The sequence below is a fragment of the Gavia stellata genome, chromosome Z (assembly GCF_030936135.1).
Source record: "Gavia stellata isolate bGavSte3 chromosome Z, bGavSte3.hap2, whole genome shotgun sequence".
NCBI lineage: Eukaryota > Metazoa > Chordata > Aves > Gaviiformes > Gaviidae > Gavia > Gavia stellata.
The window spans coordinates 56,314,858-56,459,036 of record NC_082637.1 but is presented as its reverse complement, the minus strand read 5'-3'; the positions used below and the strand labels follow the sequence as shown (position 1 = coordinate 56,459,036).

The 144,179-nt window shown below is 46.5% G+C and overlaps 2 protein-coding genes across 6 annotated transcripts in view; both read right to left on the bottom strand.

Moving 5' to 3' along the window:
* Window positions 1–9,967, bottom strand: part of LPL (lipoprotein lipase) — a 17,742-nt gene extending 7,775 nt beyond the window's left edge. Inside the window, exons 1-5 of one of the 4 annotated variants that reach the window (XM_059834425.1) lie at window positions 9,842–9,946; window positions 2,886–2,892; window positions 2,586–2,752; window positions 2,272–2,451; window positions 1,535–1,646 (exon numbers count right to left, since the gene is read on the bottom strand). In XM_059834425.1, coding sequence (XP_059690408.1) covers window positions 1,535–1,646; window positions 2,272–2,451; window positions 2,586–2,752; window positions 2,886–2,892; window positions 9,842–9,907 — 532 coding nt within the window. In that variant the 5' untranslated portion in view covers window positions 9,908–9,946. Of the gene's footprint in view, window positions 1–1,534; window positions 1,647–2,271; window positions 2,452–2,585; window positions 2,753–2,885; window positions 2,893–9,822 lie in introns of all 4 variants that reach the window. The other 3 variants (XM_059834426.1, XM_059834427.1, XM_059834424.1) reach the window with 3 other exon arrangements.
* Window positions 9,968–55,885: 45,918 nt separating this feature from the next.
* Window positions 55,886–138,347, bottom strand: PSD3 (pleckstrin and Sec7 domain containing 3). 2 transcript variants are annotated; one of them, XM_059834303.1, is made up of 15 exons: window positions 138,317–138,347; window positions 133,529–134,594; window positions 131,727–132,119; window positions 118,782–118,988; window positions 118,597–118,677; window positions 115,318–115,430; window positions 112,160–112,218; window positions 108,337–108,426; window positions 85,943–85,986; window positions 76,455–76,648; window positions 73,860–73,930; window positions 67,683–67,840; window positions 66,652–66,796; window positions 63,301–63,444; window positions 55,886–56,098 (listed from the first exon to the last, which is right to left on the bottom strand). In XM_059834303.1, the coding sequence occupies exons 1-15, from the start codon at window positions 138,345–138,347 to the stop codon at window positions 55,886–55,888; spliced, it is 3,009 nt and encodes a 1,002-aa protein (XP_059690286.1). The 2 variants fall into 2 exon arrangements, with proteins under 2 accessions (XP_059690286.1, XP_009807817.1); XM_009809515.2 differs by lacking the exons at window positions 108,337–108,426; window positions 112,160–112,218; window positions 115,318–115,430; ... (3 more) ...; window positions 133,529–134,594; window positions 138,317–138,347 and adding an exon at window positions 94,799–94,957.
* Window positions 138,348–144,179: the final 5,832 nt, after the last annotated feature.

The window sequence follows — 144,179 nt, the reverse complement described above, 5'->3', positions numbered from 1 at the left end:
AAGTGTCTGAAGTGTGGAAAATGTCTTGTGCTAACTCCCTGCTAGGGGAAAAAGTAAGAAACAAACGAGAGCTTCACTGTCTACATGCCTAAGGCAAAGGAGATCATTATGGTAAACTGTCAAGCTGCAACAATACTGACATCAAAAACACCCAGAACTATTCTGCCAGTGACCAAGTACCATCTCTTGAATCCAGACAACTACCTTGAGAGATGGCTGAAGGCAGAGCTGAAGGGACATGTCTTTTCCACAGCCCTCAGCTGGGGACAGGGTTGCCCACCCCTGGTTAGCCTCATCCAGTCTGAGCTGCCTCCCCCCGCAGTGAGGACACCAAGGACCACATCCCATCACTCCCTGTGCTCAAAGGTGATGCTGCTGCTTTGCCAGGGAGAGGTTCATCCTGGGCACCGAGGGCAACCATGGGGGCGTAACGGAGGGCTACCAGTATTCGAGTGATTTGGCAGCCTCAGAGAAAGCAACAAAGCTGCAGCTGAGAGAAAGGAAGGGTAGAGGGACTACTGCTTTGGCCTCCTGATTTTAATCTGCCACCTCTCAGCAGTCAGCCTTTCCTGATGCAACTGCTGCCTAGCCCACAACCCAGCATGCCTGTAGATCTGGGATTACATCCAGGCTCAGGGGTGAAAGGGCAAAGAATGCCAGGAGGAAGGGAGCTAGGGTCCCACTTGAATGCCACTCCCAAGCTCTCTCAGCAGTGAAGACACCACAGATGAGTGATTTTCTTAGCATCGTCTGCTGATGTTGGCATTTCCTTTGTCACTGAGATCAGTGCTAGGGGCTCAGCTCTCCAAGTGCTGGGCTGTAAATCAGCCCCAGAGTGGCCATGCATTCTGCCTTGTCTAGCACACTTCACAGCCTCCAAAAAGCACGCTAAGCAGACATTTAAGCATGCATAGGAACAGGGCAAACATATACTTCCCCCTCTTCCCAAAACTCTCCCAGTATTATTTTCAGCCTAGAATATTACTGACCCTGTTAGGATTAATTTTTAGTAACTCACAGTGAATCTCTTCTGATTATCTGTCCAGTCTCCCTTTGAGCCCATATAAACTTGTACCCACAGCATCCCATGGCAAAGAGGTCTGCAGGTACTACACCTACTGTTCTTTTTGAACAGCTCCCAACAGCTGTAAGGATGATCACCTGGATGAAGACAACCAGCTGAAGTTCTTGTGCTGCAAGAGATATTGTGACCTTCTTCAAGCCATGAATTTGGCCAGTCTTGATCACATCCCCTGCAACTAGTCCCTTTTCATGTCCAATGAATCCCTGCCTACTCACTTATTTCTTGTGCAGAAGCAGATCAAGGCTTCTCACCCACCACCTTTGTTGCTCTTTGGTGTAGCTTTTCCAGTTCTACTACAGAAGTATCAACCCTGCTAATTCAATAAAGAATGAACATATAACCTAAGTACTGCCAACAAGCAACAATTATTCTGGTGATTTTCCAGAGGAAGGTAATATTTCAGTGTGGAAGAGACAGGACTCTCCACTCTACAGCCTCAGGTTTTCTTACCAGTAATTCTGTTCACCTTCTTCTTGGTCAGGCTCCCAGCAATCCCAGCAGCATGTGCACCTAGACTGTACCCCAGCAAGTGGACATTGTTGAGAGGATAATTGAATTGCTCCTGCAGAAGAGAATGATTTGTTTAAAGTTTGAAGTCAAATGGGAGAACATCAGAAGACACAAGGGCAAATGTTTTGTAAACACTGGGATTTCTCTGATCCATGAATAATAGAAGAAACCCTAAATACAATTAACATAATTTTGTTCCATACTAGGTTACTTGAGTTAACTACCTTAAGGCAAAAATCTAAGCAGAGAGGAATGCAGAATGAAGGACAGAACACAGGGCTGTGTATTATATCAAAGGTTTTCAGCCACCCCTTCCCCACCAGTTTCTGGATCTCCTAAGTACTTCCCAAAGGCAGGGCAGACTTCTGTTTCCCAAGGGCTGGCTGCTGTGTAATATATAGGAACCTGTCTTTCATAGCTACCTCTCACAGAGCCTTCAGAAATACTGTGGACTCACAGGGCTCCACAGACCACAAGGTGAAATTTCTGGAATGCACTATAAAAGGCCTCCTTGTGTAAGAGATAACCATTAAATTAAAGCTGGGATTTTACCAATGCAGCAAAAGTACTGTCTGCAACAGCTTAACTCCATTGACCCAATATGAGATGGTTAACACAGCTGCTGTTTTGTCCCCTAGGATATTATGTACAATGTGAGACATGACCACATGTCTTACCTCCATCCAGTCAATGAACATAGCAACATCCTTTCCCACCAGCTTAGTGTATGCAGCAGACACTGGGTAGTGCTGCTGAGCTCGAATTAGCCAGTCCACCACAATGACGTTTGAATCAGGTTCCCTCTTGTACAGAGCATCCACCAGCTTCGGGACCCAACTTTCATACATTCCTGTCACCTGTTGGGGTTTTTTTTAATTAAAAAAGGAGAAACCTTAACATTAGCTGTGGCATATAGACACCTCAGCTGATACATCTAGCACAGTTCATCAGGAGTGTGGCTAAAAGGGAGATTCCTCCCCTTTCTTCTTACCGTCCACCCATGGATCACCACAAAGGTTTTACTGGTATGGTTGAAGTTACACTGTGCCAGGCTGTCCACCTGCCCAGGAACCAGGTAGCAGACATCCTCGTTGGGCTCTGCAGGTGTCCGTAAGGAAAACTTGCTCTCAATTCCCTCAAAATTGGTCTCGGCTTCTGCTATGCAAGAGCACACAAAACATATAGTAGCGTTTTATGAGTATTAGGACAAACAGTTCAGAAGTCATAGGTATGATTTTGGAGAGATATTGGGAACAGTCAAGAAATGGGACACGTGTTTTTCATTTCCTACAGTGCTCCTTTTGTCCTAGAATGGCCATATAAAGAGGAAAACAAAGGGTGAAAATTGCTAGCCCCTCCAAGGTCCTGCTAAAACAGTGAGAATCTGGCCAGCTGTCAGAGAGGTATAAATTCCTTCTAGGAGTCAGTATTTTATCCATTACACTATTAACAATAAACCTGTTAATTACTACAGCAGTGCAGAAAACTGCACAGGGCAGGCATAGACAGTACATGTAGGAACGCAGCAAGTTCCCACCGTACTATTACATATTTTGGTGCTGCATCTTCCACATCACTTCATCAATAACCACTGCCTAACAAGACTCTTTATAGCACTCTGTAACTGCACAGCATTAAAAATAAGAGCTGCAAAGTCACCACTGTTTTACAACATGCTGGTTTTAACTTTTTATCAACAGAGGAAGACAGCAGGTGAGAAGATCAGACACCCATTAAGGAAACTGAACTAGCAAAGCAGAAGCCTGTATTTTGAAGACAGTATTTTTTCAAATTATCTGATAAGCAACACCACGGAAAATATCTTCCTCTGCCTGAAGCTATGCTGAATGGGGGGGGGGGGGGGGCAGGGGACAACACATGAGGATCATGTACTGGTGGTAACAAAGCATGTCATGGTCTGAAAAGATCACTTCTTAGAGAACTCCCTCCAGCTTCCAGCTTCAAAATGCAAGTTTTGCTTTTGTTCCTGCCAAGGCAGAGAAGTGACTTTAGGCTTCATGCTCACTACTTCCTTTGTCTGGGAAGAAACTTAAATGTCTCCTCTTTTTACATCTGATTCAACACTTAAGTACCTCTATATCCAGCAGACCCTGTAATTAACTGTGGACTTAAATACCAATGCTTTTCAAAAACTGGGCCCTACTTTGGCAACTTGCATTTAGCAAATATTGATTGCCTGTTTTCCAAGTGCAGCTGAACTCAGGCCAACTCTGTCCTGCTCAGCGTTGTGATGCCTGGCATCATGATCACCAAGCTTTCACAAAGTCCTAAACACACATGAATGAATGGCTCCAAGCCACCATAGGGGATGCAAAGGGACACTGTGAGGACCTCATGCCAGACATGCAAAACAGATTTCCACTCCCCTTCTTTTTCCCATTGCAGAAGAAGTTTTCTGTGATAACTGGCAGATTTGTATTCTCCATAAAGTTGTGCTGCATCACTCAGAGGCAATGAATAATGACCTATTCATTTTTTTCTAAAACTTAGTTTTTCTGGTCTTCTCATTCAAGCTACCATACTCAGCAGGGCATTGACTTACATCCGACCTCACTCAGCCCTCAGGTAGCTGCATAAAGACTGGGAGGTTCCTGCTTGGTTCCTGCCGTGGTTGCCAGGCCACGGAAATCAGGGTCTAACCTCTTGCGTTAAGTGTAAAACCAGCACACAGGCTGGCAACAAATGCTTATGTGCAAGCCTCGGAGAGACTGCCGTCATCGGCAAGCAATAGCTTAACGTTGCCCGAGTTCATCAGGACTCCCTACCTGTCGAAAGTAAAGCACATGCAGGGAAGGAACAAGAACTGTTCATTGAACAGAGGCAGTGCTCAGCTTTAGGTTTTGACCTTGACTATGCTAGGTTGGCTAGCTAACCCAGGATAATTAGACGGAGGGCCCCCTTCCTGCCTCCTTCCCCCTAAAGAAGGGATAAAGTTTATGAAAAACACCTTTCTCCAAACCAGTGTAAGTATTCACGTAACAGTGAATATAAGACTTTACCTATTGAAAGCAAAATTTACCGAACTAACCAAATGCTGATCTTTCTCAGAAGTTGCCCCTTTCTTATTTTTTTTTTTGCACATTCAAAACTTAGTTTTCTCACCAACTGAGTACAAAACCCCTTTCTGAAACAAACCTTTAGAATTTCACTATTTACTTTTTAGCCAGAAAAAGTCCCAAAGGCTGACTGGTTAAATATCAACCACAACTTTTCACTCTGCAGTGAATCAGAAAAACCTTGAAAGGACCAAGAACAGCTTTCAACTGTAAGGCATACAATGCAAGGACTTTCAATTATGCATATTCCTGCCCTGCACAGGAAGGCGAGCAAGAATAGTCCACCTGCTCACTAGTTAATAGTGCTTCCTTTCATACTTAGATATTATTTCCCTTCTGAATTAAAGCTATCTGATAATCTTCCAAAATCTAAGTTAAAATACTATTCTGTCTTGTAGTGTGTTTTCAATTATGAACACATGCCAGAATTTGCATATAAGTTCAGACCGCATTTCTTCTGGAAATAAGCTTGTAACAAACTAAAATTAACAATTCTAAGCGCACTGTACTTAAGGTGCACTTAGAAAAGTGCACCAAACTTAGAAAGACTGCAGTACAGTGGCACCTACCACTGAAGATGTGCAAAGTGCTTCACAAATATTCGTGTGTTTCAGCCTAAAAACCTTTGGGTGGGATTTAAGGATAAAGGAAAACTGTGATGCAGCCACCACGAGGAAAGCAGCAGCTGCAAAGCAACAGCCCGTGAGTTAGGGAAATGGCAGAAGGCCACTCTGCTCATTTAGCTATGTTGTAGGAAGAATTAGAAAGTCAGAAGAAATTATTGTTAGCATCTTTTATGGTCACAAGAAGTGTCACATTGTCTAATATCTACATATGCTCAGTTCCCAGCAGCAAGCTACCCTCTGGTTGAGGGAAGTGTGTGTGGTGGCATTTGTTACAGACTTAATGATGTGCTCATTAAGAAGCTATCCTCAAAAGTTGCCTGAGTTTGGCTTTGGAACTTCTGTATGGCTCAGAGCATAAGATAACTTCTCTGCCCCCCATGTCGTGCTGCCAACATGCTACAATATCACCTCAACTCCCACCTTCTGCAGATTAAATTTTAGAAATACAGTACAGAGGTATGTAATAGTATGTACACACTCACAACACATACTGACATCTGCATGTACCATGCAGCAAAGAAGCTACACAGGATATCACTTCAGAAAACTAGCATTTCCCACTTCTACTTTTGTACCTCGAAGTATCTTGGCCTATTCAAAAAAACTGTTCAGAACCAAACTTTGTCATATATAGACTTTTGTCACAGACCTTTCCCTCATAGATGTAAAGTGAGACATCTCCTTGAATCATGTCCTAACTGAGCTAGTCAAACAGTTGGGTCTCATTCTTAACAGCCTTACACAAAGCCAAAGAAATGCAGAGACAGTCAATGTACACACTCACCACTAGTTAGTTAATGATGTGTTTTAACCCAAATTAGTTAAGCCAGGGAGAACCTGGAAATGGGGAGTCTTCAGCATGTTTCTGAAAGGTGGACAGAAATTTACCTCAATTTGCATCAGGTTTTACATAATGTAGATACAGCAATTAGATATAAAGAAATGTATGTGCATCCATACTGAGACTCTGAAGTAGTTTTTAGTGACAAAAATGCAAGTCCATTTCTAAACAAGGCCTTGAAGAGAAGCAGATCTGGAGGTAAAAATGCGTAGACAAAACAAATCCATGCTTTTGCTAAAAATCACACTTTCCCAGGCTTAGCTCAGCAGAGGTATAAAGGCATGTGCTCTGTACTGCAAAAGCTTCCAGGCACGCAGTTGCAAATACAAGCCCCTGTTACAAAACAAAGTTTTCTGGCCAATGCTATGTGCTTACAGTTAACAAGGTGACCTACAAAGGGATTATTTAGGGAACTGCAAAAATGGAGCAGAATTAAGAATTAAGCCACTAATTTCAGACCCAAGCTGGCTTTTCTAACAGCCTACAGGCTGTGTTGCCAAATTCCATCATTCTATCATACTCTGCAAACTTTCTGATGCTTTTCTTACACCTCCATTTACAAAATCTCAATTTTCATATTTTAAAAAAGCTGTCCTGCACGTCAAGGTATAGAGAATACCTTAGAACTCAGAAGAAAGTACAAAAAAAGCAGCTTAGAAACTGCAAAAAGTCAGTAGTTTAATTTTCTGTTTACACCTCGTGACATTCTGGACTTCGCAATTTGTGAAACTCCATTCAGTTAGGGACTCCTATCAATTTTGAAAGCATCCCACTGACTTTAAGTGTTCTGACACAGTACAAATACAAGTTTACACACTAATTAAGAGAATTCAGCTTCAAGTTTCCTTCATGGGAGGCCCAAGGCAACCTGACAACAGATTTTGATGAAGAAAAGTGTTTATCACTGGTCGGCCGGGTGGAGAATGTGAGTTTTGAGGAAGTAACATCATCTGGAATATTAATCAAATGTTAAACTGCCTGCATCAGACACAGGATGCCAAATATGGTAACAATGCATTTGCCAGAATCAGTGCACCTGAACTGCAGTTTTAAAAAGGGAATCTTTGATAAACAACAATTTCCTAGCATTATGTACACAGAAATAGAAATACTATTAGCTAGGTGCAAAGATCATTAGAAATTACACCGCTAGACTGTGTAAACTCAAGCCCACAGACATGCACAGCAGCAAACATCTGCATCTACCATCATTTACATAACCAGCTAGAGTTAACTGGAATAACTCTTCCCCCAGATGATAATCAGCATTAGAATCATCCATCAATCAGTCATATTGAATTCCTACATGAGTTCTGAAGCAAACTCGTGGACAGCTGCAATAAAGGGGCTGTATCACTGACATTGTTATCATTTAATTTGATCTACAACACTATAAACTGAAAGCAGACTACTGTGTGTTGCAATCCCATGAAAACACCCCACAAGTGAGATTATTGTTTAAATTTGCTGTAAAGAAATTACAACTTCGAGTTTATTTATGTCTTCCTTAATGGCAGAACCCTGAGAGTATGTTCTCCCTCACTTCCCAGGAAGAGTCAATAGAAAGAGCAACACCTCTGAAAAGCAACTGGGCCCAAGTTCAGACGCTGCGCAGGAACCTCCCAGCTCAAGTCCTGCAGGTGGCAAAATGAGGGCAAACTGCTGTTCTCGCACTGTGCACATGGGTGCTTGCCCCTCTCCAAGGCACTGCCTGTCAAACAGATCCTTACTCAGCTGCAGCTGGAAAGCTTGTAACTCAGTCCAGCAGAGCTCTTGCCATCCATCAGGCTCTCTGGGATATCTGGAATTAGCCCAAAACAATAAAATGCAATCACTGTCAGACTTTGCAGTCATATGGAGGAAAGGAGGCATGAGAAAGCCATACCATGCAAGTACTTCCTGCACAGAAGAGATTCCAGCAAACTTTTACAAGTGCTAGTGCTCATGCTATTCTCCAGCACACTTTTGATGCCTGACAGCCTCACCTCTGTGCCTTCTCAGAAATAGTTTGTTTCTGGAAAGGCCATGCCACAGCTGCCCCAGGAGGTCTATCCCAAACACAGCCATAGCAAAAGCCAAGCAGCTCACATCACACAGCAGTGTAAATCTGCTGTAACCCGTGACTCTGGATTTACACTGGTAAAAAGATCAGAATGTATTCCTAGCAATGCTTTTATCTTTTCCTGGAACACCAATATTATCTTCACCTAGAATATTTTTTTTCTATGGTGTTTATTAAATACTCTGGATTCCTGAAGGGCTGGGTCATGTATTTTCATGGTTTCAAAACATCTTTTTATGGTGGTGTGTAAGAAATAGCGCAGGACTGAAGGCTTAGACAGCTTTAGGATGATCGCACAACCTGTTTTCGTATAACCCGTTCCTAAGGAGAAATAATGTAATCATTAGTAAGTCCGTGGCAAATCATTTCCTACAGCGATGAAAGCTTGCTCTAGGAAGATAGTTATTTTACAGTATGAAACTTGGATACTGTGATGAAAACTGCTTTTGATTGCCTCTGATGGCACAACATTGGATTAAAACCGAGAATACATTCCTTTGGCTGTGCCCCATCCTCCTACTTTTGAATACTTCCCTTCAGCTTCCTTGTACACAAAGGAAATAACAAAGGCATCTGCAGGGAAAAAAGCAGCAGTTTCCATATTCCATTTTAGTATCACACAGTAGCTCCAAGAGTTACAGCCACATTTTCTTCTAAGGCTGTGGGCTTTTAAAGATAGACATTATGTGTGGGAGATTAGTGTAAGAAAGTCAGACTGTGACAGGGCACTGCTAACATAAATTTGGTGAGCAGTGGTCTCCTAAAACTAGTCTCTTTGCTCATCGAAGTTGCAATCATGTTGTGATTAATTGAGAGAGCATTAGTGAACATCCAGTAGTCAACATTCACACGTTCCACTTTCTCTAGCCTGTCGGGTGCCTATGCACAAATGCAGGTACAACAGGTGTAGTGGAAGTACAATCATATATGTACATATATGTATACAGACACCGTGAGAGTATACCCCGCTGTTCACTTTTTCCCTAATGGATGCTGCTGCATGAAAGGCGCTAACCGCAACCCTAAAACATTATCCAAACACATTATCACGACGCTGATGAAACTCAGCCTTGCCTCAGACAATTCGGACCCAGAGCGGTAGGAAGTTGCGATGCAGGGCTCCCATGGGATGGGCGAGTCCCACGCACAACGGAGGTCCCTGGCCCTGCAGGGAGCTGAGGGACCCTACCGTGGTGCTACCGCGGTGCCAATCCACCTCCAGCAAGGGAGTCCTGGAAGCCACCTTGCTCCGGGGGAAAAAAACAAAAAGCACATCCCAAACCTCCAGAGCCCGTGCCATCAGCCCGGCAGGTTGTGCCTGCGCTCCAGGCAGGGAACCGGCTCTGGGTCTGTCCGGACAGGAGGTCGCTACCCCCCCGCATGGCCCTCCGGAGACTTCCGAGGCCACCCCACGCCACCCAGGTCCCGCAGCATGCCCCCCACCCCGTAAGAGCCTTACAAAGCTAAGCTGCAAACTCCCCTTTCCCGCCATGCCGGCGACATTTCCCCCCTCCCAAATGCAACAGGCTCCCCTGCACCCCCGCCCCGTGCGTGCTCCGGACTCCGTCCGAGCCACCCGCCCCCCGCACCGCCCATCGCCCCTTCCCCGGGCCGGGACTTACCGCCGGCGGCAGCCGGAGCCGCGCCGAGAGCAGCCACCCAGCGCAGGCAGAGGCAGAGGGCGGCCAGAAACGCCCTCCTCCCCATCTCGCCTTCCTTCTCCCTGCGCCCTGCCGCAGCAGGAAAGTTTCGATGCAAAAAATAAAAAAAAAAGTTTTAAAAAAAATACAACTGTAGCGCAAAAATAACGCGATGGCCGTGAATCACTCTGGGAACAGCCAGCTGCGTACCGACACCGCAGCCACAACAACCCTCTGCCACCGCCGCGCCCTCCCGGGCCCTTATGTCCCCGCCAATATGCAAATATGCAAATAAGCCCCTCACCCATTGGGCGCACGGCGCGGGGCGGGGCCGGCGCGGCCCGAGGGCGGGGCGGGGCGGGGTGGGGGGCCGAGCCGGTCCCGCGGGGCGCAGCGACCCTGGCCGGCACTGGGACAGCGCGGCGGCACGGCGCGGTCCCGGGACGGTACGGCCCCGCGCTCGGCACGGCAGGGCACCGTCCGGCACGGCTGGACGCGGCCCGGCCGAGACCCAGGACCTCTGGCAGCGTGCGCCAGCGTGCATAGACGCCTCGGCTCTGAGCCCGCGGGCCTGGCTCCCTCTGCCCACCCGCATCTGCCCCAGCTCTGCCCTCTGCTCGCCGCGCTGTGCCTCGCCAGCCCGGCCCGCACAGCCAGGATGCGGCCCTGCCGCTCTCCCCTTGGTCCTCCCTGCCTCTGGCAACCTAGCTCCGCTGTGCCTTGAGTAAGATCTTCCTGGTCATCCATGCTTTTGCACCAGGAACCGACTGCTAACTGCATTTTCAGTTCAGTGCCTGCAAGGGGCCTTCTGCTGTTGCTTTGAAAAACCTTTGCCGAAACCTTGTTTTGCCAGCACTCGAGGGGCTACAAGTTTGGAGCGTAAATTAATTCACTGGAGATTGCATCTGTACTCTGGAGAAATGCAAAGTTGCCTCTTTGAGCTTTTCAACTCTCTCTGCCCCCCTCTCAGCACTAGGGTTTGCAAGCAAGCAGCTTTGCGTCAGTGGCCACTGGGTGAAAGATCAGTTATGTAAGGACATGTAATAGAGAAATATTAAATTAATAACAGGACCAGTTTTCATTTCATTGTGCAGCGTGTTGTCAAAAGCCCAGTTTCATAAAGAAGCTCACAACACATGGAATGAGGACTTCCTGGGTTTTGCAGCGTGAAGAAAATAGGATTCACTTTGAGGGTAACTGATTGTTCTCAGACCAGGCGCCTTAGGAGACTAAAATATACCTGGTTCATATTAGCAAGGCTATTCAATAAGAGGTTGCTAGAGTCTAGCAGAACTGGGTCACCTTTGCAACATTAGATTTCATTAAAAGACCAGTAATATCTGTGAGGGTCCATCTCCCCCACAACACAACTTGAAGTTCTTCCACTGGCAGCCCCTATTTATATCCAAAAGGCATTGGAAGAATTTCATGAGGGTGCAAACTGATCGTGCTGAGACTTTCTTTCCAACTGAGACAACCGGCGCAGCAGGGCTAAAGGGCTAAAGCATTGGGTGAGGCAGTGGGAGAGGGTGGGAGTCAGAGACGGGGATAGGAGGTGAGGAGGTTGCAGGTAAGGAGAGAGACCAGCCTTCCTCACCAGAGGATGGTGGTGGTGTGAGCAGGGAAAAACATGGTTTGCGCTGCAGCTTGCTAAGTATCAAGCATATCCTCTGACCAGTGTTTTAGACCGTCTCATCGAAACAATAGCAAGAATTTTCTCATGTCTTTTTTTTCCCCAAGTGTTAGCTAAACAATACATTTTCTCTTGATCTAATTTAGTTGAAACTCTATGGTGTAATTTCCCCCCAAGAAATCAGACTCACTCTATCTAGGTTCAGACATCCTTCCCAGACAATTCCAGTCCCTGCAGGCAAGATCTGGCAAACTAAAAGAGCAAACAATTTAAAGCAAGCTGCTGTAATGGAGGCTGTTGGGCCACCTTAATTACAGGTGATGCTACCAACCCAGTGAGAGCAAAACAGAGCATTAAGACTCCTGTTTTGAACAGCTACATCCATGGCTACTGCAGCAAAACCCTACATTACAGTATGATTGTGGGAAGACAACTAGTGTAGTTTTAACTGCTGATGGGACCAGCTTAAGTAGGTAGAAAAGAGCAGTGGCAATGCTTGGCAGGCCAGCTCTGGGTGGACTGCTGGCCCCCCAACCTCTTCTAATCCACAGGCTGTAATCAGACTTTCAGTTCATTCCCAATACAAATGGTGGAATCCATCAACAGCAAGAGCAGGCAGTAGACTTATAAACCACTCAGCATAGAATCAGATTTTTACACGGAAAATGCTCATTTGCATTATTTCTTGTTCATTCTCATACCCGTGCCTCATTTTAAGGTGTGATCTGGAAGAGTTATGCAAAGTCGCCACCTAAAACAAAGAAGGAAAATTAAAAACAAAACACTAAAAGAAAACTTTCCAGTGATGAAAGACAGGCAGGGGGGATAATTCTGGTTTCTCAGATCTTGAACAAGTTGCCTAAGTCTGTTGTAAACCCAGCAGCAAAATAATCTGAAAGAGATGGGACTTGATGAAGGCAGAATGTGTCCCTGAACACTAAACGATGTGCAGTTGCACCAGGCTGACACAGCACATTTTCCAACATTTAAAAACTGTCTTTCCCTTGCAGATAATCATGATTGGATGGAGAAGAAGCTTCATGGCATCAACTCAATGTGCTTCAGTGCAATCCTTAACTGGATTAGAGTTTCGCTTCCTCTGTAAAATACATAATCCTATAGGGGAAAGCAAGCTTTGCCTGTAAAACAGCCTGATTTACAGTACTCAGGGATTCCAATGTGGGTGGAAGGTAATAGAGTGAGAGCTAAAAGACATTATTTCTAACAAGGAGGAGGGGGGGAAGTCTGGAGCAATGGAGACAGGAGTTGCATAACTAGGCTGGTACTTGCACCCACAGACCATGTGGAAGGTTAAAGTCAAAACAAGCCCTTAAGTGTCTTCAGCACAACGTGGGCAGCGTGGGTTTGTATGGTGCAGCTGTGCTAAACCCTGAGCAAATTCACTGACCTCACACAACAGCAAGCAAGAGGAGAATCAACCCCAAAATTAGATTTCCACAGCAATGCTCTAAGGAGAGCTTGAAACACAGGGCAAAAGGGGAGGGGGGAAGAGAGAGAGAGACTAACTCTAACTTCAAAAATTCCTGTGCTACTTTACCTCTATTCTTATAAAAGATTTGATAGCTGAGGATGAGAGGTCTTCCAGGAGGAGAGGTCTTCCAGGAGGAGAGGTCTTCCAAGAAAAGTATCTGCTTAGAAATAAGAAAAAAACATGTTCTGCTCTCCTTCTGACTAGGAAGTGCAAGTAAGTAAGAAGTCTTTTTTTCTCCCTATAAATATTCCAATTTTCTCCTCCCCCCAGAAGAGAAAAAATGAAATTAAATCAAAAAAGTTGCAGTGAGCTTCCAGGTGATTTCTGTTCTAATAAGTCCAAACAAACAAACAAACAAAAAAGTAATCCTTTTCTCCTACTTCAGGTTTGTTCAAAGCTATCAGTGAAATATTTTTAATGAAACCCCAGTTTGGTGATAAAAAATGACTCTTCCCTACCTATGTCTGTAATGACTAATTGGGCTACAGCAACAGCTTCACATGGAGTGGAGGTCCTCTCATCCTGGGCTGAGCTTCTTTGATGTGCTCTAGGTAAGGAACAACATGGCATCAGGCCATCCAGGGGCTTGAGGGCGACCTGTGGCAAGCCTGTCCCACCAACACTGATCTACAAGACCTTTTTGTGGCACAGTATTGTCTGCCTTTCCACACTGGCAGTGAGCATGGGGTGCAGGTACTTGTCAGTAGGGGCAGGGACAGCCTGGTAACAGCCAGACATGCAGGCAGGTGAGAGCTACAGTTGCAGGGAAGTCTGCATGTCATATTTATCTTGAATCTCCCTAAATGTGCAGCGGTGGGAAAGGTGACAGCAGCAACCTCCTGGGTGTCTGTTTAGTAACACAATCCGTGCAACTTCACTGTTGTTGGTACCTGGAAAAGCTCAGCTGAAGGCACAGAAATATGGGGAGCTGTGCAGCAGTTGCAGCTCTGACTGCAATAAACAGGGCACCTGTTCCTCCTGCCCACTTTTCTGTTTTGCAGAGAGGCTCCTTCAGTCTTCAGTACCACACAGGTAACAGGAGGAGGGGATCTTCCTTGTGTAAAATAGCCTTTAGGCATCTTGCCTTCCTTATCCTTTCTATTGCTGTGGTATGACTTGCTATTCTGTTCCCAGGTTGCCTTATCTTGCAGACAAGGTCCTCTCTCACTGATTAGCACAAGGATTCATTCCTCTTCATCCCACTCTCTTATTTTCAGTGCAAAATGCAAGCTGCCTACTCCTTCAAATAAAAGAGATACAGGCTTGAGCAGGATGCCCTGCTCTGCTAGTGAGCTGCAGATCTGGCTGCAGAGTAAGATTGTGCTACGATTTTCTCAACTGTGCTTTAATTAATTATCATGCTGCTGGTAGTTCCTGCCAAAGTCAGCTAGCTGTCTCGCCAGACACATCTTTCAAAATGCAATGCCGGGGAGAGGCATTCCTGCACCCCTTTTGGGGTGGCGGGTAGGGGAGTGTAGTCCAGCTCCCCACTCATTGGCCGTGGGGCTGGTGTGCTGATCAAGTATGGTCCCCCTCGCTGTCCCTCATGTGGCTCCCAAGCCCTGCCTGCAGTAGGTTAAAGAAGACGTTGTCTGGAACTTTTGCAAGGTTACGAAAATGTGCAAGGGCAGGGGGGAGAAGGAGAGAGAAGAGCTCTTGCCTGACTGATAGCGCTCAGTCCCAGCGGTGCTTGGGCACCCACAGGGGCAGAAGCAAGCCCCTGCATCTTGCCAGCAAGGTGCCTGCTGGAGAGACTTCAGCGTCCCCTGCTTTCCCTTGATCTTCTACAATTTGCTAAACCCATCTCTCTAACCACAGGAACAGAGCCGTCTCATGCAGGTCCCAGCCTGGTAGTCTGCATCCCTGCCTGCAAGGGGGAGAGTGAGTAGGACGAGAGAGCAATGCAGAGTGTGGCCAGTGTGGGAAAATGTATGTGTCATTTCCATCTCGAGAAATGTATCAGGGAAGAGAAGCCACTTCTCTGGCCTCTGGACTCTCCAGCAAGGGAGGGGATAATCACATGCTTTCTGCTTTCCTTTGTTTTGCTCTGCAAGGCTGACAGATGGTGTGTGGTGCAGCCAAGGCTGGATTCCAACTTGTATCTCCTTTGGTCGCTCGCAACTTACTCAGAACAGATTCCTCCTTGGTCTGACATTTCCATCACATCCCAAAGGGGATTTGTTTTAATTTTCATTTAAAGTTTAGGCTGAGTTAGCATTGCTGCTCTGGGATTTTGCAACTGGTAAGTAAAAACTCCCTCCTGGCCCAACACTCCTGCTGTAGACATCCAACCCAAGTGCTCAGAGAGTGAGGGTTGTGCTCCCAAAGGACAGTTCAGCCTGCCTGTGGTCAAAGCACACTTGTGCAGTGCCTCCAGGGACTACAGAAGGATCCTGCAGTGATTTTGGCTCCTAACTTCTATGTGCATCAATTTTTAGGTGTCATGGAGATTTAAAAGATTTCAAGCAAAGCTTGAACTCAGTGTGCTGTCTTCAAACCACGAACAGGAAACAGGCCCAGTTTGCATATGCATAGTAAAATTTCCTTGTCTGATCTATTCTATTTGCCACATGTAAATAACCAATCAATAGTATTTATTTCCACTCACAGAGTCACAGAATCACAGATTCACTACGGTTGGAAAAGACCTGTAAGATCAAGTCCAACCATCAACCAACACCACCATGCCCATTAAACCATGTCCCACAATGCCTCGTCCACACATTCCTTGAATACCAAGGGTGACTCCATCACCTCCCTGGGCAGCTTGTTCCAGTGTTTCACCACTCTCTCAGTAAAGAAATTTTTCCTAATATCCAGCCTGAACCTCCCCTGGCACAACTTGAGGCCGTTTCCTCTTGTCCTGAGGACTTCACTGCCTTCACAAGTATGCTGACACTTTGTGGGTACATGTACAGCTGCGGTCCCTGTCCCAGAGATATTCCTGCCAAAATTAAGTCATAGCAACAAAGAGGAGGTATAAACAGGAGGGGAAGGGGAGAGGGAGGGCAGGGGCTGCAGCAACAATATCACACCATTCATCAGTCGACCCAAATCACCATGCAAACTATGGGAGGAGCTTGAAAAATGACAGACCTGATTCCTTGGTCATGGAGGGCTTCTGATCCCGTAGACAGGATTCTCCAAGTTGGAAAATTACATTTTCCCCAGGGGCCTTTCATTCAGAGAAAACCTGTGAGGGAAGTATGTCAACTTGGCCTTCAGGGTACCAAATGATGCTATCATTGCTATCTGCTCATGGCAACCACAAATCTGGGGAAGCTTTTTTCTGTTTTTAAAGCCCCAAAGTGCTCAGTCTGGCACTTCTAATGTGAAAGGCATGTGTCTGTCACTGGAGGCATTGCCACGCGGCATGCCAGGGAAGAGGCATGTTCGAACTCTTGCTGGAGCCCAGGGGCACCAGCCCTGCATGTCAAGGGCAGCCCCAGAAGCAGAAAATACAGCCAGTCCACATCAAGGTCCTCTCCACCAGCCAGAGCACACACAGAGCAGGTGGAAATTTGGCTGGTTTGATGGTCTCTGACACCATCTTTCTCCTGACTCACTCCTGCCGTGCCCCAGTGATTCCCTGGGGCCGTAGCAGACATCAGTGAGACCCTGTTGCTGCTGGGAGAAAACAACAGGCAGCAACTCTTGTCCTCTGCAGCTCCTAAGGCCGTGTTTAAGCACTTTACAGAGAGAGTAGGAAGCTGAGTGACCAAAGATTGGAATGGCCTGCCCCAATGCTGTGTACAAAGTCAGGAGCGGAAAGAGACCCAAAGCCCAGACTGCCTTCGGCAGGGCAGGCTCCCCATCCACTGGCCTCCCCTAAGGAGTATAAAATAAGAATAATGAGTATAAATAAGTATAAATAATGAAAAGCAGGAAAAGTATTGGCTGCCTCCATCTCCTCTGGATGCCAATGATATCCACCAGTGCCTTCGCCTCCTCCACATTCACATCTCCCAGCATGTCCTTGAAGTCCATTGGGGAATTTTTGTTTTAATGTCTAATGGGGAAAAAGTAGTCACATGTGTTTATACACAAGTCTGCAGTTGAGTAGATGGTAGAATGCCAAACAAAAATGGCTATTCTTATGAACCTTCCTGTTTACTTACTATGGCAGCTACCTCAGTAAATGTCCCCGGGTTTAAAGTTATAAAGAGGCTATTCAAGGGATCACTGAAAGGCTTAGAAATCTCAGAGGATCAGACTCCAGGCATGAATTAGGTAATGGTCGTATTAGCATAGCCTGTTTTTCCGAGGCAGCTGATAACATTGTAACTAACCAAACTATGACATAAATTTGCCCCAGGAAACAGGCAAAATAGCTCTGTGGGTTGTTTCAAATTAGTTATCCTGTGGGAATTTTAAGAATTCCTGTTAAATAATTAGGGACATGTGAATTTGATTTCCAATCAGTCTGATACCATGAGAACTCCGGGAATGCAGTTCTTTTAAGGCATATTGGTTCCTTTGTTGTTGAGTGAAATTCTTCCTCAAATTTTCTAGGGTTGTGATGTTGAAAGTCATTCACATCCTCAGGTATTATTTTATATTGGAGTAAGAATTAAGGCTTCCAGGCCCTTGCATGCAGGAACATAAAAAAGTTTTTTTGACCTAAGACAAAATTTGAAAGTTTTTTTGACGTAAAAATCTTGGGAAAATAAATTCAGAAGTTCCTAGTGCATACAGCATTGTGGATTCACACAGCTGAGGTGGGGATGTGGATGCAGTGAAAACTCCCTCCAACATGCGGGAAGGTCTCAGGAACACGTCTGCTTTGCTGGTGGCAGCAGACCCCCGCACCAGCTGCCCACCAGCCCCCCGGATCGCAGGATGGGCCAACCTTTCTCTTGACCAGGCGAGCACACCACTGTTTGGGTGCCACCTCTGATAGTACATCCATACTGCACCAAAACCTTCATTGCTGGAGCTAGGCTTTTCCTCTCCAGGGAAAAGAAATTATTAACTCTCCACTGCTGTTTTCCATTTTCCTCCAAGCATTGAGGTTTTCCTGAGGCCATTTTGATGTAAACATGACAAAATTTTGTTTTGCACAAAATTTCCCACAGACCACCAAAGGGCCTCAGTCTTCTTGGTGCTCAGTCTTGACACTCAGCTCCTGCTGGATGCTTCAGCTTGCCTCCAACCCAGGACCAAACAGTACACCATCTAGCAACTGCAGCATAGGTTGTTATGCAAAAGCAGTTTCTATCTCTTTGGCGTGCACGGACTGCTCCTAACAGAGATGCCTTTTTCCAAGGACATCTGCATTTACCAGTCATGGGCTACTTTTGGAGATACTTGGCTGCGTGATGCTTAGGCAGCCTGGAAGACAAAATGCAGGACTCTCTTTGGCAGCATTCCTGACCTAGACATGATCTTGAATTCAGGTCTTAGAAGTGCCACCTAAACCCATTGTAAGTGCCGCTATAGAAAACTGTGAGGAGATGCTGGGAATGAGATGACACAGCCCTTCCCCACAGGAGAGGTGGACTGTGCGTGAACCAAGCACATGCATACCTGTTCCACCACATGGAGAAGCAGGGATGCATCGAGTTGCATACATATGTTTTAACCCTGTGGTTTTCTACAGATGTTGTGGTTGAGGTACAGGGTTGAACTGATGGGCCTGAGAAGAAGCTGTAGAAACTACACACAGCAAAAAGAATGAGCACTAGCTTAAAAACTGCTAGGCTTTCTTTGTTTTGTTTCAAAAGACAAATGCTGGGGTATTTTTTATTTGCCTTCTGGTCTTTCAGGTTTAACATTCTAGTTGTCAAACTCTTCTCTGTGGCCATGAAGGCTAAACATTTACTCTTCTGTAATGCAAACTGTGAGTCATAAGTAATTGCAGGAGTGGAAGAGGAGTCTTACATAAACTACCTGCTTCCACAAGACTTGCCCTCATTCCTGAAAGCTTCAACCCCTTTTAGGATTAGTGAACAGTTCACAAACTGCCCCTGGTTTTCTCTTGCTTGCTAATCTCCAGTCAGATTTACTGAATAATTCTTTTATCATTTATTTATGTTTGCCAGCAAACTAGTGGAAAGCCAACCCTCTGACTCCTTCAGTGGTTCATACCTGGATATTGCGGTTTGTCATCTCAGCCAAGCAAGGATTTTTTTGTTGTTGTTTTGGCCCGTGTATTTCTTTTCCTTAACAGCCTGGAGAGAAGAAAGCTTTGTGAAAGAAAGAATTAGCTTCAAAGGAGCTTCCACCTGTGGACATGGAAAAAACAGTTCCTATATAAGAGTTTTCCTTTCACTAGGGAGACCTAAAAAAATTCCTTCCTTGTGTTTTAAGGACATTACAGGACCCTGATTAGACAGGGGAACCACCCTGTGAGTTCTTTTGCAGGCAACTGAAGAGGACAGTTGCTGCCCTGTTTGGTTCTGGGCCGTCACCTTTATTCCTTCCCAAGATAAAGCAGAGACAGACAACAGAGCAAACAAAGCTAATGGATTAAGGCAAATTTGGGGCTGATTAGGCATGGTAAAGGAAGGAGTCATTGCTCCATGGATAATTCACGATGAAACAGCTGCAGGCATCTCTTTTTAGGCAGAAGTAGAGCTCAGCAAAGTATTTTCAACCTTAATAGTTCTTAGCTTTGAAAACTTACGTTATGACTCAATCACAGTATTTTGCTGTATTGCCCTGAATTAACTAAATTGCTCAAGATTAAAAAGTAATGCCACACGAACTTTCTGTTTTGACACTTTTTAAAGCAGAACACTGCTTTTTAAAACTTTCTGGTTTGGAACCTCCTTTCAAATTTGGTTTTAAAAAGTAGAAAAGGAAATGACCACCCAGCTCTTGAACTCAGATTTTAATATTGATTTTGATTTAATGAGTATTTATTGATCACTGATGGTTTTAATGAGTAGTTGTGTTTGGCCTCAGACAGGTATTTCAGCTATAAGGTTTTTTGTTTCATTGAATCTCCTGCATCCAACTACTTTCACAGAATACAGAATGACACCAAATCACAGAATGATAGGGGTTGGAAGGGACCTCTGGAGATCATCTAGTCCAACCCCCCCACCAGAGCAGGTTCACCTAGAGCAGATTGCACAAGAATGCATCCAGGTGAGTTTTGAATATCTCCAGAGAAGGAGACTCCACAACCTCTCCGGGCAGCCTGTTCCAGTGCTCTACCACCCTCAAAGTAAAGAAGTTCCTCCTCATGTTTAGATGGAATTTCCTATGACCAAGTTTGTGCCTGTTACCTCTTGTCCTATCACTGGGCACCACTGAAAAGAGACTGGCCCCATCCTCCTGGCACCCACTCCTTAAGGACTTGGAAGCATTAATAAGAACGCCCTCAGTCTTCTCTCCTCCAGACTAAAAAGACCCAAGTCCCTCAGCCTTTCCTTATAAGAAAGATGTTCTAGTCCCCTAATGTAGTCCCCTAATCCTTTCCATTCAAATATCCCATGTAAATCCACAATGACCAATTCAGCTGCTCCGTGTCCTGTGCAAGTGCTAGTCTCAGAGGTGCTAAGCAGTTATAAACTCGGTCCAGCTGGCAGGATAAGACACATATCTCCTTTCCTTTTGCTGGAAAAGTACTAGCCAGAGAAGTATACTACAAGCATGCCAGCTTCCCTGATCCTGGCAGAAAAGTATCACTCTTAGTGGTAACCCACTGCCATACGTCTTGGTCTCTGTTTTTGGGACCTCTCCAGAAGATGACTTGTGCTTGTGCAGAGAAACCCAGTATCACAAAAGGCATTAATCAGACATGCTCCCGGATATCTGGGACTTGCTGCAGACAGGACACATCAGGGCTGTTGCTTTTGGACTTGTCCACACTGGCTGGTCTCTTTGTACGGACCAAAAAAAAAACCGCATAGCATTTTTAAATGGTATTTTTTATTGAAAATAAAACATTTGTACCCCCAAAAAGTAATTTCCAGGGCTTTATAATAGCAGCATAAATTCAAAAATCCAGAAACTGAATCTGAAAATGCAAACACATGAAAACCATAAATGATTTTTTGTAACTTGGCATCTGTATAATTGTCAGATTTGCTCCATCTGGGAAGGTATTTTCTGCTGGAATAACCCACTAGATACAGTAAATCAGCTCTAATCACTACTAGTAACTTTGCAATAGCCAGCTGTGAAGTCTAAGGTTTCCTTATAGTGAAACAAGACTTTTTACTAGACGGCCTTTTTCCTGGCCAGATGACCCTCCTTCTGCAACGAAGGGTTTACACATGTGGAGACAAAATCTGGTACCTCCTCAAAGAGGAGAATCACTGCTTATCCCAACAGGGTTTGCAAAGGGACTGCTTCATTCATCCCAACCCAACCTGTCGGTAGATTTTGATCCTGCTGAAGCGCAGGGCTGGGAGCATTGATTGACTTGAGCAGGGGGCAGTATTAGCTTCCTACTGGGGGCCTGCTGAAAGATGTCCATGTGTGTATCTATGCCTAGTTACTCCTTCTGCTGTGCTCTCTGACGCTTAGTGAGAAATCCCCTTCGTCAAACTTTTTGCCATGGTTGGATGCTGGCATAGAGAGCAAGAGACTTACAGCAATGATATATTACCTTACCACCTGTCATCTGGTAATCACAGCGTGCATTGCAAAAGCTAATTTTCCAAAACCTTTACAGGCTGGATTGCCACAGGCACTGGAGAAAGTAAACAGTTTGGAGGAAAAGGACTCTTGCATCTCAAAACCACGTGTGAAATTTACATGGGCAAACCCCTAGGAAGGCATGGCCTCAGGGAACGTGTGAAGTGCGTAACAGCTGATGAACCTGGTATGCGGTGCCTGGAGGTGCACATGCCTTTGTGTCAGCCAGCTAGCATTAGTCATGTATGTATGACTGGTGTATCTGCCAGCTTTCCCTTAAGCACCTGCTCTTGAGGCAAAATTTTGGGCTGGCCAGACAGTGGTGTAGCACAAAGGAGGCCTCCCATCTACCCGACATGAATTCAAGTAGGATCAGTTCACTAGATTTGTGTGTTATGACTGCACAGGCTGGAAAAACTTCCGGCCTTTTAAAACATTCAGGATATGTGGTCAAACCAGGAGACAGTGTTTTAATGAAAAAACTTTATTTCTTGCTAAAAATTAAAATCCTGCTGAGAATAAAAGTGCATAAATTGTAAATTCAGTTATTGATTTCTTTTTCTGACAAGTCCTCTTTTTGTTTGGTGCCTACTTATTCTCACACTGCTACCCAACCTACCAAACAAACTGGCAAACTGTAGAGCTGAAGCAAATGGTGCTAGTGCTCATCTACTGATAAGGTCTCATGTGACAAGCCCCTTCTTTCAGCTGTCCTCATAGAGGTCTGTATTGCATGAATACACCCCTTTTCTAAACCTTTTTCTACTGTTGATCACTTTTCTGCCTTGTTCTCACTTGAGAACACGGCTTCGTCTTTCAACCCACTGAAATCAAACTTGAGCTTAAGGGTCCTTGCACTTGGGTAAACCATCTCAATAAATCACTGCCTAACAACCCAAGAAGAGAATCAGGCCTATTCCCCTCTAGCCTCAAACTTGCTTAAACCCCAGTCTGATGTTTTGTTCCAAAAACTTACACCATCCTTTCTCTCTCTACACCCACATCCATTGGAAAATTAACCTCTTCCCCAAGGACAGTGAAGGGCAATCTAAGTCCCTTGGGAGTCCAGCCATGACCTTTTTAAAAGTTAGAGGCCTTTCCTGTCTGACACAATGCCCTGGAGGGAGTACACAGCTGAAATTGCATGAACTGAGCTTGCCTTGCAACCAGCCCAGCCAAAGGATTGCTAAATGCAACTCAACATCCACAGCAGATGCTTATCTCCAACCTGCAAACATCATCTCTCTGCAGTGAATCTGGGAGCTGGTGCAGTTTTGGGGACAGGTATTGGATGCAAGGGTGATGTGCACACTGAAAACTGAAAACACCCCATTGTAAAACTACTCCTTGAATAGAGCTGTGGCATGTCCTCACCTCCTTCTGAGACTTCTCGTTCATTACTGGGTTTTGTGCATTTTGATTGTATCAAGTGTTTGTATTTGTCTCCACATATAAAACTACAAAAGAATGAGGGTGTTATGCTGGAAACTAACTTGATTATCTGATACCTTCCCTGTGAAACCTTGTCAAGGATTTCAAGCAGGGCCTCCAAGGTGCATTAAGCCCTTACACAGAAATGCCCTGATCCAGCACAGAGTTAGCACACTGAAGCATTTAGGTGCATCCTAAGTGGAAACACATCACCTTCGTAAGACTTCAGTTGACTGAAGACCCAGCCCACAGTGAGGTCTGCTGAGAAATAAGCAGAAAAAGAGAGGTTAAGTATCATGTCTTTGCATGTTTTTCCCCCTCTCCCCTGGTAAAGTGCCAGCACTCACCACTTTAAGCCCCTCCAAGCCCCAGAGTACCATGGCAAACGGCTGGGATCGCAGCCCTTCCCACTCACATGTTCAGCCCTGTAAACCCTGAGAGAGTCAACTGGAACAATTCTCTGGGACAAAGATGATGCTGTTGCTATCCCTCCACCTACTCAAATCCCTACCACCAACCTTTGGCAGTCACTTTCTATATTTTTTCCTTGCTCCTTATCCCTCAAGAATACAATTCAGCCCCCAAAAAATCAAACACAAGTTCTAAGAGCTGTTCAGCTAATTCAGCCAGAGCAAAGTTCCAGTTGTTTTTGTTGGATGACATACAGGATTCAATGCACAAGAAAACAAAACAGTTTCAGGGCCTGACCCAACTCAGAGAGTGCTCCCACTGCATGTTCTCTGAAACAGGATGTCAAGACACAGATCCCATGCTGTGGCCAAGAGATTTCAAAGTTTCTTAGAGGAATACATGACACCCATTTACTTCTAAACTGGGCACCCAACTCTATTAACTATTCTGGAAGAACTCGGCATTAGTAGGCAGTATCAAAAGCAGACAACAAGCCATTACAGAGGGAACTGTATGCAGGAAAAGTATGGGAGTTCCTATATGTTCCAGGTTGTTAACATAAAGGACATGAGAGTTAAAAATACACACAGTTCTGGAAGATCCATTACTGGTTTTCCGTGCCCTTGGCAAGGAGCCCAAGGACATTTCTGGTACATGAGGTGAGGGCAGGGGAAATACTGAAAAAGGGAAAAAGAATTTGCAGCTCCAACACAAACATCATTAGATACAAAATATAAAGGAGGAGGCCTCTTGGGGGCTACTGACAAGACAGAGAAAGTTAAACATAAGGGGGGTGGGGTTATTCCCATAAATCTATATCACAAGCAGTGAAATGCAAACGAAGGAACAAAAATCTCCAGACAGAAGACCATCATTGTGCTACAGAAGTATCCAAACTGTTGTGAAAAATCAGGAAAGAACAGCATGAATTGGTTAATTATGCAATAGGACATAAACTCCTACCATTCATCCCTAGTGTACAGTTAGGAAAAAGACAGTATTACGCAAATTATGAAACATATTGCTAGTCCTGAGCTATTTTAAATTTTCTTCATTATTTACTGAAATTAAATGCAAGCTAAGAAGTTCAGAAATATTTCTTAATATGCTTTTGCCTCAGGAAAGGTCACTGGCTGGAGGAAAATTTATTCCAATGGGGATGATCAATACCTTTAACCTGTAGCTCTTTTTCAGCCATCAGGTTCTCACCATCAGCACATTGATCATAGACAGCTTATTACACTGCAGATGAAACACAGTTTAAGTCTTAAAGATACTTGAAGCAAGCAATCCCTCTCCTAAAGCAAGTAAACCCCATTTCTACCTTCAGTTCAGCTATCATGTTCAGTACCGAGATTTAAAACTATCTGGAATAATTTTGTCTCGTATCTTTTCTCAGATGCATCCCCTGCAGGCCTCAGGCATGGGCATTTCAAGTCTGCAGGCAGGAACAGATGTGGCCTGTGAGTCAGTACCTTTTTGTGGTGAGCTGTTAAAGAAATTGTAACCCCAAAATCTGAAACACAATTATGCAGTCCTCAAGAGGTGCTACAAGACTATATGACACGATCCCTGGAAGGAAAAAGGAAGGCACAGGGCAAATCCTAATTTTAGACTTCATCTGAAAGACATCAGTCACTCAAAATCCTGGCACGTGGAGGTCAGCTAATGTTTGTCAGGGACAAAAAATCTTGTAACAGTTTCTCCCACTCTGGAACCACGAATACCATCAAAAGAGCCTAAAGATTTTGCTATGCCTCTGTTTTCTCCCTTGGGTCCTTCATCTGCCAAACTCTGCAGGAGACACGTTGAGGTCCACAGCACCACACAGCTGAGGATCTTGGCCAATTGGTATTTCTAGAAGAGCAATCACAGGCACATTCAATGTGCATGTACTCTTGCACTGCTCCGAATTGCACAGCTCCTTGCCAAACACAGACATGGCAACTCCTTACCAACAACTGATACGGCCCTGCAAGGACTTGCTCCTGAACTGGAGGAGAAAACCCCTGAAACCCAGTTCAAACCTGCTCATGGAGCGTTTGATAAGAAGCTGGGTGTCTGGTAGCTGGTTTTGTACTCAAGTAACGCTGGACCTCGTGGATGTTGAAAAACTCTTTCATTATGTGCCTGGGATGTGGAAGTCCTAGAAAGCAGGACCCTGGTCTCAGGCGGCGCCTTCAAGTTCCAGCCTAGCACAGCTAGCAGCATCCGGCACACCTCAGGTCGACGCCGGTGCTTGCTAACAGGGTATAAATAGAAGAAAAGAGCTCTGCGATTCATTGACTAAACCTGCAAGGAAACGCGAGGCCACTCTGTCTGTGGCATGTTCTGACCAGCTAATTGCTCTGTCTCCTCGTTAATGAAGAGATATCCGTTGGCTGCTAATCCAATAGCCTTTCAGGGACACATGCAATGTTAGAACAATTTGTCACTTTACGCCCTCTTGTGCTGCTGGATGGTTTGTTTAGCTTTCAGGCCCCAAGAGCGGTCCTAAGCAACTGTATATTCTGGGCACATCCTACCCCTCCTGATGGGGCTTTGCAGGCCCTACAGACACTTCTTAAAAAATAAAGACCCTGACACTTGGCTTACATGCCTCCTCATTCCCTCTGGATGCCCACGCTACAGGGAAGTGCCAACCTGCCCCTCCAGCATTGTCATCCTTCAGAGGCTTTGCATTGCCGATTCCTTCATTATGGGCCTCCTTTTCCAGAGAGTAGCATGCTGCACCCATGTCAGTGACAGCATCCAAAATCTCCCAAAAGCTTCTGGACAGGTAACCTGTTTTGGTACTAAATCGTAGGCTTTGCTTGTCCTGAGTAGAAGGAAAGACAACACAGTGTCATTTTCTTTAAAAAAGTTATTTTTGTATTATTCAGGAAGGATCCTTCTTCTCTGAAGTCAAGACACACAGGTGTGTACAGTGTAAGCAAGTAAGGAGTCATATTTTTTCCTTTGTTGTTGTCCTCCTTCCCATACCATAGTCAACACACCCAATATGGCTCTTGTAGCAGAGCCTGAAACAGTCCTAGAAGCAGCACACCTGAGGGTGAATGGTCTACTGCGAGGACCATGACCTCCACATCCACCAGCCACCCATGCGCAGGCAGCTGAACCATTCTCAGGTCTTGGCTACCACAGCAATGTCACAGTATGTACCCAAGCAGGCTGCTTCAGGGCTAATTCGATCCCAGTGAGTGGATATCATGGCAGTGATGATATACCCTGCAAGACAAAAAGCAGAGTTCAGGAAGGGCTGCCAACAGCAGAGCAGGGCCCCAGCCAAGTATGAGGAGGAGACACCATGTGTTCTGTGCTGCCGCTGCTTCTGGAGTACTCTTTCAATCGATGGAACAGGCCAATCTGGGTCAGCCTGACCTATGAAATTTGCAGCCAAGGCCATTATGGCCACAGGTGGAGGAGTGGGATTTCCTAACTACAGAAGAAAAGAAAGCAGAGGCATCTTTTACAAAAAACAAAAAAAAAAAAAAAAAATCGCTCTGCTGAAGCATGGACTGCCTTCTACTTGGCTGTCAGCTCCTTGATTGCACAAGTGAAAGAGAGGCGTACATGATTTCTTACTGTCAAAGTGGACAAGCTGTACATTCACTGGTTTATTTTAACCCATGATTTTCTACCAAGCCCTGCCTGTTCTCTTTTCCCCTTCTTATGCAAGTCCGTTCTGGCTGAGATGCTCCGGGCATGACATAGAGTAAGCAAGTGATGCGCTGACTATTAGCCCAAGAGGCTAATTCCCCCATAACTCCTGCAGTGTTAGAGAACAACACTATTTTTCCATTGACATGTACATATGCAAGAAACAATCTATACTGCATAACAAAGGGGCCAGCTACCAAAGCTGTACGTTGCAGTCAAGAGTCTGTGAATCCTGTGGGCCCTCAGGTGCCATACCAGATCTGCCTATTCTGGGTGGAGGGTTTTGACACCCCAGGAATGTCTAAAATGGTGCTGGGTACATGTGTTTAGAAACCTGAATCACCCTCAAATGTTCTGTAAGAGTCTGCAACCAAAAATGGTAAAATTACTATGTGAGAAGACAATCTGACTCCACCCAGGAGAACATCCCAAAGCTTGTCATACGTCACTTTCCAAGAAGAATAGACTCCAGTGCTTTGCTGCAATTTAAAAATAAATCATGAAAGTGTAGTCTAAGTAGGCTCCATAGAATTAATATACAATGGAATCGAAAGTCTTTTTATTCACTGTGAACATCGTCTGATGCTAATTATATTCTTCATTCAGGAATCTTCAGTCTGGGACAATGGAGTATTATGATACAAACTGAAAGGTATTTAATAATAGTCATCTGATAAGGAAATGTATTCTCCAGGCCTTGCTTTTGCTGCGCAGATGGTGTTCAGGGGCCAAAATCATCAGCTGCGATCAGCAGTTTGTGGTGTGAGGTAGGACACGGGACCTTTCAGGTATGGGCGAAGAGGGAAAGGGCCTAAAGTCACTGTCTGTGTCCTGAGGTCTTGCTGATGGGGTGTCTTCCACATGGCTTAGGCTCCTGTGCCAGATGACCCCCACTCCTACTCCATCAAGGCCTGGGGTGGCATCTTAGTGGTGTAGATGACGGATCGCACCTGCACAGGAGAGACCATGTAGGCCCCGGTCCATTAGGGCTATTTCAACTCCTGAAAGAGCAGACGTGCACTCCAACAAGCCTTTCCTAATGGGAAGATAGGGACAGCACATGGTAGGAGAAGATCACAGTAGAGCCAAGAGCAGCCTGATTGTCTTTGCCGTGGGCAGCTTGCATGATGCCTCACATGCATCCCATATTTGTGCCAGATGCCATGCATAGCTGAGAAAATAGTGGTCTACCTGCTGTGTAAAGGCAGAGTCATCCTGGGTACTGGAGCTAGAGCACTGGCATGTGCAGTATACTATCCTGACAGCAAGAAGCAGACTTACCTGATGGAGAGCAAAACAATGGGCTTTGACCAGCTCATAAAACTTTCTCCATGCTCCATGATTGTGCTGTGCAGTGGTCCAGGTTTGACTTGGACCTAGTTCTCCTTCAGAGAGCTGCTCAACCATTTTGTACAGGCTGTCCTCTGCCCAGAGCATCCCCTCAGAGGAAGCAGGTGAATCATGCAGTCTCTCATCATCATCCTCAAAGCATACCACATTAGCTGTTGCAATGGGACACCTTGTGCTTTGATCTGGGAAGCGATGACACAGAGATGGTTGGATAAAAAGTTGTGCTTGGACTTCCACTTCCTTGAGTCAGGATGAGTGGCATGATGGTTAGCACTTTGCTTCAGAGACAGGTGTCCAGGGTGATCTTGGGCATGCCACTTAATGTATCTTGTCCATTTCAGCAGTCCCCTCATGAGTGGACCAAGGATACATCTTCTGCTCATAAGTCTAATCCAGTGGCGCTGACTGCTGGGAGAGTCTTCCAGGAGGCTCCTTGCCTGCAAAGAGCCAAGAGACCCTGAGGTTTTCCCTGGAGCCATGTATGTGTCTGTGTATTTTTTCCTGGACAACACTGGGGGGGGTTCACCACTTAGACATCCAATTGCCTTTGTGCTGCTTGCCTTTCTCCTCATATGCCCCTCCTCTCCCAGCACCCTGTAGACAGTCGTCTCCTGTGATGGCACCATAGCCGTCCCTAGTCTGCCAAGTTCCCTTTCCTGGAGTGCTGATTCTCAGCAAAGTAGCATTTGCAGTGCCAAACCCAGGAACTTTCAACATGCACTTGGAAAACTCTCTCCAGTCATTTTATGATAGAGAGATGGTGTCCCATGTGCTTTAATTTCCAGGACAGGAAATGGCTATCCATTGGGGAGAGCGATGGCACAGCCACACCTTTGGCAGTCTGTGCCATGGAGTGACACAACACGATTGCAACCATGGTTGCAACGCAGGGCAAGATGGTGCTGTAATTGCCACTGGCCCAGCTCCATTGAGCAGACTGCTTTAGCACTCCACTGTAGAAATGACAAAGTCATGGACTGAGGTTCTTGAATATCATAGGTAACCACACCAAGCCACCCGGTTCACAAATTTTTCATGTTACAGCATAAAACTACCTAGTTTTTCTGCCCCTGTAATTCCAGCAGGGAAGTGCTCACACAACTTCATTCCTCTGGTGGTTAGAAACCAGACTAATTTCCAGCCTAAATTTAGACACTGGATTTAAATGCTGTTGCAGTGGTGGGAAAGGTTGTGAGACTTTCCAACAGGGTACCTCTAAAGGCAAGGCTGAATGTTTTGCTTAGCTTTCAGGCATTTAAGAGAGTAAGCAATGCCACCTACTGGCACCAAAATGGAAGATTTAACTACTCTAGTGGGTTGGTGCGATGGAAAGATCGTAAAGGAGAAGGCTGTCACTGTTCTTCAGATGGTGTTTTGCAGCTGAAAGCGAGGTGGAGGCAAACAGGAGCTTTTCACCTCACAGGTGTTACTCGGTTAAGCTCTGTAGGAAATATTTAGCAGCTGACTCACTTGCTTTCACCATTTGAGAATGAATAGTGAGGAAAGCAGCAACTAGACCTGGTGTTGATGTGCAACCTGCATGCCAGGGCAGACCCTGAACTTCCCCAGCAGGTGAACATGCAGTGATTAGGTGAAATTACACCCTTGCCTAGCAATGTTTTTGGATAAGTGCAAATTGGGTGTAGGAAAAGCCTCTGAGGAAGGCAAGAATCTCATACAGCTTCAGGGACTGAGGGATCAGGACTTCATTTCAGAAGGTGAAGTCATAAATGGATATTTAAAGCTATGCCTCAAATACTGAATGACTTGGTGGATGGGCAGCTGGGTAATTCCACTCTCATAACACACAGATGCAGAAGCATTTGCAAATAATAGGGTTAAAGACGAAGACACGAAGAGAAATAAAAAAGCTTGTCACTAAACTAAGGAAGTCCATGATATTCTTGATGTGACAACCACTGTTTATGTGGGTTCCCCCATCCCATCTCCAGAGGTCGAATGCACTGAGGTAAGCACTTACACAAGAGTTAGTGCATCCGTGGAGAGCATTTCCAGGGTGTTGATTATTTCCCAGCCCTTCTTCCTCTGAAGTCATGAGAGGGATGTAGGGTGGTGCAGTGTGCATTTTCAAAGTCTCCTCCTGGTTCAGAGAGTACGCTGGCCTCCAAGGAGCATGGGAAACAAAACCCTGAGAGACCACTGCCAGGAGCCAAGCCAGAGAAGGCCAGCTGTGTCCCCTGGCAGGGTGAAGGAGGATGCCAGAACTGGCATTGCACCAAAAGCCCTGGGAAGGCAGATCCCCTGTGTTTCCTTCAGCAGCTGCCAGCCTGCCTTTCCCTGACCCTGTAAAGGGTAGCTGTGGCCATTTTGTCAGCCCCTGTTCTTGCAAGCACAGGTATTGCCCCAGGCACCCACCCCTGAGCCAGCCCTGTGTCCCTGGCTGCACCCAAGAAGGGCTTTCCCCTTGGTTTGCCAAGGTTTCCTTTCTTGTTCTCCTCCATGCCCCAGGGCAGGGATAGCGGAGTTGTAGCAGGGACATACACAAAGTTAAGTATGTAGGCACAGGACCAGGATGGGTCCTACTGAAAGCGTTGGCAGTCACGCTGCACAAGCTAAATGAGACAAAGTTTACTGCCTCTGCTGTGCTCCTGGGCTTCTCTGGAGAAGTGCTGCAGGAGGGAAGGAGCACAGTGGCAGCAGAAGGGACAGTCTTGCAGACTCCAGGAATCTCCTACCAAGCCAGAAACCACTGGAGGATTCTTACACCTTCCTCTGCAGCACTCTCTCCTCATTGCAGCTGGAGTCAGACATAAGGCTCAGTGTACCTCAGTGTGTCTTGGCCAGCTCCTGCATTCCTACCTCTCACTTCTGGCAATGTGGCTGCGTGAAAGCATGCAGATATCTGGCCAGTTTATCATGCAAGAAAATGAGTGTCAGGTCTAGAAAGGGGGCTTCTTTGTTGCCTATTTCCCATCTCCCAAGAGACGCTGCACTCTGCCTCCTTTGTTCAGTGTGTCCACAGAGCAGGGCTTTCAGCGGGTGGATTAAAACAAGACATATTTGTGCTGCCCCTGCCCTCCCTGTCTCTGCCCCAGGCTCAAACAGAAGCAGGCAGCACCATGCAGCTTGCAAACACCCGAGACAGCTGGAGATAGACAGGGGAAGGGGCTGCAGTGACCCTGGGGCTGTGACCAGGTTGTTGCAGAGGTGCACACAGAACAGAGCAGTGCCTGCCAAGTCCCAAGAGGATGGTCCTGCATTTGCCCCTCTCAGAGGCTCATCAGCACTGGCTATAGCATGCTGGAGTTCCTTACTCCCAACAAGTCCTTCAGGTGGCTGCCATCCTTCCAGCACCTCTGGGTCCCATTGCCTTCTGTCGCTGTCATCAGCAGGGCAACATTGTCAGAGATGTCTAAAACAGATGGATTAAGGCAGCAGCCAATGATAATGTACTACCACCACCAGCTGTGGGTTCTTGCTTCCTAAAAGGTTTCCATACGGCGAGCACTGAGAGCTCACAGCCTGAATGCCACTGCTGGTGAAACATATGATCATATATATCTCCAAGGGCTGCTCCATCTTTTCTGTTGGCTCTCCCCCACCCTCCTTGCCATATTTTTGTGGGCTGGCCAATTGTACAGCTAGAAAAATCAGCAAAGGTGCTGCTAGGTCCTTGGAAAATCCTTCCTGTTGTATTTCAGACAGCTGTATGGAAGAATCAGCCCCACAGCATCTTGCTAATGGTTGCTGGCATCCACATGTAGCAGGAAAAAACCTGAGGTGTTGCAAAGACGGAGCCCAAAAATGCATATAGCAAAGAAAGGCAGTGAGCAGTGGTGAAGAGGTAGAACCATGAAGGCAAAGCAGAGTAGCCTGTGGTGCATGAGACCTTACCAGCTGCTGTCAGTCTTGCAGCCAGTGTGTATGTCTGACTGCAGGTATCCCTTCTGACCCCTTTCCTGCAAAATTAATGATGAAATTAGACACTGATGGTTCATAGTTACAGGTCTTCCTCTTCCAGTGCCCTGTTTGGATCCTGCCCTGTGCTTCTCCACGATTTTTTTGCCTACCCCTAATAGAAGAAATCAATACCTGAGCTATGAAGTAAAAATGGTCCCCAAGAACAACAGAGAAGTACTGATTGTCCACAGTGACTATAAACACAGAGTAAAATAGGTGATGTCACATCAGTTTACACAGTGGAGTGTCTTCAAATTGTTCTATCACTACAATTTAGTAAGTTGAACACTCAATTAAATGCATACAGATAGTTTGTTGCTGTTGAATTCCTTGTCCAGCTCTTACTAATATTTTGTGATACCAGACCCTTCACAAGTTAATAAATTAGAAGAGATTACAACTAATTGCAGTTTAAATGGCTGAGATTGAAGACGTCTCTATAGATGCATTCACCCTCTCCCCTGCCACCTGTTCCTGAAATAATTAGTTGCAATGGAAAAAGAATTATCAAACAAACAAAACCCATAAAATGTGAAAGAGTACAAGTCACAGCTTTGCTAAGATATTGTTATATTTCACAGCCTCAGTTCAAAACGCATTTAGGCACTGGCTCTATACAGTTTTAGCTTTCACCAGGGCTAAAACTGCATTGAAGCCAAAGAAGTTGAAGTCATTCATATCAGTGCAGCCAAAGCATTGTAATAAAATATTTTCTCCAAGACAGAAAGTGGATTCAGGCAGTGGTTTAGAAGAGACTGGTTAATTTTCCTTCTCTGCTACATTATTTCTTGCATGATCTAACACTCTAGAACGTAATAGGATGTGTACCTTGTAGCCTAGTTGTTTTAATGCAACTTCAGGTGCATTGGTGGTGCAAACTGAACCATGCTCAGATAAAACATGGGTGTACTGCTTCATTTCAGGTCAGTAACACCCTTCGAAGAGATGGACTGGGCATCTGACTACAGTAATGTCTTAAGTCACCTAAACGTAAACTAAATCCATATCATATGGAGATCACAGGTTAGCAAGGTGTTTGCATACTGCCAGGATGAGAACTGAGGTAGTACAGTACAGGAGGAGCCTCAGACCAAAACCTCCACCGGCAATGGAGAGAGCATTATATCTGACGAAGAGCCAAAAGCTCTCCCTGGATGCAGGGGGAAGAGGAGCAGAAGGACCCTCCTTTTCACTGCCCATGTGGCAACCTAGCAGGGCTGTCGCTCACCTGAGCTGCAGCAGAGCCCTCCACTCAGAGTCACCATCCAGGGCCTGGGGTGATTTACCTGACATGCACCCATCCCCAGGGCAGGCAGTGACTCTTGTCAGCATTTAGCCACAAGCTGCAGACATTTAAGCACTGTCTGCTTCTTATACCATTATGGGGACGAAAACCCAGGACATTCCCCAGATATGATGTCTGCCCAGCTGTTGTACTCAACAGCCTACCAACTCCTGTTCACCTGTGAGACTTTCCAATATGCCGTCTTGTTGGGTTGATGCTTATGGGTGTGTTGAGCTGCTGACAGACTGAGCACAGCAGTTACTGCAACAGTCTGCAGTCCTACCCAGTTCAGCAACTCGCTGTTGGTCTGACAACGCCTAATTAATTCCAGGAGGGAGATGGCATTAGCTGCAAGCTATCAAGGGTACGTCGCCCACACAGAAACTGAAAATCATGCATGTAGAGATCTCTCCAGGCACAACTGGCAAGGTACGTCTCATCCAGCCTTTACAAACAGCCAAGCATGGCCTTATACTGATTGTTTCACCACCATGTATTTTTCATGAGTTTGGGAGAAGGTTTCAGTTATGATGCAAGAATGAGATCTGCATACCTCAGTTCTTCGGGGAAAACAGTGAACAATTAGTTCAACATGGCACCAGCAGAAATAACATCACCACCTATTTTCATAGCTGAGGGCAAAAAGTTCTGGGAGCTTAAAGCCCAACAGGTCATCCATCCTGAGTAAATGTATCCAGAGCCCACTGTGGAGCCCAGGAAAAATGCAATGCTCTCTTCTGGCTATCTGCACCAGGTATTATAAGCAGTGCCTCTGCAAAGTCTCTGCAGAGAGGCAAGGGGCAGGACAAGAGATGTGACTGTGTTTCTGCACCCCATGTGAAGGAAACCAAAACTTAATACTGTGTCTGAGTACACTGTCCTGTAATGGTACTTGAAATGCCCATGGGTAGGGACACTGAGAAAACTAGAATGGGCATTTGAGTCTAGGATCAGAGCAGATGCCCAGTACTGAGAGAAGTGGAGAGCTCAATCTGTTTAGCTCTTCAAGAAGTAACTAAATAGGCCATGATTGCAGTGCAAAAGCACCTCTGCAGGAGAGAAAATTCTGGGTCCTGAAAGGCTGTTTAATTAGGCAGAGAAAGGTACAATGGGAATCAATGGCTGGAAATTGAAGTCAGATGTTTACACTGAGTTTAGAAATATTTTTCAAATTAAGGAGCAATTAACAATTTGGTGGGAGATATCAAGGGCAGCATCTTCAAATCCCTTCTGGGAGAGCAAAGCTTGGCTCGTGCATTGTACTGACATGCACACTATTGGGGCAATGCAGGGGAGTTTCCACCTGTAATGCAAGGCTAAATGGTATAATAGCATCTCCATTTTACCTTTCTCACCTTTGATTTCCTTCACATTATGCTCCATGGGAGGTGAGTGAGGGCTAGGCTGTTCAGTAGCATGGTTACCAGCAAACCTCTGTTTGGCCATTTCAGCTCAGTAGAGGACTTTTCAGTTATACCATGCTATCTCCCTCAGGGGAATTTTTGGGTTTATCTTCTCTCCTCTTTTTTTAAAAGGAAAAACACCACCTGGAGCCCTGGAATTTTAGCCATCTTCTTTTCCTCGTGGCTCTTGCTATGCTTTCCACACTTCTGCTCTTAGGACAGCAAACCTTCATTCCCAGTTCAACCCTACAGTGTAAGAGAAGGACACCTTCAGCTAATTTACATCTAAGTGAGCATTTCTCAGAGTAAAGAATAAAGGTCTTACTGTGCAAAATGGCTCCTGTGGCAGTACTAATCAATACTCGTTTGATGGATTGCCTGCCAGGAGTCTTTCAGGCACATCATTTCGGCTGCTAGAGTTTCTGCTTGCTCACTGCTTAACAAAATAAATAGAGATGAATCATAGTATTTAACATAAAACTCCAATTCAGAATCAAAGCTGTTTAAAATGCACAGTTTGCCCCATTCCATCCTTCCTTTCCCTTTGCTCAGGAAGAATGTTAAGTCCTGGCTTTTCTGGAGCAGACACAAGACTTGAATGATAACCACTTCACCAAGGACTGCCCTTTCCTCTGCAATCAGTGTTTGCATTCCCGACACAGCGCTCCATTCCTCATTTCCCCCAGAAGCGGGAGCCAGTTGGGGAAAAAAGAATTGACATGCATGACTGTGTGGTTGATGGGAGGGTGGTATTTCACATATGCCTTTCTTAGCTGCTGTGATGCAACGCACAAACTGTTCCCTCTGCTCCTGTGCCTATTGTGCTACTAAGCCATGTGAAAGCTCCCACCACTGAACTGTCCCCACCTGCGAACTGCATCAGATTTGAAACTACAAGAAGCAACAAAAAGCCAGGTTTTTCAGAAGTAGTTGGCTTCTCAGCAATAATAAATAGGTGTTTGGCTCTCCAGAAATTCATATTTCTATTCAGAAACACAGTTGGTTGCTGATTTTTTTATCTGGCTTTTAAATGGGTAACACTTTTCTTGAAACCCTATACACCTACAGCCCACTAATAGCCTTGGAAAGGGTGAATAATCATAGCAGCAACTTTTTTTGGCCAAAGAGGAACATCGAGCTCCATCTAGCAAGTTCTGCCCCCTCTCTTACCCTGCCAACCCCATCACCACCCTGTGTCACAACTCAATCAGGTGGGAAGCTTGAATCCATGTGGTATCTATTTCCGGACTCTGAGTAATGATTCATCATTTGCTGACACTGACACCAGCAAAAGACCTTGAGGCCAAGGCTGGGGGCAAGGGACGGAGATGCCTGTGTTTCTCCCATGCATGCCCTGGTTGCCCTTGCCCCCACACTCTTTGTGAGCCTCCCCTGCTGCGTGGTCCCTCGTCCTCTGACAGCCAGGAGCACTTGCCAGGCTCCTCCGAGCCAGACTTCTTCACAGCACTGAGCTTCGGCTTTTCCCACGTCTCAGCCCTTCAGCCCATTCTGCCCTTCAAGCCCTCCAGCAGCAGATTTCCCTTGCCTCTCTCCCAGAGCACCACCGTCCCTTGGGCTGTGACAGAGGTTTTTGCATGCTGCCAGCACATTTTGAGCTCTGCTCTGACAAGTTTGTGGGGCTCCCGCCTTTTCCCCTCTCTCCCCAAGGGCATCCATGGCCCCAGCCAGCCATCCCTCATCGCTGCCATGCCAGACAGGCTCATGTGGCTGCCTAGACGGGACGTGAGCTCGTCCTCTGCCTCTGGGGAGCATTGCTCACGGCTGCTGCGACCCCCCTGGCTCCTCCAGCTGCACCGGAGCAGCAAGGCAGGCGCCTGTCAGGGGGCTTGGCGTGCTCTGCGCATGGTGCAGGTCATGGACCTCCTCCCTACCCACCCGCTGACTACGGGGTAGGTTTCCCAACAGCCCTACGCAGCTCAGTGCAGCCGGGAGGGTGCCACTAGGGAGAGAGCTAACAGGGAGCAATTTGGGGACTGCTAGCTGGAGAATTAAGAAGGATGTACCCCGATAATGTGGGCTCAGATGAGACCAGATAACATCTTGGCGAGACAGCATTGCAGCCGTGCACCGGCAGAGAGAGTCCAGGTAGCCAGGAAAGCCAGCAGGCAAACGGCGAGGAGTGTGGCAGCAGAGAGGTGCCGCACCCTGTTGCAGCTTGGGCTTTTGGAGCAGAGTGCGGCATGCTGGCATGCTGTGGGGCAGCAGAAGCACGCAGGACCTGGATGTTCTTGGGGCATGCGTGCACAGAGCTGGGGGCAGTGGCGTTTTGGAAAGAGTCAGAGAGCAAATGTGACTTGGAAAAGTTGGTGGGTTTCAGACATAGCTCAGCTCCACGAAGGAGAAAGGGGAGCTTTCTGCTTGAGAGCTCACCCTCTGGACCCCCATCTCGCCATCTTCCACTTTCAACAGAGGCAGCCTGGGGACGCACGTAGAAAGCCAGTAAGTGTATAGCACTGGGAGAGAAGAGATCGGAACAAGGCACTTTGATCTTGTTGGAGTTCTTGTGTTGTTTTTGACAACACTACAAATACCTTATGGCTACATGGCACATGTCAGGGATACAACGTCACAGCAAGCATGGCACATTTTTTTCAAATGAAAAGCAGTTTACCTAGGCATGAGGTGGATCCCTTGAAATCTTTCCATCAGGGCTTTTGTAGCTCAAATGTGTGGGAACCACGGGGTGATGTTTTCTGGAACACCCTTTGCAAAAGCTGGGACTCACTGCACTAAAGCACACAGTGAAATTGGGCAACTCCTCTGTTGTGATGACAGTTTAGTGCCAGTAATAATAACCCCATCCGGTGCTTTGCAGACTGAGCAGCGCTGGCACTAGCACATTATCAACAAGGTCATTTCTAGCCTTAAAATTGGGGACGTTTTCTTGTTTTTGTTACCCAATGAAAAATTTTGCACGCAAAATACTTTGTTACAGTTTCGGTAAATTCTTCTGTTTTCAGTATCCTTGCCCCTCCTCTTTAGCTTTGTTGTAATCTGACATGTCCATGTTTAGTAATTTCTGTGTTAGCAAATTCTTTAAATTATACATAAAGAATTCAGAAACAATAGAGAAGAACTTGAATATTTCATCTTAAAACTAAATGTTTTATGATTGCTTACAGAGTGAAATTAATAAGGAGACTTGGCCAATGCTGTATAATTTATGCTGTGCTTAAGCAGGAAAATGGGATAGTGCTTAGATTTGTTTGAAGTTGTGCTTTTCTTTTCTCACCTGGCAGGATGAAAACCGCTGCCAGGGTAGAGCTAACCTCCACCCTCAATCCAAGTGGCCCCTATTTTTGTTTATGGTGCATAACAACAGCTTTAGGAACAGTTAACAGTAACAATGTTCTGACCGTGGTCACAATGTGCCTGTTTCTTTGTTTATCTGTCTTCCCTAACTATTTTGTCTGCTAATCTTCATGCTCTGCAGCCAGACAGTGCATCCTGACCCTATTAGCATTTAATGGCAAAAAGTCCAATAAACCTCTTGCCTCTGAATTTCAGCTTGGGTATAAACCTTTGGATCAAAGCCACAGTCTGAAGGCATGGGAGGATTACACATTGCTTAGCATAGCAGTACTTTGAACTCAGGTGATGACTGTAGCACAAGTGACCACAAATTTATCTGTCCAGTTCTACTGCTTGGTCTTAAACTGGGGTTCTGCACTGAGCTAAGAGAGCAGCACATATGCTAGAGGTGTTAGTCGTAGTTGCAGAGATTCAGCCAGTTGCCAAGTTTTCTCTAACGGCAATTTAGAACTAAACAAGCTGAGAGCAAGAATGAAGGATAAGACCAAGAAGGGATGATCTTCATAGAGGTGAAGCTGTCAAAGTACACGAGGCAGCTAAAAAAGGCATGTGATACACTGCCTTTTCTGGGAGAGAGGAATTCACCTTCCATACATGCTCACAAATTCCTGGGTTACTTCGGCTTTTTGTACTTCATTTTCCACCTAGAGGACAATAGCACGAGGAGAGGCTACAATATGATGTGGTCAGTTAGCACAATGATAAAAGCAAAGAGGGGCACAGATAAGCAAGGGATGACATGCTCCAATGAGACAATGCTACAAGTAATACCATCAGCCAAACAAATTTCATGTTTTATCACACCAATCACAGGCAAAAGGGGAACAGCAATAGCCGTAGTAGCATTTACCATTCAAGGTGGGACAGTGAAAGGACTGCAGAAACTCACCAGGCCTCAAGGCATACCTGCTGAGGAAATGTGGAATAAAAATTGTACTTCAACAGGAGGTACCTGAACAGACAAGGAGGGGCATGGGTTTTTTCTCCCTTCTCCTTTTAATGTCCTTTGGCAAAATCTGGGTTCCTAGGAGTGGAATGACAAACCTGAAAATCCCGTTACATGGGGGTGGATCATTTTTTGAAGCCACTTAGATCAGAGCAAATTTACAGGGGAAGCTTTCTAGGTTTGGGATTCACCCCAGTGAATCTACAGTTCATTGCCCACAAAGCTCAATTCTCAGCTTATGAAAGCCAGTAGATGTCCTCTGCTTTTAGCACCTGAGTGACCTCTCCTTGACAGTGCTGGAGCTGGGGTCAGTTGCCTCCACTGTGGTTTCAGTATCCAGAATTTTTCAGGTCAAACTCCTTAATGCTTGAATCAAGAGGATGTTTAAACCCCTCAAATTCAAGGGAAAAGACTGCTCCTTTGATTGATCACATCTGTGACTCAAAGCCAAGAACACATTCGAACAAGTTAAACTGTCCCCAGGGCTCATAAAACACTGTGCCAGGCCATTTGTGTTTTGCATTAAAGTCATACCAGTCTCTGAAAGCCAAGCAGTTTGCAAATCATAAAGATTAATATTTATTACTGTTGAATGCACACAGCTGAAGCCCCTGCCCTGGAGAGTTTGCAGTTTAAATAGTATAGGCAGAACTGGCGTGCACACAGGCAGCTCCGGCCTTAGTCTACTCCTGGGGAAGCTGAGGGTGAAACCTGCCTGGCTCCTGGGCACAGAGGCAGATCACGGCAGGGGTGTCTGGAGCCGGCATCTCAGCCGCCCAGTAGCTCTGACCTAGAGGACCAGACCCTTCTCTGTCATCATGAGAAGCTGAGCCCCAGACTGCATGGTCGGCACACGCGAGCCCCCGCAGGACTTCTGCAGTTCCTAACATTTGGCAAAGAGGGCCTGTCAGTCAGACTGCACACTGAGCTAAACATCAAGACACATCTGATGAATCACAAGCGCAGCAAGAGCCCAGGGGGCTGCAAAATACCTCTAGGGACTTGTTTGTGCCAGATCTCTTAGAAAGTTCAAGAGGAATTATCTGAAGATGTGAATCAAATTGCTGTGGGATTTAAAAAAGGGATTCAGCTTGCATGTTCAGACTTAAAAAAGGGGTTCAGGTTGCTTTGCTCTGGAAGCTAGGCTGCATGGAGGCCACCCTGCCTCTGAATCGGGATGCCCACACAGGTGTTCAGTGCAGCGCAGCTCACACATTTTAAAGCAGAGTTACCTCACTTGAGGTGTAGCTATCCAGTCAAGTCCTTTGTGGTGGCATCAGCTCCCATGTGGAAGTGGAGTGACCTTGAGTCACAGTGGAGCTCAGCCATTATATTCCTGAGAAATGTCTCCACCCAGTGCATCCTGTGGCTCCAAATGTTGGTCAACCTCCCTTACCTTCCTGATGTGTGCTGACAAGCCCTAAGAGAAATGGTGAGAGACCAAATGAAAAGTTAGCGAACAAGCAAGTCAGTATAAACCAAGGGGGCCCACCATGACAGGCAGATACATATCCTGGGAACAACGCAACAGTCCCCAAGTCTTCACACGCAAGGCAGTGGAAATGCTACAGCTGCGACATTTAAGCAGCAGATTGACTAGGAAGCTGAAGTCTCAAACTCCCCAGCTCCAGTGCTTTCTGGGCGGTTGCCTGTGGTGTCAGCTGGAGGGAGCCCAGTGCCCCAGGCTGGAGAAGGGCAGCATAGCTCACTGAAGCAAAGCCTTGCTCCTCAGAGGAGCTGTCGCAGATGGAGCTCCTGAGGAGGCTGAAGCTGGACCAGGAGCACATGCCTTGCTGGGTGGCTGGGCCCTTCGCAGAACAGGTTTTCCCATCCACCTGCAAAAATTCCCTTTATATTGCTGTAGCCTAACATTTTCAGCCTCTCCAGTACCTTCACTGCACTCAGAGGATTACCTGCTCACCTAGAGGTGAACGAGCAGCTAGGGTTTATGTACCATAAGCAGCTGCCTCTGTGGCTTCATGGTTCTTCTCAGCTCCCAAAGTTGGAGGTTCCCAAAACAGATCCAGTGAGGGATGGTCAGCAAACGAGCCTGCAAGGAGTTTGGAGAGAAAAACAAAGCACCAGCAAAGGAAAACAAAGCTCTCCAAGGTTTCAGTGCACCGGGTCCCCATCATCTGCCTACATTTTGCCCACACACGGTTTAATCAGCATGCCAGGGAGCCTGGCTCCCTGCCAATGGGAATGCGGATTCAGACAATTCGTCTAAAGTGCAGTCAGAAATTGCAGCTAAAGAGAAAGAGCTCTCTTTTTTTTTTTTTTTTTGTGTATGTGTGTGTGTGTGTGTATGGGCTTTTTTTTTCCCCAAAAACAATTACAACCTCTAACTGCCACCCACACCTCAGTTGCCTGAGAAACGCAGCATGGGTATGGCTGTGGTAATAGGGACTCGGGTTTTACACCATGCTTGCTATCATTGGTTGGCTGCAAAACCCCCACAAAACTGACCCAGCAGGATGTTTTAGCACAGACATGGAGAGTATTCCCACCCCAGGCACAGCCCACTGCAAGTTCCTGCCAGTGAGCATCTCTTTGGGAGAAGCAAAGGGTGCAGTTATTGGTGTCTTTATTACTCTGGTAATTATGCTGGCTCCATCCACCCCAGTCTTAGTACTTGTATTTATGGGGTGCCCTGCACAGTTTAGCCATAGATGGGATGGGATGGGATGGGATGGGATGGCATGGCATGGCATGGCATGGCATGGCATGGCATGGCATGGCAGGAAGCAGTGTGCACCAAGAGTTGGGTATCACACATGCTCTTCTGGCTTGACAGGAGCATTCTCCACACCCACCCTCACAGCACCATCCCCGTCATCACTTTGATCAAAACCACTTGTCAAATGACAGGGTATGTATCTGTGCTGAAGGTTGTACCCACAACAAGTGTCCAGAAACACACGACTTGGTTAACAAGTCCTGGTTGGAATTACCCTAAAAAGAGAAAGTGTGTGTTTTTACACTGGACACCTGGCCAGAGAGGAGAAGGTTGCTCAAGGTGACTAAAAATATTCATCTGCTCAAAGAGGTAACAAAGCATCTTTGCTGCACACTTCTGAGCTCAGCATCAAAAGGTGAGGCAGATAGGAAAGATGATTTCTGGATGAACAAAGACATTTTCTTGGGGGGGGAGAAAACAAACCACCACCCACCCACCCAAACCCACATATTTTCACCTATTGCTGTACAGTGGTGAGGGGAAAACAAGCTTCAGCTTGGTTTGGGGGTTTTTTTCCTGCCCTTTCCAGCAAAGCCACTCCGTATCCAGCAGACAGAGCATAGACCCAGGGTGCTGCTCTCTTCCAAGCTACAAAGCACAGGAAGGAATATTTATCTTGGCTAACTCTGAGCAGTTTTCCCTGAAGGCCACCACACAGCATGCTCTCCTGATCCCATGGCAGCCCTGACAGTGTTCAAAGTGCCTCTGCAAACAACAGGGGAATGAGAACTTTTCACCAAAAGAGCACTTGGACGAAGGGAGGCATTAGGCAACCTTCACAGGTGGCTGCTCTTTTCTTACTAATGGATTGCCTTTTCCCAGTGATAAATGGATCTGTGTACTGTTCAGTTGCCTCCCATGCTTTTTCTTTACAGTCTTGTTCAGTTTTCTTCTTGCCTCAGGCTTTCAGACAGTTCCTGGTTGCTCTCTCCTTGCCGTCTTCCTTTCCACAGAGTTTTCAGTCCCTGGTGCTATATTCTGCTTTCTTCTGCAGTCTTCTAGCCATCTGTACAGTGCGTTTCACCTACATTTCAAGACTGCACAGATAAAGGCCTACCAGTGCCTTCACACGTGCAGGCAAGTAGTGTTTGTTCTTTGAGAAAACACGATGCTTGTGCACAATAAAATTCTATCCCTGAGATTTTAATTCACAGACTTTGCTTTCCCAATATGTCCTTTTTACTGTTACTTTTGCATTCTCAAGACTCGTCCTTTTTAGCTTGTGGCTGTGGTCACTGGCAGAGCTCCTGCATAATTCAAGTATTTTCAAATATTCCTACAAACATCCTTGCAGTTGTCTAAGTCATTAAACTTGTTGTGGCTTAAGCAAGTTAAGACTAAGTAGGAACTGTCCTGAAGCCTTTCTCCCAATGTAACTGTTATTTCAGGATGCAACTCCATCCATTTAGATTGCAAGATCAAGTTGTAACTGATTTAGGAAATACAGTGTTCACTGACTAAGCAACACATTACTAAGAAACTGGTCAATCTGTTAAGTAATCAATATACTTATTATCAAATAAACACACCACTATTTCTAATCTGCAATTATACTATTTTCCACCCTATTACACACAATTATAAAGCTGTTAATCTAACACTCCTAAATCTTATGAGTAACACACAACTACTACTCACTTACAAATTCACCACCTTTCCCTCCCTACATGACCTATCACCGGGGTGAAAATCTGTCTCTCTGTAGCCCACCCTCTCACACCAAGTTTTTCAGACACAGACCTGATGGAAAGCCCAACAGGGAGTCCCGCCAGCTCGGGTTTGCAAGTCAGCATCACTGTTGCCTGTAGGCACCTGCACTCCTCCTTTCAGAAGATTCCACTGTCCTTATTTCTTTGCCTGATTTTCTACCTTATTCATCATTGTTTCTATTTCTGGAACAACCTTTTTACCACCCTTGTACCTCCCATTCTCTGTGCAAGCTCCTCCCTAAGACATGACACGTCCCTTAATATTTTTTCCTCGCTGGCCCAATTGTACCAAAGTCTGGTGTTTCCAAAGTCATTACTGGGGCAATCTCAGCCTTATACAGTATTACGGATACACCCTGGCTGGGTACAGCCATGAATTCCCAGTTCATAATAGCAACACATTACTTTACACATTCTCCGAGAGGTATTGGTCTACTTAGCCTTGATTCCTCCATCTCATCCCAGTTAAGCTCCCTGTCTTTGTATCTTGTTGTCAAGAGCAGACCAGCAAAACAAAAAGACCCGCATCATCTATGTACCTGATCCACCCAAAAACTAGCTGTGGAATGGGACCAGAAGAGATGCCCTAAAATGAACATAACCAAGACAGCAACCCTGGTGTGGCAGCTAGCTGTTGTGCGGTAGTTCATGTTTTCTAGGATGGCCCTTCTTCTGGGAGAAATGGCTAGTATAGCAGCTTGCATAATTTATTTTGGGAAACATGGATTTAGCAGCAAAGAAAGAGCTGGAACATGTGATGGCCTGACAGATGAAAACCTGGGTCATCATCATATCATTCCCCTTCAAGCTACACCTTAAAAGCTACAGGGTATTTTTGCCCTTTCCTTGTTGTTTAGGAGGCCACTGCAGTACATCAGTGCTCTGCTGGGTAAGAACTTTCTTCCCATTTCTAATCTAGAGATACCCACGACAATTTCAGATGAAGTTGTGCTTTACTTTTGGGCTGAGTCACTCTCTCTGCTACATTAGCAGCCAAAGAGATGTGTAGCTTCTGTGGACTGTGCAGGTTTCACCTGCATACACAAGCTAGACCTTTCAGGCTCCCTTGGTAATAATATTCTGTACTTGAAAACTTGAACTGAGAATGGACAATGAAGAGAATACAAATGCATCTGTCTTTCACTTTGTACCTGTTCTGTCATTCTGTTTTAGTTTAACGCATTGTGAGCAACGTGATGAGACTAATGATTCTAGGCAGAAAGGGATCACCAGAAAATGCTCAGCGTTGACTTTGTCAGCTAGGAAGACAAAATAGGAAAAGATGTGGTGAGCAGCACTGTCATTAACATTCAGACACGGTTAAAACATTCATTTGGGCTTAGAGGAGGCATTTAATGCATCTTTGTAAAATACTCCCACCTGTTCTCACCACCACTTTGTTTAGTCTTTTCATAAAATACGTACTAATCCAGGAGCATGCATTGGAACCAAAAACCCCCGAGTGCTTTGACGTAACCAGGATGGAACAGCAATGAAAAAATCTGACATCCCATGGCATCGAATGCCAAAAAAAGCGCATATCTCAAGTGCTAGAGGTCTTGTCATTCATCTAAAGGCAACATGCTGAGTCTCTAGGAGGAAAAAAAAGAAAGAAACAATTATCTCAAGATGGTCAAATATTCACAAAGATCTTGGTAAGAAAAAACATGTCTTCCCTACTATTGTCTCCAAATACAAGCTCCCAGCCCTGTTGTAATGCTACTCCATGCCCCACCTGGTATTGCGCACGTCCTCGTCATTTGCCCTTTTACTCTCCACATGGTATCCTATCTTCCCACGTTGAGCCATGTCCAATCTAAGAACTGCAATCACAAGGCTGTTTGCTTTCTGTGTGTTTCCTCGCATTTTGGATAGCCATTGTTTCTTGCCCACTCCCACCTCTGTCTTTCTCCACTTCCCTTTTTTCTTTAGTGTCTGACTTTTCTGCCTCTCACGGGCCCTTGCTTCTCATCCACCAGGCCAACAGCAATTCCCAACCTTGATAGCGCTCTCAAACTACCTCATAAAAATTTTGAGGTCAACTCCCAATCATTTCTGAACAGCTCTTTGCTGCAGCTTCCTTCTTCCAACCCATGTGCTGGCAAAGCCATTTTTAATCTGTTAATTCTCTTCTTGGCATCACTTCACAGCTAAGTGGTGGTAAGTCTGCAGGCTACACACCCTGTAACAGCCCAGAGGGGAAGTCACCTCTTGCAGAGGTGCAAAAGGAAGGCAGACATGCTCCAGCTGCCCTCACACAAGACTAGTGTGCATGCAGTAGCACTGGCTCCATTCATTACCCCAATCACACACCTCCTCATGCTTCCTTTGTTAAGGAGTGTTTGCTACGTATTTGTGTGGGGCTGCACTGGCCTCTGCCCTGGCAAAGGTATTCAGGTCCAGACAGTGTTTCTGTAAGGCAGACAGTACATGCACCCTCCGGCTCAGGAAACCTTGAAACTGCTGACTGCCAGAAGTCAGAAGGGTGCACTGGGGAAAGGGCTGCACCAGCTAGTTGGTCTGTATCTTCCCTGAGCAGGGCAGCCGGAGGCTGCTGTATGAGCTGGTAAAGCCACCTTCATGTTCTTACTCGTAGGAAGCAACAATAAGGGCTCCAGTAAAAAAAACATTCAACTGCAGAAGATGAAATACATTTGGTTTATTTCTTTCTAAAGTTTGTACATATACATATATCATTATACATATGTGAGATCCTTCACTAGGGTTGCTTGATTTCAGTTACATAAAAATTATTGGGAAGCTTGCAGGCTCTCTGTTGCCCGTAAGCAACATTTATTCCAACTTATAAAAACACAGAGGAATGGAGTTATAGTCAGGAACATGGACACAAGAGAGAAGTCTACTTTATATCTCACAGTTTCAATACATCAAAGGCAAATTATTTGTCTGTATACCGTAGGCTTACTTTATCAGCAATGATAAAATAGAGGAAAATATTTATATACAGTCACCTCAAGTGAAAAATAAAGCAATGTAAACTTAAATTCCAAAATATTATTTTAAATGATATAACAATATCCCCAAAAGTCCTTCTTCAAAGGTGAAGAGGACTGATTTAAGTGCCTTCATTTATCAGGAAATGATCATTCTAGTACCAGTTACATGAAGCAGAATAAGGGAGGGCATCCTGTGGTACCTGTAGAAAAGAGTGACAACTCTGCTTCAGGAAAGCATCTCTGTGTAAGCAAGTATATGTTTGAGTCCTTATGGACATCAGCAGCACGTGAAAACACCTTCCATGAACCAGGGCTTGACTTAAGTCTGCACAGCTCTGACTGACCACTAAGCAGTATGCTTTTCTGGCCATGCATGTTCCCAGGGACAAAACGGGGTGCCCTAGTGGTAGGACAGCCTCAAACATGAGACAATGACCACTCCAAGAGTCACAGCAGCAAGTTTCATGCTGCTGGAAAAGATTTAGTGATTACCTCAATGCTGCTTCAAAGCAGACCAAGAAGTTACCACAAAGCAGTGAGACCGGGACTGTGTCTCTAGTGTGTTGCATGAAAAACACTTCAGCGAATCAGTGATGAGCGTAAACCGAGTTCAAGGTTATCAGAAAGAAGGTTCCTACACTTGGCAAAAGGGATAGGAGGCCACCCAGAGGAAAGGTCTTGCAAGGACTGCTGCCAGGCCCTGTAAGGTTAGGTCTGCACACAAGAGATGCACAGGGTGTGTGTACATGCATGTGCAGAATGTTCTTCTGCCCTACCACTTCTAAGAGTTACTCTTCCCATATAGGTACCATGCAACGATAACGGAAAATTCAGTCCCCTTTCTTGGGCTAAGGGAAAAAAACTCTGCAACAGCTCAGTTGGAGGGCAAATGACACTTCCTAACTGCGACTCTGAGTGCAACAGTGCTCACCGTCATCTTCCCACTTCATCACTATGGGAGGCAGGTAACCCAAGGGAGAAGCTCAGCGCCTGAAAAAGGATTATAGGATTACAGCTCACCCAAAGCGAGGCGACGGGGATGTCCCCCTTCATTTCATCCTGAGCTGCAGTCCACTCACATCTCAGTCCCGTAAGACATGATCACTCTGGCTGTGGTCCAGTGAAGGACAAAGGCATGGCTTCACTGAAGTTGCTCAAGTGCTTCAAGGTAACTGCATGATAAAGAGTTCTATGACTCCAGGTAAGAATCCCACCCTCAGACTTTGCTCCTCCTTTCCAGGGATAATGCAGATAATGCTAGTGTTGCCCTGACTAGAGTGCAATAGGAAAACCCACTGGGTTTCCTAATGTCTTTTTACTTAGACCAGCAACTTGTTAAAACGTTGTTTAAACCTCCCCAAGGAAAACCTCTGGGAGGCATATCAGATGCCCGAGAGAGATATTTCAGCCCTGCTGCTCTTCTTTTCCCTGCTGATGAGCCAGACATTCTTCTGGAAATCTGTACAGTTGCAGAAAGAAACCCTCACTACTGCTGTACGGCTGTATCTGCAGGAGACATCACAGGCACCTGTCCTGCTTGGACACTTTTGGACATGATGTCCCCTTGCTGAATTTTCACAGAGTGAGGTCAACGTTTTCAGAAGTAAAGCTGTGTATTAGATCCCCAGAGTGTGATTTTCAGAAGAAGTCAGCACAGATGCTCCCAGTGCAGGCATCGGCTGACATCAACAGGGAGAGAGCCCAATGTTGAGCTAGCAGAAAATCCCACCCCGTAATCCTTGCTTAGACTCTCAAATATATGCCTTTGCTTTCAATATGCAGAACAACAGGCAGCCCCTGGTGGACACGCACATGGAGATCAAGGCAGCTCAAGGGATACCCTAAATCTGCGAAAGCTCTGATGACTGTTTAACCTAATTTGAGAACAACTAGAACAACAAGCATCCTAACAAAGTTTGCAGCTGCTGAAGTGCTTTGACCAAAATAAGCCTCAGAAAAGAACAGCAGGCTTTGGAGTGCTGAGCCACAGAAGCCGTACTATACCTATGAAATACATACACACATCTATAGGCATCACTTAAACACGTTCACCAAGTAATGTAAGCTTCAGATTGTACCTCACGCAAAGAGTAGTGAGTTTTAAGTTTTCAAACTGCCAAAAAACTCTGTTCTTTTAGACAAGTTATAATCCCAGCCTCGCGTAAGAGGACATAGTTGTCATGAACATGTACAAATTAAAAAAACCCACACAACCCACCCCTGTTCTCATCCTACGGTCTTTCAGAATTTGACAGCACTGAGCATGAGGTTTTCATAAGCATGTAAGTGATTTAAGACTTATATCACTAATAGAGTTTGCCCTGTGCAGTGACACAGACTGGATATCATCGATCTCCCTTCTCCTAGCAAGAGGCTCAGGGGAGTCAGAGGATTTTGTGTCAAACAAGTCTTCACAGCAGCTTGGCTAGCTGCTCTGTGGTTACATCAAGATATTCACTTGGCCCAAGGCAAAGCTGAAACCTTGCCTGCTTAGACAGAAAGTATCTTGTTGTGCCAGTCTTATTTAGGTGAGTTGCATACAGGACCACTGCTACAGAGTAGCTACTAATTACAGTGGTTTAGGTCAGAGAAAAATCCTGCCCTTGTAATTTGTAGCACTTTCAATCCTTGCATTGCTATGTGATGTACTTCTTCTCAGTTCAAATAAACCTCTGGCCTGTACCCCAGCTGATTCCTGGCACAGATTTAACAGCAGATGCCAAGGGAGGTCCCTCATTGTTTAAACATTTGTAATTTTTACAGAGTAGTTCATTTTTCAAAGGACAGAACAGAGAATGCTTTGGGCTGGCCTAAATTCGCTCACTCTGACCATAGGAGCAAAGTCAGGTCAATGGAGCAGCCTTTGGGAAAGCTGTTGCTTGCATTTGCTAAGGGAAGTGCTCTAATAATTAAAAAACAGCCTCAATGCAGCTAGCAAAACGGACGAGCAAGGTACCTTCTCTCAGGCAGGGCTGAGCCTGCCTTCTTTCACTGTTCAACTGGATATTGCCAAAAGGAGAGCAGATAACTCCCAGAGGGCATCCGGACATATTTCCCTGGGACCTGTCCTCCTTGCTCTTCTTTAAACCAGCCTCCTAACAAAAAGGACTGTGGCACCCCTGGATGAGGTCACAAGGGAGAAAAGCAGCAGGTGTAGGGACAGTTCGTCAAGCAACACAGTGTAGGTGGAAAAGGAAGCCAGCATTTCCAATTACCCCCAGCACTGAGGGCAATGCTTGAGCCTACAGTTCCCAGCAGGTGACCAGCCACGGAGAGTGGCACTGCCTTTCTGACTGTCTTCCTACAGTATTGTTGTCCTGTGCACTGGTGCTCACCTTAAGTGATACGATTTCTCTGGAGGCTTACAAAGCCTCTTCTTGCTGGAGCAAATGTTCAGGTGCCACACGATGAAGTAGCTCACTGTACTACACCTATGCTGCTGGGAGAGCTCTGGGAGAGAGAAAAGGCCAGGCATACTGCTTCTATATGCACTAAAAATATCCTCTAAAAAGCACAAGCTGGAGACCAGGTCTTTCAAAGAAATTTCTGAGACAGCTTCTTTGGCTTGCCCCTCTAGGCAGCCTAGATATCAGACGCTGGGAACACAAACTGCCGAGCTCTGGTTGTGCTCTGGGGAGAAACATGGGCTTCGTAACTGCCCTCTCAGAGCAGATGTGATGTCCCAGAGCCTAGGGAGAGCAATACTGGGGAAAGTTTAAACACACAGCAACCTGGAAGATTGCTTGAGATAAGGCGTGTATGCTGCCTTTGCCTCTGCAAAAGCAGACAGTTTCCAATAACCTGGATACCACCTCTCTGTGCCTGGGGGGCACTGACTGAAAATGGGTTTGGGTTTTTTTTTTTTCCCCCTTCTACGCAGCTTCCCAAAAGGCTGAAAAATGTATGGCCTGATTTGGAAAGTACCCAACTCATTGCAAAACAGCATTTCAAAGTTTCCCCACAGCATGGGTTGCCTCTGCCTCCGAGACTTTTGGAAAGGAGACTAGGAATGTCACAAGTGTCTGGTCTGAGTGTGGGAGGGGGGACCTTGCATCCCTGCAGCATAACGGTAGAGGATCACGGCAGTCTGAAACTCTGTCTCGCACCTCCCAGCTATAACTGTGGCTGGAAACATAGGCTACCAATGAGCAGAATGAAAAAGCTGTTCACAGGGTTATCCATTCAACACAGCACTGCTTCAGAGCAGGTTTTCTCAAGGCAAGATGGGACAGTCAAATTTTCCGATTTCTGCAAGCATGGAAGGAAAGAGACCTGTTATACAGAAGCAGCTGAGGTGCTAAGATGACAGACAGGAGCAGCTTGACAGAAAAGGAGGAGGAGCTGTCAGACTAACTGTGATAAGGCCAAAATTGATTTAGGGATGGAGAATGCAGACACGGTAAGCGGTACACTGTCAGCAAAGAAAAGCCTTCCCCGCTTTCAAGAACATTGCCATGCAATGCCTCCAGAAGCCCAGTGATAACCCTGCCACCTTTGACTTTCTCCACTGCTACAGCCACCTCCCCACTGAAGGGGCTGCTCTATCAAGCGAGAACCTCACTTCCCCCACCGGAGAAAGGCAAAAATTTTGTCTATTTCAAGCCAGAAGAACCAGCCTTGTTACCGGAAGGCACTGGAGCTGTGAAAAGTCACTGAACAATTCTGGTCTCTGGAGCTCTGCTAGTCCAAACTCCTGCTCAAAGCAGGGCTGCACTGAGCACCGCTCTCCAGGAGAGGCCCCAGACGTGGACAGACCACACCCTGCGAGCAGGCAGGATCAGAGGGTAAGCACTTAAGGATGAGCTGTTACAAGCCCTTGGAAAGCTTCTGGTAACCATTTACAAGTGGCTGGCTATAGGTGAAAAACTGAGTCGGCGTTGCAGCTGAACAGTGTTCCCCCACAGCAACACTGCATTAATCACTCTGCTGGCTGATTTATCTCTCTGCATCAATTAAAGACACAACATAAATACTGGATTAAAAAGCTGTAGTCATGTTCACTGGTCCATGTGTGATTTATCTGCAAGACGCACACAAACACACAGCTGGCCCAGAGAGCCTCTTTCGCAGCCGCTGCCGAAGGAAGACCATCTCAATTAGACCCCTGCATCCTGCTGGCGCAGAGCATGGTTTTGGTTTCAGAAGAGCATCTCACCTGCTTTGGTTGGTCAGTAGGGAGAGGGGAAGGCAATTTTGTCATTCTCTCTCGCTTCTCTGCTGTCAGGTGCAGACCCAGTGAGGTCCTGTCCTGCCTCTCCTCCCTCAGCTGGGGAGAGGAGATGATCTGGCCCCTGGAGGGGGAGCAACCAGTAATGCTTCAGAGCAGGATGGGTCCTTCCAGGGCCTCTGTCTGCACCTTGAGAGGGGGGATGCGAGGAGCTGTTGGCCCCATCCTGCTCCCCTCCTTGCATCCCCCCTCTCAACAAGCAGGCAGAGGCTTTGCCTGAGTGACAGTTGCACGCTGCAGCAGGGAGGATGACAAGGAGGGATGACACCTCCCTGCAGCACCATGCAAAGGCTGGCTTGCACGCACACACACGCTCGCAGTGGTCTGCCAGTAACTCCTGCCCCCACTGACCACGCCCAGAAAGATGCAGGCTGCTCTGCTGATACTGAGTTCAGGTGCATGGTGGGTCCCAGAGGAGGGCTGGAAATCAGCAGTGTATCCTTACATATTGCAACAGGAGCTCCTGAGTCACTGAGGTCAAGCACTGATCTCTGCTAAAGGCAAACATTTCAGCAAAGAAAGGCAGGGTACCAGGTACCATACAAAGCTATCCAGCCATACTCTCAGTGGTGCCACCCAGGAAGATGCACCGCTGAGACCTCCTACGAATCTGCCGCCACCCTTTACAACAGCTTCGGAGGGAAAAAAAAAGCAAATTAAAGTACTGCTTAGTAGATGATCCTATTCCCAAAGGAGTCCAGGAGCCTTAGGCATTCACAACAGGATCACCTTTTTATCTCTGTCTCCGAAATGTGCATTTTCATATGGATGCCTGGGATGCCTAGAATTTGTAAAGCAATGGAGCAAAATGTTGTTAATTAAAACTTGAGCAGAACCTGACAAATTCTCAGTAAACTAATGTGCATGCCTCAGCAGTCTCACCAATAGTGCTCCAAGCTCAATAAATGTTTAATGGCTAAAAAACGCAGTGAAAAACTGCATTTGCTAAGCCCAGATGAGACTTAAAAAATACACCCTAATCCATTTACACGCATACATGGAAATAGAGAATAAATAATGAAAAACAACTATCATTTTTGTAGTTCACTTTTTGACTTTTCCTATTGCTTCAAATCATCTCCTTTGCTATGACTTTGAAGAGGAAATTATCCAGTTTCTGTGTCAAAGCTCGGAAATGCGTTTTACAGGAATAATTTCTTTTTGAGCTCAGCAATTTAACTGCAGTCTACAGCAATCAGAATATTTTAAAATCCGGGGAAAAAAAAGTTAAATGTCACCTCTTTGCCTTTTAAAGCACTGCACTCCATAATCACAAGAGGTTTGCTGGGCATTTTCCAGCCTGCCTTCAAAAAGCTCATCTAGACAACCCCTCCTGATAGCCAAGCAGGGCCCATTTACAAATCTGCACATTTTTTTTGTTTCTGCTGCATGCTTCCTAATGCTGTATCTAAGACAGGACAAGTTTTCTTCTCAAATGTGCATTTGGCATTCCCCAAATGCATTTCTTCTCTCTCTTCTGCTTGCTTGTTTTAAACTACCAGAGCATGATGAACAGCTGCAGGGATCTCCTGGCTTTGTTTCCCCTCCATGAGCTGTTGATTTACCACACTTGGTTAATTCAAACAATCCCTCCCAATGAGCACTATCATGCACCTGTCTACACTGAGTCTAACACAGCATGCTGCACCACATCACTTTGGCTCCAGCAGCAGAAGGCATCTCTCTTCTTCAGGAAGAGGTCTAAATGTTTGCTCCACTTAAGTATGCACAAGTTCTAAAGCCCCAGCACTTAGGAAGTGCTCACGGTTTCTATTCAGGACGCTGCAGTTTTCAGCAACGTTGCCAGGGTTAGGGGCAACTTCCAGACTTCCAACATGGAGTGGTCACTCTCACTGGCAGATGTCAGATGTGTGCGCGTCCCAGCATCACACATGGAAACAGTCCCATCTGGTTTTGCTGCCAGGCTGCAACTGCAACGATCAATTTGCTCCAACACCTCACAGCATCTGAGAGCGCAACTTCTTTGTTACCGCCATCAGTGAGCACAACACTGGGAAAGCTGCTGCACGGTGGTCCTCACTGGGGGAGGCAAGTCACGAGGTGCCTGTTAAGGTCCTTCTCTCTTTGTTCGCTCCCTGTCCTGCCCACTGAACTGGCAGTTCAATAAGCTAGATTAATTGACTTGGACCCTTCGGGAAGTCTGGCAGAGCACAAATCCACTCAGGTGGTAATTTTTTTGATGTGTGGCCCTTTGACTGCTTGGGCTGGAAACACCAGAGCATTTCTAAACAGTCCTTGCATTGATCTTGACATTTCTTTATGCATTAAGAATTACATCCATCAGGAAGGCTGCCCTGTGCAGGGCACAACAAAAATAACAGCAATAAACAATTTTCAACTGGCCCTTAACATTACCTCCCAAGGTGCTCTGCGGGAAAGGCCAGTTTGGTTGTACTACTCCACATAGGAAGAGTGAGGCAAAATGGGGGAGACCTGTCCAAGCTCACCCAGCAGGCTGGTATCCAACTCGAGATTAAAACCCAGGGTGTTAAGTAACAGGTAAGCCAGCGCTCCCTGCAGACCCACGATATCGCCCAGGTGAGAGGGGCTGGGAAGCAGGAAAATGATTTCTACATCATCTTTCTACTGCCCGAAGACTGCTGACCACCCTGAGGGTCTGTGGCACAAACAGGGGGCTTTCAGGTATGGAAAGCTCTACCCGCGGTGGTCTCTTCCTGTCCTGCACTCCCCTCTGAAACCCTGGTGCAGGATATGCAGGAGCTGCAAGGCAGGCTGGTTCCCTGTGGGTGGAGGGTAGGATCTGCCAAACCTGGGGCTGCCTTGTGCTGGCCTCCAGGCATCGAATAACCAGGATGGCATCAAACCCTGGCCCACAGCGAGGACAAGTCTGTCCCCTTCTCCGGTCTGCACCAGTCTCTTCCACCTATATGTGAGCTAAAGCAGGAAAATTGAGAGCTGAGGAGAATCCCGTCCTGAAGAGAAAAGGCAAAGTGCTTTGTCACTAGCAGAGAAATTGCAAACACCTATCTGTGCACACCAACAAGGAAACTCCTGGAAGGGGGAGCATCAGGGCACAATATCATAAGGCTCTACATAGCAGCTAAGTGAGAGCGTATAGTTAAAAACTACACAGAGGCCCTTTGTCTTTAAAATACAATGCCAATGGCTGACATCTACAGCAGCCTCCCCCGCAAATAAATCTGAAGCCCAGGTTCATTCCGACTGGGTAATCCCTAACCTCCCTGACCGCAGAGACAGCGTGAGCTTGGATACCCCCCAGCCTGCTAACTCAGGAGAAGACTCTGCTTGAAGAAAAGCAAACAAATTATTCCAATGCTGTCATCCCAGCATTGCCAGAGGCTTCCAGGTTTCATTCCTTCGTGCTTGTGGGTCCACGGTCAATGCAATAACAATAAGCAACAGTGACTATTTACTGTAGCACCTGCTGCTAAGTACCACTACCAGCATGCTCTGCACTGTCAGGAAACCAGCGTTCCCAGCACCCTAGGCTCTAGCCAGCCTTCTGCAGCTGCCCATTTGCACAGCTTTTCTCACAGCTGCAGCTCGCATTCACAGCACTGCAGCATTTGTCCAGTTACTTTCCCACCCACCACGTAAATAAAGTGACAAGTGACTTGAGAGATGAAAGCCACGTGCCGATGGGAGGAGATAAACGGGGAAGAGACAGAATACACGTCACAGCGCTCTACCCGTCCCCCAGCTCCTTTAGAAACAGAACAACACAAAAAAGTCCCGATGCTTCAATTGCTAAATGATAAATTAACAAAGCAAAGCAAAGCAGGAGCAAAGACATCTCCCACAATCTGCACAGAAACAGCAAAATATACAATAGAAAATGTCACTAACACCCCATTCAGGCAGATGCACTTATTTTTTGTGAATGACAGGTTATTAAATGAAAAAATTTTGACCACCGGTACTTTGCTGCATGGCTGTTCCCCTAGTTGTCATTTCCACCCTAAGTGACCTTCTGCTTAATGCTGGGTGTTTCTGGCCTGTAGTCCTTCCTCTCCGAGACATTGCGTTTCACCTTGGCACTAACTGGAGACTCCTGATTCAACGAGGGACTCGAGTGGGATTTCTTCAGTCCTGGCGCATCGTTTTCTCCTCCACTCAGCAGCTCCTTCACCCCTTCTTTCAGAAGGCCAACATAAATCTCATAGCGATTTTTCTGGGAAATGAAAAGAAAGGCACGAATCAGTCTGGAAGAAATTCTGCAGAAGCACTTGAGAGACCTTCTGGGTAACTTAATAGTTTCTGGTGGCCTTGAAAGCCAAGAGCCTAATATGGATGCGAACAATGGTGCCTGATGTGGACACGAACAATGGTGGATAATGTAAATTACAATGTACAAAAAGGATTTCAGGCAGGCTGAGCCCAGGGGTACTGTGCAATTAGAGACACTCCGTTCTGCAGCACACAAATCCCTGTGCTCTGCTGAACAGTGGCTCCCAGCTAGCTGGAGGGCATGGTGATTTCCAAGTAACAACACCAAGCGAGAGCTTGCTGACCTTAGTCACGCTGAGTCATATTCTGTGCTCGCACATATTGAGATGTTATGGCATGGAGATAAAGTGCAGCAAACTAAAGGACAACAAAAATCCTGCTCTGGTTGGCTACAGCTGTCCCCTGCGACCCTCCACGCCTGCCAGCAGGTCCTGCTTTCCTTTCTTAAGCCCATGGGGGAGAAACCAAAGCACGGTCCTGCTAAGCTCAGACTGTACCAGCTTGGCCACCACCAAGCCCATGAGAGGATGCTCTGCAAGGCCAGACCTTAACAAAAAGGAGCAGATGAGAGGGCTATGACAGCAGCACGGCACGTTCCCCTGACAGGGCCGTTCACAGTGAGTGATGAAGGTCGCTCTCTGTCCAGACACTTGTATTTTTCAACTGGAAAAAGTTCACTTTACTGTGCCCCATGCCCACTTATTTTTTGTCTGGAGCTGAGCTTTCCAACAGGAAGATTTCGCTCTGTGTGCCACACTAACATCTTTCTGCACAGAACATCTCAGCAACCAACAAAATGAGGGTACCTTAATAGAAGATCCCTGCAGGGCCTCAAAAGCAGAAGCTGGAGCAGAAGGTCCTGAGAACAGAGCAACCAATCTCCCAGAATTTGTTTAATAACCTGCCCCTGACATATCCACTAAAGACGTCATGCAGGCATTGTAATTAAGGTGGTATCAGTGGGCTGGGCGCCAGGGAAGTACATCAACATCCGTACTGATGGTTAATTTATATCTCAAAGTGGCAAAAGAGTTGCCAAACTATTATGTTCCTGACAGAGGAAAAAGTGTTTAAGAAAAATTCTTCCAATTTATAATAAAATAATTAAGTTCTGGTAATAACACCTATTTGAGGGCAGGAAGTCAAAAAGCTTGGTAACTGCTTTCAAGTGTGGCATATAGAGGAAAAAAAACAAAGGAGAGAACGTGACTGGGTTTCCAAAGAGTCCTTTGAATAAACAAAACCTTATAGAGGAGGATCGTAAAAGAATCAACCTAAAAATTAAATAAAAAAGCATTCTTATCCATTCCGTATCTGGAGCTCCAGCTCCACAATGCGAGAGACAAACACATGAAGCAGGTAAGATGTGTCATTCAATAAAAAAGAAACAGCAAGCAGAAACCTGATGATGATACACTGGGCTGATGAATCACACATCACACAACGAACAGGACACCTCTGCAAAAGAGAAGGCAAGCCAGTGCTTTAAGCCTGGGATCAGTGTAATATTCATCAAGGGAGAGAGGGGCTTTACTGCCATATGGAATTCTGCTTTTTGTTGGTCCAGTAAACACCACCAGGGTCACAAGACCCAGCAATCAGAATGGAAATCCAGGACCAGTTTCTGCACTGCATGTCTGCCAATGGCCATTCTGCCCTGGACTTTGTGGGGCCGTGATTTCTATTGCACTTAAGCAATGCATTTGGAAGTTTCTATTTTGATTTCAACTGCAACAAACTTGCTCTTTTAGTGATCTGACATTTGAAGCTAGGTATTAAAGCTGGTGGAAATTTTTCCTTAAAATAAATGAATCTGGAAAATTCTGTCAAGAAAGTAAAAACACGAAAGTTAAAACCGTTCAAAAGCTTCTGCAACATTATCTCTGAAGACTGAATGCACATAAAGAGGAGATGAGGTAGCCACCCATCAAATTTCTGGCTTCACCTCTCACCTGACAGCACTCAGAAGATTTCCCTCAAACCATAAATTTGCTGCAATGAGCAACCTTCATCTGGAGCAGTACTTCCTCAGACAGCAAGCAAAGCTGCAGTGTTCCTTCCTTGGTGTCTACAAGGAACGACACTGGCAGGAAGAAACACTCCTGGCTGCATCCCTGAACAAGGACCACCAGGCACCTCCTGGTTCACCTCCCCTCAGAAGGAAACAGCACCTCACTTGTCTTTCATCAGGAACAAGAATGAAGGGAATGCCTGTGGATGAACAAAAAGGAATTACAAGGGCCTACAAAAAGGGAATCTGGCTTCTTCCTTCCTAATGGGACTATGCTGCTTCCTTTGGGACTCGCAGGCCCTTTTGCTGTGCTTCTGGGGATGTACCAGCATGGCCCTTTGTACACCGATGCAAGGTCTGCTCTACAGTCTCAGCCTGAAAGAGCCAAGTACAAAATACTGCCTCACCTGCCTCTTGCCCTTTTGTTTTGACCCCATGAAGCAAGGTCTGTCACCAGCTCCTGCCTGACCCTGTCAGGACTTTGTTCTGAAGGGAAAATGAGGAAACCTCAAAAGTGGGGGGAAGTTTCCATTCAGGATTTTCATACAGCTCACCTTTTCTTTTTTTTTTTTTTAACTGCCTATTGATAGTTCAACATGGCCTGCAAAATCTGTGCCAAGTGTGAATGTAACACAGCATTGCACAGCAACACCTTGAATCACCACCTCTTACACACCACTGAAGTTGGTGCCACCACTTGCCTGCCTAGACAGGCATTCCTGCAGTGCTCATCACATGTCTGAACTGCACAGTTCAACTGCTGTTCAAGGCTGTCACTAGGGAAGAAGACATCTTTTTTTTCCTGGGCTGTCCTGGTTCTGCTTTGTACTGAGGTACCTGAGGAGTATTTCTCTAAAGACCACCATGATAAAACTGTCAGAAAACAGAAAAAACCCACAACAATCTCCCTCTCCATCAATCTTTCTAAAATCATCTAACACTCCAGCCTACATTTCATCCTAACTCATCATGCTTCTAGAAGTGATAGAAAACAAACTTTGTGTCAAGGACCCAAAGCCAAGAAACTCTTTGCTCTCCCAAGTTGCACAAGAGCCCCTACAAAGTGAAAGTGTGTGGCTTGCTCTGTACATTCAAGTGCTCTGTATACCCGAGTGCTGTGTTCCAAACTGACATTGTGCCACGATCACAACCCTTTGATCTCGACTGTTAGCCCATTTCCAAACCACCTTACTGTCCATTTCCTAGTCCACATTTTATCAGCTTGTCTAAGAGGATGTTAGAGGAGACAATGTCAAAATCCTTGTTAAAGTCAAGAACAAACAACATCCACTGCTCTCCCTGCATCCATCACACCAGACTTCTCATTGTAAAAGGCTATCATGTTGGTCAGGCATGATGTCCCCTTCATAAAGCCATGCTGATTACTCACAATCACCTTCTTGTCTTTAATCTGTTTGGAAGTGATTTCCAGGAGAATTTGCTCCATCACCTTCCCATGGACGGAGAAGCAGCTGACCAGCCTGTAGTTCCCTGGACCTTTCTCCTTGCCGTACCTGGAGGCAGGAATGACATTTGCTTTTCTCCAGTCCTCAGAAACCTCCCCTGATCACCATGACCTTTCAAAGGTAATCAAGAGTGGCCTTGCGATGACATCATCCAGCTCCCTCAGCACTTACAGGTGCATCCCATCAGATCCCATGGACTTGCATACGTCCAGTTCAAACATTCCCTAACTTTATCATCCTTCACCAAGGGTAAGTCTTCCTTGCTCCAGGTTTTCCCACTGGGCTCATGTACTTGTGACTGCTGAAGGCTGCTCTTACCAGTAGAGACCCAGACAAAGAAAACATTGATTACCCTGGCCTTTCCCTGTTCTTCGTGACCAGGTCCCCTGCCCCATTAGGAGCCCCAGCTAGGGTCCTGTCCTGTTGTCAACGTACCTGTAGAAACCTTTCTTGCCCTTCACATCTTTTGCCACATTCAACTCCACGTGGGCTTTGGCTTTCCTAAATGCAATCCTTCATGCTTGGACAGCATCTCTGTTCCTCCTGTGTCACCTGCCACTGCTTCCACCTCTTGCACACCTTCTTTTTATGGCAGAGATTTGCCAGAAGCCACTTGTTCATACATGAAGGCCTTCAGCCGTCTTTGCTTGGTTTCTTGCTTGTCAGGGTGAACCATTCCTGAGCTTAAAGGAGGTGATCCTTGAAAAGTGACCAGCTCTCCCAAAGCCACCTTCTCCCCAGGGCCGTATCTAATGGGATTCTTCCAAGCAGTTCCCTGAACAGGCCAAAGTCAGCTCTCCTAACGTCCAGGGTTGTGATCCTGCTTTTTACTTTGACTCCTCCTTTCAGGATCGTGAAGTCCAAGTCTTGTGGTCACTGCTGCCATGGTTGCCCCTGACCTTCATATCCCCAAGCAGTTCTCAGAATCAAAGAATCATTCAGGTTGGAAAAGACCTTTAAGATCATCAAGTCCAACCGTTAACCTAGCACTGCCAACTCCACCACCAAACCATGTCCCTAAGCACCATGTCTACATGTCTTTTAAATACCTCCAGGGATGGTGACTCAACCACTTACCTGGGCAGCCTGTTCCAATGCTTGACAACCCTTTTGGTGAAGAAGTTTTTCCTAATATCCAATCTAAACCTCCCCTGGCTTAACTTGAGGCCATTTCCTCTTGCCCTATTGCTTATTACTTGGGAAAAGAGACCAACACCCACCTCACTACAGCCTCCTTTCGGGTAGTTGTAGAGAGTGATAAGGTCACCCCTGAGCCTCCTTTTCTCCAGGCTAAACAACCCCAGTTCCCTCAGCTACTCCTCATTAGACTTGTGCTTCTTCCTAGTTGTGCTTCTTCCTAGTTTTAAGCGAGAGGTCCAGCAAAGTGCATCTCCTTGTCTGCTCCTCAGTCTTCTGCGTTAGGAAGTTGTCAATGCTCTCCAGAAACATCAGTGATTGCTTGTGCCCTGCTGTGCTGTCCCTCCAGCAGATATAGGGGTGGTTGAAGTTCCCCATGAGGACCAGTGCCTGCAAACACAAGGTTTGTTCCAGTTTTTTGAAAAAGGCCTAGCAGACAGCCATCACAACACCACCATCATGGTGTGCCTGCTAAACCTGACCCACAAGGTCTCAGCTGGCTCATGACCCTTCCTTAGAATCACAGAATCATAGAATCACTTAGGTTGGAAAAGACCTTTAAGATCATCAAGTCCAAACATAAACCTAACACTGAAGGTCATTAAGTCCACCAATAAACCATATCCCTAAGCGCCTTATCCACACATCTTTTAAATACCTCCAGGGATGGTGACTCCACCACCACCCTGGGCAGTCCGTTCCAATGTCTGACAACCTCTTCAGTGAAGAAGTTTTTCCTAATATCCAATCTAAACCTCCCCTGGAGCAACTTGAGGCCATCTCCTCTTGCCCTATCACTTGTCACTTGGGAGAAGAGACCAACACCCACCTTGCTACAACCTCCTTTCAGGTAGTTGTAGAGAGCAATAAGGTCTCCCCTCAGCCTCCTCTTCTCCAGACTGAACAACCCCAGCTCCCTCAGCCGCTCCTCATAAGACTTGTGTTCCAGACCCCTCACCAGCTTCGTCGCCCTTCTCTGGACACGCTCCAGCACCTCAATGTCCTTCTTGTAGTGAGGGGCCCAACACTGAACACAGTATTTGAGGTGCGGCCTCACTAGTGCCGAGTACAGGGGCACGATCACCTCCCTGCTCCTGCTGGCCACACTATTTCTGATACAGGCCAGGATGCCATTGGCCTTCTTGGCCACCTGGGCACACTGCTGGCTCATCTTCAGCCAGCTGTCGATCAACACCCCCAGGTCCTTTTCCGCTGGGCATCTTTCCAGACACTCTTCCCCAAGCCTGTAGCGTTGCAAACGACAGGCAAAGTTTGATGTGTGCCTGCTGCTCACTCACATAAAGGGTGCTCCCCCTCCCTGCCATCCCTGTCTGTCCTTTCTAAAAAGCCTGTATCCATTCATGGCAGCACTCCAGTCACGTGAGCTATCCCATCACCTCACTTCAACCCTTCATTGGTTATGTAGTCTCTCCTGTTCACCCTCTGTGTACCCTTTGCTTGCCAGCCCTGTCTACCACTTCCTCATTTGACTGTTGGTCAGATAGTTGCCGGTACGTTGGATGTGGAAGAACAAATTGGCCAACTGTGTTCCCTGTACAAAACAGCAGCAAAACATCTCAAGCTCACTATATGCAATGCAGACCAGAGCTACAGCAAAGTCAAACTCAACACAGTGGTTACAACCTTCTGCAAAGGCAAAAGTACACAGCCAGTCAAGCCAAAGAGCTCCTCCAAAAGAAACTCATACACCACATGGCAGGAGGCTTACTTCAGTTCTGGAGGTTTGTGTTGCCTCCAGCATCTCCTCTCTTCTTCAGACTATGGCAACATTGTCTCACAGTTCTGGGGGAAAAAGCTCAAAGGTGCAGCCATGGAAAATACCAGGCATCTGCCGGGTTGCTGACCCCCTCCCATATAGCCCTACAATGTGGCAGACGAAAGCTGCTTTTGTCCATGATGGACAAAAGCTGCTGTCAGATACTCAGAACAATGTCCTAATGCAGCTGCCTAGGTTGCACCACTCAATCCTGTGATCTTTAATTCTACCCTTTTCCTGCTCATCCTGACATCCAGCTCACTGGTACATAACACAAATGGCTCTGATGAGGCATGCCTGTGACAATAATTTTAGAAGAGCAGTTCCTTCAGAACATACCAATGGAAGACAATTATCACAATTTGCATTACTGCAGAATGCAGTCATTCCACAAAGATTGAGGTGCCAACACACTGGGTAACACATAGTCTTACAACAAAAGACAGTTCCTGCCTGAAGACCTTATCTTCTCTTCAAATAGATACATCAGGCAAGGACAGAGGGTCACACTTTTATCCTCCATTTTACAGATGAGGAGCTAAATTCATGGCTAAGGTCACAAGAAGTCCTTATCAGAAAGAGAAGCCACATCCCAGCTTCTGGGATTACTGACATAGCTGTCTAATAAGAACATACTCCTCGATGAAGTAAGGTGAAAAATACAGAACTTTAGGACTGTACCCCAAGTATAAGACCAGTATGTGGACCACCATCCACACCCAAAAAGTAAAAGTAATAACGTTTCCCATACGTACCTCAAACTCCAGATAATGGTCCTTCAGTTTGTAATCATCTACTTCCTTGCCTTTGAGCTTCTTGTCAGGAGGATAGGAGCGATGTTCGGCAAGCTCAGTGGAGATCTGCTTCAGCTTAGCTTCATGGGACTTCAGCTGTTCATCCTTCAGAAACACATTAGGCACTTAAGTGACAGAATCTAAAATGTTCAATAAGCAAAGGAAAATAGAAAGATGCCTGCACAATAATACCAAATAGTTCCTTTTTCTTTCTCTCTTTCTTTCTCTCCTTCTTTCCTTTAACTAATTTTAATTAGATTGATAAGGTCCGTTATCCCAGAGCTGTCCCCAACAGCTCTCTCAAAAGGCACCCAAGCAGAGGCCAAGTTTGCAGAAAAACTCAGCAGCTAGCAGATGCCACTGGGAAGGATAGCAAACCTGTCATCCCTCGCCTTGCTGAGAGCAACGGAAGCAGCTTGCTGCAGAGCATTACTGACATGACACTTCTGCTCTAATACATTTTTTGGCAAATCAATTAAGGCTGTTGCGTATGCAGTCAGACCAACAGCAGAACAAGACAGGAAAAGACCCTGCCTCAGGTCTTTGCAATGTAAAAATAGTTCCTTCCAGGACAGAAAGGACATGGAGTCAGGGCCCTTCCTTCCATTTCTGCACTACCAAATGCTCTCTGGTCTGCTGTTTCCATTTGTTCAGAACAATACAATGCATCCAAAAGAGGAACCGCTGTCCAATCCCCAAAAGGTATCTCATTTCACTAAGCTGCTACCAGCTTTTATCCGACTGTGCAGTTGGAAGAAAATGAGGAGCTGCTACTCCCCCTTTCTAGGCAATTTCCTTTATCATAATGCCAGGCCCACTCACTTCCTCCAGTCCATCTGTCAGCTAACCTTCCCTCAGCTAAGAAGGTTTCCAGCTCCTGCAGCATGGCCTTCTGGCCATTTCTAGGCTTGGATCTGAAATTATGTTTGAATTAGGTAAGTCTACAATATAGACACGATCATTCAGACCTCAGTGGCTTCGCCAGAGTCGTAACGGCAGGTAGTACCCAGTTCAGCTCCCGCGTATGTACCTAGCCTCAGAGGAGGGGATAGCTGCCAGTGGTTGTCCCCCAGTGGTGTGGCTGCACAGCTTGCAGCTTCAAGCCTAGCTTAGACATGCCTGCACTGCACTGTGAGTCACTGAGCCTCTCAGCTCACTGAGCTGGAGCTGCGGAAAAGAGCAGAAAGGGGGAAAACTTCTACAGAGGATGATATTTGAGCCCCAGCTAATCTTGTGTTTCAACTCTTTTGCAATAGAACTGAAGAAAGAAACGTGGGATAATTTTCCTCCGCCTATACACGGTAGGGCTCAAATCACTTGCTATTGGCTGCCAAAAATTCTTGTTGCTGTTAGTAACTACCCTGGATCTGCTCGCTCTCTCTATTAGTGCCCAATCACACTTTACGCTGTGCTGAAACCCTGGTCCCAGTGACATCCTGTTGCAGTGAGTTCTACAGCCTGATGACAGGAGGTCTTTGAGCAGCTATTAATTTGGCACTTGTAATTTCCAGGGCAGCAGCCATTTGGAGCTTTTGTGTGTGCATGCACATTCTCAGAAAAAAGAAAAAAAAAACCCTAGTAGATCTTTTCTAGATTGGTCGTTCCTTTATATATAGCTTTGTCACATCCCTCTTTGGTTGGACTAACCAAGATCAGACACTCATCTGCTTTTGAAAGTAAACTTGGTACAATGATCTTGCACAACTGTCATGTCCAACCTCTCTCCCTCACCCATGTTAGGTTCTCACTGCATCCTGACTTCTGCCTGACCAGGAACAGGCCCTTTGAAGAAGTGCTGTCGATCATGATTCAGCCCACAAAATCCTGAACAGCAACCACAGGGATTTGACAATTCATATTTTTTTGTCTGCCAAATGAGAAGCAGCCTGCTGGCAGCTTTTCCACACTGACAGATAAAAGCAGACATGTTTCTGCTTGCCTTTGAATTTATCTACTTTGAACACTTAACAGTCTTCTGCCTTTAGCTAAAACAGCTTATCTTATTCCACTTTTCGTGTCTCCCCTTCTTTGAGACACAAACCACAGGGCTGTGTTCTATTTTTTCCCTTTCCAGATTGAACGGAAACAATGAGACTAGGAAACAACGTGCTAAATGGAACAATCACACAGAACAATGAGTAAAAAAGGTTTTTTTGGTGACTGGGAGTAAATTATTGAAGCCCCATACAGTATTTTAAAATAAGGTATGCATGAGCAAAAGGTAAAACCACAAGGATGAGACAAGTTAGTATTATTCTGCATGAGGCACATTTTAAACTTTAACCCAGAACAGAAGACGCAAAGTCGGTCACCACATTTTAAGAAGAAAGGCTTCTGCCACAGAGAGGGGAAAAAGCAGGGGTGACATAAAAAACCCACACCCTTAGAGAAATACAGATTATGAGATAGTGGTTTCTAAGGAGTGTTGCTAAGCTATGAAGATGGCAAAAAAAAAATGCATTTAAGAATCAATCCAGCATGGGCAGATGACTTTAAAAGCTACAGGAGGTTACTTGTAAAGTCTACACCTACGATTGGGATCTATCACCTCTGCCACTCTGTCAACTTGATCAACGCAATCAATATCATGTTCCTGCCATGCAGGAGGAATTGCAGGCGTGCATCATAGCTCCCAAAGTACACAGAGCTATGGGCGCAAGCATCAGACATGGCAAGTCTGAAACAAGCAGAAGTAGGTGTTTTTTCGTGCAAGAAGTAGTAGAGCTGTGAAACCCCCTGCCACAGGATGTTGTGGAAGCTAAAAGCTTATGTGATCACAAGGGAAGACCAAAGACACTCATGTAAGTGTCAGTTTTTAACTATACATTAAACAGGAAATCCCTGAGCTGATAAGGGTTGGAGTCTAGAAGAGTATTGTGGAAGAAATATAATTGATGCTTGCCTGATGCACCAGCTTTCACCTTTTATCACCCCAGTAAGCCACAGGCCAGGAGTATGTCCATTTCTTCTGAAATGAGTGGCAATAAACACTCAAATTCAAAAAAACACCAGTCAGTAGCTGAAATGTCCTCTGCAGAGCCATAACCACAGGATGAAAATTCTATATCTGGTACTAGGAACACTGGTGATTGTTTCTTTTCTATAAAAATATAAAAATTATATTCAAGTCTGCTCTTTCTCGCCCCCCACTTCAAATCTTGCATCAGGAAACTAGCAGAGATTTAGCATTCAAGCCTCCTTCTTCTAGGAATGCTAGTGGTGACAGCCACAAAACGATGCCAAGGACCACCGTCCAGTCTCCAGCCAGCAGAGAAATTGCCATCGCCTACCCTCTGTATAAAAACAGCTCACCTGAGATAGCTTCGTTGTGGTGGCTGGGAGGAGTGGGCGACTGAACTTCTTCTGAGAGCCAATTGCTGCTGGAAATGGTGGTGCAGAGAAGACAGCAGCCACACAGTTAATCTTGTTGATCCAAGTCTGCATTTCTTCTTGGCTCCTGGGGAAGAAACACATATTAAGCACCTGCTGACTCAGCCTCCCCTCTATCTCTTTCCCATTCCTTCAATTGCATTTTAAAAGCGAGAATAACCAGAACTGGACTAGTCTTAGAGTCCGCTCAGTCTTCTGGTCTATCTTTGCAAGTGGTTAGTGTCAGGCATCTCAGTCACACGCTGGGTCATGATTAGGTCCACAACTCACCCTAGCATACATCTTTTCCTAATCCAATCCAAATGACACAGGCAACAGAGCCAACCAATGCCCTGATTCAGACATATGTCCTAAGGTCTCAGCTGTGCTGGACACCACAGATCTCCAGGAGGTTTCACATGGATCTCAGTAGACAAGGGCTCATGCATAAGACTGATGCACAGGTTTTTAATGCCAGAAGCAAAAGGCAAGTCACCTGTTCTGTCTGGATATCACAGCCTGAAGAATTTAATCAAATTATTCTTTTATTAAGTAGTAACTTTGTTTCTGACCAAAGCATATCTTCTAGAAAGACATACAGCTAGGACCTGATGACATCAGGAGACAGGCAATCCAAGACTGCCTTTGGTCATTTGTTTCAATGATTAATCACCCTGACCGTGAAAAGTTTGTGCCTTATTTCCAAATTGAATTTCCTGCAGCTTCAGCTTCCAGCTGCTGCATCTTGTTATGCCTTTTTCAGCCAGATTAAAAAGCCTCTTAAAACCTGATGTTTCTTTCTCATGAACCACTTGTGCACTCTAATCAAATCACTACCTAATCTTATTTCTGATCAAATAAACAGATCGAACCTCTTAAGCCTCTGCTTTAACCTGTCCAGGCATGAATTTACCCCTCCTTCAGCACTGCTTTCTTTCCTCAACAATTGGCACAAATCAGAAGAAAGCACTTACTGGGCTTGGAAAAGCAGGACCCTCCAATCTGCTGTTTTAAGCTTGAGGACATTGGGTTTCTTCTCATAGTCTGTTGCCTTGGATGCCAGCGCATGATGCACACTAACTGCATTCTTCAGATCGTCCTCCGACAAAGCCTTTTCTGGCTTATATTCATCCTGCAGGAGTTAACAGGGGAAAAATGGCACCTTATTTCTCCATGTGCTACTCCCTTTTCCTTAACCTAGGGAAAAGCCTTGTTCCATAGTCATGAATAGTATTGAAGTATATAAACGAAATGCAACCTGACTTGAGCACTTGTGGGTTCCATTACCTTTTAACATCTTTTCCTTTCTCTTTTTTGATCTCTTTTCAAGGGAAAGAAGTAGTTCCACTACCTGCTTGACAGGAACGGGGGTAAACAGGGAGTATCTGACTATCGCAACAGCTGTAGACTATTCGTTTCATTTCAGGAATTCTTCATGGCCAGCTCCCCACCTCCACTGCTCAGCCGCTGGTTCCTGCTTCGTTTCTCTGCCTCCACTGATCGATTTTTACTTTACTCAAACAACTACTTTTGTATCACCTCCTAGGCAGGTCCTCACACAGTGGAGAAGCCTCCTCATCAGTCTCCACAAAGCAAATACAGCAACCTCCTTTAAAACTCTCTGCTCAGGGTCTGCAAATGGCAAGCACAGCACTGTCCAGGTTTCTGACACAAGAACAGTACCACTCCTAACACCAAATGACAAAAGCAGGGAGTCAAACTCTTCTGTGTAGCAAGCATCAACCTGGGAGCAGTCTTTGATCTCCTGAGTGACAGAAGCTGGATGAGGGCACAATCATGATGTAGCCACCAGTTCAGTTTAAAGCCCACCTGAATAAAAATGGCTTGGGAAAGCCAGAAGCTTTTTCAAGGAAAAGTCACTTGCCAGCAATGCTGCATACACAGTTTCTGAAGGAGAGGCCAAAGCAGTCTGCAACTGACTCCATTTCTCCCCCTTAGTACATCACAGAAATCAGTCTCATCTGAAACACCCACCAAGGGAGGGGGTGTGGCAGCTGCAAAACAGAGGAATAATTCCCTGCAGGCATGATAACTATTGATCCCTCCACTTGAACACAAGAGTTATGAGATGGGGTTTAGCAGGCAACAGAGTGCAAGATACAGAGCATCTGCAGGGCTTAACCACCCAGAGAGGCACTCACCCTGGAGAAGAGCTGGTTAACGTGCATGAATTGGTTTTCAGGACTTATCTGGCAGCACACAGACCAGGGTTGCAGACAGAGGCAACTACACTGCTGCCGAAGGCATCTGTGCTCTTGGCCAGGCTGGGTTTGGTTGGGGCTCTCCAGGATGAGTTTCAATGGATGGGGAGTCACCAGCTGTGGTGACTGCCTCCCAGAAGGGAGGACAAAGTGTTCTACTCCTCTGCCACATCTCATCCTTCCTCACAGAGGTCCAGCTAGTGCAGGCCCAGAACTTGCTGCTGCTCAGAAACTTTACCAAAGGAGATGCAGCTAACCAGCAATACTGTCGCAGCATCACCTCCACTTGAGGCCATACAAGGGAACAGCCCACGTAGCAGGCTTAGCAGAAAGGCAGAGCACTGCTCCACAGACGGCCAAAGGGTAGCCTTCAACCTACACATCGTGACATAAGGGGTTTTCAAGGTCTGGTAGCGAGTGAAGCCAAATATCCTTCCTCTCTCATAGCTTGAGTTGCAGCAAGCTTTGGAGGGATCTCTGTATCATGATGGACTTTGCCTACTCCTGCTTAGGGCACTCTCTAAACCTTCTTCAAGGAAGATTTGGGAAAGTCCATAGCCAAAGGACAAGAACTGTCCAAAGTCTGGCCCAGCCCCATCTTGAAAATGAAGGAAGCAAGCCCCCAGGTCAAGCCCCTTCCTTCACAGGTTCAAAAGCTGATTTATTTGGTGGTAGTTTTGGGGGAAATGACTGGCTCCACTGTCCAAGGAGACCGGGAAAACTTCAGGGCCAGGAAATGAACTTAGACAGACCTCAGAAACATGGTGTTCTGGCTTTCCTCAAGCTATTGCCTAGAGACAGTGTCAGCTATCGCCTTGCCTGTTGCCTCCCAGCTTTCTCTGTTAGATGCATCCAACGTCCACAACCCACTTGGGTGTCTAAACCTGCCCCAGAAGAACTCCACATTTGGGCTGTCTCAGAAGCAGTCCTGGCTGAGAACCCCTCCTTACCGACAGAGAGCATTCATGATAATCCTTGCTAATCCCACCAGATCAGCTGGCTGCAATCTACCTTGACAGCTGGGGCTCTGCCAGCTTCTCCAAAGGCACTGATCAGCATACCGGAAATGTCTCCATGCAGTTGGCCAGCCTCAGAGAAGGCTGGAGGGATCTGAATATGCTGTCAAAATTCCTCCTGTAAGGCCTCCAACTCTTTTCAACTGGCAGGGAATGCTAGGGGAGCAGGAACATCCCTATCTCCTATGCCATCAAGGACAGCATGTGCTCTGATGTGCTGGTGTCAGCGTGGAGGTTGAGCTGAAATGGAAGACAGCTTACTAAAGTTAGACCAAGACAGTGGAAAGGAATGTATGAGGAGCCAGAAAGGAACTGTGACCTCTCTATCAACTGAAGGCTGATGTGAGTGCTGCACACAGTGTCAACAACATGCTGAATTAATCCTTCTCAGACTCCTGGAGAATGACTTTCCCACATCCTGCTGACCCGGATTCAGCATGTTTCTAAATCCATTTTTGATAGACCAGAGAATGGCATTTGGCTTTTTATCAGTCAAGGTACCATGGGTGGGTATCTCCCCCCAGTTGCATGTGATGGCTGCAAAATTCTCTCAAAAAGTCTCGTCACCGAACACTTTACATCATTCTGGCCTTTCTCTCTTTTTTTAATATTTTAATAGAGGAAACACATTTGAGAAAAGTTATATAAAAATACCTGAAAGCCCAGAAGATTAAGTGCCACATCGAAGAGCAAAGATGTTGCAAACCTTACAGAAGAGTCCAAACAAAACACTAAGGTCCATGCCCTGCACTGCTTGCCCAGAAGCAATTTCTAGCAAGGAAGCGAGGTCAGCCTTACGTCCTCTCCTTAAAAACCTCTCTTCTGTACGCACATCACATCCTATGTCAATCTAGTGAACAGACATTCTGTCAAGCTCCTACTTTGCAATTTCCTCTTGCTATGAACAGAGGGCAGGAAATTAACCTTGGCCTGAGGGTGCCCAGAGACAGGGCCAACATCCCAAACATGTCAAACCTCTCATTTTATATAATACTGTGCAGGCACGTTTAGTTGGCTAATTGTGAATGCTTCCACTGAGCCCTTTTGGAGGCCTCTGTCCGCACTAATTCAGAAATCATCTCTGTTAAATTACTTATTTAAAAATAAAACAATATGCAGCACAGGAATTAGGACTGGAACAGTTCCAATGGAAAAAATAAAATATAAGGTGGGCACAGAGACAAGACTGCCCAGGTAAACTCCCCAGTAAATCTCAAGTGACTGCCATTTACAAACCACTCTTGTACATGAACTCCAACATCAAAACAAGGAGAACTGGACTGGTATGCAAACAGAATGACAGCAGAATTGGGATCATGCTGCCCATTGGGGGAATCACAGCTGCTACAAACAATTAATACTTATCTTACAGTAGTGTCTTGAGGGAACAGCTGAGTTACAGATAAACACGGAAAGCAATAGTGCAGAGGTTTGTACATGTGTTTGTGTGTATACAGCACCTAGAACAGTGAGATTTCTCTCTCCCCTGCTTCAATAGCCCTCAGTGCAATGAAACCATCATCACAGATGTTACCTCCATAGATATATAGACAATACACAGATAATGAGAGAAAGAGGGAAAATGTGTGTGCGCACATGTGAATGCACCCTGCCCTACAGCACTCCATAACCAGGAGAGAAGGCAAACAAAGGTAAGGAAATCCTTTGGCCGTGACTACTGCCAGAGCTATGTATTTCTACAAAGAAATCAAGCTGTTCTAAAATGCTCCTGAACTTTCTGAAATTAGGATAATTTCAGTCTCCTGGTATATTGCAAAAGGAAACAATAGCTCAGCAACTTTTACTATAACAGCTTGGTCTAGTTGTGTATTTTAAAACCCTGGCACCCTCAACTTCTGCAACACCATGTCCTTAACAGAGCAAAGTTTATTTCAGGGCTGAAGCAAAGCCCTGCTGGACCTTCTGGAGCTGAAGAGAAATCAGAGGATGTTTCACAGCTGCAGCATGAGGAACTGTGGCTGAGCCTGGGCCAGAGGCACCCTGGGGAGGCTCATAGTTGCCCCATCACTCTGGGCATGAGTCACTTCTCATCAGGACACTCTGCCAACCTTTTACGGCACTAAAGTAAAAGTCTTGCTTGTCACTGTGCTACAGTAAGATGGCTTCAGAGCAAGGGTCTTCAGGACCAAGTGGGAGAGTGCAGCTTTGCAGAGGAACCACCCTGTAATCACTGAATTCAAGTGCTGTGACAAGTGCAAGACACACAAGTAACTAACAAATAAGAACAAGAACTCCAGCAATGCATTTCATCCTGCAAAGATGCAGTCAGATGTGAAATTACTCTCTTGCTCTCCAAAGGATAGTGGGTGAGAGTGGGGACAGCAACATTCTGTAGAAAATTTGCATACTACATCAGCATCTCTACACTTTGTCAAACAGAAAGCATTTTAAACTAATATGCCAGTGATACACATAAAAGTATTTAACTAGGACTCTAAAATTGACAGCATCTCCATTTCTTCCCCTGGAAAGCTTATTAATCCCCCCTCAAAGATCAAATAAGAAATTAATGTGTTATAGACAAGGAGCCTTCTTACTTCTCAGGGAACCATGCAGTCTTTTCAGGTGAACACTAAAGATGACTTAGTTCAGAAATCAAAGCAAGTGACTCTATTTCACCCAGGAAAGGCAAGGTACAAACCTGCCATGAAGGCCACTTTAGTAAAATCTGAACCTGCTGCCAGCAAAAGGACCAGAAGGAAGGTTCAGCTGCAATTCAGCAGACTTGGTTCTAGTCTCTTGCACTGGCTTTGAGCACGTCACATCCAACTTTCAGCCCAAATCTTCCCTCCCAGCCGCAGATTGTTTTGTCTGTTTCAGGATTTCAGCCCTCTCAAAAAGGTACTGCACCCAGAGCATCCACCTTGTAAACCTCATGCTGCAAGAATTTGATCCAAAACACCCTCTCTTTTCTCAGAGACTATGCTGGTTGGCTCCAATGAAACCAAGAACTTCAGAAAGCCACAGCAGGGCAGGAGGAAACAGCAGTATGCACTTGAACTTGCACTCCTGATAGTTGCAAAATGCAGTGGAAATGTAAAAAGGCTTTCAAAGGAGCATAATTCTACAATACAGGGCAGTCTGGACAAACATCACCTATTTCATGAATATTTCATTTCTGCTGGGGGAGCAAAAAGCCTTAACAAACTACTTAGTTGCTACCATTTATTTGATTTTTGACAGTTCTCACTCATATGCTGCATTTCACATTCCAAGAGAACAGTTAAAACTGTACTATAATATATTTAAGCTTGTGCCAAAAGACTTGAAGGGTTTCAGATGACTTTTTTTTTTTTAGATTTCTTGCTGTCAGGGAGCAAAGTTTGTTATAAACCAGTGCCTCATCTTGCTTTGGGGGAAAAAAAAGTATCCTTTTATCCTTCAATTTTGCTACAGAGCATAAGATGCAGATTCCTACCAAGACCAAACTACCATTCAGTCGTTCTGCAGCTGGTCTTGCAGGCATTGCAGCAAAGTATACTATGAAAAGATGGAAAAGGAGGACAGCCTTACAGGAGGGGAAGTCACACGTATGAAATGCAATGTTAAAAGCAGCCTAGAGGAGTGCGTGCAAGACAGAGATGATGCTGTCTTCGCTGGTGAAGCTGGCTGTTTTTTCAGCTGTGAGTGACAGCAATGGTATAAACTGGAATTGATAGGGTGCACATGTGGATGGGGACAATGGAACTGAACATGAAAGTGTGAAAAGGGGGAGGGTGTCAGTGAAAGGCTTCTTGCCTAAACGTGTATGTAAACAGGGTAGGAGACAGAGAGAGCAGCTACACCGTGTGTTGGAGGGAAAGGAGTCTGGAGGTGGGCTGTGAGAGCAGAGAAGATGCCTGCTGCTTTATCCCTCTTTAATTAGTTTCCAAAAGACAGTGATATCCCCTACCTTCTGCAAGTACAGGACCGTTCCCTTCAGCACAGCGTAAAAGGTTTTCCAGCCTCGCTTTCCCCGGGGAGCTGCAAGGAAATAAAATGAAAACCCATTTAACTCAGATCCATTTTTACACTTTGTCTAGGCAACAGGAGAGCTACATTAGTCCTGTGTTAAACCTCCTTTGTACTCTCCTTTTCAAAGGACAATGCAACTCAGCACAGCGCCTGCACATACCTGCTGTGTGTGAGAGTAATAAAACAACCCTGACAACAGCCCTGGACTGGATCAGAAGGGAACAGCAGCAATGCAGAAAGCAGGCCAAGAGATCCAGTTTTTGTGCTCTGGCAGGTAGGCGGACACTGCCTCTACACAGCTAGGTCTGAGCTCTGTGCTATGGCAGAGTTTTCAGAAGGTAACACCCTTTCTCCATGCCACAGCAGGCTGGCAGGCACCACTCAGGACCAACGGGACACTGCTCAGAAAGCAGTGCCTCTCGAGAGCATCATTCCCTCTTGCCACTGCTGCACACCCGTGTTGGCACTGAGGAGTCAGATGGCTTCTTGGTCCCTTCCCCTCTTCCTGCAGCCATAGGGGAAGCCAAAGAAGAGAAAGGAGAGGGGAGCTAAATAAAATCCTAACGAAAAAAAGAAATCACCCCTCAAGAAACCTGAAGTCAGTTAGAGGTTGAAGAACATAACAGAGACAACATATCCAGCCCACAAATTCCTAAGAAAAAAGGGGGGGTGGGGGGGTGGGAGTGGTGGTGGTGCAAAAAGAAAAGGAAAGCAGGGGGAATTCAGCATGAAAGCTCCAGTTTGAAATTCAGCTGCAACAGAGGGAGAGAAGGCACAGGCTGTACAGTCACGGTGCCAGAGACCAGAAGCCTGCACTTAAGCTCATTCTCCACCAAGCACACACTACTCACCAGCACCCACTTGCCTCTATACAGAAATTAATAACCTGTGCACAACTAAACATCACCCTCAGAAAGGCATCCCGTTCTGATCTGAAGACAGCAAGTGACGGTGAAGAGGTTATTAGTCCCTCGCTCCACAGGTTAATCATTCTCATCTCACAGGACCGGCCTTATTTCTAATTGGCATTTGTTCAGTTCAGCTTCCAGCCATTGGTCCCTGTTACATCCTTCTCCTCTAGGATGCCTAAGTGCTTTAGCCCTCAGTACTCCTTTCCTGAGGAAATACATATAGCATGCTAGGACATCACTTCATTAGCAATCCTGCACAAGCTGATCTCTGCCCTGCAACAACTCCATTAGGAAATGAAATATTAAAAGGTCTAACTAATTTTAAAAAAATGAGTTTCATTTTATTTGCAACTGGAAAGTCAGAATGTAACTTTTTCAAGAGCTGCATGACAATGAGAGACAGATCTCCAACATGTACAGAAAATTCTGAAAAACGCCCTAATTGCATTACTCATAAAAGGATTATCCCCAAAATGCCAACATCCAGTGTGCTGAATAATAAGCAATTCTGATTACTTATAATTAAAGAAATAATTTAATAAAGGCAACTAGATACAATTATTTATTAAGGTTAAATAAACAGAAGTTTAATAAAGAGGAACCTATTCAGAGCATCTAGTCTTCACAAAGAATGAGGTCAGTTTGATTTCGACATCTCTCTTTGGGTTTAGCTGTCCAGCTGTCAACCTCCAGATTGAAAACACCAACCTCCAACTCTACCTTCTAAAATACACTAGCAAAACATGCTAACGCCAAAGAGCTTAGCCCAGCTAGGAGAGAGTTGCAGTTACTGGAAACCCATCACAAAGTCAGACTTTGCCTTTAGGATTCAGCCCAATAGCGTGAACCATGAGTAGGCGATCATCAGCAACAACCAGGGAAAATACAGATGCTCTGAGTAGCCTCTGCTGTTTCCAAGAACATCAATAGAGAACAAACAAATGAAGATGTCCAAACAACAAAACACACGCAGGTGAATCAGAAGCCTTCGATAATTAGCGCACCACAAACAGAAGTAGGACAAGAAGGAAAGAGGGTAATTAAAGTAAGTGACATATCAGGATTATTACAAAGAAGCAGCAGGGAGGAATTGCATGGCATAAATCTGGCTGTTGCCAAAAGCTGCTGAACTTCACTGGGCATGTGACCCAAGGCTGGGAAAGTAGGGAACGAAACGGTTGCAGCATCTTCCAAGTAGAGATAAAGAACAGCCTTTCTTTAAAGACAGACCCAGAGGGGAGGGGAGATGTGAAACAACCTGGAGTCACACAAGGAAAAGAAGAATTACCAAACTACTACAGAACAGCTACTGTAATTCACTTGAAATTGTTTTCTCTTTTGTAAACCATGAGATTCATTTTCTTTAGTACAAAAGATTCACATTGCTTTGCTATATCACATTCCCCATCATGCTCATGCATTACAGCTGCTGCAAATGGGACTGAACATTGTAAAACCTGGCCTAATAGTGAGAGTGTGATAATTCAATTGCTGCTTTGTTATTGCTGCAATTTCCCCTAATGAAGCAGGACTATTCGCCTTGAGAAGCGCATGGGCTCATCATCAGTGGCATTGTGCAGAGATAACAAGAAAATGAGATGTTAAGAGTGAAAGATACTCACTTTTCTTTCCATCCATATCCGCATGGCTTTTCCGAGCCAGAAATCCAGTTTTATACACAGCAGCATTGGGGTCATGAGGGATGTCCAGGAATGGGTTATTTGAGTTGCCAATTCGACTGACAGCCTTCGTCTGGCTCCCATTATCCTTTTCATCTGTACCATCTGAGTGAGACTTCTTTTTCTCTTCTTCATCCCTTAAAAAGCAGTGAAAACCAAGCACAAATGAGGGACTGACCAGCAAAGTTTCATTTCAGTAATTCTTACACGCTCCTTATCAAAACATACCTCTCTCTTTATAGGGGGCCCTATTTAGAGAGAAACCTAGACATGTCTCAAAAACGTAGCTGGATTATAGCAAAGCTTCAGATCACCTACTTCACCAGCACAGGACATAGAAGCCGGATTTTCAAGAAAACCCAAGTTTCCCTTTTACAGTCTCAAAAGGCAGGATTTCAAGAGTGTTCTGTGTCCTCCAACTTCACCTATTTTTAGTTCCACTTATTTGAGTGCTAAAATGGGAAATATTTGCCTGCTGCGCTCTCCTGAAAAATCTCCAATTTCTTCATGAGTTCACATGTAGATGGAAAGAATTAGATTACTACAGATCACTGTGGCTTACCTCTTAACTTAGCATATGAAACACAGACTCTACCTCCTCTTCTTTATTTTCCTCCGCAGACTAGCATAAAAGTAGTAATTTAAAAATAAAAACTACACTAGGTGAATTATGTTATCTGTATTTTAGAAACAAAATACTGCTCAAAATGTTACTTATTAGGGCAAAGTATTCAACACAGCTCTTGGGGACAGCAATGCAACCCATTTCAGCAAGTCACAAGCATTGCCTGACTAATAAAGGCCTTTTTGCTCATCACAGCCAAAGGCAAAAAGGACCAGGCAACCTAGAAAACAAAGGGTGTCCATCACAAGGGTAGGACGATGGTTTTCAGCGAACAGGCCACTGAATACGGGTGGATGGTTTATCTGGAGGAACAACACTTAGCATCAGATTACAGAGCAACCCTGTGTCCTTTGAAGTCCCCACACATTCCCCTGCAGGTGACTGGGAAAGGTGTATCAGGGAGGATGAAGGCTGTCATTGGAAAGTCATGGTAGCAATGCTTGTCCTAAGACCAACACCTGATTAAAAAAAAAAAAACATTATCACTTGATTGTAATGATGTCTAATAGGGGGGGTGGACTTCAAGCTGTTGCATCTCACTGGACCCAGATGATCAGCAGAGAGGGCAAGCTCAGGCAGACCTTCCAATCACACACATAGATTCAAAGGCATGTATCAGATGAGGATTAGCAAGGCATATGTCAGACCAAAAGCTCCTTTTGGGGCACCCTGCAACCATGTCTGCTTACGGGAAAGACCATACAAAGAATGTCCTCCAAGAACTGCAGGCTAGAGCAACAATCTGTGTGATCCTGATCTCTGCTGAAATGGTGTTCTGGGAAATAACTTAAGTCTGAGGAGATACAAGGATAATAGACTGGTTTAACAAGAAGGAAAACAAATCCACAGTCACAGAGGCTACATTAGTGCACTCAGCAGTGCCAGGGAATGTTCCCAGGCATTTGACTTTGATCACCTCGTATTACCTTGTGCTTGGCATGGTCTCAGCCCAGCACACTCCCAAACAATTTCCAGACACCATTTAGGAATCAGCACAGTCAAGGACCACCCTAACAGGCAGTACAAAGGCAAGCATCTTCTTTTGGAGGGTAAGACTTTTCAACAGTATGGATACAGATGCTACACATCGACATCAGGCCTCAGAGTCACACAAAGGTGCCAGACATTTGATTTACAGAATCAGAATCACAGAATCATTAAGGTTGGAAAAGACCTGCAAGATCTCAAGTCCAACCATCATCCCAACACCACCATGCCCACTAAACCACGTCCTGCAATGCCATGTCCACATGTTCCTTAAACACCTCCAGTGATGGTGACTCAACCACATACCTGGGCAGCCTGTTCCAATCCTTCACCACCCTCTCAGGAAAGAAATTTTTCCTAATATCCAGCCTAAACCTCCCCTGGCGCAACTTGAGGCCATTTCCTCTTGTCCTGTCACTCATCACTTGGGAGACGAGACCAACACCCACCTTGCTACAACCTCCTTTCAGGTAATTGGAGAGAGCGATGAGGTCTCCCCTCAGCCTCCTCTTCTCCAGACTGAACAACCCCAGTTCCCTCAGCCGCTCCTCATAAGACTTGTACTCCAGACCCCTCACCAGCTTCGTTGCTCTTCTCTGGACACACTCCAGCACCTCAATGTCCTTCTTGTAGTGAGGGGCCCAACACTGAACACAGCATTCGAGGTGCAGCCTCTCCAGTGCCGAGTACAGAGGCACGATCACCTCCCTACTCCTGCTGGCCACACTATTTCTGATACAGGCCAGGATGCCGTTGGCCTTCTTGGCCACCTGGGCACACTGCTGGCTCGTATTCAGCCGGCTGTCAGTCAACACCCCCAGGTCCTTTTCTGCAGGGCAGCTTTACAGACACTCTTCCCCAGGCATGTAGCATTGCATGGGGTTGTTGTGACCCAAGTGCAGGACCCGGCACTTGGCCTTATTAGTTGTAGAGATATAGCCACTGTGGTGCACCATATCATCATGGTGTTGTCTTGCAAGGTCTCCTGATCAAGAGGAACAAAACTTTTACCTGAAGACCTGATTCCTGCAAGGGAGTGCAGTGCATGCATCTTTCAGCCTATTGATAGACATTTTCTCACTGCAGAACAGAGAGATCTGCAAAAAACTTTTTGTTGGTCAAAGCAATAAGGATTCCTTCACGCATGCTTTGGTTGAAGCTGTCTCCCAATTGAAAAAGTATAGGAATTTCTTACAATTTTGATTGTCCCCACCCTTCCTGTGTCTACCACAGATACTAGCTGCTGGCAAGTCTGGACCATTGTGTGACATGTGTTTCTTAGGTATGTGTCCGTTACAGGAGCCAGTTCTCTCAACACAAGTCTGTGGTACCCAATCCAGACTAAAATCTCTTATAGGGCACAAGCACTTGGGCTGATTTGTCACATAGAAGTGCCTTGTGAATTCTGGGATCTCAGCCAAGGACACAGTGGATTTCTCCTTGTCAGCAGAGACCTACTGCAGTAAAGGGCTTAGCATTTTTTTGGAATAAGCCATCTCCTTTGGAGCTATGGGAGTGAATTACCTTATACTGGTCAACTGTCCTGTGGGAATGTACCAGTACCCTTATCCAAGCAGCCACAGGTGGTGTGATGAGCACTCCCAGGGATCCTGGACACCACTAGGGCTGGGGGCAGTGCTCTCAAACTCAGCATCTCTGGGGCAGCCATTAAACAGGAATTCTTCAAAAGACAAATGCAGACAGGGCAGACAAGGACAAAATGGTACCTGCTGTCATGACTACTGGTAGCACTGGACAAACCTTTAATTGGTCCTTTAATCTGTCATTGAAAATGGGACGTTCTTGAGACTCAGAAGCCTCAGGCACTTGTGAGAGCTGAGTGCTCTGACAAGAAGCATGAGGTCAAGTTGCATGACCCAGTCTGCAAGATGCAATGAAGGGAACCAGAGAGGCAAGGGGGACTCCTTACAGAGAACAAGAAGTGGATGAACAGCTGAGAAAATAGAACTATAAGGAACCTTTATCTCCCTCTGATCTTGAATATGAAACACCAGTGGAAATAAAACTAGGGGATCTGGGACCCACTTCTTCAAATACTCCAGGTTGCTTCAGTGGTCAAGCGTAAGAAGAAAGCAGGATGATTGGGAGCAGTTTCAAAGTAGCAAAACAGTTCAGATATTAGCCTTTACTGACGTATTCTCCAAAGTTGGCTGAACAGATAGGTCCTGGATAAGCCTTATCAAGGATGTAACAATTTGAGCTTACTGCTCACCAGGCTTTAGGGTATGGCTGCAAGAAGGAAGAGCTGCAGAAAATTCAGCTAGCCTCTGGATACATACACCTGAAAACTGATCTTTGTTCGAAATCCTAGCCTGTGGGGGGTGCAACTAATTCCTCATCCTCAGATGGCTCTCTCAGATGATTCAAGTCCTGTAACAACCCCACCGTGAAGGCCTCCAGTGATGCGGAGGTACGAGTCAGTGGGTGGTGTCTCTGTGCAGGTATGTGCAGAGTCATGGATCTAGTGTCACACAGGCAGAGCTCAGGTCCTTGTCAGGGGCAGGCTCCGTGCCTCTCCTTTCCATTTGGAACAGGAAATATCACAATCCTTGTGCCTTCAGTTTGCAGAAGTCTTAAGAGATTTTCTGTCTTTGATCAGCAGAGGAAGATCATTCCAGGCTCTGGTTCTGGAAGTGATTCCTTTAGTGACCCCTCTCTGATGACTGAAAGAGGCTGATGGCTGTGAACCCTCTTGTAGGTACCACTTTCCACCCACAGAAAGTGGGACCTACTAGAGTCTCCGCTCTGCAGGGTACTGGTGACAGGAAAAGGCTACCACCAATATTCTGCTTACGGCACGTGCTATTTGCAAGGTTTCCCAAAACAAGGAGCTTCAGTTCCACCTCCCTTAGCTTGTCTCTTTGGAAAAGGACCTGCAGACAGAGCAGTAACCAGGGTACTGGCTGCCCAAGAGAACCAGCACACCAAAGCCAGAATCTGATTGCTCGATCACTTGAAGACACAGCATTGAAACAACCATGTTTTCCTTCCAAAATGTGTGATCACTGACAACCAGAAAGAGTTTGCCTCTTATTCTTAAACATGCAGATTTGAATCACATGCAAAAATGCAGAATGTTGCCATTTTGGTGAAGAAATATATTTTTTCCTCTCCCCAAAAAGACCCTATCTAAGAAAGTCCCATTTTTGTCTTCTGCAAGAAAACCACCATCTGGTTCTCTCAGTAACAAAAACATTTCTGTACGCTCTACGGTCTGATTTGAGGCTCTGCCTTGGAAAACTTCGAAGTCACTAAGCTGGAAAGACAGGGTCAAGCCCTTGATTTTTAGAAGTCTGCTTCATGTCTGCGTTTGTTCAAATACAAAACTTACATGACGTGGCAAAAGGCTGTGCTTGTCCATTTAAAAATTGGCATTTTAAAAAAATATTCAGATTTGTAATATATAATTATATGAATCTGTGGAACTGATAGCACCTGTATTAGGAAAGTGACTTGAGAAACCAATGGAGGGAAGTTTTGGCTTCTTTCCCAAAGGGAGGAGAAAAGAAAGGAGAGCCAGGTGATCACCACCTGACCCCTCTCTAAGACCAGTCATGAAGCTGCCAACAGGAAACATCCTAGAACTTGGGAGATGAAGAGTTAATTATAACAGGGAGAGATTTCTGGGGTTGACCTAGAAAAAGGTGAGCTTCAGCACGGATGTCTTTATAACCACCCCGGTCTTAGTGTCACAGTTTGCCGCAGGAAACGAAAGGATTTGGCAGAAACCTTTCCCACCATCCCTGTCTCAAAGACCTATTTTGGTTTGGCTGGAAGGAAAGGGTTTTTCAGTGCAGTCCAGAAAAACAAAAAAGAATATACTGTGTCCATGTCTAAACTTTTCTGGAAAGAAAACTGTATCATCCACTTGTCAAATAACAAATGACTCTCCTGAAAATTGTCCTGCTGAGAGAAAGCTTTCAGGATACAACTGGCTCAAATGCAGCCATTTGGTTTTTGCAATTTTGTAAGCAATACTTTGGGATTTCATCTGTTAATTCTAGATCACCATTCAGCCTGTTTTAAGATGATGATTTTATTATTCCTATCACCTTCAACAGGAAGTAGACATAATATTACAAACAATGGAGAACAATAATGTTCACCACCACACACTTCCATGTAGACGTCATGGAAACAAAACATATTTAGCTCTGGTGCCGTTGAAATCAGATTAATTTTTCTTCTTCAGCTTAAAGCTGACAATGATGGGTGCAAAAGCCAAAGGATGAGAAACATCTACAAAACCTGGGCCATAATATTATAGACAATGGGACTGAAGGGATATTAAGAGGTCAGCTAATCCATTTCTTTTCCTCTAAGGCTGGATCCACTCTTCCTAATCCATTCTAGACAGAACAACCAGTTTACAAAAACCTCCAGTGAAAGCACTTCCATCCCTCGTTCAGGCAAACCTATGCCCTGGTTTAAAACACTTATTGCTAGAAAGCTTTTTTTAATGTTTAACCCAAACGTCCCTTGTTTCAAATTTAAACCCATCCACAATGGGTGTGAAGAATAATTCACACCCTTCTCCTCTGCAACAGCCTTTACACACTGAAAAAAATACACTCAGGTCCCTCTCCTCAGTCCTCCCTTTTCCACCTGAACAAACCCAGCTCTTCTAATCTCACCACTCATGTTCACAGAATCTTGAAATCATCTCACCTTACGGGTGATGTCAGGGTTGAAGAACAAGAGTTTACCATTTGAGTATGAGAAAATCTCATGGAAATATCAAGTCCCTCAGGGAAATTTAAGCAGCATGAGAAATTACAACACAATTATTGGGGCCACATGCACTCCTGGGGTGGTTCCAGCAACCTCAGCACACTGAAAACAGGATGCATTGGACTAACTGGATGAAACAGCACATGGCTTCACATCGCTTCACTGCAGTCAGCAGGAACTTCTGCCTTCAGTGAGGTCCGATCACTACTTAGTGCTTCACTTGCTGTTCAAAGAAATGAACCACAGTCCAACAGACAGAAGAGATCCAGAACTGTAGGCAGTAGAGAGGAAATATGGAATGGAACAAAAGACAGAATAACCTATTTCTGATGGTTAGTTTTCCTATACTGCTTTTCTCTTTTCTCCCAGAACACTGAACAACAAGGCAGGCAAAAGGAAATGGCAAGCAAAGTAAATGGCACACCAAGTAAATGGCAGAATGTTTTCTGGCAGTTCTATTGTGAAAAGTAACCAAAAAATTTGGGGGGTGCAGTTTTTTGGGGGGTGCAGTGCGGAGTAGGAGCGTGTATTCAGGATCCCGCATTAACCAGTTCAGGGTAAATTCGAGCTGTTTATTACAGATCATGGTATGTGATTTGCTTTTAACCTTTTGAAGAACTTGAACCTGGAACTACTGCAGAAAAAGAACTGTAATGCAATTCTCTCTTCCAGAGCTGTACTCGTGCTTCCCTGTTCATAAAGGATAAATGAATACTCCTACTGAAAGGCTGTGGAGCTCATCTGCTGATTAAGGTGCCACTTCTCTTGACTACAAAATTGGAATCCGTGGCAGCTTTTTCTTTCTGTGGGCTTTGGATCAGACTGTAATTCTACTGGAAATGGACAGCAAGCCATTTAGGATGATGACACACCTAGCTTACAACTAGTAAAATAAAGATCATGTAGTAGTCTTCCCCCATCTTACTTACTTCCCCCTAACTTACTGCTACCCTCCCCTGACTATGGACTTACTGACAATCATTAATCCACCAAATAATGTACTGTCAGAGAAGCTCTTTAACAGTTGCTTAGCTCATAACAGAGAATCTTAAATCCTCAAAGGGATTCTGGTTGGAGGAAAGGCATTCCTTCAACATGCCAGCATTGCAATGAAGCTTATGCTGGGTTTTACAGCCCTCTTTCCACCTTTGCCTTACCTCCCACTTCTTCCCCTGCCAACTGCATCAGGGAAGCAAAGTGATACTCTTTGGAAAAGAGAGAGGATCTTCCTCAGTCCCATCACAGCAAAACCAACCATGTCCCCTTCCTATCCACCTTTCTCTGCAGATCATGACAGCAGAGCAAGAGAGTGATGTACCTCCTCCCTCTAGCTGAGGCAGCCCTGGGGCTCCTTGGGGTGATTATTTACAGCCACCACACACCTCCCTAAAAGTGAGGAAAGACATCTTCACGCTCCCTCTTCCAGCCAGCACTCTCAGCCCTAAAGGTAAAGGCACAACTTCTTTGACTATGCCCAGAATGAGCTTTGTTTCACAGCATGGAAAGTAATTGTCGCAGCTATCTGCCCGAGTTTCAGACTGGAATGGACAATTGGCCACTTCGAGCATTCTGCTGGGAGAAGGTAGCTTTACACCCACATCCCAAAGCCTTATTTAAGGAGGGATTCCTATTCCTCCCTTTTCCAGCCCACTTGCAATTTTTCCCCAAACAATTCATTAGGAAGGGGTATGGACTGGACTATGTAAATGCCAAAGCAGTTACCACCTATACAGGAGGAAGCTATCTCATAAATCACCTTGACTGAAGCTCATGGGAGCAGAGCCATGCGTAAGCCATTTCCCACCTGGAGGCTGCCCAAGTGTATCAGACATGGCACAGTCTCTTGCCAAGAGCTGGAAGAAAATTCTGACATCAAGAAAGTCACACAACGGATTCTGCTGGGTCTAAAGTACCTGTGAGAGAGTGTCTTGCAAACAGCTCTGGTGTTATGACACGTAGGATTCACACAGCATATTCCACATCCAAGACACTGTCTGGGAAAATGTCTCCCACCATGCTTCTTATAAGGCTCTTCTTGGTGATTCCCCTTACCAGCACACCTTCCTCACTACTCTGACATTATCTAACACACTTCTGAACAGGGGCTACAATCCCAGTTCGGACCAGCAGCCCTTTAAGTGAGGATGCACACCCTGACAAGAAATTCATTTGCAGATGATGAACTTAAAACAAGGAAGATCAGAAGCCAATGGGCCTGCAAGACCTATGGCACTTGTTCGGAATTCTAGCACAAAAGGTGCAGGAGTATGCATCCCAGACATACATTGTTCTCAAGAAGGTGAGGTTTCAGATACGTAAACCCATGCAGGTAAACATCTTGTACAGCCAAAACAGACAAAAAGACATGATTCTTTTATTTCACACCAAAATCCACTGTTCTGCAAGTGGCAAAATCTAAAGCAGACCCTTCTACTCTTTGCTGGCATACCTAGACTACATAAAACCTAAGCACAGAGAAATGTCCATTTAACACAATCAGAAATTGAAGCTCTTTCTTGTCTGCAGTATTTCCGCAGTTAACAAGTGTTAGCCTGTCAAAAGCAGCTAAGGACAGGGGATATCAGACTTTGTCCCATTTATCATCTTTCATATTAGGTTGTTGTCAAGTTATCCATAGTTAATCAGGAGACAAACCAAGACAATAAACCAACAGCAGGAAACTCAATCCAAGACGAGTGTTTCTATTCAGTGGTTCTGACACAATGTATCAAAAGATAAAGGGAGAAGTCAACTACTGTTTTATTTATGCAGTCATAGAACAACGGAGGATTTAATTTCTCTCTTTTCAGGCTGAAGTTTCCTACTAAATGAAACATCCTCTTTCCTTACAAATGCAGTTGGCTCCTATCATTAACAACTCCCCTTGCTGGAGAAACAGATGAGGCAGTACTGCCAGGTCATTCATTAACAGAAAAGCAAACTCATTACGTACACTGGCTATCTTCTACAGGCTTTGGAGCCTACTCAGATGGTGACATAGGACGTCTAAACAGATTACTACACAAGTACTATTTTTAAACTACTAATTTCTACATAGTATACTTACACTGCCCATTCCAGCTTCTCATTCTTGATTGAATTGTAGAGGGCCTGCAAAGGGAGAGAAATGAGATGGGATTATTGTTTGACCCCTGCTACACATACATTAATATGCTGAGGAAATTCACCTAGCTAATACCAGCAAGTGAGCTGTCTCCGATCAAAGAAGTACCATATCTGCTCGTGGTAGCGCAAAAGTTTTGAGCAGAAACCTCACTTAAGGAAAAAATACCAGAATGCAGGGTTTGAGATTACAGTAATTTTCTCAAGCAGGTTTTTGGGTTTTGCGGTGTTTTTTTTTTTTTTTTTAAATAACCCTGTTAGTTTGCAAAAGCCACAAGCCTTGAAATTCAAGGTCCAGTTTAATTCCTGATAGTCAGTGAGATTTTTTTGTCACTGACTTTAATGGGGCCAAGATTTCTGCATATGGGCTTACTTGTAAAACTATGCCAGAATAGCTATCCAAAGCCCCTGAGCTTCACAGACACCTGAATGCTTCCCCAGTCACACACCCAAACATAGACACGTTCCGTTTCTAAGTGCAAACCAGAAAATGAACGACAAGCAGCTTTCGTGCTTGAAGATCAATGTCTTGGACTGCTGCCTGCTAACATCGTTACTCTTTCAGTTCATAGGAAAGATGCCAGTAGGTTTGACACCAAAGGTCACAATTCAGTTGTTGACACCAGCCTGCAAATAAAAGGGTCTGGAGGCTGACTTAAGCCTGGATGGATATCAGACAGTTGGGATGGATTTCTTTTGAGAGGGAGTAGGTACATCACTTGGATAAGTGTGTCTGATTTCAGCCCTCCGGCAGCTGGCGCATACAATGGATAAATGCCTGCTATTACTATAAACTAATGGAGTTCTTCAAATAGGCCACTTGACTCAAGTGAAGTATTTTGGTATGGAATGTCCCTGATTCTCACACTTATAATCCACATTTGTAATTTACCTTATATACATAGCTAGATTTACTCCCTCTGGCACATAACTCCTACACAGCCTCAAAATATGTTAACGTGTAGAAGAACTGTTGATGCACATGATTACCAAAAAGTAGCACATCAAGTATGAACAAGCCTGAAAATCACATACTATAATAGCTATGACACGCTCAACAGAAACATTAGCATTTAAATAGCCTTAACTCTGACCCAAACCAAAAATAATTTGGAAAACTGAAGAGTTGGAATTAGTCTTGTGCATATGCCACATCTGAACTTGCAACGAGAATCCCATGAGCATATCCCACTGTTCATCCTGAGATCCACTGGCCCCTTTCCAAATCTTGCACGGTCTATTTGAAGATCCTTAATATTCAGCTCTGTGAAAATCTGGCTTGATTGAACCATACACAAGCAGGTCAAACATACTGGTACAACTTGCCTCACGCTGATGCTACACACGCAGCAACTTTTAGTCACAGTGTACCACAAAAGTAGGTTCCTCAGAGCAACAGAACAGATATGACCGCCAGGAAGAATCATCCCACATCCTACTTACACTGAGCTAGCAGAGAGCGGTCCCTACCACTAAACAGGGCTTTGCTGCACTACTCACAGCAATATGAAGAACTATTTCCAACTCTGGAGTTTTCACTGTCTATTTCTATTTATCCTATCTTCTCCAAACTTGTATAAGGAGCTCTGATCCAAAGGCAAACAGCCAGACAAAGGTGAAGGAAAGGGCATTGCTGGCAGTTTGTAGGCACTTTGCTTAATTTTCAGGTGAGAGCTATCAAGAGGTTTTAAGATCACCCTGCAGGAAGAAAGCAAAAGGAAGGGCTAACATTTCTCCTACCGTGCAGCTAGCAGTCCAGCGGAATTAGATGCACCTCCATTTTTCTGCACAAGCTGATGCTTACACTGATTCCCTGGGGTCACCCAATGTTTTCTATTAGAAGCCACTATGTTCCTAATAATTTGACCGAAGCCCCCCTCTTATTCTTCGACTTGTCTTTTTCTTCCTAGTATGATTAAAATATTCTCTTACATTTTGAGCCAGAAAACTACTTCCATATATAACGGAAAGAGGCTGCATTTTTTTCCCCAGTTGCCTCCCATTTTTTCAAAAGCAGCATTTTTTTCGCCAGCTGGCTGGATGAGCTTTTGAAATGTAGCAAAAACTTGGCCTGGGGTATCAGAAATACCTTTTACAGCTCTCTGGCCCAAATGCCTACAAAATTGGGTCACGACCTCTGAAAATGAACACCTGCCCTGTGCAGTACTGCTTTTTATGGGATTTTACTGCTAAGGAAGTCTCTAGGGATCACTACAGCCAAAGAGCAGGACATACAAAAGCAGCACTCCAGATTGGTGTGGGAACAACAAATGCCCCAGGCTTTTGCCTTGTGGAAAGTGACATGTGTTTGTCCCAATCTTTACTAATGAGCCAGACTCCATCTTCCTTCTTTAGGGAGTAACAGACATCAACCCAGTCATATGGCATACATCTGGTGAAGGACACACTGTCCCCCACAGAGCATCAAATATAGCCTCTCAGAAAGTCTCTGCTATTTACAAAAATGAAAGAAAACCCTAGAGAGTATCCACAGCCTGGGCAGCTGTATACAGGGCATGTTTGGTGTGTCCACAGAGCGTGTTCTGCGAGACCTCCATGAGTAGACCTCTCAAGGGATGGAGATACATGAGTTCTCATGCCTGCCTCCTGACCCACTTCTCCGGCAGAGACTGCTGCCGGGCTGCACACTTGCCACTGTACTCACCAGCCCTTTAAGAGCTGCGTTACATTCCTTCTCCAAAGCAATTTACACTTTAACATTTTCCTGATGCCTACTGGGCTCTCGCATGATCTGGAGAAGAAAAATTTCCTCCTCCCATGTTTTGCAACCAGTAGCAGACGTGTGCAGCCCAGCACCTGCTCTATCATTTATTTCATGGCTGTTTCCCAAGGCCCTGATTCAGAGAGCAGCTCTTTTCAGCAGACATTTCTCCAGAGTATGATTAAATCAAACAAACTTGGAGACAAGCACTTAAATGCTTCACTAAACTGCAACAAAGCTGATCAAAGATTATGGCGGGGACATGACTTTCACCGTACTTAACTATCTGCAAGGACAGGTTTTATTAATTCATGTCTTCTCTCTGGGAAATAAAAAAAAAAAAAAAGCTCTGATTTAAAGCACTCTTACAGCTTGACAACAATCACAGCTTCTTACCTGCTAGCCTGGGAAGTGCTTGGCAAATTTGCTATCTAAGCCAGAAAACCGGAGGCTGGACCACAGCAGGGAATGCCAGAAAGAATACTGCACGGGTCTCATCTTCCAGCCTGGACCGATACCACTTGGAAAGGGGAGAGACTTTCTATCTCTTTTGGTATCCAAGGCTGCTGTAGGCAGGATCCAAACCCCCAGCTACCGACTACTCAGCAATATCCAACTTCAACTCTTAAGCTCTATTATGCAGACCTCAAAAAAACCTACTCCTTACAGCTTTCCCTTTTCTGAGAATTGCTGATCTCTGGGTCCACCACACCTGAGGCCCAGCACTGCTCTAAGCTCCCTGGAGAAACAAATGCAGTTTTGAAGGGAGAATGAAAGAAATTAACTGCTGCATAAAACAGAATAGCAGGCAACATCCTAGACACCCTCCTCATTTTAACTCCAATGCTGTTTCCTACAGCTCCAATTTGACCCTTAGCAGACTGCAGTATAAAAAAAAAAAAACAATGGGATTTGTTATGTATTTGTGGGATTTGTTTGTATTTGTTCATAAACTGGGCAAGAAGCTTACACTTTCTTTTTTAAGTGGAAGCCTGTAACTCTGTAAGAAGCTGCTGAATTCCATACCCGTTTTCCCTTTAGTAAGGAGGTAGGTCAACTAAAAATCCAGATTTTCACAAGCTCTCACCAGTTGGTACTTTTATTCCAATTGGTAAGAGAAGCAAAACTATGCAGGGAGTGCTTCTGAAAACTCCTGTTTATTTTACAAAGCTGCCACGAAAAAAAGGTCACTCGCCATCCTCACCTTCCTCAAAACCTTGTCACATGCACAAGCCATTGGACCCATTTAAACAGGCTGCTCTCGGCATCTGCCAACTGCCGGCTATGCTGTGACTCAGCCCCTGCATGCAGAAGCAGTGAACAAAAGAAAGGCACAACCAGGTGTGCGCACAGGGACAAAGACATAACAAATTACCCAGATACTCATCTCGGTAAATCATCTAGATAACAAGTAGGCACAGGGTCCCCAAAGCCTGGCTAGCAGGGTGCAAGATGTCCCGGGGCACTGTGTGAGCCCCTTTATCGAAAGGCAACATAGGGCTGGCTCTTGAAGCAGACTACTGACTTTCTGTACACACTAGCCCATACAGAAAAAACTGCCAAGAGGGAAAGGAATACACCGCAGGTATTTCTTATACCTGCTCTGTGCACAAAAGAGAAGGAGCCAGAAATGCCTGCCATGAGCAAGTAAACAGGCAAAACCAAAACGGAGGTCAGAGAGCCAGCAGGGATGACCCAGACTGTCTTCTCCAGTTTTTATTTCCCAGGCTCTCTGCTCACACCCAGTTCTACCCTGATTTCTGGAGTCAATGTTGGGGGAATGACCATCTGACCATTACAGGAGAGAGCCCGGGTAGCTTTTGCAGCCCCCAGGACAGAGATGCGCTGGTGCTCTCTGACCCAAGCCCCTGTCACCCTCCCCTGCAGCCAATTTCAGAAGCAGCCCTGACTGGGGACATTTCCTCTTCACCTCCAGCTGGTAGCAACACGGTTGATTCCAGGCAGCCAAGGAAACCCCAGTCACACCTCTGGGCAAACACATGCTCAGTCTTTGCAGTCAGAAGTGCTCAGTCAGAAGTTCAGCATCTCTCCCAGTCACTCAGCACCAGTCCATCAGCTCTGCCCCCGGGACCACAGCAGTCAGCCAGGCACCAGCCCCAGCTCCCACCATGCATAGTTTATTGAAAAACAACAAAAGTAGCAGAACCCTACAAAAATAAAACAGGTTACAGAGGCAACAGACATCAGATGTTGCAGATGTCTGCATGCAGTCCTGATAGGTGTTAATGTGCCTGTCCTTTGGAGCCAGGTGTGTCTCTACATCATTGCCTTCTGCCAGGTCTGGATGGGGTGTGACACATTGCTATATACTACTCCCGGTTTGCTGCTGAGGTGATTACCTGACAGTTGACCCTCCCCCAGAACTGTTGCTTACATACAGATCTATTTGACACCCTCCCCCAAAATCCAGATCTTGACATTTTCTCCTTTCCTCATGCACAGATCTGTAACACCTGGCGAGGTGAGGGCAAGGACTCTGATCACTGAGTTTCTGTAGCTCCTTGCCAGGCTCAAAGCCCACATGCCCCCGACATCTCATGCGTTTTCCCCCTTCTGACAAGGATGCAGCAAGGATGCCAGAGTAGTACCCACGGAAGCCCGTGGGTTAGTGCACGGCATGGCATGTCTGCTGATATCACTCTCAATTTCAAATTCCACTGGTTTGTACAACACACGTTCTTCTAACAAGACGGCATACATTATTCATAAAACAGCACAGAGCTGTTCAGCAGCATATGGAACTGATGAATGTTGTTTTGGTGTGGGTGGAGATAGGGTTGATAGGAATGTTTTAGGGGGAAGGAAAGGAGATCATTTCACCCAGGGAATTTCAAGTGCGTCACCAACTGGAGGAGAACATTTCTAAGAGAAACTCCTCTGTTAAAAATCTGGTTTGTATGGAGAAGCAGGGGGAGGGGGAGAAATCAGAAAGGAAGGAAAGATTGTGCCACATGTATCATAAAACAGAAAAGGATGGTTAGCTGGGGCTCCTGAGAGCCAAGAAATTAATGCCACACAAGAAATGCATCCTCTGTAAAATTGATACACGGGGGTTGCTAGAAAAGATTTGTTCTGTACTTGCTGGAGTGTTTCACCTGGTAAAGGCAGCATACTGAATTATTATGGGTGAACAGAGAAAGCACTAGGGAAGTGTTTCTTGACAGTGGAGCACCGACACAGCCTATTTCAGAAATTGTTCTATTGGCCCTGTGCATCTGCAGGCAGGACAGGCACTCTGCAATTCAGTCCATGGCTGCGGGAAAACAGTCTGTCGGGAGGAGAGACTGCTGAGCACGCTGGGTCACATGGACTACCCTAAGGTCCTCTGACACCTTGCATGCAGCCTGGATTTGAGCCTACTCTCCTGAGAACAACAGTATATCGATTCACAGTATCCTTTTTGCTGGTTCTCCTGCTGGCCTGAGGCTGTGATACTTGCCTATAATACACACCTGGGATGCATCACCTAGGGGAGCCTGTATACATACAGGCGCATGTGTGTATATACATGTAAGCACATGATGCTTTTCAAGGAGATGATGGGTGCTTGGGCTACCTGGCTTCTTTGGCACTGGCAGCAGGCAGACCCCATATGCAGGCACTGTGTAGGTGCCTTGTTCATACTGGCCTAGAGAATGAGGATATGTAATTCTCCCTACCTCAACAAAATAGGCTGAGTCACGTAAGTGCAAAGTATCAGAGGAGCATGTTTCTGAGGCACAAATGGGTTAAATCTGTCTCCCACCCTAAGTCAGCTGAAGCAGTCACAGAAACAGGTCTTGAGCACTGTAATTACTTTGTACAGGGAACAGATAAAATACAAGGCAGTCCAAACACAAAGGGGGAAACACACCCACAGAAATATGGAAGAGGACAAGTCTACAAATCAAGGCGTGCTTGAGACCAAGGGGATCTATGCGGCACCACTGTCCAGAAAGCCCAGCCTAGAACTGAAGACGTTGTGTGAGAGGTGATGTACAAGCACGTACACGCAGGCTTACACTGATAGAAAGACCTCCTTTGCAACACTACACATATGGGCAACAACTTCCAGGTCTCTTTCAGCAACACAACAGAAGAGCTAAAGCTCAAATAGAAATCAGTTCTTCAAATCAGTCACATCTTCGCAACATAGATGGACAGACAAAGAACAGAAGGGGGAACAGACATATGGAAAGAATGGTGCTGCCCAAAATCACAAGACCAATCAGTGGCACAGCCGCTTGTCATCTTGTCAACTGGGCAGGCGTCACTGATGGGCATGTAGGGATCTTCTCAGCTCTCCATAAAACAGCTTTTACAGGTCTTAGATGCTCCACAGACACAAATACCTTTGTATGAAATAAGGAAACAGCACTACAAACAAAAACAAAGCTGCAGTATGCTTCCCAATTTACTGAGCTAGGCACAAGGAGAAGTGGGTGTCTGTCACACAACAACCTACAGCACTCAGGAGACAGAAATGTGAACCCCACAGAGCGATGAGCACGGAGCATTCATTACTGCAGTAGCTAACTGTATCAGACACTATCCCTGGGAGAAAGTCCCTGCCCTGAGGACATTACACCATGTATACACAGCGCACACAAAGCCTGCAAGAGGGCACAGAGATTAAGTGATTCACCCAATGCCAAAAGACCCAAGTTTCCGCCATATGCAGAGACTTTTCGTACATACATCCTCCCACTTAATACCATGCAATTATTCCCATGCCTAGGGTAAAAGTGATCACAAAAGCAGGGTCCCAGAGCACCTGCAAGATACAGCCTTTACTTTGGTTTTTGCTGGAGTAGCAGATACTGCATCAGCAACAGCCCGAGAATAATGGCCATGCTATTTCTCTACCACAACCTTACCAGTACACTATTTCCTAGTTATGGTCAATAAGACCCTCAAAATGGAGGTTCCTGAAACTGCAATGAATAAAATACTTCATTTATTTCTATTTGAATTACTCTGTGATTAAAGCTCTGCAGCTGAGGCTCTGAAATATCATACAACCTGTAAGTCAGCAGAGTGATCTGCTACGAACTACTGTGCAGCACTGGGATCTTTTCACCACAGCAGAGGAGGCTTCTCTCAGGACATATACAAGATTTAGGGAAGTGACAGTACAGGAAGATCCATGCGTGTGCCTGCTTGTTTGCATGCACACGGACACAATGGTTAATGGTTAAATGCCTTTGGCTGATGCTCTGAAATATTTCAGACTCATTCAACACACCTTTGCAAACGGTTGTATCTTCTAATCCCAAGGCAGAATCAATTTGCAGCAGGAATGAAATTAGAGGCATATTTGGGCACTGCATAAAGTTCATCCAACCCTTGGAGACACAGAGCACCTTTGGGAGGGAGACAGCTGTTAAAGCCCTTGCCAGGGGTTCCCGGGTGCCCCTCAGTTATCGAGTGCGAGCAAGGAACAAGAAAAGAAGCAATACTGCATGGAGGAAGGGTTGTTTGCCTAGGAACCGAAGAACTGGGCTGGGTGAGGAGAGCCTGCACACAGCCACTGTGGCAGCTAGGCATAGCCTGTGCTACCGACCACTACAATACACTAATATATTCCTATAAACACACAAGTGATGCTTCCCTAATAAATACTTGACAGCAATATTTAATCATACATGCAAGTGAGATGATATTTTTACCTAGCACCCACACCTACTAAACCACAGAGCTGTAGAGAAGGAGCAAAAACTATTTTTCTACAGAAAATTATTCCTACTAAACAGATAATCCCAAGGACATCACTTGCCAACTCCAGCACCTTTCCTGAGAGCAGAGCTCCGATTAGCATTCTCACTAGCAAGTTTTCACTGTTTACTATTGCACCAAGCTTAGTGACAGGGCATTCCTCTAAGACCCGATCACTATCACACACCAGACCTTCTTCACCTTCAAGTCTCTCCTCAAGCCTAGAGATTTTTTTTCTGACCTGACAGCAATTCTGTGATCACTGCAGATCATCCAGAGCCCTTAATTCCTGCAGAGTGTAACCTTTTCAATAACACCTCCACTCCTAGCAAAGAGAAACACTATGAATATTTAGTTATTTACCTTGCTTTCTTTAGTAGAAAACTCAGAAGAGTTGGAGATTTTCATAGATTTTGATCGATGGGACTGCCGCCAGAGAGATTCTTCTCGGGAGTATTTCACCGAACCTGTGGCTCTCACACGGACTTTGCTGGTGCTCTGAACACTGTTAACTCCAATCATTTCCAAAAGTGAGTGTATGGGATGGGGGAGAAGAAAGCTAATGGCACTTCCCAGTCCCCTGCAGAGGAACTGGAAAAGGTTATGTCTGGAGAGCCCAGGCTCAAGCAATCGGTGTTTGCTTAAAGCGCACTAGGCTTTCTCCAGCATCTTCAGGCACACTGTTTGGAGCCAGCCTGATTGTTCCAGGCATTGCTCACGTCACTGGATGGGGTGGGGGGGTGGAGGGGGGAAGAAAGAAAAAGAAGAGGCTGACAGAAACTCCTCCCCTGCTCCACTCCCCTCTCCAGCATTGACTCCCCCTTCATACACACACCAACAGCAAGAGGGAGAGAGGTGGAGAGAAAGATGCTGGAACAAATGCCATCAGATCAAGCAAGAGATTCATTTTCAGTTCACATGGCCACACTTCGCCGCCTGCAACAGCCTGCCATGCTCATTACTGCTTGCAATAACAAAGGACACCATAGAAAGAGTCTTCAATCACCTGCCAGCTACAGGCTTCTGGATGTGAGAAATACCAAGGGATTCCCAAAGCACTGGAGAAACAAGTGAACGCACCGTAACGAAGTTCTGGAGAGCCCCGGAGAGATACCCCAGCCAATTTCCACAACTCTAAGTGTTTGCAGAGTCTTGGGGGGTGACTTTCCAGGGGGCAAGGGAGCACAAGACCACTTTCACACTCTAAGAGGGGCTTAGGGGAAAAGAGGCGACTTTCCCAAGGTGACCAGTGCGAACCAGTGGCAGACCTGCGAGCAAGCCGCATCTCCGCCCTGGGCATCCAGGAGAGCTGTAGCCATACCCCTCCGCCAGCAAACCGCACGCTGCGGCGGCTGACCCCGCGAGCAGCGCCACCCCCGAGCGGCACCCTGTTCCTCCCCAGCGGGAAACCCACGCCGCGCAGCGACGGGAGGGCCACTGCCACGGCCCACGCACGCCAGAGGCCCCGCTCCAACCCACGGGAGCCCGGCGCCGCGCACCAGCCGCGCTCCCGGCGCCTGGAGCCGCGCTCCCCCGCGCAGGGGGCGAGGGGAGGCCGGCGCCAATGGCAGCCGGCGCTCTTGCCGGGGGGGCGGCGGGGATGCGCTATATAAGGGAAAAGAGCGATGTTTACCTCAATGTTGCAAAAGCACCATCATTTCTGGCTCCTGGAGACCCAGAGCGCAGCAGACTGTGCATTGCCATGGCAACCTGCTCCAACGACAGAGAGAGATCTCTGCTCTGCTCAGCACGGGGTCGTGGCAGCTGCTGGCACGTGCCGGGGCAGGTGGAGCAGCTTGTGCAAGCGCCAAGGCAGAAGCGGACAATGGGGACATCGTCCCGAACTCAGAAGAGGCCAACAGCTTGTGCCGAGGCAGCGCGAGGAGCTGGAAGACAGCGCAGCATGGGCACCTCACCGCGTGCTAACCCCAGGTTCAGCAATCTGCCCCTGCCGCCAGCGCACCAGGCAGGGCAAGGCCAGCAGCAGGGGGGTCACGGTCTGGGAGGACACTGGAGCCTCTCATCCCACTCCCACCATGATGCACAGCGAGCTGCAAGTCCGCGCGTGTGGCCAGGGACAAGGGGCTGCTGTGCCCTGGCACACCAACGGGAACGTCCGACACTGAAACACACCAGGCAGCCGAAGGCTGCGCAAAGGAGCTCCAGCCCACATTCGTGCCCCAGTCCCGTTCAGTGTCAGCCCAGCCATGTTAAGGCAGAGCGAGAGTTTGGTCACCCTACGTCACACGCATGACCGCACCCAGGAGTAGATAAGAAGATGAACTGAGTGGGCTTTTCCCCTGGTTACAGCTTCCCAGCCTCTTGCAATCAGGGCTTTATGTCCTTAGTGGGCAAATGGCTAGACAGCCACACCATCGTCCTAGGTGCATTTTTGCTTGTAAAAGACACTGCTGCCTCTCCAGTATGCAGCTGCCCTTCGGTCAGCAGTCACCCTTTGCTTATGTTATCCCCAAGGATGCTACAGATGCAAATCCGGCCCGCAGATTGCAATTGCTATGGCCCATGCTGAAGGACAACAGACAGTGGAACAGGGAAAAGGGACATCAATATAAAAACTGCTCCTGGGATGACAAACTTCTGATTCTCCACAAATCCTGTCTCTGTCCTGCTTGAGATACAGACTTCTTCCCACCTGGCAAACAAGCAGAATGCATTCTCATTTCCACAACAGTTGGTTCTAGCAAGCCCACCCCAACCTCACCCATTAAGATCAAACCCCAGACATGCTCCAGCCTTTTTACACAAACCTGTCATTGCTAGGGGGTACCAGAAGGAACCAAGGACCCTTTTTCTCTGGCAACAAGCAATTGCATGCTCTAAGTTACTTGTGCCACTTCCCAGAAAAGGTTTTATGTTACTTAACCTGTCTGAAATTATCCACCACTAGTGGAAAAGCTTTTCAAAGAAAATCTCTTCTTAGAGGAAATTTTCACTGCAGTCAAACAGCTCCAGATGAGCTAAGCAGCAGGTCCCGACAGGTGCTACGTAAATGGCCACAAATCACTTGCTATCCTACCAGCCCGCTGCCTAGAAGATTATTCTTGCTCTCGGATTTATAAGGCCACCTCCCCAAGCACCCTCAACACATCTGAAATAATTATATTCCCTAAATATCACAAGCAGACCTAGGCCAATGTGAATTATGCAGAGCAATTTCTTTATTAAACACAAGGCAGACTGAATCACAGCAACATTTCTCTTCTGTTGCCCACAGCACCATTGCCGCTGCCTAAGTATGGCAGTTCTCCACCTAGCATCCTCTGAGCTGAGGTTAGCAGATCCTCTGGCAGGACAGGAACCTTAATTCCCAAGGGAACAGGTCTGGTTCAGCTGTAAGCAAGCAGCAGTTCAAATGCCAAGGGTTACAGGCTGCATCTTGTTAATTTTCATTTTTTTTTTCCAATGGACTATGGAAAACACTTCTCTCTCAGCTCACGCTCTCCAAAAGAGAGAGCCTCCCGAGATCATGCTTTTGAAGCCTTAAATGTCTTCAGCTCAGGGATTCAGCTTAGATTTCATCAGTGCCCCTGATTTTCATCTGCAAGTGGTAATACAATCTTGTACTCCTGACTGAGGCAGTAGCCCTGTGCACACAGTGACTATCTTCTTCCGGCAAAAGACCACTCTTCAACATTAGAGAAGTTCCACCATTTTAGAAATTAGCATGCACACAGGATTGATTTCTGTCTGTAACTGAGCAACAAGGATTTCTGAGGGAGAAAAGAAGTGGGTTGTTAACATAAATAGAGGAATAGAAGGGATTTTTTTTGAAGAGGGGCTGATATGACTGTGCAATACCAGAAAAACCAAAGCTGTCCACAACCAGGTGTGTCGAGAAGCCATGATCTTCCCCTTGGTCACAGGCCAGCAAAGAGGTGGTGAGAAATGGGCAGAATGCAGATATTCAGTCAGTGTTTAGTCTGAACAGCCCAGTGACACCACTGGGGTGACCGAAAGGGTGGTGACCCTATTTATGGACCTTCCCTACCAGCACCTCTAAGGAGCAAACCATAAACCAGCAGGAGAATTTGAAACTTTGGGCCAAAAGATGCAGGAGGGAAAAACCACAGTCTCTACTATTTCTTCCATCTCACCCTTTTAAAGCAACCCAAAAGCTTTCACCTGTTACAGGCACTACAGCAGACCACATCACCCATAGAGGAAACAGGCAGCTGTTCCAACTTACTGTGCCATAAGCTCTTCCCCATCTCTTCCTCCCACTGGTCAAGTTTCCCTGGGAGGCCAAACGTACTCAGTCCTTGCTTGGTCCTCCTAACATCGTTCAGCAAATCAACAACATGAGCAGAAAAGCTATGGAAGTCAATACTGGCTTTTAGGGACCAAACCCAAGAACCATGTCATTGTGTCTGAAGAACTCCAAATGTCCTCACACAAAGAGAATCCGTGAGAATCCATTAGCATCATTTAAGCCTGATCCCAGTGACAAAAATACCAACAACAAAAGCCAACAAAATATATAAACACACACACACACACATCAATTACCTGAAATATACTCTCAAGAGCCAGTAACATATTTGTATAGCACAGAAAAGCAGCACTATTTAATGCTGCTATTAAATACTGTTTGTTAAATAAAAAACATTAAATCTTTCACAAGATTGCTTTCCTTCTTCCTTCATCCTTGGTTTTTTTCTCCTCCCCAAAACGGACAGGGAGGGGAAAGTTAATTCTGCTGGATAAGCTACTCATACACGATGGCTACCGAACTAGAGCTTAACAACTGATCAACAGTAACATTATTGAACTGACATTCCTGTGATATTAAGATAATGATTTCTGAGGTCTGCTGATCAGGGGGAGCTGACAATCAAGATTAATCCAAATGTCTCCAACTGCCATCCTTGTAAACAATCAGAAATACTAAAGCAACCACTTCATTTCTACATGCGTAACCAACCAGGTCAACAGGAACCCTAACAAGCTAATGGCAGGTATGGTGGGAGAATGATGGATATTGACAGAAAATGTCAAAATCATTAACCAAAATTACCCACCCACCTTTCCCCATGAGAGACTCCTATTCTCCACCAATCACAGCACATTATTACCAGACATTTACAGAGATGGAGGGTTTTATCCCAATCTGAATTTACCAGTAAAAAAAATCTGTTGATGTCTTCAAGAAAGAATCTTCCATTTTCTTATGGTTTATATTGTAGTACATACACCTGTGCTATAGGCTCTGAAGGAATCCCTGGGGATGACTCTGATTTCTCTTACAATATGGAAAGTAATCCTTACAATGGAAAGCGGTCAAATTACTACAGCCCAGAAAGCTATCCCATGTCAACTAGGCTATTGTAGCTGCATAAGGATGTGCTTTTAGACCACTTCAACCATGAAGCAAAGTACGTCAACGCATAGCACCAGGAAAACACAAGCATTGCTCCTATGACCCCACGAGGGCAACTGAAGTCTGTATGTTTTACTTTATATGAGAGGCAGGCTAAAATCACATCCACAACAAGCTGGCTTGTAGTCACAGACACAAGTCTTTACTACTGAATTTTTACATCAGTAAGCCCCTAAAAGTGAGCAGAGCGACAAAACTATATTGGCTGATGGAAGACCAAATCAATCCTGGTATCACTGTACCTCTCTGGGATCCATGCTCCATCTTGAGCCAAGAGAAACCACTCCTAAGATAAGTGCCCTGCTGAGAACTGTGGGAGACCACAGGTTTAATGAAAACAAGATCTTTGATAATAACAGGGATGAAAAAGAAACCATGCCTCCTGCATCCTGATTAGCATTGCAAGTGAAGAGATGCCATTACCCATCTTCGTTTTCCTCGTAGCGTATCTGAAAACAGCTCTGTGTCACAGACTAGCTGTTGCGTTTCCTGGCAAAGCACTATAGTGTCCAGGGGAAAAAGTTTCTTCTCTTGCATTCCTCCTTTTAGGAACTATCATCTACTGCCAACAGGGCTGACAGAAATTAAGTGAGCCACATAGTAGGCACCAACTAACACAGACCACCAAGTTCCTTAAGTTAAAGCTCCCAAATGTAGCTACAGAAAACAGCAGCACCTTGAACAAATCCATAAAAGCACCAAAAACCTAAAATTCTGCACGGCTGTGACAGAAACCCACAGGGAGGTGAACCAAGCACTGGTAGAAAGCCTACCAACTCTCTCACATCAGCTCCAAACAGCCCCTGCCTCTGCCCCTGCAGTGAGCGTGCTTAGAGTCAACAACACCAAAACAACCCCCTCACCACCCAGCACTCCCCCAGAGATGTGCATAAAAAAGAAAACCAACCACCCTTCAATGCTTCCCTCTGATTCAGACAGCAAACACAGTAACAACAAAAAGGAAAAAAGAGGGGGGGAAAAAAGCAGGAAAAAGGAGGGGGGGGAAAGCAGGAAAAAAGGTGGGGGAAGCAGGAAAAAGGAGGGGGGGGAAGAAGCAGGGAAAAGGGGGGGGGAGAAGCAGGGAAAAGGTGGGGGGGAAGCAGGGAAAAGGGGGGGGGAAGCAGGGAAAAAAGAGGGGGGAAGCAGGAAAAAAGGGGGAAAAAGAGAATCCAGGCCACTCCGAGAACCACACAGGTTTCATGTGGGTGTCACCTGTACTTACAAGCGTTGCACTATGAAAGAAGCAGCTCCAGGGGGAAGACAGGCATAACCTTTGACATCCCTTTCCTCCACAAATGCATGTACCTATGGAGTGATGGCTAGCTGTCTTGCCCTAAAGGCAGGAGAAATCCTTCCTAACCCTCATGACTCCTGCTAGAACCGATCTGTCAGCAGGGCAGAAAATAGGTGGCTTGGATTTGCCCCATGTTTGTAGCAGGATCTTATGAATACTTCAACACCCAAGGAAGCATGACCTTGGAAGGAAACTACATGTTCCATTTAACGTCACAGGAAAGGCAAAAAAAAAACAACCGAAAAAGTCCCCAAAATTTAAGGAGCAACCTAACGCTCTTGCTTGAAAGAAAACAATGTAACTGGGTCAGAGAGAGAGAATAGTCGGATGTCATTTGGAAAGTGTGGTGACAAACAGGAGGAAGTAATACCAAAGATTTATACAGCAGTAACTCTAAAACTGGTGGAAGTAATGTTTTCTCCTCTTTTTTTTTTTTTTAAATATGGTATAAATTATATTCCTACTCCTCCTTCCCTTGAGTTGCAGCACAGAACTTAAATTTCAAGCAGATCAGTAGGTGGAAGATCAAAGAATGTTTTTCAGAATTTGTTTTCTACCTACATGGAGGTGGGAGTAATATGTCACAGGGACCAAAATGTATGTGTGACATTGTATTAGAGATTTCCCAGCTCAAGAAGAGCCCAAAATTCCTCCTTTAAAGTGGCAGAGCGCATCATTCCTGGAGACTACCAGTCTGTATCCTGCACACTGACAGCAGAAGAAATGGGAAGCTCTGAACGGTGACATCTGTCCTCGGTAGCTGCTAAGTATTTCAGTTAAACCAGAGGACTACTGACAGCCTTGGCTATCTGGCAGGCTGGAGAAGCTAAACATCAAATGTTTCACTTGCCTGAATAACCTGGACAAGACACTACTGAGACCTGGCCTCCACAGATGAAAATTAACCCCCCAAACATTCATTAGGAGCCTGGTATTGAGCCACATAATTGCAGCTAGTAGTAATGGAAATTCTTAGCCAACTCTGCTTGGGTTTCACTCCTTGTTGACACAAAGGCCTGGTGGGCTAGGTGAGAGCGTTTGAATAACAATTGGAAAGCAAAGAGATGAAAGGTTGGAGGAGCAAAAATAATTCAGAGAAATGCAGATCATGAAAGCAGAAACAGGCCCATCCTGTAATGGCTGCTTCCTAGCAAGATAAGCAATTGCTAGTACCACCCCTAGACCATACAGAGGAATGCTTATTCCTGCATCACCATTACAAAATTTTATGTTTTAAGCCTTTTCTAAAGTTCTACTTTCCCTGCTTAGGGACAGAGAGTTGGTGGAGAGCATTAGGCTTTTGCTATTATCTTCTGTTGCTTTCCTCGACACAATACCTGGGATTATTTGACTTAAGCGCATAGATTTCAGATTTTTCTCTTTATATGCATTGAAGCAAGTTCCTGGAACACAAAAAGAAAATACATTTGCATTTCAACGGGGCAGGCGGGTGTCAGGATCTCCATTACTCACGGGACCCAAAGCAATGCACGCACGATTATAACCTGGTTTAATTCACAGTTCTGCACAGGCGTGCTTTAACTGGTTATTATTCTTAGAAGGACAAATGACAACACCCAAAAAAATCACAAGCCAAAGGAAACAAAGGTTATTGCAGCAGGAAGGTCCTCGCTGAGGATGGAGGAGAGCGAAGCTAAGCCGGGTGTTCCCTTCAGTCACTATGGCTCTGTGGCTCTTCAGAGAGTGAAAGAAAAGTATGCTTTCGCAAACAACTGTTTAAGACAAGGATTAATGGTTTTATCCTGTGTTCCCTGACTTTCATACCGCCAGATTAGACTCTGTTGTCTCCTAGTAGCTGAAAGGGGCCTTCAGTAACAGATCTTTCATTTCAAACAGGTAAGAAATGGCTGCCCCAGAAACATTATCCCAACAGAAATATTCTTAACAGGAGAAACTTCATTTTGGGGGAGAAACAAGGAGGCAAGCTCTCTTCCTGCTGAGCAGAGCTCTGACTTCTTTAGTGGAGCAGAGACACTTGGTCCCCTCTACCCCCTCCTCTGCCCAGAGCCGCAGGGTGCTCCAGCAGTCAACACTGTCCTTCTGGGGCCCTTCTCATGTGCTGCCACATGCTCCTGTCTCCCCGGATTCATCAGACTCCCATCTCCATTCAGCAGCAGCAGGAAGGTGGGAATTCCTTGCCAAAGAGCCTCAGCCATGAAATGGAGGAAGTGTGGAGACTGCAGATGAGAGCAATTAGGGTGTACACAGTAGTCTGATCAGTAGGATTTCCTCTGCTTAAATGGGAGGGCAGGCAGGGGTGGCAGAAGTTAGCCACCTGATGCTCACTCCGTTCTCTCTGCTAAATACCTGAAATGATTGGAATGGATGAAGCAAGATGCCAGTAATTCTCTTTAAACTGGGTGTTTGCTTTGGAGAGCTTTTTAAGGGCGGGGGGGGGGGGGGGGGGGGGGGCGGGGAGGGAAGAGGAGGCAGAAAGATAGTGGCAAAAAAAAATAAATCCGTAATTAAAGTGCAAGGACTGACAGCAAAATGAGATAAACCCTACCTTGCAGCTTCTATAGGAAATTTTATATGCCAGCAATCCTGATCAAGAATTCAGATCATTTAGGAAATTAAGGGGAACTGGTTCTTCTAAAGAGTTCAGCACCAGCAACTCTCACTTAATTTGGTCACTTCATTACAGTGCTTCTCCAGGAGATAAGGCCTAGCCAAAAAACAACCTTTGAGAAAAAGCAGATCTTTTACGCCTGACTGGTGTCTTATCTCCATCAGCAGCCTCGGCCAGGATGGCTTTAGCCAAGTCCCTGTAGAGCGTCCCAGGTCCCTCAGCATGATGGGTCAGCAAAGAGCTACCACCTCCTACCAGAAGACACACAGCTGGGTACAACCACCTCACATGCAGTGTTCATGTCGTGGGGCAACACAGCTACCAGTCAGACCACATCAGAGGCTGGGTGATGCCCTTGACTCCATGAATGACGTACCTCGGACACTGCAGCTGCGGAGGACATTTACTTATGCAGGACAATACGGGAAGGTGGTACTTAGCACACTGCCTAACAACAGAGTACCCTTCCCAAGATGCTGCCGAACAATAGCAGGGATCCATTTCCTCAGAGGTGACTCCTTGCAGGGTCTCTGTGGGATGGGTCAGACATTTTCTCTCCTTGCATAAGAAAGGCCTCGTCACTGCCACCTTGCTCGAGCAGAGTCTCACACACCTTGCCGCAAAGTGATAAGAGGAAGAAACAGTGGTCAGCACTGTACCAGCACTTCATTCATGGAGACCACACTGCCTACGGGAAATGAAGCAAGCATGCATGGCCAAAATTAGGCTCTTTCCAAGCCAATCTCCTCTTCTTCTCATTCCAGACAACCTCGTGAAGCCCAGCTTTGAAGAAGGCCACAGTCACATAATGCAAACCCAGATTATCATCAGTGGAGATGGCATCACTGCACCAGATTAAAGCTGGTGTGAGCCTGCAGATACGCTGTAGTCGTAAGGTTCCCAACATTGCCCCAGCCTGACCTCTTTTCCCTTCCAAGTTGGGAGACCCTAGCCATGGCCTCCCTTTCTATAGGAATAAAAGAACAATGGTCTGGTTGTGATTCTCTTAGGCTAACAACCCACAGACTGGGCTTAGTTGTTTTAACTGTTTCTAATGTGTTCAGCTCGCTCTCGCTCATGGTGGTGCTTCATCTCTCCTCCAGCTTCCCTCACCATCTAGAGCAGCATCTGCGGCAGCTAATCCAGGATGTCAGGTACATCCCTTCTGAGGGGATGAGTGCTGCGTCTGGGTTCCTTTGTCTCTCTCAGTCCTGGCGAACCTGTCACGCATCCCCACCTGTAAATGCTGGTAACTGTGTGATTCACCATCAGCCTTAGGAGCAAGCACTGAGCCCATCCACAGTGGAGTACTGCTGCACTAACTAGAACATGGGCAGTCGCAACTCTTGATATTTAGCACTCCTTCCATGGCTTCAACTCACCAGGACAAAGGGACCTTTGCTACAGGAAAGTATAAGATCAAAGCTGAAATTCAGGATCACCTTGCCTCATCACAGCTTGATACAATATAAAAATATTTGTGTGCTTGGAGTGTGACAGCTCAGAGTCAAAGGACGGGAGTTTCAAAAAGTTTTCTTGCCTTTGAAAAATTTCATTTTCAATAACCTTAATCTGCCTGGATTTAACAGACCTGACTCACTTTCTACACCAGCCAGACCCACAGAGATAGATGCTCCTGATTTACATCAGAGAAGAGAATTACAGCTTGGGATGCTGGTTTTCATCTACAAGGAATTTGCCCCAGTTTGAAGGCATACAGGAACCCTGCAGTAAGTATGAGCTATCACTCTCAGGTCAGCATGCACTGACAGTGCATAACTGGAAATCAGGCTACTGTCTCCACATCTAGTCTTTACCAGCAGCCGATGGCAGATTAATGGGATGTGTGACAGACAGTCGAACCGGAGCCAAGATGGAATAAAAGGTAAGGTACGTATATCTGTCTGCCTGGCAAAGTACTGAATATACGAATACTGCAAGCAGATCCCATGGGGAGAATCACGCTTTTACTCACAGTTTGGCATATATGCCTTTATGGGTCCCAACCCCACATCTGACAAAAGGAACGAAGGAAAAAAAATGAATCCTTTTGCAGATGGGTGTACAGAAGCAAAACTCTTTTCAGTGTTAATAAACAGACAAAAAGATACAAGGTGAGCAAGATCATATTAGCATATCTTATTTCCATCTCTAGCCAGAGTAAAATCTCTGTTCTCAAAGCACTATCAGTGACACACAGAGAATCATGTGCTGAAGGCCTTATGGTGTTTACCAAAGTGTCCTTATTGTTGGGAAAAAACTTAATAAAATAAAGAGATGGCTCCCTCATGGGAGTGGAAGGGAGCAATCAGATCTCATATGGGAAGTTTTCTGAGGCTGATCACACAGAAGACAGAAGTGTCCCTCCTCATATATTGATGTCTGCCCCTTGAAGGGCTATTTTCTTATCCAGACAAACGCTCATGGCCACACTCTGCACCCAGTAGCACTAAGGGTAATGGGACTGACTGAAGGCAACACTTGATTTCTGCCTGTCTGCTGTCTGTCCTGGATAGCCCAAGCAGTATTTGCACCCCTGACTCTGTGAACTGGGTCCACGGTAAATGCTGCAGAGAGCTTCCCAAGCCCTGGGTGAACACTACCTGCAAAGATGTAAGCACTTGCTAAGATCTCCCCCTTCTTCTTTTCCCTCCAGCACCACTCAGCTTTTCTCTGGGGCTCGGCAGAGTTGCAGAGCTTCATACAGGGGTGCAGCAGAGCCACGAGGGGAACGCAGAAAGACCGCAGAGGCAGAAAAGCCCACTAGCTTCCCCACGGGTCTGCACCGTTCACCAGTGGGTGCTCAGGACCTCACTCCCACAGGGGCACACTGCCACCCTGTGGAAACGGTCCTTCCTCTCCCAGGCGGCGGGCGAAGGATGCAGGGAGATGCTCGCAGCCTCACGGATGCTTATTACTTACACTGCTAATGCACCAGCAAGCCATACGCACTTTGGTGCCGTGCTGTAGGAGGCCTCTGTGAATTTATTGAGACTAATGCAAATTTAATTTCTGCTAAGTCTTTGTAATCACATATCTAGTGGCAGGGTGGCTGCTGCAGACACAGTGATGTAGCTACTGAAATGCACAGTTACTGCCACTCACTCCACTCCCCTCCACTGATAAATTAAAACAACAAGGGGCAGATCATCAGCAAATGTTCAGAAAAGCCAGATGAAAGACCGAGGCTGGGTGCCACCTCCATCCCCAAGACATCAGGGCAGCATGCAGAAAAGTGCAGAAAGCCTCAAATGAGGCGGGACACCGACACCCAGTTTCTTCCATCCTGCTACATCCAAAAAATCCCAAGCCCCGGTCCTTGCTTTGGGTGGGCTGGCGAAGAGCCAGGCAGCCTTAGCATTAGCAGGTCAGCGCTAAACACCAAGATACAGCCCCAACTGCGTAATTTTGTCAGCAGGAAAATAAACAGCAGGTGAGCACCAGTGGAAGTCTCTCGTCAGTACACTCAGAAGGTTATTTAAACACAGTCTGGAGACCTATTTATTCAATAAGGGCTGTAATTAGCCTGCAAATTAATCTCAACACATCTCTCTATGGCAGAGTGAGAAATGAGATTCCTTGGGAAAAAAAGAAAATTTTAAGTGTTGCTGCTGACAGATGAATACTCTGTATCCAGATTTTAAAAATACAGACATTAAATCTAAAAACAATGGGGTTGAGTTTATATTCCTAACTCCCTAGTAAAAACTGAGGCAGGACAGCCCAACAAAAAGCTCCCCAAAGAGCCTGGAGAAACTGAAGATACTATCAATACTAGAAAACAAAGTCTGCTGCTTGTAACTATGCAGGTACATCCGCATTTCACAATGGGCCTGATACAAAACCCACAGAAGAGACAGCAATTCTTTTGATCCACTTCAGTAGGCTTTGGGTCAGCTCTCAGATGCAGCAACCTCTCATTTTTATTTTCATTATCAAAAAAAAAAATTATGAACTCTAGTGTATGCACTCCCCTCTTCATTCAAACAGACTGCTGTTTCATGCCAGCAATCAGCAAAAGAGAAATGAAATATTCTCATTATTATTGACAATAAAACAAGATTCGTCCTGCTCATCCTCTTTCCCTGTTCTTCAGATTTAACTCCTGGCACAAACTTAATGAACAAAACCTGAAGCAAAGCAGCCTGTGCCAGACAACACATTCTAATCTGAAATTATATCTCCTGCTCTAATGTGAAAACCCCAAAGCACCTTTGATGAAAACACACACACGCCTTTCAGATACACAGAGCTCAGGATTAGCCTTTATGTATTCCATAGTCAGAATCAACTGGCTGCTTCTGCTGGCTTTAATCAGGAGACAGCACTCTGGGACAGCACAGCCGCATGAGCTTACAAGATACACGACTCTGGAGCTGGCCCCACTGGAGTTTAGTCTCACCTCTCCACGCTGCAGAGAGTCTCTATCACAATCAAGTGAAGGCAAGAGGGAAAACAACAGAATAAACACTGTACATATTATATATGTTCTGGGAGGAGAAATGTGCCCATCGCTTGTCCTGTTTCACAATTAAAATTCAGAAAATACAAGCAGGGTGTTCTGTTTTAAACCATCTCTCACTAAAAACGAAGTCCATGTTCTGCAGTTCATTCCTTACCTTCAGCAGCCCTTTTGGGAAGTCTTTGCCATCGTTCATCCCCTGGAGGTTAGCAACGAACTCTTGGCAGGTCATCTTTTTCCCAATGTTCTGGAAGGGATGGCAGAGAAACACAGCATCATATTCATGCTGCTTTCCAAAATTACATAAATAAGCAACATCAGATGAGTCGCATCTCGCTGCTTTCATTTAAGGCCAAGGCAGGCAGCACTAAGAAGGCATTCCCAAGATTACTCAGAGACAAGCATCCTCATGTGAATATAGTTAGGAAAGGGAAGGTGCTTTTGGACCCCAAGTCCCACACACCCATCTGAAAAGAAAAACAGCTAACACTGGAGGGTAATGAAGAGGATGATAATGAAGCTCCCCGGTACCTGCACGGTGCCTTACATCCCCATGTCTCCAGAGGCTCAACCAGCCTCAGATGGAAAAGTTCTACTTGATCCTGCTATGAGACGTAAGGCAACAGCCGACTGAGGTCCTTTCCAGACCTTTCTCTTGTGATTTCCAATGCTCCCTTGCAGTAGCAACTGCCCTGAGTTGAAGTAAAGTGCCCAGGAGCAGCCATTACCTTTTCTGATTCACAGGCTGAGGCTACCTTGACATTTCCATAGGATTGCTCTCTTTTCTCTCTTTCTGTCTAATTCTCAGGCTGAAAGTTGCCCAACTGAACCACAAGCGGGAAAGGAATATGGCTATGTTCACGTAGGACCCGAACTGCTCCATTTGGAGCCTTGAGGCTGCCCTAAACTGCTCTTGGATCCCAGTCTTCATGACCCCTCACAGAAGGTGTCTGTACTTGGTCGCCCAGGTGCTAGAAGTCCCATGCTTGGCATGCGGGGAGCCTTCTGAGCAGGCAGCAATGACAATACTGAGTTGGTGAAAAAGGAGCCCAGAGGGATCTGAGGAAAGGGAAGCAGTCTGGGAAGAGCTGTGAGACATGGTAAAGGCAGAGGGAAATCAGGCCCCTGTGATGAACACGGTATCTCTGGGGATGCCACTGCTGCCAGTCAGGACAAGGGGGTGAAGACGACTTCTCAATGGTCTGGGTATGCCATGGCTGCAGCAATACAGTGGAAAAGCTTTGTGCGCAGACAGTGACTTGGGTTAGGAGCAAGAGCCCAAGTTAACACAGGAGTGTAGCCCAAACAAGAGCACCAGTCAGTAATACAGGTCATTCAAGGTTACAGTTACATGACAGCTTGGACTGCACATCCTCTGCTTCCCTTCCACACATATGCTCAGGGAGAGATGGAAAAACAGCAAACCTTGACCATCAGCCTCATCTAGCCACAAAGGAGGATCCTGCAGCCTGTGGCCAGTGCGGACCAGCAGAAAGAAGTCAGGCAGGAACACTGCCTTCCACAAGAGAGGAGATACTTGTGGAGGGACACACGATGCACTGCTTCCCACATCAGAAAGGCTCCTGACAACTCAGTATGGCTGTAACCCTGGCTCTCTGGCTGCCAAACTTGCAGAATACAGCTCGTAACTGCAGTCCTTGGGTGCAGGCTGGAGCTGTTTTATTAGACTTGCAAATGCTTTCCTTCCTCACTGCAACAGACTTCAGCCTGCTTCTGCTTGTTTCCTCCACGCGGCAGTTTGCAGCTTCCCCACACTGACCAAAACCAACAGCAGTGTGGCACATTTCACCCATTGAGACACGTGGTGTTGCAGAGGAATGGCTGTTTTGCTCCAGGACCAAAGCTAACATCTCCACACAGTGCCACACAGGTTCCAGAAGATGGCCTGGCAGTCTAGAGATACCTTAAAAGTCTCTAGCATCACAGTTTGGGTGATGACCTCCCTGAAGAGAAGCGAGCATGCACCTCCAAGACACAGCTAGCAAAAATGATTTAGTTACAAAGAGAATGAAATGTGGCAAGACAGGGATAAATAAAGGGATAAGCAAGTAAGAGTTTGTCTACAAGAGTTAAGGGAAAGTGTGAACTGAAGGCAGAGCAGCTGCACTACAGCCCTACAAGCAGCTGAGCTTATTGTGAAACAAAAGATTCCACACTTACGATCAGTATGTCAGCAACAAATGGAGCTCAGTGTAGACAAGCCCTGTGACTCATTTGCTTCCTGCTCTAGCAGAATCATGCTACGGATGGGTCTGAGCATTATCTTTGTTAGGAAACAGGCAATTAGTGTATATCTGCAAGGGGCTGCATTCCAAGACAAAAATGCCCAACTTACCGCCTATGTGGGAAAGTGCAGAGCAATAAGAGGAAGACCAAAATTACAGGAAAGTGCAGAGAGAAAGAGAGAGAGAGGGAGAGAGGAGACACGTGCAGGAGTCTGGCAAACATTACAGCTGTGTACATGTTAACAACACACTAATGACGGCCAGTAGGATAAGCCTCCGAAGTTACACACTGCAACAGCCAGTCATCCTAGCTTCAGCTGCAAATCAGCAACGATGGGTCAGAGCCAGATCATTTACTCCAGGACCTAATGAAGACAGTAGGGCCTACTAAAGCATCGCAGGGAGCGACAGGAAATGCTGTCAGGCTGACACAACCATTTAGTCTCCCTGCCTGGACTGCAAGGCCAGGCAGGCTGGAGAGCAGGTGCCCCAGGCTGCTCATTGCTCTGGGGAGCAGGATACCTGCGCAGGCAGTCCCAGGTGTGCTCAAGAGAAGCAGTGTATGCCGAGAGCCACACCGGGGCACATTCCTGTACCTCCGTTCACCCTTGCGCGTGACTGACGCGCTCCTCAGTCAGGGAAGGCTCAGCCTCCAGAGAAAAAAATTCTTCATAACTCTCTTCCCCCTCCTGCTTCTACAATTTTCAGACAAAGGCATTCTGTTAATGGGAGGTGGGCGTCAAAACCCCTGGGGAAGCACACACAAGCCTCAGCTTCATTACCTGCACCCACCACAGAGCTGCACCCACAGGGGCCAAGCAGCCCTTGGAGACAGATCCAGGGTGCCTCCATCACCTGCTGCCTGACCCACCACCCTTGCTGCGTAAGAGCCCCCAACTGAGTTTCTCCTGGAAGAGCCCTTGGCAATGCAGTGGATGGTCTCAGCCACAGAGAAGCCCCAAAGCCACCTGGCTGAAGCCACCACTCCTGCATGCTCTTTGTGATTTTCCCCTCTCCATCCTGACTCAGGATGGAAGAAGTCTCCCGTCAGCACGGGAATGCCATGCATAGCAGGTGTATTGCACCATGGGTGCTGAAATACACATCCTAGGGCTGCTGGCACCCAGTACCAGTGTGACTAAGAGGAATCAAACTGGAGTACTATTTCCCCAAGGCAGGCAGTGAGGAGAGGTGTGCAGTGGGGGAACACAGTGCTCCCACTCAGGATGCCCACGTCCCTCCCTCCTGTCTTGGCTCTGGGCACACCCGTCATTACCCTGGCTGAGCAGAACTCAGGATGCCTGCAAACATCACCTTCCCCTTATGACCTTCCCAGCACCTCTTCACCTCCATTCTTTCTTCTGCCTTCCAATATGTTTTCACATACTGGAAAAGGGAAGCCAATCCCAACCACAGCTTCCCAGCCAGGGCCAGCTCCTGTAACCAGGAAGGGATGGGAAACACACCAGAAAGACAGGGGCCTGAGGACAAGGAGCATCCTCACACATTACAGCAAAACTAGGCACAATACCAGGCTTACACATGACCTGATCTGGGCATGCTGGAAAGCCCTGCCCCAGGACAACAGCCTGGGAGTGCAGCCTTCTCACTGTTTGCTGTCTGCAGGGGTGCTTTATGAGCAGGCCACCAGCCAGGGGACTCTGCTGCCAGAAGACCACCACCTCCAAGCACAGTGTCAATGGGACCAGTCTACACAAAGCTGTGCGTACTCACGTGGCCATGCAGGTCTGTGTTCAGCAGCATCATGGCACACGTGAGACAGTGAACTCCATCTGCAGAAAGAGACATAACCAGAGTCACATGCAATCCCACAACTGGACCTTTAAGAACAGCTGAATCTGAGCCTCATAGCCTAATTGAGTCTGTTCCCTTAATGAGAATCTGTTTTACCAAGAAATACACATAATTAAATAAATGAACAGTGAGGTCATCCCACAGCTGCCAAGCCAGAACAGCCTTTCTTTCATCTTTTAATGACTGTCAAAACTATCTTGCAGCACCCATGGATGAGGCAAACTAGACAGGAAACCACGCTGTCACCCTTTGCTTGCTAATACCAACACCACAGCCTGAATCAGCTCCCTCTTCTTCATTTATTTCAGGGCAGAAAGGGAAGAGTAAAACACACCCATTCTTATGTGCAGAGTGGACACAGCACAGTATCCTGTTTTGCTCCCCCTCTGGCCCCCTCCTCACTCAGGGCTCAATTAGACTGAATTTTGGAGAACTTCAGTCAGCTATTCACGCTGCCTTGGCTCCATATTGGGTAGAGTGTGTTCCAGCATTTTCTAAGGTGGTCCTGTAGCAAAGGCCCTCAACAATGAGCCAGAAAAGACAGACTGTATCACTAGCTCCATCCCTGGAGTCTCTGTGGCATACTTAGGAAAGTCAGTGTAGACTGTCATTTGCAAGAGTGGACACCAATTTTATATTCCTCATTTTCCAGGCACCCCTTTCAAAACCCAAAATGTATTGGCTGTGCACAAATCCAGACGAAGGTGACAGTGCCCATGGTGCCATTTACCACCTCTGAAAATCCAGATGCCTCTAGCCAGTTTCCAAACATTAGGAACACATTAGGAAGAATATTTTCTCCATTCTCTTGTTTATAAACACATGGTGCCACCTTCCCTTCTCTCACAGGGATGTCATGAAAACACAGAGTCATTTATGAGACGTGCACACGCTGCAGGGAGATGTACATAAAAACCTTCGTAGCTGAGTCCAGATAATGACTATGCGCAGGTCCCTCTGTGCTGTGAAGGAAGAGGAAGGGGGGATGAGGATATATCTATCTCACACTCAATGTGACTATCACAGGCTTAAATCTGTGCAAGATGAAGCCATTACAAAAAGATGTTCCCCAAGGTAAGGACCATGTTTTCTTATGACGTTTGTACAGGCCCTAGCACCCAAGCAACGTGGTCGAACTGTAGCAGAGCATGAAATGAGAGAAGAACTATTATCACTAGCAGTAGTAAGTCTGAAGCAGCTTGAATCTGGGGCTGTGGTGCTCCATTTCAGGTTTATGCATTTCTCTAGAGCAGCCTGCCCTCTCATTTCCAAACCGCAAATGCATCCAGAGGATGGAAAAGGGAAAGAGGAAAAGAGAAAGGCAAATGCAATCCTAGATTTAGAAGCTGGTGAGGGGTCTGGAACACAAGTCTTACGAGGAGCGGCTGAGGGAGCTGGGGTTGTTTAGCCTGGAGAAGAGGAGGCTGAGGGGAGACCTTATCGCTCTCTACAACTACCTGAAAGGGGGTTGCAGAGAGGTGGGTGTTGGCCTCTTTTCCCAAGTGACTACTGACAGGACAAGAGGAAATGGCCTCAAGTGGCGCCAGGGGAGGTTCAGGCTGGATATTAGGAAAAAGTTCTTTACTGAGAGAGTAGTGAAACATTGGAATAGGCTGCCCAGGGAGGTGGTAGAGTCACCCTCCCTGGAGGTATTCAAGGAGCGTGTGGATGTGGCATTGTGGGATGTGGCTTGATGGGCATGGTGCTGTGTGGTGTTGGGTGGGTTGGTTTTTGGTGTGCTGTTTGGTTTTTTGGTTTTTGGTTTTTTTTTTTTTTAGGCTGGACTTGATGATCTTACAGGTCTTTTCCAACCTTAGTGATTCTGTGATTTACATTGAAAGAAACAACGACCATATTTCTGCAGTGTAGTACTCTGCTACTGACAGCAGAAATACAGCATGAAAATTATGTAGAATCCTGAGCAAAGTCTGCAGGACTCACTTTAAATGCTTACTCAGGCTCAGAAGTGGCAATGTCCCTCCTGCACCCTGGACTAGAGTACGGGTGCCACATCAACATGCAAGTCATTATTTCAGTCTGGACATGACACACCTATTCTACCTGACTGCCTGCAGTGTCTTAAAACAAGAAAGACATTAGGAAGGGACAGAGATAGCATGGGAGCAGATCCTGTCTTACCGCTACCTATTCCCCTCCCCAGCATACCAGCCAGTAAAGCTGAACAGGTGTGAAGTGGACAAACATCACCTCACTGCAATGGGGGCAGGTCACAAAGCAAGGGTTAAGGACATATGGCAGTACCTCCAAGCGTAGCAGCTCATTCACACCTGCACTTGAGACTAAAGGCAAAGCTTAGCCCATGCCTATTTTCTTTTTCGCTCTCCTCCCTTTCTCAGCATGTGATCAACCCGTGCTGCAATCACAGGGCCACATGCCTCTGCCAGCATGGCTGGCTGAACACAGCAGCTATGCCCGCGGACAGTTCGTCCTCTTCTCCAGTGCCAACTTTCTCAGGTTTGATCTGTGTGCTTGTTTGTTTCCCCATCCATTTCCAAAATGACTGAAAACATTGGCAAGGAGGCAGCACTCCAAGTGATCTTAGCTAGTCAAGATGAAACCACGCCAGCGTCTGGATACAGCACCCAAAATTCACCCCCACAACTGGCAAGAACTGGCACACCTGCTGCCAGTGCATGCAGAGACACAAGCACTTAATGGAGCACAGAAAGCGAACAGCTTCTCTTCCACCTGAGATGGGACCTATTCTCATCCAGATGTGTGTAGCTGGAGTACAGGTACCCACACAGGCTGGAAGTCAGCAAGACCAGAAACCAAACTCAGGACATTCAAATCTGGAGATGCGACAACTGAGGATTTACACTGAGGAGGCCTAAACACCTTTCCTTGACTGGGCATAAATACAGATTTTTCACTGCCTTACCAGGATTGTATGTGGAGAACAAGGAGGGTTTCAATGCTCACCACAGGCAGTCTCTAAAGTGTGGCATGGCAATTATACACCTTCAGTTCCCAGGCACGCACGATACATGCTATTGAAGGCGAGAATGAAGGAAGAGGGAGACAACCAAAGACCTTCGTATCAGAAACAAAGTTACCTTGAGAAGAAATGGTGTTTGGGTTGCACTGGTAGTATCTGCTGGAGAAGTGGATTAAAACTCTCTCTCGTTCCTGAGTTTCTCCGATAAGTGAAAAGGCTTTAAAGAAACTCCTAAAAGAAGAGCAGAAAAAGGTGAAATTAAAGTCATAAATCTCTTTTTGCCTCACACAGCGCACAGAGCAAAGCATACTTCACAGCAAGAACTACATGAGCACATGCCAGACTTGGTTCCAAGAAGCCTTTCTAGTAAAACGGGCTATTATCCCATGTGCAGTTAATCCCAGCATTATAGTAAATGAAGCAGGAGTTAAATTACCACTGGTCCTAGCCACGGCATATACAAACTAATAAGCAGTTACACCATTTGAAAGAGCTTTTCTTATTTTTAATATTTTTCTTTTCTTCGGGGAAGGACCTGGAGCAGGTGTTGATTATGCACGAGAGACATCCAGGGTGTTCTCTGTCCTTTTCTAATTGTCTGTCACCCCTACACCTTTTAACTTTACTCTCATTACTATCCCCATCCAAATTAGAGGAGCTACTCCAGGTGCTAAAGTCAAGCAGGTGCACTGCAGACCCAGAGTCCACACGAGATGTGCAGTCCTCCTTCTGGAAAGTCACCTATCAGAGCGGCCAGGACCACACCAGTCACCTTGCAGAGGGCAGTGTGACTACCTGACCTGCAGAAAACAACTAGGGAAGAGGGCAGAAGAGTCGCAACATCTCCCAATGAGCTTCATCAGCGGGAGGAGCAACCTGGCCCTCCTGGGTTCCTGCTCGTGACAGTCCAGGGTGCAGGGCTGGGTGCATATATGGGCACGCTCACTGGAAACAGCCAGCGAGCCTGTGCAAAGATGTGGGAGACACACACATCTTCCACTCTTCATCTGACACTTAACCATGCCGCTATTCTTCCTGCTAGAAGAACTTGCCTCGCAGCCAAAGAAGAACTTCTGCACTTCCCAAAATCCCCACATCCTGGAGCCAAGAGATGACCTCAGCAGTATCAGCCTACGCTCATTTGTCAAGATGCTTCTAAGAAAAGCCTGAAAACACAAACCTTCTGGGTCCGAAGCAAGACGGCATACAAAATAAGTGCGTAACAGACAATTTTTAAAGACCCCATGAGACTGAAACTAACACCAGATCTGAGAGGCGTGGAATATGTTGCTGGAACATTCATATCTATCTAGCCTGGATGAATAAACGTTAATTTTTTCTCTTTGATGTAAGGTCAGAGACGGGCTGTACTTGCAACAATCTTGCACCCATACTGAGTGTGATCTGCCTGGTAATAACTTAATTTCACATGTAATGTATTGCAAATAACCCAATTCGCAAATAGATACAACTGAGCCTTCACAGGGTTTCTCTTCCCTTCCTACCTCATGCTCCCTTGGGACGTTTTGACAACTAGCCATCCTTCCTACTTCCCCAGCTCAGGCTCCTTCCAGTGACACCCCCTGCCCACACCAGGCACCACCAACCTACACCCTGTCCTCCTCTTCAGCACTTTTTACCCCCCTGGAAGTCACCTCAGAGAGGCGACTGATGAACCATTTGGTAAATAAACGAGGCAGGTTCCCCACTCTCAGAGCACGATGCTGTGGCTGAGGGCCACAGGGGCGAGTTTCTGCCCACCGGGAGGACCAGCATGGACTCTGAGAGGGGCTGCAGCAGCGGTCTCACCTCCTCCCCTTCTGCAGAGGACACGAGAGATGCACTCAGGAGATGCATGGGCAATGTGGGTCCAAGTTGTGGAAGCAGAGCAGGACGATGAAGAAACAACCCTCCCCATGTCCCAGACTCGCCACTGATGGTGATACGTATTGCACAACGGCCTACCACAGCCTGGGGGTAGCGTGGGTCTGAGCTGCTGCCATGGGCTCTAAAATGCTTAACAAACCACAGCTTGTCAGTGAGCCAGCAGCAACAGGGCAGTTACCTCTCGGCTCTCTGCAAGCGTGAGACGGCACACCTCAGCTCCCCCAGGCTTTGGGATGATGCTCTGTCCCCAGTCTCTGCTCTGCGCTCAGGGTGTGCAGCTGGCAGTCGCTCCAGCTACTCCTGAAACCTCAGCAAACCCCTGGTGTGTCTAAGTCCCACACGAGCCAGGGCATATTTTTAAAAAGGTCATGACTATTAATATTAAAGGGAGATCTACTGGGAGCGCAGACCTCCTAAATATGTGCCACAAAGCAATTACATGTTGGATTTCACAATTTAAAAGATGGGTATATTTAGCATCGCACTTCAGGGCTGCTAAAACCTGGAACAAGCAGCAGACCTCCGACCACCGCAGCTGCTCCCGCCTTGTGCTGAGCGGGTGCTCTGGCTCGGCTCTGACCCCCTGCCACGGGAGCAGGCACTTCACTCTTCCGCACACCTTTCTTCAGCAGGCAGGACTATGGGCTTTGCTTGGGGTCTGCCAGAGTCTCCTGGAGTCAGGCCCCTGGAAATGCATTTGCAAAGGGACTGGCAAGTGCCTGTGGACCTCCTGGCTTTGTATCATTAGAAAAAAAAACAATAACCCACTTAAGTAACCTCAGCCAGATGATTTAAACTCACTTTAAATCCCTTTAAATACCAGAACACCATCAACTGTGCTAACAGGGCACTGCTACACAACCTTCGTGTTTTGCCTCCTAAGAAAAAAAAAAAATACTGAAAACAAACATTGTTGAGGCCTAATTCCAGTGTAAAAAGGAAGGAAAATTGAAGGGCTGGGTTTTCAAACACCCACGCTGGCAGCTACCGAACTCTCAACAGCATTTTCCACGTGGAAGCTTTTGCTGTTCTGCACATTTTTGAGTGCCTCAGAGGGACGCAGTGAGGGAGGCTGCTGAGCCACATCTAACCCTGGCCCTGGCTTCGTGCACTGCAGCCGGGCAGAGCAAGCTCCAAAAGGCATCAGCCAAAAAGTTTATGCAGCTCAGCTGTGAGCAAGACCTTCATTCCCCAGCAGCACCTGGCAGACTACAAGTCCCCTGTTTACTGAGTGACTGGTCATTTTTCTCCATCTCCTCTGCATCAAGGACCATCTCTAAGCAGGTCCACCCAAAGATTTCCCTCTCCAGGAAATGCCATAGCTCCAATAGCACTCTAGAGTACGGCAGCACGCCAAGCCAAACAGAAGAGAAAAGCTCCATTCCAAAAACGCGTCACACCCCACTCTTCATCCTCTTAAGCCCCCACAGGGCAAGCGCTTCAATCAGGACAACACAGCAAACAGCACCACTACTAAACAAGAACATAAGGTCTGCAAACGGGCATGTACCTGAGCGAGTAGTCCAGCGTCATGCCTGTGAAGTCAAAAAACTTAAGGTATTCTTCGGCCACAAGCTTGCTGAATTCGTTGCTTTAAACAAACAAATAAATAAGTAAAGGTTATCATTCGAGAGTGAACCGCTCCAAAACCAGCAAGAACAACAACGTGGCCAAAGGCCTCATATCAGCACGTACTTTTTACCCAAATGCTTTGCCACATCAGAGCGTTTGAATCTGTCCAGATGGTAGAGGCGCTTAGCCAGGCGCCTGGCTGCTTCCAAATTGCTGCTACTGCCATTGCTGAGATCGTGGCCAAGGGCTCCGGTGGCATCTTTCTCCTGAAGTTCATTGCTCCCCATGGCAGCGCTGGAGTCTAACACCATATTCTGCAGTTCAGCATTGCTACGAGACGGAAAGAATATGGAAAGCAGAAAAGTAAGATGACATTACAGTTTCAAGAAGGATTTAATTCCTCTTAGAATAGAGGGCAATTAATGGTACAGAGGCAAGATTACACAATATAGCAAATTCCACTTAATTGAAGGAGCTGTGTAGAACAGGGACATTTATTTAGCAGTCATCAGAAGTTAAGGGAGTTAAACACAGAGACCCAAATATGGGCTTTCCAGCCCAGAAACACATTCTGCTCTGCACTCACCTTCTGAGTGTGCTGAGCATCCACAACTTGTGCTCACTTCAGAGAGAGCTGTTTGCTATTATCAGCCTGCAACTGCACCTGACAACACTGGCTCCTCATTTGCTTCTTGCACTAGCATTTTTTAACCCAATTGGTTGCTTGGCTTGAAGGGGTCCCTGTAAAAGTAGGCCATTAGCCATTTTCCAGGGGGAAATGCAGCAAGCAAGCCAGCGTGTTCAGTAGCTCCAAGCTGACTCGGCACAAGTCCCTTCCTCCTTCTTCCCCAGTTGTCCTGGAAACAATACAACTCCCCAAATCTAAAATAACATCCGCAGAAGTCTCAGCGGCTTCCATGCCGCCCATGAGCAGCGGACATCCCACAGGGAGGCACCGCTAGAAAAAACAGGACTCGGAACAAGGAACCCTGTCTGGGGAACGGGAGGGAGACACAAACCACCTGGGCCAGCCTGGAGAACTGCTTGCTCTCCTCCTGCTCCATCGCGGTGGCAATAATTTCTGTCACCGGCTGCTCAAAGTCAGGATGTTCAGCATGGCAATCCCTGGGCACTTCACAGAAATCATGCATTTATAGATTCCTCCCACCTCTACTACAGTAGGAAAGCTCTGGCTGAGCTGTGTGCCTGCTTTGCTTCTCCCCTCAAAGAGGCAAGAGCCCTCCACACCAGAAAGCACACCCCCACATACACACCCCTGCACACAGGCAAGCTTTTAACTTTGGAAAAAGCTCCTCTCTGACACTAGCACAAAAATTCTTGCAAAACCTCAGCTGTGTGTGTGTGTGACAGCTTTTCTAGTTAAAAAAAATACTATACAGAAATTCTTTCCACTAAATCCTCGTTTACACAGGGCTAATGAACGATCAGCAGGGGTCATGCGCAGGGCAGATATGAGTGGAATGAGTTAAAGATGATTTTAAACACAACACTTCAACATACCACAGTTTCATACACCACTGTAATCTTCGGGCTTGACAAGCCACGGTTAGAACAACCAATTGCTGCACTCCAGTAACAATTATCTAGCCATTTACTGAAATGTCTGCTAGCCACTTATTAACCCTTTAAAGATGAGATTTTCATATAACCTGAGCTTAAAACAAAAATCTTTGCTATTCTGCATGCCTCCTTCCACACAAACCATCACCTGTGCCCTACCTCTCTTTCCATGCATGGTTTAAGAGAAGGAGGTGTGCAGTGCTCCTAGAGGAAGGAGACTTGCCCATTTCACCTCTGTTTCCATCCTCCTAGTGCTGCTAGAACATAAAAAGCTTCACACATTCACACTGTGGATACAATGTTTTTTATGAAGTATCTGGAGAAAACAACCATCTAACCTCTTCCTATAAGTACTGGGGATTTGATTTTGCATTTATTTCAGTGTAAATAATAAGGTGCTGTAATAAAAGGGGCTCAGTCTCAGTGCTCTAGTAGGGAATTAATACTGTAAATACAACTGCAACAGCATTAACATCACTGACCACCAGCTACCACAGAAAACAAAAAAAGCCCCTCCTGATACCGTTGTTGTGGGAAATGCCTCCTCAGCCCTTTCCAAAAGCACTAGCCAATGTCCCAAATTCTCTAAATTTAGTCTACTCCAAACTTGTGAAGAAAGCAAATTCCGGAGTCCTCTGAAACATGTCCCAAGCAACACCTCATCCATTCAAATAAGACACAACTGGTTTCAAACTGCTAGCTCTAACAACTGACAAGAGCAAAGGATAACCAGGTGAGCTAACACATCTACTGAGCCTTCCACGTACAAATGCTGCTTCGAAAGCCATGCCAACTTGCAGAGCCTCTCTCATAAATCACAGCCCTGTTTCACCACTGCTCTTTATTAAACGCAAGATTTATAACCCTGAAAGACGGCCAAAGCTGACAAGAAACATCTGCACCCTGCTAGGAACCAGCGCACTACCAGAGTCAACGTTACCGCAAACCACCGTAAGTTTAGAAAGAAGGGAAGTGCCAGCATCTGCCACTTCGTGAAATAAACAGTACGGCAGCTCCCAGCTTCTGTTTTGCCTCTCGGAGCAGCGGCTGGGATGTGAAGGAGGAACACCAGCAAGGAGGAGAGCATGCTCTTTCTCCTGCTCGCCAAAACTAGCCAACGGGGCTGCATAAGAAACCTTATCTTCCAACCTCCCCGATTTAAAACTTCATCCTGAAGGGGTGCCCCCGTACTTGTATCAGGTCAAAGAATAAGGGATGCTTCCTTCAGTTATTCTGACAGTTAATGAGCTTATTACTTAATAAGTAAAAGAATGCAATCAAATCAACAATATAAGTTGTTTGTAACATGAGCCTCTTGTTCAGGGAAACTGCCAGATTGTTAACAATGAAGTGAGACTTCAGTTCTCAAGCTTTTTAGGTGGTGAGGACTCAGTGCTCACGTCACTGAAGGCTTAGAAAGCACAGATGCCCTGTGCATGACTACTGCAAGCTGCCTTCTGAACAGGTCATTTTAATAGGGTCTGGGGGGTGTTACTCAGGGAAAGGCTGACATCTCTTCTTACCTCCAAGTCTCTCTGGGTGCACCATTTTCCTTCTGTGCCTCAGTTTCCCCAGCTGCTGAACACAGATAGTAATACTTGCCTCCCTCTGTAAAGTGCTTATAATGGACTCTAATCAAGGGCTAGGAGCGACCAAGGCTGCAAATAGGTCTGTCTTTTGCAGTCTACAGTTTCTACACATGAAGAGTCCACAGCGGCACTACCAGCTAAACACAGACAAGAAAGGGCTTTGTGATGCAGCACAAGACTGGACATGGATTTCTCATGCAGCTTTACTCTTTATCACACGAAAATGAAAAAACTGCACTGACAAAAGTAGGCTGAAAATGTAATGGATAATATTCCCCCTAATTCTGGATTCAAGGCCAAAAGGGCCTGTAACAATACTACTGGTAATTGCCTGCACAGCAACAGCTGCTGATTTTCATCCAGAGGCTCTTACATTAATCTCTGCTATCAGAAAAAAACCCCAGAAGCTGCAAAAAAACAGACCCCTTTGGTCTCACAGTGCATGAGCTGTGGCCAGAAATCAGGTCTTTAGACCTTCTTATTTCTGTCCCCAGCAATGCACTCCTGACACATCCTCCTTCATTCTGCCAAAACATCCCCAGGTTCACAGTGAACACACAAAGGCTGTGACCACCATAACCAGCAGAAATTACAGCAATTCAATAAACAGCTGCTATGGTAAATTCAATACCTTTTAACAGCAGCAGCGGCCCCTCCATGCTTACGAATGAAACATGGGCAGACTGTAACATCTGTAAAGCTGGTTTCCCATAACACACCGTAACAGCTAAGCGGAGTCTGAAACATTTTATACCGTTTTCTTCACTTATCCCATTATCAACCAGGTCTATAGTGATTTAGCTCCCAATGCCAAGGTATCTCAATTGTGTCATGTTCAGCACTTAGCACACTTGATCTGTTTAAGAATATTCTAGATTCACTTATTCCCTCCCCCTGCCCCCATCCTGCATTTCACCAAAACTGAAACTCTCCACAGCAACATATGGTTGGGGAATGGCTGCAACTTCCAGACAAAAACAAAGCAAGGCCAGTAACAAAATGGTAAGGATACAGGCACCTTATATCTCAGTGGTCCACTCTCCCAGTCTGCGAGGCTGCAACTAGAAACCTCGGCATGAGTACCTGCAGTTTCAGGTGCCTTAAACCTTGGGATGCTCTTAATTTTTAGCACATCCATGGGGAAAAAAAAATTCTGTTTTGTCCCAAGGAAGAAAAACATGTTAGCATTTTGCTTTATGGAAGAAGGGCTCAAATCCAGCATGGAGCAACTGCCCCAGCCGCCAACAAGATGTTCAGAGTTGACACCGAGTGGCAGGGTGTGACAACGCAGCCTAAGTGCTGTCCTCAGCCCAGCCACATCAGTGATCTCAGCTTGCCACTGCCTGCAGCTCTTACCGGACCGAAGCATAGAGGACGCTCTGTGGCACATGGTCTCCCCTGGAAGCACATGGGGCCCTTCCCCAAGGAATGTTAATCCATCTGGTGTGCGTGTCCGGAGGAAATGCACTGGATGCACCAATTTCAAGAGGAGCTTCGATGGGACAGGGCTGGGACCTTCCCAGGTCTTTTTGGAAAGAGAGGAGGAGGAAACAGGAGGAAAACCAACTTTTTCTCTCAAATAAATCTGCACGCCTTTAACATCAGCATTACTTCAAGGCAGGCTAAGTCAGGCATTTGCCAGCAAAGTCCATCAGAGCAAAACGCAGCAATGATTAAAAATAATGAAGGGTGGAGAGGCGTTCTGGTGCGCTGAAGCTAGGGCCAGAACAAACGTTGTATTCAGCAGGGTACAGCACCCTCTGGGGAGCCACGCTGGGGCTGATAATCACCCTCTGCAGCACTGTGCTGGCCCTGTTGTTTTAAATGCCTTCACTCCAAGCCGCCTTCTTCTCCTGGTTCTGAAATGGAGGACACCATCCCCTCAACCACAACTATTAACTCTGGCTGTGAAAAGCGCACTCTATTTTTAATTCAACATCCTCTCAGTAGCAGCTCTCACCTCGCAGCATGGCAGGGACATCAGAAAGGGAGAAGCACTCGGATGCCCCTGACACCAGCCTGGACTGTGAGGGTGGGGAGGGGGGAGCAGACTTCCCTCTGCAAAAAGTCCTGCCCTGAGGGAATGAATCCCTGCCCTACAACCCTTCAGATAGACATGGATGCTCAGCCAGTGATACCGTTCTACATTTCAGAGCCAAACAGAAACCATCAGTGGTATAGGCTGCATTTTGTTTCAAGGGAGCTGAAAAGCCGTGCTTGAACAGCCTGGCTCTGAACGGAGTAGCCCCACCAGAGAAAGTGAAGAAATCCCAGCAGCAGTGGGACATGATGAGTCAGTTCCTGCTACAAATGACAGTTCCTGCTACAAAGCACACAGACAGGCTGGGAACAGCTCTGGTGCAGTTTGCTGCAGCTCTGAACCAGCTTCTTCAGAGCCATGAGAGAGCAAGCACAAAATCACGTCAAGCAATGATTTACCTTGCCAGTTACCTCCAGCCCCACGGCTCTTCCAAGATACAACTGTAGGAAGGGGAGAAAAATAATAAAAAGGAAAATAATGCCCTTTCCTAGCAGATGACTCACTGTGCTATTTTACTCCAAATGGTTTAATCAGCTTTGAAGTCCTACGTATGGATTCTCTTCAAAGACATGCTTTGAAGTAGATCCCTCTTTGAGGACTGACACAGCTGCACTTTGCTGCAACTCGATTCAGTGGGTGTCTCACAAGCCCAGCATCAGCCAGGACACATGAAGGGAGGACCATTTCTACAACTCAGAGTACCCAGCTAGGATCCATTAAAAAGTACCTCAGCCTTGTCACATCACACAGAGAGGAGCAAAGTAAAAAATAAACAAACAAGGCCTGTAATGTCCTATTGGTTATCTACAAAATGCACATGCAAAGTCAATTTCAGGGGCTGAAATGCATGCTGCTGCTTAAAAATAACCTCTTGCTCCCTGTAATCATCTGCCTTTTTCTTTGATTAAAAGAATTCCCACTGGTGGTACATAGGGGGCTAACAGCTAAAGTGTTCAGAAAATGCCGTGGCTGGTAGGCTTGCGTTACAGCAAATGCAAATGCCATCATTACGGGATCATCGAATTAGGACAAGAAGTCCCGCCACACGCAGGGACAGGATTGCAGCCCTTCTGAGACACAGCGTGTCCTTTATTACACAGACACGCTGGCCCGTTGCCATCCACAATACAAATGTTTTGCTAAAAATACTTCAGGTTTGATTCCCTTTCGACCTCAGGCTCCTTGCCTAGCTGTGTCGGGGGTTGGGGGTTAGCGATCGCAAAGGGACTCTCACCACGTTAATGCCCCCATGCCTAGAAAGTGAAAACCTGGGTCTCACCACAGAGGGTGTCCAAGGGCTCCCCCTGCAGTGGATATTTCTGACAGATGCATTGATGTGTAGACCAGTCTCTTGGATACATTAGGATAGTCCCACGCTCAAGATCTGGCCCACCTGCCCCAGACATGAGCAAAAACCAGACCCAAAGAACGCATTGCACACCGGTAACCTCACCCAGAAAATGCTCAGCCCCTGAGTGCTTCAGGAGCCCTCAGACTCTCTCCCCTGAGCCCACCCGCCCGCCATGTGCTGCGGGTGCCAAGAGCCGTCCCCAGGCCCCACTCAGCGCCAGCGTGGCACTTCCCCACGCAGCTCCCGCAGGGTCCTCCGGGACAGGAGCAAAACTGGGAAGCCAGCAGAGTACTTCCCCCCTCACTCGGGCTCGGTTTAACTGTTTGGAGACTGGCCCAGGGAGTGCACATTAACGGGGCAGCTGGTCCAGTTGGTCCTCCCTGGTTGGGAGCAAAACAGGTGAATAAAAACATGGGTGTTGACGCCTTCTGGTTAAGGCTCCCTGCAGACACGCGGATGGAGCATTTCAGTGCGGGCAGTAGTATCACACAGGAGCTTTACATTGCAGCCATGCAGCAAAATGAACAGCCTGTCCTCAAAAAGAATAGTTAATAATAATAATAAAAGACAGACTTCCACAGTAAAGGAAGAACAACCACCGACCAACCCACAGCTCACCCAGCTGTGCTAGCAAGGAGTCTGCACGCTACATGCCCTGTTGTTCTCCACCGGTACTGCTGCGTCAGGTCCGAAGCTATACATGCCTCTACGCCACCCTGCCAGCTGCCAGCCTCTGCCTCTCTCTAGCCCAACAGACAGACGGAAGAAGAAGAGAGTTAACCAGCAATAACGTGGAAGGGGGCTTGACTGGCAGCCAGTCATGGCTAATGGATGAGACGGCAGGCTGCACTTTGGGACCGACTCAGAGCTGGCAGACACCCCAGTTTCAGTGAACGAAGGCTTCCTGACCTAAATGGTTTTGACTTTAATGCAGATATGCCAACAGATGCCAGCTTAGAAGCTGAGCTGCTGACAGCTTTATACTGAGGTGCTTTGTGCAGTGAACTGATCAGCTGCTCCACTTTTTTTTTTCATTTTCTTTTCTGTCTCTGTCAGCTCCTGGATTTTTGTTTTGTTTGTTTTATTTTCAGAGGAGACTGGGAACTGAAGAGGCGAAAAGTCAGCAGCCCTTTTTTCCCTAAAACAACAGTTTATTTAGGAACTAGAAGCAGTTTCACAAACTCTCACTAAACTGGTATTGCCAGCACCTCGTTAGCCAGAGCAAACGCAAACTCGCACACTGTATTTCCAGAGCCTTGATAAAGTGATGCCACCTTCCTGCAGGGATCCGGACATGGGATGTAATTAAATATAGGCAGCATGCAGGAAGGCCAAAAAACATCTGCTTAGGACACAGAGATCTCAGCAGATTTCATGCTAAATGAAAAAAATTCAACCAGGTCGCAAGGTAAGTCTTCAAAGGGGAAAAAAGTTCTACCAGACCGCTGTTGGACAGACTAATAAAATGAATGAATAAGGGTTATGTGTTAGATATGCAAGTACGGAGTCTCGTATCTACATTGAAAATCAAATACAAGCTACCTTGGACAAAAATACTAGAGTGCAAAATGAAAACCAGAAGTATAACTGAGATGCAGGATACTAATAAACTGGCAGGACACTTAGAGAATCAATCTGGAGAAAGAGATCACAACTGGGTTTATCTGTCAACAAAGTTTATCGTCTCAAAGAAGGAGTGAGCAGAGTGCCAACTAAGAAACTGATGGAAATGACCCATACGCAGAAGAAACAAAACAACTTTGGGAACTACTATGAGAGGCCCAAACCATCAAGAGTAACCTGGCAGCCATTGGGAACTGCAGTCTACATTCTTGTGCATTTATTCTGAGAACCACCAGATTGCTTTAGAGAGTTTGTTTTCTTCCCCACTTGAATTACAAAAGAATACACATGTGACTAAATTTGTGTTTGCATCTCTAGGAAAAAAAAAATAACAACAGGACTTGCAGAATTTGCTGAGCACCAGCCATTCTTTGAAGATGATGGCAGGTGGCAAATATTTAGCATTTTTGAGGATTAGGAGCTGCAATACAGATTTTTTTCTTTTCTCTGTGGACTTAGAAAAATCTTTTGCGATATCCTACCAACAGAGACCACACCTTCCAAGACAAGTCAGGAAAAGAATGCCAGAAGTTTCTTGGGTTTTTTTAATTTCTTGTTCTGACTGTAGCATACAAGGGAAGAGGGAATGGGAAATCTGCTATAAGGAATGCAGAAAAAAGAAAGATTAAAAGAAATTCTGTCTTTAAAGTCTGAAAGTAGAAAAGAAAGATGGGGATCATCACCAAGAGAACTTCATACTTTATTTTTAGACAGACTGATGCTCTGTCACTCACTGTATGCATAGCAAAGATAACTCACTTTTCCCTCAGGTATAGCTTACTGCTTTGGAAATACATCCCCTTCCTCCCACTCTGATTTGGTGTAAATGATTACACCTAGTTCAGGCGATGCAAACTCAAGCTTGATGTCTGGGTAGCACCTTGCAAACAGTCTTCCTTATTGCCTCTGTGAGTAAGACTAAACTCCCATATACCAAGGCCGAGCCTTGCTCCGTCTCAATCCAACCCACTGGCATGAGAAGGGAGGAGTGCAGTACCTGGGGTGCAGGTACAACAGCAGGGACTGCATGCCTCTGCAGGGGTAACACGGAGGCAAGGGGACCAAACACAGCCCAAATGCAGGATCTTTATTGCCACTGCAAAGCTTCATTACACTGGCAACCTGTGGCTCAGCACGTTTCATGGGGACCCCATGGTGCCCTGATACACAGCAAGGCTGTCCCTCAGCTCTGACACCTCATGCGCTCCCACTCCTCCCCCAGTTCTCCCACCCCCTCCTGGGGAAACTTAAGACTACTGCAGCTGCAGAAATTTGTTTTCCCCCCAGAGGGATGATAGTTACATACCTAGGAAAGAGATTAAACCCCTGAAGAGACACCAAGAGCTGGAACCATTCCCGAAGGAAGGCAAGCTGTATGCTCTTCTCCCCAAGCATCCCTCCTCCACTGGTCAGATGGAAAGCGTGCCTAAGCTGTGCTAGAAAAGGACTGCTTGCAAAAGCAAGTGAACCTGTCCTGCAGGAAAACCCAGGGGCCAGCTGACTTCCCCCTGCCCTAAGAAAGTGCAGCGGGCGGCTGTCAGAGCAGGCACGTCACACAGCTCTTGCCAGGACTTACTGCGTTTAACCATGGCCAGCAGCTGATAGGCAGGACAGCAGGGACGACACATCCAGACACTCAGGAGCCCACGGAAACTTGCAGCCTGCAAGCCTCTAATTCCTCCTTTTTTGTTCCAATTCTGAAGGCATGTGACTGGCCTTCACATACCAGAGCTGACCCCTCCCAGAGCCAGCGATTTCCTAAGAGCAGAGAAGGATGTTACCCTCCCGCTTATTCATTACAAGACTAGGTTTCCTTGCTGTTATGCATTAAAACCTCACGCCATCTAGGGTCCACATGTCAGTTACGCTCAGGATCCCTCCAGAGAGATGCAAAAGGTGCTTATGCTGTCAGGAGGGCATGGCCATGGGGAGCACCTGCTCCTCCTTTCCTAATTGGGACATGGCTTTCAATTTCCAGGTGTAAACCAGTAACTCTTTGCTCTCAGAACTGCCCTCCCCTTCTGTATCGGACCATGAAGAACTGCTAGTATTTCACCCTGTTCCCCCATAAGTTAGCACTTGTACTTAGAAGTGTATTGTCTCTCCATGCACTTTCCCACACGTTTTTTATGTCACTGAAACACCACGGCACAGGGAGCTGCTGAGGTTTTGGTTGCGGTTTCTGTCCGCTTGGGTTGGCAGTGTGGCTTCTGGAAAAGGGGGTTATGCTTCTTGTTGTGCTGCACTGCAGCATTGCATTGCTTTGCTCCCAAGCCCCCCGCACACCAAATTCCCCCTCTGTGCTTTGCGCTGGCCAACTATTCACACGCTGAGACCCCACATCTGCCCCCATCCCTACAGGGTGGGGTCCTTCAGCCGCTCTCCTGCCTGCATGCTGCCCTGCCCGCACCCGACCTCCAGTGACTCCGCATCACAGGGTGGGCAGAGGAGCTGCGGGAGCCCCGGGCTTCAAGGAGAGCCGGCAGCTCCGCAGAGGGCACAGAGACCTCCGGTGGCCCTGCGATATATCGCAGGCAAGCTGCTGCCTGCCAACTCCTGCCGCTGGCTGCGGGATGCGGGGCCACGCAGCGCTGCCTGGAGCTGGCAGGGCGGTGGGCTTGCCCTCCCCACCTCGTTCTCTGGGAGAGCTGGACTACTTCAGCGGGTGCCCTTGATGCTCTGCAGTGCCAGGCAGGCGCTATGTGTGGGGAAACTACAGCCCCAGCGCAACCATAGGTTCGCGGCACCGTGGGAAATAAGGACTTACAGCAGAAGGCACAAAGGTGCTGCAGCGGCTACCGCAGACGTATCACACATGTGGACTTTCCGTTGAAAAAACAAGTCTGGGACTGCTTCAGGCAACACAACCACACATGCAAACTCTTAGAGAGAAGACCCACGGCTCAGGCAGCTATTTCTGGTTCACCTGAGCATCACAGTGATACACCATCTTGACCCCTCTGCAAATAAATCCCATGCAGCCCCCAGCATCCACACAGTGCTCCTCAGTGACATGCTGTAGCACCGTGATTCATCACTGGCTCCAACAATATAGGACAGACAATCTTGTCAGTCACCTGTACCCTGCTGCAATACAACATGATATTAGAATATCGGGGGGGGGGGGGGGGGGCGTTAATAAGGTTATTTCCTGGAGAATTACCCTGCTGGGCACATACGTCACTGGCTGTATGGCTGCTGCTACACTCTTTATCAGGACCTGCCTTAACAAAGTGAGTCTTCGGGGCCCATCCCTAACAGAGCTCTGCAGACTACAACAGCAGAGCTTCCTAACAAACCCACTGTTGGGGACATTTCTTTCTTCTTTTTTTATCAAGGGAAGAAAAAGAAGAATTTTAAAATCCTCTGTTGGTTTATCACTATGGCTGCAAATGGAAACTAAAATTAACTTAATTCCTAATGAAATCCACACTAGGCAGGCACCTAAGGTGTCTCTAAGCATGATCTAAGCACACCTTGTCTTCATGATAACTTCTGTCTTGATGAGCTGATGTGGGCCTTACTTGACAGTACTTTTTAGATACTAGATGCTGCAACTACAGGGTAACAGAATCAGGGTCTGTATGTGCTGCTTGTCATCCTCTGCCCAGTCTTACAGCGATCTCTGGTTTCAGTACAAGTAAGGATCTGCAAGTGTCAGGACTGTCCTCAATTCCTGGCTCTGTACTGGTTGTAGCAGATTAGCAGTCACTTACTGCCTGTTGGCACCAAGCAGCTCACGGTCATACAAGATTCAAACACCTTTTTTCCGGTAGGATTGATGGAAAAACGTTCTAAACTGCCAAGTCCTTCTGCCTGTTCTTTTAAGGGCAAACTGTACCTTAATCCATAAAGTTAGCAAAACTACTTCTGCTCAAAGGACTTCTTTCACACTAGCACAAAACGAATAAAACGGGTAAAAGACCTCCAACCACTGACTCCCAGGAAAGCTCAGACTAGACTAGTCCCACCTAAGGGAACAGTCTACAGACTCTTAGATAATGTCCTGTCCCTGGAGGATGGAGACCCAAGGCATCTTTATCACTCAAAAGGTCTCTTACCCCTCCACAAATTACTGCTTTTGGTTCGACCCCCCCACTTTGCCTGTCACTGCCTTTCACTCTCCCCACCCTCTTTGACAGCACACGATGAGGAAAGTTTGCTCACAGAGTGAGTTTCTACAGTTACATAGTATTTTCTGACCACTTAGCCTAGTTTTTCTTTCTCACATGACTCTTCTCTTAATAGGTTTTCTTATCTCTCCCTTTACCTAAACGGAAATTATTAACATTTTTGCAACACTCCCTTCTCAATCAATCAGTAACTAGTGCACAAATGAAAGAAGCGGCTACCAGTCTCTAATCCCGTTAATGTGGTGGGAGCAAAACCTCATCCCAGCTGAAGTAGCCGGCAAAACTCCTGCTGACCTCAAGAGAGGAAAAGCTAGGCCCAGAGACACACCTTTAACATCCAAATCACGAACTGCATTTGGACAACTTGTGCGTGTGCACAGGGTGTTATTGTTCCTAAAATTGCTGCTAACAAATTCAGGTATAACTGGAGCTGAACAAGGTTCATCTCTAACATGTAACTAATTCCTCCAGGGACAGGTCCCAGAGATGCGATAATACCAGCCAGCCTTTTATCGACACAAGTACCACCTACAAAACCTTCGTAAAGTAAATTTGCGCTTTTCTAATGAATGGCAGGTTTGGACGGCTTACTTCTCTCCTGCAGCTCACTCTGTTACACTGGAAATTATTCCGTGTAGAAAACAAGCAGTGTTGAAAGAAGCAAAACTACACTCTGCAACAGTCTGCCGAAGTAAACAAACACCGGGGAAAAATCAGAAGGCACACAGAAAGCTCACCCACTGCTTTTACCTTTCCAAATGAGGTACTTCCGTGACGTCTCCTCGGAAGAGTGTTTCGCTTACACCCCTTAAGCCATTGGCGATGCCTTCACCACAGCCCCTCACCTCCCCATCAGGGGGAAGCTGCAGGACATCTGGCTGCCCCGAGGCTGATGTACGTTCTAAAAACTGTCCGCCCTCCTTCATGCGCTGCTGGATCATGGGAGTGAGTGGCATCTCAAAGCTGAAGTAGCTATCGGGCTCCGAGTACAACGTCTCCAGTGACTCCGCACTGTAGTATAAAGATGCATTGTCTAGGATGTTTTCGAACTGTGAGCTGTACAGATCAGTGGAGATGTCGGAGTGCCTCTGCCCAAGGACATCTTCATAGCCTCCCGTGGCTGCTTCCCCCTCCTCCATCATCCTGGAAATTAATCAGAAACAGCTCGTTTCAGCTCAGGAGCAAAGTTTAGACCTCTGGGTGAACCTCCTCACCTTCCACCTCTGCGAAGAGAAAGGTCACCATGGCCTTGTGCAGCAGAGGGCATTGCGGATAAAATGCTAGTTTCTCCTTGTACCACCTCTGTTCATGACTGGCACCATCTCCCACTCTGGGGACATAAAGAGAAACAATCTTCTGGGTAAAAGAGGGAGGCGGGGGGAAAGCCTAATAATGCCTAACAGATAACATCAGCTGCTTATGTACAAAGGAAAGAGCACTCACAAATGCATAAGGTCTCGACTAGCTCCGCTGCCATGCCAGAGCCTGCACAGGTTGGAGATGTGCACCCAGATGGGGCCCCTGACCCCGGAAGACAGTTTGCTGGCTCTACAGTCCTAGAGCTGGGGTCTTCAGTGAAAGGTTGGAGGAAATCCCTCCAAAACGCGAAGAGAAGCAAATGTAATTGAAAACCCAGAGCTGGGAGAACCAGATTTGAAGGGGGAAGACTTGGCCTGCTTGTGGATGCACAGGGGAAGGTGCAGCATCCTCCTTAAGAGAGTTTTCTTCTCTGACGCACCAAATACTGCAGGGTTTCTCATGGCATGTGCCAGGCATTAGGGCTGCCCGCCTGTTCAATCCCACACACTGGCCAAAGAAAAACTCCATGGATTCCAAGGTGCAGAGGCAGGAGACTCCCTTGCTGAGATCCTGTTGTTTCAGCAGCAAGCACCCCGCCAGGTCAGAGCGGGCACAGTTTGCTCAGAGCATGCTGGTGGGACCCTTTGCTTTGTTACAGATGTGCCTCAGGAAAGAAAAGTGAGCAAACTGCGATCTCTTGTAAAACGCAGCGCACAACTTTTGCAATATATGTCTCTAATATTATATAAACACAGACAATATAGAAAGCACATCACAGCATCTACCCTCTTATAATATACAAGGCCCTGGGTAAAACATCTTTATTATTTGACCTCTCAGGGGTGCTCGCACTGGTCTTGCACAAACTCTGCCCGAAACCAGAAAATCTGCCCAGGCGTATATGGCCAGGCCTGCATGCTGCCTATATTTAATTACATGCCATGTCCAGATCCCAACTACAGCTGCTACAGATGCTTTGTCACACAGCCACTCTGCAAACAGCAAGAGACATCTTTACGTTTCCAAACCTGAGAGGGACTTTAAACTTCAGCAAGGTGGTGTGGACGGAGTTCAGTCCCAACTTCATGCACTCGCCACCACCAGGCATGAACTGCTGCCATTGCCACCACACCACACGCAGCAGACAAACATTCTGTTTTCGTCATTACCTCCTAAAGGGATAGGCACAAGCCACGTGCGGGGGTTAAGAGAAACCCTACCTGCCCCCTGCACCCCCACAAGTGCCATCTCACCTGCCCTGGTCTCTTGCTAGCACAGCCATCTCCTCCTCGCCACGGTTCTTCTTGTCCTTCACAAAAACTTCATCCTCCCCATTTTCATGGAGCAGCGCCAGAGGAGTGGCTCCAGAGGCAGCGGGTCCCAGCCTTGGGTCCTCACAGACCTCGCTCCAAGTGCTGTCCAGCAAGGAGACCAAGCCTGGGGAGACCATCGGTGGCGCAGGGTGGCTGGATGTTTTGGGGAATGCCTTCCTCTCCACGGACACAGTCTCCAGCAACGAGTGCTTCCTTCTTCTCTGCTCCTCAGCTTTTTGCAGCCATAAAATCTCCACCCCTTGAAATTCTACATGTTTGCTCACAGCTGCCTCTTTAGAGAGCCTCCTCTCAGGACCCATTTGCATTTTGCCTTGACTGTACTCCTCAAAATGCGCCCACCCCTCCACTCTGCTGGCTGCTTCCAGGTTTGTCACAGATGGTCTATGACAGCTTGTCTCCTGTGCTGCGTGGACCTCCTCGGCTTTATTATTGATGGCTTGCAAGGACTCGGACTGCTTTTCTCCAGTCCATATTGCAGCCAGATCTTTCTCTAGGATCAAATGCATTTTTTCTTCAGCTGTTCGTTCAGATGGAAGAGGCATGTCTGAGGGTTTTTCTTGGCCTGCTGGAACTGGTTCTCTGGCTGCCTGCACATTTTGCCTGCCAGTAACGCTCTTTTTTTCCATTTGCGTCTCTGAATCAAGAGAAGTATTTGCTCCCTCCTGCACCTTTGTTCCTTCCAGCCGTCGAGAGATTTTCATAATCTCCGGCAGGTTACCCGCAGGTTGCAAACCTTCTTCTGGGACACACAGCTGCACTGCCCCAGCGTCAGGTCTCGAACTGTCTGCAGGAGCCGCACGCTGAGGAAGGGACCTGCCAGGTACCCAGTGGTGACCGTCCCGTCTTTCTGGACTGCGTGTCACAGGCTCTGCCTGGCGCAGCGATGAAGCCCTTGGCGGGTCTCTACTGGGCTCTACGGTGCCGTACTCTGGAAATTCATTGATGATGGTATGAGGGAGCAAAGTGCTGCTTCCACGGCCACTACCTGTAAAGAAAAAAAGAGAGTGTGGGCTTATCTACCACATGCATAAACAAAAAGCCTGACCTCCCTTCCCAGCCCTCTCCTAACAGAATAACTATGCTCTCTCCTGCAGGGAAAATACCGTTTGGTTTAACTCACTTCTGCACGCTCTCACACTGCAGTTATCCAGAGCTGGTCCTTTTACATAGGAGTTTTTGGGCAGCCCTACTTTGGGAGTGTGCACTGCTGAGGAAGGAATGCCAGAAATGTCTGCTACACTTCAGAAAGGGTCCCAGTGGCCCGTGAACAGTCTGAGGCCACAGGCCAGGCGCAAAGGCTGAAGAAAGCAGATATTCAGAGGTCTGACATCCATCCACAGCACGCGCCATACATGTTGCTTTAATTTTTAAAAAAAGTTTTTAGGTCATTTTCACTTGTGAAGATGAAACACTGGGAAGATAATCAGCCACACCTCATATATTCCACAGCCTTGACAAAACCAATTAGCTAAATTACAAAGCAATTAATGAGCAATTCAACTTTCTGCCAGCACTACCCTCTTCCTTTAAGAACTCGGGCAACTGAAGGTTGTGTTGCAGTGATGTACACATACCAAGCAGTTCACATTTTCTGTTGCAGCAAATTCACCACTGCACAAAAAGCTTGCTACCCCTCTCCTACTTGTGCTGCTTTTCCAACTGACGTAAACACAGCAGGAGCGAAAACAGATGGTCCCATTTTCCAAGTGCCGAGCACCCAGTGGCTCCCATTGTTGGGGGGTAACAGAGAACCAGCTGTCCTCAGAGGGACCTCACGGATGACACAATGACGGATACTTGGCCACCTTATATTACAGCCCAAGGAGGAACTGAGCTTTTGAAAAAAAACCCACAGCAACAGCTGCATTCACTGCACCCTTATGGAAAAAACTGGCCCGGAGTATAAAAGCGTTTTAAAACAAACAACGGGGTGGCCAGATCCAAACACCTACTCTGAAAAATGTCAGCAGTGACAGCTCTAAAACCAGATACCAACTTGCATTTGGACTCTTTGCCCCACCCAAGGTGCATCTCCAGGTGCTGCATTGCAAACTGATCCCCATCTCTGCTCCAAGCAGGCTGGCCACAAGCCATTTCTGAGGAGGAAGCCATGTAGCTGTGGTTAATGATAGGCTGAGTTCAAGGTGAAAGGAAGGATAATTTAACATGAGCTCAGCACTGCACTAATGTGGCTATGTATCTGCCAGTGGTTTGTAAAGACGAGCAGCAGCTCACACCTGCCAGCTCACTATCCAGTATATGTAGCCACAGGGTAAATACCACACATTGTGTGTAGTGCAGGATCAAAGTGACAGACTCAGACCATGCCAAACCACAGTCTTTTCCCCAATAGGTTCTCCAGATATCTCCATGCTGTTGATTTAATCACTCTCCAATAAAACTTCAGTGGGTCAGGTTTCACCTAGATGACTTGGTCGCTGTTGAGGACAGAGACTGGACAAAGCAGGGACCTCTTCTCTGCTGCAAGGTCCTAGGGAGCTGTAAGGAGCGTGGATGCCCTTTCCACTTCTGCATCACCAGCCTGCCTTCATGGCAGGGTTTCCAACACACAGGTGTGGGTGCACTAGAAGAGTCTGAAGAAGGCGGAGAGGTCCCTCTCCCCACGTGAGCATTTCCAGGCACAACGCTTTTTCTAAGTGCCCAAAGCCCCAGGCAAACAGCCCCCTTTTTGCACAAAATTAAGCCACGCCGCACTTGGGTGCATCCCAAGCCCACTCATTTCATGGCACAGGCACCAGGTTGCCATTGGGACATACTTCCACCAGGACGGACTCACAGATAAGAATGATGCTGTCTGGCTGCAACATCCCTACACCTGCCCTGGGACCAGCCCAAGCCAGCAAAAGGCTCCCCACTTCGTAGCCCTGGTCTGCTCTAATGCAGCAGAATTAGTGCTAGAATTAGATGGCATTTTTTTGAGAGAGAAGAACTGCCTTTAGGAATCTCGTCACTATAGATGCTAACGTAAACCCTTGTCGATGGACACGGCTCCACCTACAGCAACTCTCAGCCTGCAGAGGTGCAAGCGGGAGGTGCCCCAGTTGGGATCACCTCATTACCCCAGCACCGCAGGGCAATGCTTGGCCATGCCACTGCCTGGGCCACGCACTCTGGCCGCATCCCGAAGGAAGGCAATGCATAGTGCCCCATGAGCTGGGACCCCCCGTGCCTCCCTCCAACCCACACACCCCGCCTCGTTGGAAGGAGGCCAAGAGCATCGCCCCCCCCCAGCCCGCCATGGGGCTGGGAGGCAGCCAGCGTGCGCTGGAGGCCAAGCTCTGACAAGGCACTGCACACAGACCCTGCCAAGGGGCCAGTCTCATCTCTGCTAATTGCTATCTTAGCTTCTGAACCGACATGAGGGAAACAGAGGCGGCCTTGTTTCTGGTGGTGAATGCTAAATGCACTGCTGCGCGTCCCCATCTGCCACTGATGGCTGCTGCTGACGGTGGTAAGCAATCCCGAGCAAGTTTCTGATTTACTTCTCCTGAACTTCATCCCAAGCAAACTTTACCCTCTGGCAAGCCCAGCAGACTGCAGAAGAGATACATGTACAGAGCACATACACGCATATACAGGCACAGAGACGTGCAGGAGGAGGGAGCATGCACGCACGTACTCCTCTCTGCCACGCTTGCAGGCCGTGTTTCACCTGGGCAAGAGAGGAGCGCTTTCGCGGAAGAAATTTAAGGCCTTTTCTACAGTGAGGCGCCAGCAGCCCCACTCTGGAAGGACTGCTGATGCTGCCGTATGTGAGCACAGCTCAGCGGGATTCTCGCCTTTGTGGCATCCTGCAGGAACGTTGCCTAATTCACTGCCTGATTAAAAAAAGTTCACATACGGCACCAAAGCAGCAGTCTGTCCCCATTACATTAGGTACCACCATGCACAACGACTGCCGAGGTCTCCGCTCCTTGCGGTAAACCGCTACCAATTGCCCCCTGCTCCTAAAAGGTGCAAAGCCTTTCCTTTTGCTCAGAGACCTATTTCAGGTACCAGAGATTAGAGGAGCTTGAGCTCTTTAAGGGAAACTCCTCCCTTATTCCCATCCACCACCACAGCATCATGTCTTGCTGCAGCTACTGGCATATCCTGTCCAACCCCATCCCCCAATATGACTGCATTACAAACAAGGCTAGAAAGGCAACAACAAAATTTAAGGACCGCACTGAAGATGAGCAGGGAAAAAAAATACCCATCACCAAACAAACAAAGAAAGGACACACACTCTCAGGTAACACCAATTTCTACTTTGCATTGACGTGGCTTCTTTCAACAAAATAAAAAAAAAAAAAAAAGGAAAAAATAATTAAACGGAGAGAGAAAAAGCTAAAATAGAAAGGGGGTGAGTGGCTAGAAAACTGAGACCGGGCAAATATAACCTAACAGCAATTGGCAGCCTTTCTGATGACTAGACGTTGAAAGAATTCATGACTTAAATCAGGCATAGATATGATATTTCATAGGTAAATAACCATTCCATGTCAAGCAAGCTTGTCTACAGCATAATAAAAGGAAATTCTAGGAAGCAAAACACAGTTACAAGCATAGACAGACATTCTGTTTACAGGTACATTTTACAAAAGAATGGTGTGAGTGTCTCTCTCTATTCAGTATATATATATATATATATATTAGTCAGCTCGAGAAATTAGATATATTTGCTTGAACAGTCTCCTTACTCACAGAGGTTACTGTAGCTCCAGCAGTTACCCATTGGTCAAAGAAATAAAATGCACAGATCATCAGTTTATCTATAGCGATACCACCTAATTCAATTGCTGCTGTTCTAGTCAACTGGAATCAAAATAGTTTCAAATTTCCTGGCAGCTGATGCCCTGCACTGCACACAATGATGTAAATGGATGCTTTCTGAGTATTATGAAACTGATGGGGGAACTGCAGTCTCATTCAGTCTATCGCAGGAGCTATGGAGTCCACCTTGGCAGCTTGCAGGGGGGAAAAAAATTTCCTCCAGCAAGGCTGCCTGACGGTATGCCAGGGAGACGTCTGTGCTTAGCTGCCATTTATTATAACCGCGTCCGTACGGGAAGAAACGGGCAGAATGGAGATGCTGAGAGTCGTGTGCTGGTTTCAGAGCGCCGGGTGCCTGACGGTGTTTCGGCATTACTGAGCTGGAAGGTTTCACAAAGCAGCCCAGTCATTTTGCATTTTGTTTCTCCACAGCTCCTTGCGCCGATCACAAGCGGCACGAGGGTGAGCCTGCATGCAGCGTCACATCAGTTATGCATTTCTTGCCATTATTTGTAAAAGGCGAATTAGGGCAAGTAAAAACAAAGAGAGAGAGAGAGAGTGTGTGTGTGTTAGTTAAGAGGAAATGAATCTCTAGGTGACAGAGCTGAATGAACAAATGGCACGATTTATGGGACTGTATCATTATTGCATCCTGCCAGAGAGGGGGGTCACCCGTGTCTCCTCGTCCTGCACTCCCTCGAGTTACAACTTCTGTGGTAACTAAAACTATTCCGATTTATAAAGCAGTGCCTGCGCACGCCGAGATGGAGTGGCCTCCCACTACGAGAGGGGAGGGATGCTGCACAATCACTGGCAGCCTTGTGCAGCAGCCCTGTTCCCAAATTATGTCATTCTCCGTGCTGTGATACATCCTGCCTGGACGGTGGAGGTCCTTCGTTAGCCAAAGCTGGGGGATTAGCATAATGCAAGCACCATGCTTTTGTAACTGGACTGCAAACATCCATGCCAGACTGGACGCAGGGTTTTCTGCAGCTTGCAGCCACTCCAGGCTTTTGGGCAGTTTGCTTGCCCGGGAAAGTGGAGCCAGGCCTTCCTCCCTGCAAAGTTACACCGGCATTATGTATAAAAAAGAAGTTGGTGGAAATGGGGAAGCTGAGTGAAGGTGGGGGGGAAGAGAGGGAAGAGGTAGGGGGGAGTTGCCTAGAAAGTAAGCCCTGGTTAAATGCCTCTGCTGCTCTAGCAAACACACAGGGAAGGTGCAAGGGACCAGAGATATGGCAGAGCCTACACAGAAAAAGTGACTGTTGGCTGAGATCCCTCACCCCAAAAAGAGATGACTGGAGGGGATCCCTGCTGCTGTCAGCGGGAGGTTTGATACAGACCCAGTATCATGCACAGGGAGAATGCACCTTGCACTCACTGTGCCTGAACAGCCAGGCAGTGGTTGGCAGCTCAGGGTTACCCAGAAATTAAACTGACCGGTTCAGGGAAGAAAATAATCCACCTGCAAGCACCCAGGGGCAGTGCATCGCTCAGGAAATCCTGCACCCACAGCTTGCTGCACACTGGAAGAGGTTATCAGAGAAATACTGCTTGCCGCCGTTCTTGCACAGTTCCCTAAATTCTGGGGGTTTTGGGCATCCAGAGGCTGTGTTAGGTGAGCCTTCAATCTGCCACAGGACAGCCGTGCCCACACTAGGTAAATTCATTACGAATCTCTCCATTAGGCAAGTTGCAGCGCCTGGAGTCAGGTGGTGATGTGACGCCCAAGTTGTCACGGCTTCAAAAACAGAGAGTGAGAAGAGCTGGTAAATCCTGTCCATTACGAAAGCAATGACCAAACCAGCATGTAAAATAGCCGGGTCACTGTGCGTCTGTGTCTGTTAGAGTGTGCGTGTGGGTTTTTTTACAACTGCAAACCTTCTAACCCTGTTCCTGATGGAAAGCCTTAGGTAAGCAATGCTGTGACTTGGTTGCGTATTTTTCTCCCCACAGATTTTAACTGTTTCCCAGTGGTAGACAGGGAGCACTTGCATAACCCCAACCGCACTGGACTCAGAGTCCTCCAGGGAGCCCTGCACCTTTCCCCCAGCTGTGGGAAGGACGGCACCTTGCCGCAGCAGCTCACAGGCCTACAGTGAGCTCAGAACAGGACAAAGTCCAAAACTAACATGCAGCACGTGCTGGGAGGGTTTAGTGTGAGGGATTATCCACTATAAATTGCTGTATGGGCCACAGATGGTCAGTAAGATAGCTCGGTCCCAAGAGTCATTACCCTGGAAAGCAAAAGGGTAGAGCGAAACAGCTGCTAGCGTGAGCAGGAACAGGAGGGAATACAAAGGGAGTAGCTGGGCTCCTTTTCCTGATGTAAAAGTGCGAATGAGTCTTACTATATTTAAGGCACTCTTCTTCTTTACAGCCCCACCCCCTGGAGTGACGTGGCTGTGAGAATCTCAAGCTTTAGTTTAAGACTTATGTTTGGAAAAGTCTTAAACCCAAAATTCAAAAGACAGATCCAAAAAGAATCTGAAATTTTCTATTTTTCCACCGCTGTGATTCAGAAAGGAAGCGGCTAACAGGTGATGTTCTAAGTGTAGATACACACAGTGATAGCAAGATTTACTTTAGAAGCTCTCTAAGAGCCTTCAGCTGAAAGAGCAAACGTCTGGAGCAGTGACAGCCCACAGCTGCTTTGACACTTGCAGTGCCTACGAAGACCTTACAGCCTCTCTGAATCCACTTGTACTTAACATTACATATTTAAAATATTGTATTTTTAAAGAATCTTTTTAAAACCCTCAAAAAGTCATTCAAATAGAAAGATCACTTCAGATAAAAAATGTATCGCCACACTCTGAGCAAGCAACAATGGCTTAAAAAACCCCACACTACTACTCACAGATCTCAGAAACTGAATCTGTGCAGCAGCCACTGAAGGAAATAGGCACATCCCCAGAAAAGGATGTCCTTTACTGCATTTCAGGCTTTGGGACCAATTAGCCAAGCTAAGAGAAAGCTTGCTAAGCGGTCCTGAAAGCACCCCAGGTATCAAGGTAACGCACCCAGCTAAAACAAAAGTAGGGCACACAGGGACATGTGTGTCTCCCAGGCTCCAAGTATTTGCTGCTAAAGGCGCAGCTGGGCATTGCATGGTAGCTTTTCAGCAAGCTCGCGCAGTGAATGAGATTCCCTTCCTCAGGAAGCTGGACAGAGTTAAATAAACAACACAGGGGTCTACAGCAGAAGGCATGTGCTAAAGCGGAGAACTGCGAACAGGAAAAATACTTGCTGTGTTACACTTTTTCAGTGCGGTACCAGGCCAGAACTGCATCTACCCAGATAATTTTAATTAAACGCCTTCTCCGTGTGCATTATCAAGCCACTTCCAGCAGCAGGAGAACGTGCATCTTTTCCTTCAGAAAGCTTCAGAGATGATCAAGGCTGCAGCACAATGCAGGGCTTGTGTTGGTGTGCTGCCTATCTCACCAGGTGATGGTGTGAAGCCACAGAGAGGAGAGGTGACAACAAGCAAAAATGCAGCTGTGCCCCACCATACCTGCCTACAGCTGGCCAAGTCAGCTGGCTGAGCCTCTCCTGTTGCACCCACTGACCTGGATGCATCATCTTCCGCCTGCCCAACGGAAGAGCAGGGCCTGACCACCTCCAGGAAAGCGTCTCTGAGCCCAGCCAGCTCCAGCCGACCTCAGCCTGTGCCACGTGTGCTCAGAGCATCTGAAGCGGCCAGACACCACCAACGGGCTGGCAGCATCACCAGGCCCCCAAATATTTGCACGCTCACGTCAGCACGGCTCTCGGCTTCGGCCAACAGCCCACAGACGGTGAGGTAATTACTGCCTTAACCCTGACATTCCTAACTTCTGAGTGCTTAATTCTGCACCTTTAAAAAACAATAAACAAACAGCCCATGTTTTAACGATTATTTGTACTAAACCCTTAGCCTTCAAACAACTCGGTTGTTTACCAAGTCGAGGATGTGGTAATCTCCTCCCTGCAGCTGTAGGTTATGATAACTTGAACTATCCAGCTTTCAAGTGCAGGTCACAAGACATCCAATTTCCTCCTGCGGGGTGAGGGACTTAGCATAATGCTTCACGCCCCTTTAGTTTTCCTTTCCCTGGGACTGGAAACCCAGACATCCATCACACCACACCTGACGGCTCCAGAGCGTGCCCTGGTTTTCCCAGCAAGGGGGACTCAGAAATTCAAAGAAAGAGACAGCAAGACGGCTCCACCTCACACAGCCGAGATGCAGAGCACAGTGCAACCTGCCCTCCTTCACTGGCATTAATTTTTCCATACGCACTGTCAGATGTGCTCTTCTGACAGCACTGCAGGAGCTTGCTGCTCCTCAGAGCATCCAAGCAGTAGTTCAAAATCACCTGGTTTACTCCATGTTGGAGTGAAAGAGGAGCACTCAGCATGGCCGGTCAACATGTTGGTGCTGGACAGGTGATCACTTCTTAGAGTGCACAAACTTAACCAGAAATGTACCTTTTAATACAGCACCTCTGGAGACTTAAATTTAAAAAGTTAATCTTCTCTTTGCATCATTGCCAACCAGTGACACCAAACATTAGAGACACCTACAAGAAAACTTACTGATTACACACTACTATTTAAAAACTCCTGCAGGTCTTCAGTGTGTCAGAAAATGCAGTGGGACACTAGAAACATCAAAAAAAAGTGGATAGAGTCAAGTACGCACAACAGGATGATGGAATTTTAATTAAATGTGTGGGGGCACGACAGGTCTGAGCTTTCCGGACTCCAGCCTTGCATGCGTCCCTGGTAAATGTTGCAGGACATGGTCTTAAATGAACATCTGACGGACCTATCCTTATAGGCTCTATCCACTGTAATTAAGCAACATGAATGTGAAAATCAGGCAGTCCTTTAACTCTCAGAAAATGCAGTTTTGCACCTTTTGAGGAAAGCAGAGCTGCAGAGGAATATACCAGACCAAGGAGCCCAGACTTTCAGGATTGCCTGGAGATGGAAAGAGCAAAAGATGAAAACATGACAAAGGGTGATGAATCGAAATGGAAAACGATGCAGCTGAAGCCCTGGGCAAAACTATAGTCAGCAATCTGGGCTAGCGTGAGAATGATGCGACATGTAAGTGACTGTGGTCTAAGGGCAGTTTTTGGAGTGAGGGTCAGGAGGCTGCCACATCCACGCAATGCTAGGAGGATGCAGCAGAACTGGACACGCATGACTTGAAGTGACACAGAGAAAGCATGCGAGACAGGAGAGCAAAGGACAACCTAGTAAGCTAGCGATACTCATTTTACAGAAGTTACTGGGGTAATTTTCTTAAGGCTGTTTAAATCAGCATCATAGGACCATGAAAAGGCTTTGCTTGTACAGAAAAAGCAGCCATTGTGTGCTTCCTTTGCTCCTGAAACAAGTTAAAGAAATTCTACAGCAAACACAATCGTTTCTATTTTCAGGTTCAGGAATGGGTATGTTGCATGGGTTAAAATACGCATTTCGTTTTCTTTCATGTGTCAGCTCTGGCAGTGTTTGACCCCTTGCAGAGGAGATTCAGCACACATTGCCAGGAGAAAGTAAAACCTTTTTTTAGAATTTGTTTTTTTGTGTTGTTTTGGGGTATTTTGTTACTCAGATTTTGCTGGCTTGAGCTTGCTAATAAAACAGATGAGCACAAGAACTAGCATGAGACAATCCGCAGCACTATGTGGCTGAGACCATCTCTTTTGGCAGACGCAAGCTGTTGAATGAGCTCAGTTGCCTCATGACACCTCACTGTACACAAAACAGCAAGTGACAGGCTTTCCAAAAAGCTATTAGT

Bases quoted from the DNA above. Each gene is read 5' to 3' on its own strand.
- PSD3 (XM_059834303.1), bottom strand. From the start codon at position 138,347: ATGGGTAACTGCTGGAGCTACAGTAACCTCT. The intron at 85,987-108,336 runs GTAAGGAATGAA...CTCCCTTTGCAG, and splicing joins TCCCAAAAGGGCTGCTGAAG to GCCCTCTACAATTCAATCAA. The intron at 67,841-73,859 runs GTAGGGGATATC...TAACTCCTGCAG, and splicing joins CGGTCCTGTACTTGCAGAAG to GATGAATATAAGCCAGAAAA.